Here is a 141,651-nt window from a genome sequence, read left to right as displayed (position 1 = left end):
CAAAGACTTGAAAGGTTGTCATACAGAGGAGGGCCGGGATCTCTTCTCAATCATTCCAGAATGCAGGACATGGAATAAAGGATTCAAGTTACAGGAGCCAGATTCCGACTGGACATCAGGAAAAAATCTTCCTGACTGTTAGAGCAGTACAACAATGGAACCAATTCCCTAAGGAGTCTGTGGGCTTTCCCACACTAGAGGCATTTAAGGGGCAGCTGCACAGCCGTCTGCCAGGTATGCTTTAAGGTGGATTCCTGCATTCAGCAGCGGGTTGAATGTGATGGCCTTAGAGAATGTGATGGCCAACTCTACGATTCCACGATTCTGAGCTCCATCACACCAGCAGTTTAATGCACTCTCACCACTTCTGGTATCTGGTTTCACAGCACGGGACTCACATGACATCGTCCCTGTCCTGCACCCATCTCGCCTCTTTTCCTCCATTTTGCATATTATTTTGGTGTGGGGAAAGTCTGGATTATTTTCCCCAGGCAGATTTAATGCACCCTTGTATTGCTTGTATTTAATGCATCCATGTATTGCCGTCCTCCCCCTTTTTCTTTTTTTTAAACCTTGTTTATTCTGCCCGATAGCCAAAACTCTTTGGGCAGCTCTCAGGGCTTTTTCCTTTGTTGGGTGTGTGTGCTTTGAATGGAGTCTTGCTGACAACTGGGGTGGGCGGGGCTGTTCTCTTTCTCGAGCACACACTGGGTTAAATGAACGGACTTGTGCTAAGTTGGTTGAATGGACTTTTTACTGCTCCAACTCCACCCTCATTGCCTGCAGACAGAGAGCCTAGCCGATGAAACCTTAAATCAGTAAATCGCTAGATAACAAAGCCAGAATGAGATGGGGGAAAGAGCCCACGCCCATCAGAGTACCACAACCAATGAACTGGAGGCAGAAGGAGAGGGGGCAGGATGGAGTGGAAGAGCAAACAACTGAAGGGGGCTTTTCACGGTTGAAATACCAAAAACTCACGAGAAAGGGGACATTACCTTGACACGTTTATGAAACGGAGGTAAAAAACATGGGGGCAAACACATGGGGGGGAAATAGGTGTGATGGAGCCCTCTATGATTCTAGCCATGACCACTTTTAGATATTTAGATTTTTATTATTTTATTTGCATTTCAGCAATTAATTGTTTCTGTTTTTATGTATGATAAAAACATCTCAATCCTCCCAGAGTGCAGGACACGGAATAATGGGCTCAAGTTAAAGGAAGCCAGGACATCAGGAAAAACTTCCTGACTGTTCGAGCAGTATGACAATGGAACCAGTGACCTAGGGAGGTTGTGGGCTCTCCCACACTGGAGGCCTTCAAGAGGCAGCTGGACTAGCATCTGTCGGGGATGGTTTAGGGTGGATTCCTGCATTGAGCAGGTGGTTGGACTTGATGGCCTTGTAGGCCCCTTCCAACTCTGCTATTCTATGATTCTATGATTCTATGATCTTATGATCTGTGGTTACAACAATAAACTGCTACTATTGTGTCTTCAGAGTGACGGAACAAGATGTGTGGGTTCTACCCTTGCTGCTTCCCCCATTTCCATTTAAACCTGTTGTTGCTAGTCGCACACAGACAGAGAAACGCCTGGCCTCCAAAGCCCGCTTTTCCATTGCACTGAAGTGGGACTCTAATCCCCTTCCTGTTTCCCCATGGCAGTCTTGGCTGCCACGCGCTTGCAGCCTGCCCCCTTTCTGGGGCATGCGTCTCCCCTCACACAGATGGCAACGCAAATGTGGGGTGTTAGAAGAAGTGTCTACATGGAGGCACTGACCCCTTCTCCTGTGACATGACACCTCTGCGTTCGCCACCCAAGCCTACAAGCCGCAGAAGGGATGCTGCTCCCTTGACGGTCGGCTCCATGACCCACGATGCCACCCATCGTTAATCGCCCCCCCCGACGTGCGGACAACAGGTTCAAAGGGTTCAGTTGAACGCCCTAATCCACCGCTGCCGCCATGTTGCAGTAGCAGGGCCGGTGCTATTTGTAGGAAAGAGCGACAAATTCAGCTGCTCCCCGCCCTGCTCCTCCTCCGAAAGGCTCTTTTCACCAGTGCAGCCACTGCCCCCCCCCAGCTCGCTTGCTCGCTCTTTCACTCACTCACTCAGCTGCTCCCTGCTCCCAGCTGCTCTGCCTGACCTCTCGCGACAGTTGCTGGACAAGGTGGGAGCAGCAGCCACGCTGGGGCCAGGAAGCAGCACGTGGTGGAGCCGAGGAGGGGACTGTTTCTGTAAGTAGTAAGATTGCCTGGAGCTGCGGATTGGGGCCCTCCCTCTTTCGGAGCTGCTGCCCTCCTCTCCTCATCAGCCCTGCAGGTACTGTAATGTTTGGGGGAGAGAGAGAGAGAGAGAGAAGCTGTATGTTTACGTGCCTTCTCTCCTCATTGCTGCCCCACCGCCCACCCCAGTCTGGACTCCAGCAAGAGAAAAGAAAGGGGGAAGTGGGTAGAACTGCAATGCCCCCTAGGACCTCAAGGCTAAGGAAGGTTCATTCAGCAGCACCTTTTTCAGAAGGCTTGCTAGAATAATTCCTATCTGCCCTTGCTTACTTTAGGGTGTCCAACCCCCTTTTTTCAAGCCTTTCTTTTGGTAAACATGGTATGTGTGCATCTTGTGTCACTTTAAAACAGAGCTGCAGCACAATCCTATGTACGTCTACTCAGAAGTAAGCCCCACTGAGATCAATCAAACTTACTCTGAGGTAAATGTGCATAGGATGCAGCCTGAAAATGAAGAAAGGATGAAGAAAGCAGCTTTTCCCCTCTGCAAGGGTGGGGGACCTATTAAGATGGTCCGCCCCCGGAGACTAATGGATCCGGATGGTTTCCAAAGGGCTCTGGGGAGTTTTCCGGCTGATAGGGCTGGCTCTCCTGTCGAAACCCTGGTTGATCTGTGGAATGCAGAAATGACCCGGGCAGTTGACAGGATTGCTCCCGAGCGCCCTCTCCTGAGTAGAGCTCGTACGGCTCCGTGGTATACCCCAGAGCTGAGAGCGATGAAACAAAATAGGAGAAGGCTTGAGGGCAGGTGGAGACGAACTCCTGGTGGATGCAATCAAATATTGGTAAGTGCCTATAGTAAGGCATATTCAGGGGCACTGAGGGCAGCAAAAAAACGATACTTTGCTGCCACTATTAAATCTTCAATTTGCCGCCCAGCGGAGCTTTTTAGAGTTGTCCGGGGGCTATTACATGCTGGTCCCAAGGACACGGTAGAATCATCTGAGGCCCGCTGTAATGAATTTGCTAGGCACTTCCAGAATAAAATCTTTTGCATCCGCCAGGACTTAGACTCCAGTGTTATAGCAGGTGAATCTAGTGAGGTGTCCAGAGTACAGTCTTGTCCTGTAATCTTGGATGAGTTTCAGTTGGTACAGCTCGAGGATGTGGACAAGGTGCTTGGACAGGTCCGCGCAACCACCTCTGTACTGGATCCTTGCCCCTCTTGGCTAATAAAAGCTAGCAGGGATGGAACAGCCGGCTGGGCCAAGGAGGTGATTAATGCCTCTCTGCGAGAGGGAGTGGTCCCAGACCGTCTGAAAGAGGCGGTAGTGAGACCACTCCTGAAGAAAACTTCCTTGGACCCGGAAAATCTTAGTAACTACAGGCCGGTAGCAAATGTTCCATTCCTGGGCAAGGTCCTTGAGCGGGTGGTGGCGGGCCAGCTCCAGACACTCTTGGATGAGACTGATTATCTGGATCCATTTCAGTCGGGTTTCAGGCCCGGCTTTGGCACGGAAACAGCCTTGGTCGCCCTGTATGATGACCTATGTCGGGAGAAGGACAGGGGGAGTGTGACTTTGTTGATTCTCCTTGATCTCTCAGCGGCTTTCGATACCATCGACCATGGTATCCTTCTGGAACGTCTGGCTGAGTTGGGAGTGGGGGGCACTGCATTGCAGTGGTTCCGCTCCTACTTAGCAGGACGGCTCCAGAAGGTGGTGCTTGGGGGACATTGCTCGGCCCTGTGGACTCTTCAGTATGGAGTTCCGCAGGGATCGGTCTTGTCCCCCATGCTGTTTAACATGTACATGAAACCGTTGGGTGCGGTCGTCCGGAGTTTTGGAGTGCGCTGTCATCAGTACGCTGACGACACGCAGCTCTACTGCTCCTTTTCATCCTCATCAGGTGTGGCTGTGGATGTGCTGAACCGGTGCTTGGCTGCGACAATGGACTGGATGAGGGCTAATAAACTGAAGCTCAATCCAGACAAGACTGAGATGCTGCTGGTGGGTGGTTCCTCTGATCGGATGGGGGGTGTTCAACCGGTTCTGGATGGGGTTGCACTCCCCCTGAAGGAGCAGGTTCGTAGCTTGGGGGTTCTCCTAGAACCATCTTTGTCACTTGAGGCTCAGGTGGCCTCGGTGGCACGGAGTGCTTTCTACCAACTTCGGTTGGTGGCCCAGCTACGCCCCTATCTGGACAGGGATAACCTAGCTTCAGTTGTCCATACTCTGGTAACTTCCAAATTAGATTACTGCAATGCCCTCTACATGGGGCTGCCTTTGAAGACGGTCCGGAAGCTGCAGCTTGTGCAAAATGCGGCGGCCAGATTGATAGCTGGAACAGGGAGGTTTGAGCATGTAACACCGATTCTGGCCTGCTTGCATTGGCTGCCTATATGTTTCCGAGCCCAATTCAAGGTGCTGGTCTTAACCTATAAAGCCCTACATGGCTTGGGACCACAATACCTGATGGAACGCCTCTCTCGACATGAACCTACCCATACACTGCGCTCAACATCTAAGGTCCTCCTCCGAGTGCCTACTCCAAGGGAAGCTCGGAGGATGGCAACAAGGGAGAGGGCCTTTTCAGTGGTGGCCCCCCGACTGTGGAATGATCTCCCCGATGAGGCTCGCCTGGTGCCAACATTGTTATCTTTTTGGCGCCAGGTCAAGACTTTTCTCTTCTCCCAGGCATTTTTTACAGCATTTTAACAGCATTTAACAACGTTAAGTTTGTTTTTAATGGACCCCACAATTGTTGTTTTTAAATGGATACTGTTGTTTTTATACTGTTTTTATGTGTGTGTGTGTGTGTGTGTGTGTGTGTGTGTGTGTGTGTGTTTTTAAATTGTATACTTTTAATGTTTACTATTTTTAAATGTTGTAAACCGCCCAGAGAGCTTCGGCTGTGGGGCGGTATATAAATGTAATTAAATAAATAAATAAATAAATAAGAAAAGACAGGAGAAAAAGAATTGTAGAAATAGAATAGCAAGGTAACTGTGGGATATTTAACCATATTTAAAGACAATAAGTACAGTAAAATTAGTGCTCCTCTACTTCAGTCCCAATCAAATAATTACAACAGTGCAGTACAGATTATTTGTTAATTAAAAAAATACAGTTTACTTCAGTTTTCATTTATTTCGTTTGTTTGATGAATGAAAAAAAGTCCTTTGTTACTGTATATTCAATCGTTAAAAAAATATCCCTGGCCGAACCACCTAACGAAATGTGCTGCACACGCCTATGCGCCCCCTCCCCCCAAGATCGGCTGCCTGATGCTGCAGCCCTGCCCTGCGATGTGGTGCTGGTCCTCCAATGCTATGCGTTTGTGAGACGTTTGCTCTGGCAGCAACTCCTATGCGTCAGCGAGGTTGCAGTGGCTGCACGAATGCCTGTTGTGCATATCTCTTTCAGCAGCAGACATTAAAGAGCTTAGCCTGCGGCATTTATCACACCAAAGGTTAGGAGGTTGGACATGTGAGGCTACAGGTCAAGGGAGAAAGCCCCGACTGCATCCAGTTCTAGCAGAAGGAGGCGGGACGTTGACTGGCAGTCACCAGTGCAAGAACGCAGATGTCGGGACGGGCACTGCACTTTTAAAAGGTTGAGGCTGGCTAATGAATTACAGCCCTTGCTGGGTGTTCATCCTTCTAACACCTAAGCCTTCATCTTTTCGGTGGGTGAGGGGAGCATTGAGGGAGAACAGCTGGACTAAGCAGCAAGAGCAGAGGGTGAGCTTCCCTTCCCACCCCCACCCCATTTGTTACTCCCCTCTGCTGTCCTTAGGATTGGGAGGGGCAGACACATGGGGAGGGGGCCATGCTGGAGCCCAGCATCCCACTGACCAAGTCTGGGGCCTTGCTGCTGAAGAATGATCAGGTGGACCTCAACAGCTCACCTGTCAGAAGCTGGGAGACTGCCAAGTGCGGTGTAGTGGCTAGAGTGTTAGACTGGGAGTTGGGAGATCCGGGTTCTAGTCCCCACTCGGCCATGGAAACCCACTGGGTGACTTTGGGCCAGTCACAGACTCTCAGCCCGACCTACCTCACAGGGTTGTTGTTGCTGTGAGGATAAAATGGAGAGGAGGAGGATTATGTACACTGCCTTGGGTTCCTTGGAGGGAAAAAAGCAGAATATAAATGCAATAATAAAAATAAAATAAATCACAAGCCTTTCTCCTGCAGCTCTGTGTTTTCTTGGGGGACTAGCAGACCTGGGCTTTCAGCACTGCTCCTGCTGCCCTCTCTGTATCTGTTATTGATGGCAGATGACCCCCAAAGGAAAGCAGGGGTGTTGCTCTAGCGTAGGGTGACCCTATGAAAAGGAGGACAGGGCTCCTGTATCTTTAACAGTTGTATTGAAAAGGAAATTTCAGCAGGTGTCTTTTGTATATATGGGGAACCTGGTGGAATTTCCTCTTCATCACAACAGTTAAAGCTGCAGGAGCCCTGCCCTCTTTTAAATCTGGTCACTCTAGTATAGCTCTTGCAGCTTTAACTGTTGTGATGAAGAGGGAATTTCACCAGGTTCTCCATATATATACAAATGACACCTGCTGAAATTCCCTTTTCTATGCAACTGTTAAAGATACAGGAGCCCGGTCCTCCTTTTCATAGGGTCACACGACTCTCGAGTGATGGCTGCACCATCTCTCCAGGGCCAGGCTTGAACCCTCATTTTCCAGGGTGCTGCTCTTCTCACTGAGCATCCAGACCCACACTTAGCTTCTATCCCTCCTTGTGCATCTGCCCCTTTCCCTTGCAAGATTCCCTTTCCACAGATTCTCCCCACCATGTGAATCAAACCCTTCTCCAGGGGAGAGGAGCGCAGGCGATATCAAGGGGTTTGGTGCATCCTGGGCCTAGAATGTCAGCCTTTCCTTCACGGTCCAGCTGACCAAAAGGGTCATTCTGAAGCAGGCTGATGCTATGAGCACAGCTAGAGGATTCACACTTCCGAGCAGAGGCCTAGAGCTTCTGGTTGCAAGGGGTTGTGGTGTCCTTTCCTAGAAGACTGGTGGTGCAGGTAGTGGTGCTATGGACCATGAAGACCCCCACCCCACCCTCATGTAAGGACTCAGAGATTTCTGCAACACAATCAGATGAGTTCAGATTTCTATCAATCTGGCCTGGGGTTTTTGCTACAGGCTTTTCACAAGTTGCATGGATTCCATGGACTTGCAGCCCCCTTTTTATTTTTTTACTTTCCTGAAGTGTACACAAATTTAGTTGTAAAAAAATTTTTTTTAAAAAAAATTAAAAACACCTGCCAAAAATGCACATTTCCACTTCTAGGCTAAAGCACCAAAAAAAAATCACATTTTGGAGGGCATTTGCGCATTTTGGGGAGAAACCGCACATTTTTGCAAGTGCAAATTCACACCAATGCAAATTTGCACACTTTCAGGGAATTGGAAAAAGTCCAACTCCACCAATCATGACAGAGTAAAGGGCAGCTCACAACCCACAAAACACAGATGAAGCAGATATTACAAAATCTGTTCATCCCTAACTCCAAGTCCTTCTTCAGCAACCTTAAATGCAAGCACCACCATGTTTTCCACGGCAGTGGAAGTGATTTTTTCCTCGGAATGTGCCAAAAGAACCAGCCTTTATGGCGCACTGCATTTTAGCAAAACAAAGATGGTGGATGCAGATGCAGCCTAGGAGGGACCCACCCACTCAGATGGCCACAGGCCACCACCCTGCCCAGGGAGCTCTTCAGAAACAGGGCTGACCCTGCCTGGTTGCAAACTGCATATGCAGAGAATGTTTGTGTACTACTTGGCAGGTGATGCCATGGGGCGGAGTAACATGGCTGTACGTTGTTTGGTGCCTTCCTTCCGCAGAGAAACTTTATGGGGATGTTTGCAGAACCCGACAGGTCTTGTGACTGTAGGGGTGGTAGCATCGCCAGGGGTGCTCCAGGATGCTTGGTTCTACTGCTTCTTGTTCTTTGCTGTGAGGAAAGCTTGGGACAGATGTACTGGGGGCCATGCTGGCTGGGGGGATAAGAGCAGTGGTCCAACACATTCCGGAAGGCAGAAAGTGGGCTTTAGATCAGGGATGCCCAAATGGCAGTTGCACCACAGCAGCATAGCAAAATCATGGGAGCATGTTATCTCTGGTGCATGGCCGAAAGTAACGATCCAGAGGTCCATCCACATTGGAGCCAAAAGGACACAGCTCCATGTCAGGCTGCACCTCCACTCCAGGGCTGTCATTACATGGGCACTGTCTGGCACGAAAAAGCTCTGGAAACCCTTTTCTAGCCTTGGAGGTCAAAGCTCTGAAAGACATTTTTCCAAACAAAATTTCAGATAATCTATACTGATTCTCTGGCATTATGACCTAACTGGATTGCCTCACAAACTGACCTTCATCTTAAGCTAATGCCTTATCTGTTGTCAGCCTCACAAGGGCATTGCGACAGCACAGTGGGAGGACAGATAACCTTCAGCAGAAGTACGCTCATATTTTCTTTTGCCTTTCCTGGAGTGGGGTGAGAAAGCTAGGGAATCGAATATATTAACCATCACATCAGAAGACAGCAAAAGTGGAGGCTGATGGCTCTGATATCAGTGGGGCAGTGAATCCACTCCGGGTTTCCGTCAGCAGCACCTCGGAGAGCTCCTTAAGAACAGATTCACCAACCCCAGTGACACTGGAGCCACCGCCTTCACTGTCGCAATAACTAAATGGAACTTCCACTTAATACTATTATTACTATTGTGATTAAGAATACGAAGGGGAAGGTGCGGATCAGTAAGGATGTGGTACAGGAATTTCTAGCCAATTTGGATGCCTTCAAGTCCCAGGGCCTGATGAAGCACACACGAGAATATTGAAGGAACTGGCTACAGAGCTGTCAGGGCCTCTGTCAATGATCTTTGAGGAGTCCTGGAGAACTGGGGAGGTGCCAGAGAAGACTGGTGCACTAGTAGTGCTATGGACCATGTAGAGCTGCCTGCTACCTCACACCCACACCCTCATGTAAGCACATCAGAGAATTCTGCAACACAGTCAGATGAGTTCAGATTTCTATCAATCTGGCCTCAGAGAAGAGCAAATGTAACCCTCCCCTTCAAGAAAGGAAAAAAAGAGGACCCCGTAATTATTGACCAGTGAGCCTAACATCAAACCCTGGAAAGATGTTAGAGCAGGTAATAAAGCAGGCCATTTGTGAGCATCTCAAAGACAGTGCTGTGGTTGCTAAGAGTCAGCATGGCTTTGTCAAAAAATAGGCCATGTGAGACAAACCTTGTACATATAGGAAGTAGAAGAAGGCCAGGCTACAAAAGAAGAGTACAGACAGGTGGCACAGAAGTGCCGAAATGGCGTCAGGAAGGCTGAAGCTGAGAATGAGCTGAGATTAGCAAGGGATGCTAAAAGCAATAAAAAGGCTTTCTTCAGATACATGAGTAGTAAAAGACAGAGGAAAGAAATGGTGATTCAACTGTTTAGGGTTACATAACAGATGTCAAAGAAAAGGATGAAGTGCTCAATTCCTACTTTGCCTCAGTCTTCTCCCAAAAGCGGGTCTATGACACACACACACACACACACACACACACACGGAAAAAGTGAAGCACAAGTTGAGGGGGCAGGATTGCAGTTTGAGATTGAAAAACAAATGGTCAAAGAACACCTAATTTTCTTGAATGAGTTTAAATCTCCAGGGCCCGATGAACTGCATCCTAGAGTAATGAAGGAGCTAGCAGAAGAACTCTCAGAACCTTTGTCTATTATCTTTGCAAAATCATGGAAAACGGGTGAGGTGCCGGACGACTGGAGGAGGGCTAACGTTGTCCCTCTCTTCAAAAAGGGCAAAAAGGAGGAACCTGGGAACTACAGACCAGTCAGTCTGACATCCATCCCTGGGAAAATTCTGGAGCAGATTATAAAGAATTCAATCTGTAGACACCTTGAAATCAATGCAGTGATTACTAGAAGCCAACATGGATTTGTCAGGAGCAAATCCTGTCAGACAAATTTGATCTCATTTTTTGATCGGGTAGCCTCCCTTGTGGACTGTGGGAATGCTGTGGACGTCATATATCTTGACTTCAGCAAGCTTTTGACAAAGTACCACATGACATTCTGATTAACAAACTAGCTAAAAGTGGGCTAGATGGAACATCTATTAAGTGGATTCACAGTTGGCTACAGAATCGGTCTCAAAGAGTGCTTATCAATGGAACCTCCTCAAACTGGGGAGAGGCAACGAGTGGGGTAACGCAGGGCTCTGTCCTGGGCCCAGTGCTTTTCAACATTTTTATTAATGATTTGAATGAGGAGGTGCAGGGAACGCTGATCAAATTTGCAGATGACACAAAATTGGGTGGGATAGCTAATACCCTGGAAGACAGAAACAAACTTCAGAGTGATCTTGATAGGCTGGAGTGCTGGGCTGAAAACAACAGAATGAAATTTAATAGGGATAAATGCCAAGTTCTCCATTTGGGAAATAGAAACCAAATGCACAGTTTCAAGATGGGAGATACTTGGCTCAGCAATACTACAAACGAGAAGGATCTTGGAATTGTTGTAGATCACAAGATCTACAACAAGATCTACATTTGCTGCAAGAAACGCAAATGCTATTTTGGGCTGCATTAATAGAAGTATAGCTTCCAAATCATGTGAGGTACTGGTTCCTCTCTATTCAGCCCTGGTTAGGCCTCATCTAGAGTATTGCGTCCAGTTCTGGGCTCCACAATTCAAGAAGCAGACAAGCTGGAGTGTGTTCAGAGGAGGGCAACCAGGATGATCAGGGGTCTGGAAACAAATCCCTATGAAGAGAGACTGAAAGAACTGGGCATGTTTAGCCTGGAGAAAAGAAGATTGAGGGGAGACATGATAGCACTCTTCAAATACTTAAAAGGTTGTCACACAGAGGAGGGCCAGGATCTCTTCTCGATCCTCCCAGAGTGCAGGACACGGAATAACGGGCTCAAGTTAAAGGAAGCCAGATTCGGCTGGACATCAGGAAAATCTTCCTGACTGTTAGAGCAGTACAACAATGGAACCCATGTGGGCTCTCCCACACTAGAGACATTCAAGAGGCAGATGGACAACCATCTGTCATGGATGCTTTAGGGTGGATTCCTGCATTGAGCAGGGGGTTGGACTCAATGACCTTGTAGGCCCCTTCCAACTCTGCTAATCTATGATTCTATGATTCTATGATTCTTTGACAGGATAAGTACACTAGTGGACAAGGGGAATGCTTCTGCCCGTGTTTGGAGGTGGGAATCATCCATCCTCTCTGCAGCTCCAGCATTTGGGAGAAACCTTCAAGCTTGACGTTCATGGCTGACCTCGCTGTGGTGAAGAGGTCCAGAGAGTTTGTTGAAACCTGCTTGGGATGCTGCTAGTATCCGATCCTCTCAGCCTGTGTAAGACTTCATCTATTCCATCTTAAAGTGAACATGGGCTTTCCATCATGCAACACCTGGTTTTTCTCATCCATCCTCTTTTATTTGTTTGTTTTTCTTTTGCTTAATACAATTCTGACGAAGTGTTCTGATGAGCTTGCTTTGTGCGTTTTTGTAGGGCCATGCACCAACCCCCTGAACCGCTTCAAGGCCCAATCTGCAACTTTCGGATTGAGCCCGAACCAGTTCGTGCCAATCCAACCCTCCCCCGACCTGCTTCGGATCGGATCCCGGAGCGAGATCCAGAGGGTCGGATCGTGATTCGCCTGCCATTTTGCCCCCCCCTTCCCCACTTACTTGCCTCCACAGCGGACGGCAGGTAACTGGGGAAGGGGGGACAAAATGGGGGTGAATAATTCCCCCTCCCCCCTTACCTTGCTCCACCATCCACCGCCACACGGACCGCGGTGGCGGTGGACAGCGGAGCCAGGTAAGGCCCCCCCTCCCCCACCACCACTTACCTGCCTCCGTCGCGGTCCAGCGCCAGCTTCAATCGAGGGCCAGGCTTCAAACTGGAAGACCAGGCCTGGGCCTCAGTTGGAGCCGCCGCCGGACTGCAATGGAGGCAGGTAAGCCCCCCCCCCCCTTACCTGGCTCTGCTGCCGTCACCACACGGACTGTGGCAGCACCAAGTAAGCCCCCCTCCCCCCACACTTACCTTTCTTCAGAGCTCCGGATCAAGACGAAGGATCCGCTTTGTCTTGATCTGCAGCTCCCCCAACTCGATATGTCTCCGCCTTTGGCGGAGGCGAATCAGGCCGCTCCGCTATCACTTCTATGAAGCAAAGCAGAGCACAGCCCTATTTTTTTGGTTAGATTAAATAAAAGGATTGTTATGCTACTGATGGTCTTTTAAGGTCTGAAGAATGTATTTATTCATTTCGTTTCATTTCTATACTGCCCAATAGTAGAAGTTCTCTGGGCGGTTCACAATGGTGGCTGGTTCTAGGCAGAGGGTTCCTAGCGCTACCAATGGAAAGGCATCACACAGCTTTTCCATCTTCCTCTCCTTAGCTGATTTTTCTTTTTCTCTTAAGTGAACAGACGGAAGAAGCAATGGGAAAAACACAAGAGGGTTATAAATGGGCCATTTCCGTAAAAGTCTGTGAATGGTGCTGAGTGAATTAAAAGCCTCATCTGGAAGGACGCATAAAGGTTTCTTTATGACCTTCTTTGGTCATAAAGAAACAGTTTTGGGGGAGTGGGGATGCGGTTTCTGGGATGGGACACTTAATGTGACTTGATAAGAGCGAGTATAAGGCCATCGAGTCCAAGCCCCTGCTCAATGCAGGAATCCACCTTAAACCATTCCTGACAGATGGTTGTCCAGCTGCCTCTAGTGTGGGAGAGCCCACAACCTCCCTCGGTCATTGGTTCCATTGTCGTACTGCTCTAACAGCCAGGAAGTTTTTCCTGATGTCCAGCCGGAATCTGGCTTCCTGCCACTTGAGCCCATTATTCCATGTCCTGCACTCTGGGAGGATCGACAGAGAAGCAGCAGAGTGGACAAATGACTGAGGGCCAAATTATCAGTGAGGTTAAATGCATCTTTGCATTTATTATGCAGGTTATTTTAAAATGTATATTGCATCAGTGAGGGTCAAGGGCTTGTATAAGTATTTATTTATTTGATTTGTACCCTGCTTTCCTCACAAGAAAAAAGAGCAGTCAGCATCACATCTCATGTTGCAGCCCTGAGATGCATTTGCAGTGACAGCCAGTGTAGTGTAGTGGCCAGACTGTTGGACTGAGAGTTGGGAGATCTGGGTTCTAGTCCCCAATCGGTTGTGGAAGCTCACTGGTTGACTTTGGCCCAGTCACAGACTCTCAGCCCAGCCTACTTCACAGGGTTGTTGTTGTTGTTGTGAGGATAACATGGAGAGGAGGAGGATTAGGTACACCGCCTTGGGTTCCTTGGAGGAAAAAGGGTTGGGCTACAAATGTGACAGATAAATGAATAAATTTGGAGGGTGGAAAGCCCCAACTTGAATTTCACTTGGACCTGAAGCTGAAAAGTGGCTTTAGGCAAGCCTCTCTATTCTCTCTTGGCCTTACATTTGCGATGTGCAGGGAAAGAATATTGGCTTAACTTGCAACAGCCTTCCCCAACCTGGAAGCTACCTTACAAGGTTGTTGTGAGCATTGCATCTCTAGACGATGCAGGCAAATCACTTTTAAACGCTCCGAACTACTACAGGCACGTCAGAACCACAAAGGGGGGAGGGTTTGTGACACATTAAAGACTGGCACGTTTTTCTGGCTTAAGTTTTCACGGACACTGAAGATACATGAAGCGTTACAGAAAGAGCACTTATGGGCGCTGTGGCGGACGGAGGCTGTAAATAGTGGGAAATAAACGCAGAAGCGACTAACAAGCCCGCGAGTCCCAGCGGCCGATCACAGGACGCTCCGGCTCCCCTCCGGGAAACACGCGCCCGACAGGTCCCGACTGGGGCGCAAAGCGCGCCGCTACTGCGCCCTTGCCAAAAGAGCCCCCGCGCCAGGGGGCGTGGCCTCCGGCTGGGCCTGGGCTACAATGCGGCGCTCCCCTGCCCGGGGGCGTGGCTCCGCCCAGCGGCGCCTACTTAAGGCTCCGCGCGGGCGGGCGGGCGCGCTCTCGTCTTCCCATAGCCATGGCCGGGTGTCGCCGGAGCGTCAAGGGCGCGTTGCTGGCGCTGAGCGCCGCCAAGCCTCTCGTGCTGCGCAGCTGCCCGCGCTCGGCCCCGGCGGCCGCCCCCGCGGTGGCCCCGGAGGCCCCGGCGCCCGCATCCGCATCCGCATCCGCCCCGGGAGCCGCCCGGCCGCCCGGCGCCCCTCTCCCGCAGCAGCCGCGGCAGCCGCCCCCTCTGCCGCCCCCGCGCGCGGTGGACTTCGCGGACGCGCGGGAGGCTTTCCGGAGCAAGAGCAGCGGCGAGCTGGCGCGCGGGCTGCTGGTGCTGCGCCTCTGCTCCGCGGGGCCGCTGGTGGAGCGCGCCGAGCAGGTGAGCGCCGGGGCTGCCTGCGCGCCTTTTGTTGGGCCGGCGCGGCGCGCGCGGCTGCTGTCCGCCGCCCGGCCCGGGCCCCGCCGGGCTGCAAGTCCCGCTATCCCCAGCCGGGGACGAGACTGGCAGCCCAGCGCATCTGGAGGGCGCCAGGATGGGGAAGGGGGGTGAAACGCGCTTGCTAAGCCGCGGGGTGAGGCGGGGGCGGATTCCTCTGGATCTCGGGCGGGGGGATTCAAGCCTCGATGATCGCTTTGGAAGCACCGCAAGGGTCGCGTTCCCTGCTTTAATTTGATTCGTGTGTATGTTGGTCCCTTCCCAAAGTTGAAATGTGCCACTTGCCCCCCCCCCCCCCGGGAGCGTGTTTCGTTTCCTGTCCCCTCTTCTTTTTATTTCCAAGCTCCCTTGCGATGTGATCAGGACCTGGGAGGGAGGAGGCATTCTCCCCGTTTCCAACTTTCGCGCTATCCCTAGTAGATGCTCTTCCTTCCTTGCCTTCTTGAACCCAGTTCTCTTCCCCCCACCCCACCGGAACTGATCAACCTAGAGGCTTATTTATCAGCACAATTTATTTGCCTGAAGGGATGCAGGTGGTCATTAGCCTCCCCCAACCCAGTGCCGTCTGTATGTTTTGGACTACAATGCCCATCTGCCCCAGCCAGCATGGCAGATGGTGAAGGATGCTCAGAGTTGAAGCCTGAGCATCTGGAGGTTGGGGGAGGACAGTTTAGGCAGATCAGTGGAGAGCAGATCTATTCCCGATCATGGCTAAACAAAACCTCAGGATAACCTTCAGTGGCCTCAGGATAAGACATGCAGAGTTTTTATTTATTTATTCAAGGCAAATTTCTGCTGCTCTTTCATTCAAGATTTCTGGCTTAAAAGCTCAGCTTCCAAACTAACTTGAGTTCCTGAGAGACCGTTTGTGGGGGAGGATGCCAGAGTAGAGTTGCCAGCATGTTGCTTTGGGCCCTGTTTGGGTTACGGCCTCCACAGCGAAGGGGTCATTGCCAGGGCACATGTTCTTGGCTCTCCTTTTCATCACACTCTGTGTACCCCTTATCGGCTCCTCCGGGCAGCTCGTGAGGGTTAGGCTGCAGAGCCTGCGCCTTCCCCGGGGTTTCCTTCCCTGCCCCTGGCCTGGGTACCCGAAAGTCCCCTGAGCAAGAGGCACTGAAAGGCACCTGTATAGGAAGGTTTGGAGAAATGTGTTAGAAACAAGTTATTGTGGAACAGTGGAACCCTGAAAAGGTTGAGATTGTTTTTTAAAAAGAACACTTAAATGCCTGAAAATTGCTTCTGGAGCAATTCTGGAGCAATACTGCCTGTGCTATATTCTGACAAGTGAAAGGACTAGAAGCGTACACATTTTTTGTTTAATAAAAGAAGCCTTCTCTATTTCTTCTCCCTCCTCCTCTTTCTACCTGGGCTCTGGCTGCAGCCCGGAGGACTTCGTAGTGAGTCTTCCGAGTTGAACTGGGGCTTTTAGAGCCAGCTGCCTGCTCTGCTCCTGCAGGAATGGGGTTGGACGGAGAAGGCTACTAGCCGTGATGGCTACGTGCTTTACCTCTAGCATCAGAAGCAGGAAGCCTATATACACCGGTTACTGGGGAGCATGGTGGGAGGTTGCTGTTGTACCTTGTCCTGTCCCGCTTGTGGGTCCTTGACCAACGGCTGGTTGGCCACTGTGAGAATGGAGTGTGCTGGACCAGAGGGACCCACTTTGGTCTGATCCAGCAGGGCTCTTCTGACGTTCTCATGTTCTGCTCGCTTACGGCCTGGCTCTGCTTCCCTACAGCTGATGCATCTCAGCCAGAAGCTGCTGGGCCAGCAGCTTTTTGAGCAGCTGATGAAGATGACCTTCTATGGGCAGTTTGTGGCCGGGGAGGACCAAGAAGCCATCAAGCCCCTCATCCAGCGCTACCATGCCTACGGCGTGGGCTCCATCCTGGACTACAGCGTGGAAGAGGACCTCACCACAGAAGAGGCGGAGAAGAAGGAACTGGAGTAAGACGCTGGTTCATTGCGGCTCGAGGGTGGGTGGGTGGGTGCCTGCCTGCCTGCCTGTCTCTGTGTCAACTGAATCACCACAACAGTTGCCATACTTTAAAACAGCCTTTCCTAACCCGGTGCCCTCCACATACATTGGACTTACGATGCCCAGCTGGGGAAAGCTGTTTTGGAGAATGGAGTTTCTTCCATTGAGTCACATTTGAACGTTGAAGTGCATAAGAAGGAAGTGTGTGTTGGGGGCGGGGAGGCCTTGGCTTACGTAATGAGCAAATGCTGGCTTGGTTGCATTAGGTAATGTCAGCTGCTTTACCCCTCCTTCTCCCCCCTCCAAACTTGCGCTGGATGGAATGTGGGATCAAGGTGCCTGATTTATAAGGCCAGCAACAGAGGCAGCTGGAACCGGCCAGCGCTTCCCCTTTTGCAAGGAGAGGGACCGGTTTGGGGGATGTTTGGCCCATGATGCCATCAGGCCTGAAGGGAGTGGTGGGTCCACTCTTTGGCTGATGCAAGGGCCGTTCAGGGCGGTTTCTCCACAGGAGAAATATTGCAGCAATGTGGAAAGGCCAAGTTCATGCTTGCCCTTTCTTGACCTCCTTCCCAGCCTTTGCGTTATGTTCTATCTCTTCCTCACCAACTAGTCTTAAGGTTTTGGGTGGAGCAAAAGAGGCCATTGACCAAGTTCACTGAGGCCTTTTCCAATTGCTGCAGCTTGCCTGGGCCACCTGTGACATTTATTTATTTATTGCATTTCTATACCGCCCAAAAGCCGGAGCTCTCTGGGCGGTTCACAAAAATTAAAAACATTCAAAGTATAAAACAACAGTATAAAATCATAATATAAAATGCAGTATAAAAGCTCTTCCAGATAAAAACAGTAGCAATGCAAAATTACAAATTTTAAACACCGAGTTAAAATGTATTTATAGACTGTTAAAATGCTGGGAAAATAAAAAGGTCTTCACCTGCCGTCTAAAAGCATATAATTTAGGTGCCAAGCGAACCTCCTTAGGGAGCTCATTCCACAGCTAGGGTGCTACAGCAGAGAAGGCCCTCCTCCTGGTAGCCACCTGCCTCACTTCCTTTGGCAGGGGCTCATGACCTTAGGGTCCGGGCAGGTACATATGGGAGGAGGCATCCCGAAGAGATGTCCACATGAGAATCTTCAACTGGTTTTATCAAGGAAATTCTCACAAACTCTGAGAATTACCTCAGGTAGAGCCAGGCATCCCAGGCAGAATCTGCCATACCCCCCAAATTCCAGCTCTCAGAGTTCCTGGAGGGAAGGAAAAAACATCTAGGCTAGCTAATGTATTTATTTAAGCTGGGTGCTTGTGGGAAAGTGCTGGACTTCTGTGCCTTTGCCAGCTTCCCTTTTTTAAAGGATTGTGACAGCTCAAAATTTACAGTCCATAATATACCCCTAGTATAATTTTGTGCCACTTGTTCTACCACAGAAACAAAGGCCTTTAAAGAACAGGAAGTGAAGGGCTATGAAATCCATTGGCAGCCAAAACTCAGTTGCAAACTGAACGCTCTCAGGATGGTTTGGGGATGATGGGAGTGGCAGTCCCAATACATCTGGAGGTCCCCAAGTTGGGGGTGGCTGTCCTGCGTGGTGCTTCAGGTCTTTCAACTGATGCATGGGGAGAGCTCCAGACAAGGGCGGAAGGTTGTCCCCGGGCGTGAAAAGGGGAAATGCTGGATGCCATGTTATAAACACGTGGGCCCACGATGCTGCCTTATATAGTGTTGAACTATGTGGCTCTTCTGTAGCCCAGTAGGTTTCCTGCGCCGTGCTACCTAAGGTCCTTTGACCAGGTATACTAGAGAATGGGTTTGTGACATTCTCCACACTAAGCAGTCGCTCAGCCATGAGGCGATGGCCGTTCCTGAGTTCCACCACATTGCTGCATGCTGAGAACCACCAGTCCTTGTTCCCCTCTGCATGTCCGCATGAAGTGATGCATTGCTTGTCTCTTGTGTGCGGCCAAGTCTAGAGATGTAAAATTTCCAGAAATTTTGAAGCCTTGAGTGGGGGAAACAGGTTTTGTTTTTTTCTCATTTTTTTTCAGGAAAAAAATGGAAATCTTAGGGAAAATGCAATATTAGCACATTTTACAGATTGAAAGTCACTTTGTTACCTTAGGAACATAAAATGTAATTATGTACATGTTGGTTTGGCATAAAATTATCACATTTGGTTTATTAAAAGTTCAGTGTATTCAAACAATTATTACAAATTGAATTTACTTTTTAAAATTTTTACCTTTTTTTTGTAACAAATGGAACTACAAGCTCCTGAAATACAAAGAACACCTGAACTGCAAGGAACCTCTTTGGTTTTACCAGTTTATGAGGAGCAGGCAAAAAACAATTAAAAAGAAACAGAAGAAACCAACATTAGTGACAAAGAAAATTATTTATGTCTTAAACATTTTAGTCATCATGCTAAAATAAAACATTCCATAATCCATTTTTCTTCATTTTCCCCAATTTTTCAGGGGGGGGGGAAGGTGGGGAGGGGGAACTGTTTTTTCCTAATTTTTCCATTCCGCCTTCCCCCCAGGCCTTCATATCTCTAGCCGTGTCTGTGTTTCTTGAACCCAGAGTGCAGCTCTGCTCAAAGGAAGCAGCCTTGCTCGAAGCTGCCCAGGGTGCCTTGTTTTCACTTTCTGTAGGAGGAAGGCCAGGACGGGGCTCAACTTGCCTTGCGTCACAAGGTGGATTGTTCCCTTTGCTTGGTACACAATGTGCAACTTGTGACTGGCCCAAAAAAGAAAACCACCCGGGCACCGAGGCTCTGTGATTGGTCCGGAGGAAACCTTCCCCTCCAACTTGAACGGCTGCCGGAGAGGCTGCTCCCTTATGCAAACAGCTGAGCTGCCAGAAAGCTGAAGCCAGGAATCCCCGCGAGATGCCTTATCAGCAGGGGGCCGCTGTGGCTTCCTTCCTTCCCATTTCCCACTGCTCAGGAGAGTTTGCCGGTTAGTCCGGCACTGAGCTAAGAACTGGCTCTCTTTTTTCCCCCTTTTGCTTCTCATTTTCTGGTGGCAGCTCTGGGCAGATGTGGAAATCTTTTGCTGGTGCTTCAGAGAACTTCTGTTAGTTTCAGTGGGGATTCTGTGGGAGAATTTCTACTGGATTCCATGCTGGGGGGCAGAATCTGTGGCCATAGCTAGACCTAAGGTTTATCCCTGGATCGTCCAGGGGTCAAACCTGTTCATCTAGGCGACACACAGGGGATCCAGTGCTCAGGCAGGGGCGAACCCTGGATGATCCCAGGATAAACCTTAGGTCTAGCTGTGGCCTGTGTCTGCCTGTCACCCTTCTTAGAATCATAGCATAGTAGAGTTGGAAGGGTCCTCTAAGGCCATTGAGTCCAACCCCCCCCTTGCTCAATGCAGGAATCCACCTTAAAGCATCCCTGACAGGTGGCTGTCCAGCTGTCTCTTCAATGCGGGAGAGCCCACGACCTCCCTAGGTAACTGGTTCCATTGTCGTACTGCTCTAACTGTCAGGAAGTTTTTCCTGATGTCCAGATGGAATCTGCCTTCCTGTCACTTGAGTCCATTATTCCGTGTCCTGCACTCTGGGAGGATTGAGACGAGATCCTGGCCCTCCTCTGTGTGACAACCTTTTAAGTCTTTGAAGAGTGCTCTCATGTCTCCCCTCAGTCTTCTCTTCTCCAGGCTAAACATGCCCAGTTCTTTCAGTCTCTCCTCATAGGGCTTTGTTTCCAGACCTGGCATCTTCCACAGCTGCCAACTGTGACATATTTCTCTTAGACTTTGGGTAACTTTGCCCCTCTTCAAGAACACTGGTCTGGGCATTTTGCTGAATAAAGCAGATAAGTTGAGCTGTTACTTAGAGCAGCCTTTCCAAACCTGATGCTCTATAGACGTGGTCCACATCTGGCAGGCACCACGTTAGGGGAGGTTGGAATAGAGGCTTCTGCTTTGTTTTATTTTGGCTCACAAACCAGATAAGAAGCCAAAGCAATGATAAGGCTGCACCTTTTTGGGCAATGGTCTGCTGCAGTGGAGGCTGGTGGCTCCGAGGTCAGTGGGGCAGTGAATCTGCTCCGAGTTTCAATCAGAACCAATCAGAACTCTAAAGGAGCTGTCACTCCTTTAGAGTTTTGACTGAAACCCGGAGTGGATTTCCTGCCCCACTGACCTTGGAGTCACCAGCCTCCACTGGTCTGGGGTAATGAAGGCCTCATTGAAAATAAGTATTGCCAAAAGAAGCAGCTTTAGAAAGAGTCGGCTATTGGGTGGTATAAAAATGCAATCAATCAGTAAATTTGATTGGTCTCTCTAATACTGTCTACTACAGCTGCCCCCAACCTGGTGCCCTCCAGACATGTTGGACTGGAGCTCCCATGGCCACTGGCTATGTTGGTTGGGGATGATGGGACTTGCACTCCAACCAATCCAATTGGGGAAGGTTAGTCGACTCCAGGAATTCATCCAGGAGTCTTCCTCAGGAGGTGGCAGGGATCACGCGGGGGGGGGGGTCTTCCACATGCCCCCCCCCCCTGAATGATAGCTTCTCCTCCCCAGTACATCATTGTAAGGCTTCTAAAGCAAGTGATGCACACTGGAAATCATGGAGGGGGGGGTTTCCTCTCTCTCCCCCTCCCCCTCTGCTCTTCACTTCCTCATTCTGCTTGCGCCCATGTTTACAAGCTCAGCCAGGCTCCCTAATCCTTGTCACAGGACTTTCTTACTAGAATTGGTTCGATCGAGCTTTGGCTGAGTTCTCATGTTGCAAACTCCCCCCCCCCCCGTTACATTCCCTCTGGTGCCTGGTCTTGTCCAATGAACTTGAGTTCCTTTAAACCTTTCCTGCTCCGTCTTTCACCGCCTTGTCCTACATTCCTTTCTGTGTTCGTTATGCAGGCTGAAAACCTCAGGCATCTGGAGATTTAGTGGAGCTTGAGTGGTGCAGCTCACAGGGATAGATGGGAGCCCGGCAGGTTTGGGTTCAAATCCCTGATCAACAATACATCTCTTGTGTTGCAGTTCAAGCTGTACGAATTTTGTTAAATTAGTTCTGTCTTCTTTTTGTGGAATGTGAGGCATCTCTCATTCCATCATCCTCCCATTGATGAAATTGGATTTTTTTTTTATTATTCATTCATTCCTTACACTTCTATCCTACTTCTTTTTCCTCCATAAGGAATCCAAGGCAGCGTCCATAACCCTCCTCTCCATGTTATCCTCACAACAACAATCCTGCGAGGCAGGTTAGGCTGAGAGTCTGTGACTGGCCCAGAGACACCCAGTGAGCTTCCACGGCTGAGTGGGGACTAGAACCCAGATCTCCTGAGTCCCAGTCCAACACTCTAACCACTAGACCACACTGGTGTTTTAGGTTGGAAAGGGTGGTTAAAATAGAGGAGTTAGATCAAATAAAAGAAATATTGATGGGGGAAAAGATGTCATGGCTTAACTATATGCAGTTAGAACAATGGGTAAAGAAATGGATAAAAGGAAATAACCTAGAGAGTATATGAGTTTTGAAAAAATGATAGTACGAAGACAAGAGAAACAAGGGAATTTGATTACAAAGGGAATAACGAGTGAAATATATAGAATATTGATGGCAAGAGAGGATCAGGAAGATGGTTATAAATTGGTATGGGGAAATGATATTAAATTTCAAATGAGTAACCAGAGTTGGGATAAGGTATGGAAAGCACGGAATTTGAAAACCTTATCAGTAAGGATAAAAGAATTTTTTTATAAATTGGTATGGCGGTGGTACCTAACACCAGTTAAATCAAATCAAGAAGAAATATTCAATATTACGTTGGAGAGGATGTCAGGAGGTTGGCACTTACGTTCATATGTGGTGGGCATGTAAACGTGTACAAAAAATCTGGCAATCAGTGTATAAAAAGATAAAAGAGATAACTGGAATAAGTTTAGAGTTACCCCCAAGCGTAGCACTGTTGTCAATATATGATGGGGTGAACTGCATACAACCTATTAAGGATTTAATTACGAACTTATTAGCAGCAGCAAGATTAATAATAGCTAGGAAATGGAAGATACAAAGTGAGTATCAGATTGAGGAATGGTATAAAGAAGTATGGGATATAGCTATCAATGATAAATTAACATGTAATATTAAAATAGAAAAAGGAAGGTGTAACTATAATGAATTTGAGATTCTATGGAAACCGTTTTTGGAATTTGTTTTGTTAAGAGGGAAAGGCTGGAAACTCATGGACTTTGCAGGTGGTGCAGTTCTGAGCACTGAGTCGAAGGTTTTTAAACGGGGATTTGACAAATGAAAAGAGGGCTGGTTTTGGCAGCTAGTGGTCAAGAGGCAGAATTCATTCATCACAAGACACCAAAGTGCACCATCAGCTTCTCTCCTTCCTGGCAAGACTAAAAAACCCTTTTGCAATTTCACTTTCTGTTTACACACAAAAATCTCAACTTGAGCAACCAACTAAAAACTTCAAGGCATTGGCATTAAACGGGGAGGAAGCACTTTCTCAAACTGTCCATTGTACCAAGTTATCAAGTGCTGCAAACAAAGTCTGCCTGTTTAGCGCATGCCTCCAAACCACTCTGGGAAAAGGTGCTTTTAAAGCATCCTTCCCCAACCACACGTCCTCCAGGGCTTCAGTTGCGGTTCTGGCACATTTGAAGGGCAAGTGCGAAAAGAAGGAAAACCCCATAGGGGAGTAAAAAATAAGGCAAGGGCGGAACCAAGGAATCTTCTACAATAATATTATTAGTAAAAGGTTTATTAAAGTGCCAGGTGCCTACAGGTTATACAGCCCTGAGGAAGAACACAACCGCCTTCAAAACGCGTAGGCTCCTGGCACTTTAATAAACCTTTTACTAATATTATTGTAGAAGATTCCTTGGTTCCGCCCTTACATTTGAAGGGCACCAGGTTGGAGAAGGCTGTTTTAAAGAGTCACGGGTCGGCCAGGCACACCTAATTCTGTCAGAGCTTTGAGCTGCAACTCAAGCTGACCGGTTGCATTTTAGTCATATTAATGCCTGTGGGGATGTCAGGAAGCAGGAATGTGGGTCTGTCTGTTCTTGATAGCAGATTGTGGTGAGGATAAGCAGTGGTTAACAAAACAGTCTCTCCGGCTTGCTCCTGAGACTCCAAATCCTTCGTAACTTGAGCTTCTAGGTTTGTAGTAGTGGAAGCAAAGCTAAAGAGAAAAGGGATGGAGGTTTTGTTTGCAATATGTCACCCAAGCCCGGATTTGCAAGTCCCAGGGCAGGCTTGACATCTAAGAAGGGAAAGGCCTGGGATCCCTGCCATGTGCCCTGAAAAAAGGTATTTGCTCCTAAATCCCAGGTGACGGAGAGGTTGCAGTTACTACGTTGTGAGGAAAAAGTCCTCTGTGCATGCTCAGGTGTTTTGATACAGTACCTTCAAAGCAGGCGCATGCATGGATTACTTGGAGGTGGTGGTACAAAATAGGGTACTCCAAAGAACATATGTAGGTTTTCAGGATTGCAAGGCCAACGGGACCTGTTTCTTCCTCGTCCCATGCTCTGGACACTCCCAGAGACTGCCACGTTTAGCCACTGATGATGATGACCTCAGCAAGGCATGCAGTGTTTTGTGCCACTCTGAGAATGTGGAAGGTTTCATCTCAGGGGCTTAAGCTGTACTTGGGGCAGGGTGGTGGTGGTGGTGGTGGTGGTGGCGGCACAGGCACAGTAACACACCTGAGTCACTTGGGCTGCGTCAGTGTCGAAGAGGACCGCTGATGACTAACACTTGTGTTTATCTTTCGTTTCAGCTCCTGCACTTCCGCGTTTGAGAAGGAGACGGGCAGTAAGTAAAGCGTTCATGTTTATGGTGCTCCTTGAGATCTGCCCCCTCCTCTTGCCCCACCATCAGTCTTGGCTCTTCAAGTCTGCCTCGTCCCCAGCTCTCTGCTTTTCATTCTTGTGTAGCATATCCATGGCCAGCACTAAGTAGAATGGAGCAAACTGTCTTCCTTCCTTCCTTTCTATCACATCTCCTTTAAAACAGAAGTTCAAGGCCGACTGAACAGTGCAACCATTGTTAAGTTGCCTTCTGCCATCTCTTTAGCATGGGAACTGGTCTGGTGAGCGGTTGGGGGTCCTTCCAGACACAGGCAAACCCTTTCCAGGGCACGGAAGCCCGCAGCATTTCAAGTTCGCTTTGCGGTTGTTTTGGCTGCAAGTCGAATGCTGCAAGTCGAATGCTGGTGCTCACTTGGGTGGGCTTCTGAGATAAGCAGCTCTTGGCATCTTTTCTGCTGTGGTTGTGCAAAATGGGTCTCAAGCCAAATGGCCATCCAAGATTTGGGACAGCCTGCTGGCAACGGCTCGGGGGCGGGGGCGTCTAAGCTCACAGGTTTAGAACATTGAAGAGTCCGGCAGGCGATCACCCAGGGCGCATTCAGAGGGCTCCTTCTCCCCACACCAGAAACAGCAGCCTGCATAAATTACGCAAGTTAAAACACATTGAATATATTTGCTTACCCATCATGACAGCCCTTCCTGAAGTGCCAAATTCTTAGTCACTGAACACTTTCTCCTGGCTTCACAAGACTCAGGCCAAGTATTGTCTGCACACTTACGTCTAGCCCACAAAGTCTAGGAACTTGCCTTTAAAAATAAATAAAAGTTTCAGATTTTATCCTTGATGATGTTCTTGCAGAACACATGCAACATTTCTTCACACTGAAAATAGTGATGTGCAAAGTGCCTACTGACTTCCCAGGAGACTCCACTGGGCTGTTTTTGTGAATGCTCTGATGGTTCACCTAAACTTCTTGCGTATTTGGGAAGGTAATTTTTGATGTGCAGAGCTGCAGTTTTGACCATTCGCAAGATAGTTTCACATTTCAAGTTAGTTTACCTTGCAAACTCTTATTTGGGGGCTTAAGATTAAGTCAGGAAAGTGGGAGAGAGACTTGAAAGGAGCAAATGAAGTCTTCTCCCATTTTGTTGGCTCTTGATCTGTCCCAGGCAATAGCAGCAGTGGGCTCTGCAAAAGAAATAAACCACCTATTAAAAATGAAATGACATAGCCCAGAGAAGGACGGCACAACATTTCACTTATTTTAAATAAGTATAGACTGCCTTTCCTAGGCTTACAGTGGCTAGCAATAAAATAATATAAAACTGACAAAACTTATCGAAGGCCAGAAGGAAGAAGCTCACTCTGACTTCAATAGGGAGGTCATTTGAGATCCTGGGGGCAGTTGCAGTCAAGGCCCTGCTCCAAGCTGATTTCACTGTGTGCAATGAGGGTAAATGGATCCGGCCTAATTGGAGGAACTTGACAAATGCAGGGGTTCATACACCCCGAAAATGCTACAGAACTAGTGCCACAAAGAATGGCAAAGATCACCCAAATGCTCCTGTATCCATCCCAGGATTTGGGTCACTGTTTATGGTGCAAAATGTTCTTAGTTTCTGAGGCCAGGCCCCGCCTTGCCTGCTTGCTCTCACTCCCAGCCTGTCTCTCCCACAGAGCAGAGAGAGAAACGCTACAGCGTGCATCGTAAGTTTGGCGACCGCCGGGATGGCGTCATCAGTGCTCGCACCTACTTCTATGCAGATGAAGCCAAATGCGACCGGCACATGGAGATGTTCTTGAAATGCATCGAGGCTTCAGGTAGGCACGGCAACCCCTCTGTGGGAAGCCTTCTGCCCCCCCCCCCCCCGATATCAGCGTTGCGTCAGCCAGTGGGACTTACACACACACACACACACACACACACAAAGAAGGAAAATGCCTTTAAGGATCAATCCTATACATATTGCTTGGATTTGATGGACTTTTTTCTGTCTAAACATGCATACAATTGTATTAAGTGCATTCAAATTATTGTTATTATTAATTAATTAATTATTATTTATTTATTTATTTATATCTCACCTTTTTCCCAGTACTGGGACTCAAGGCGGTTAACCTGTTAAATATTTCTGTATGACCTAGACTAAAGCCTCAGCTAGACCAGGGGGTTTTACAGCGACGATCTCACGATTTTATGATCGCAAGATCATCGCCCTGGTCTACACGTGACATTGCACCCGCCATTTTGGTTTTTTTGTTAAAGCAGATGGCGTGTGCATGCGAAAAATGGTGCATGGTTTTTTTTAAAAAAAATTCTTTCCCCACTCTCCCCCACCCACCAATCCCTGATGGGCACAGAGTTCCTGAGGAGCTCTGCGCCCCAGCGCAGTTCCTGGCTCCTCACTGTTACTCGTGAGGGGCTGGGATAAACCGCAACGCCCACCCACACGTTCCGCGGTCTCAGGATCAGCCTGAGACCACGGAAAAAGTGGGCTAGAAGTGTAGGGCAAGATCCTGGGGAAAGGGAGGGATTATCCCTCCCTGTGCCCAGGATCCCCTGTGCATCATGTGAACGCACAAGGATGATCCCGGGGCGATCCCCGGGATATCGCCCCGTCTAGCTATGGCCTAAGTCCCTGGCTTCTTAATCCTGGTTATCTTTTGGTTGTCCAGTCCCGTCGCTTCTCTCTTATGTCTGAGCCTCTAGTTTTACGTCTGCTTTCCTTTAAGACGCCTCTCCAGGGTGTGAGGTGGGGGCTCACCTGTAGATGGAAATGAGCTATTTTGTGACTAGCGGGCCTCTGTTGTTTTCAGCTTTCTGAAGCAGGCCCTGGGGTAGAATGCTAGAGAATCCCCGGGTTATCCCAAAATGTGCATGCAGACACGTATGTGTTGTACACACACGCTACTACAACTGTCCTAGCCAGGCACACTATGCACAAGCAAAAGAAAGAAACGGGGCCTCTGCAGCGCCTCTTTCCGTAGGGGGAAAGCAGGAGGTCCAGCTTTCGGCCCCTCCCCTTAACAGTGGGGTGGGGAGCCTCTTCCACCCAGAGGGTCAGTTTCTGTTCTGGAGGAGCTCTCGGGCACCACCTTCCAGTGGTGTGGGCGGGGCCAAAGGCAAAAGGGGTGGAGTCAAGTGTACAAAAATGGCCAGATAGCAGCACATGGGAGCTTAAAGCTCTTCCTGCTGGCAACTTGGCCTTTCAGCCTTTAGAACGGGGGGGGGGGGGGGACATCCAGATGTGTATCCATCATTTTTGGCTGACATAGGAATATGATATTTTATCTGTACGCCGCCCTGAGATCTTATTAATATAGGGCGGGATATAAATGTTTTAAATAAATAAATTAAAAGTAAATAAATATTGCAACTGGTGGCCTCTTTTGTTTTATTTAAATGTTCTTGGTTCCTTTAGCTTGATTTGACCATTGTTCTTCTTTTTCTGATTTTTGTTTGTTTGATTGTGGAGGAGATGTTACGTATTGGGGGGGGGAGTTTAATAAAAAAATATTTTTTAAAAAATGGGGAGGGGGGATTGTGCAATATGCCAGGAAGCCACCTGACCATCGACGGCTGTTTGGCAGTCGGGGTGAGGGGTGGAGAGGGCAAGAGAACAGGCCGTAGGGCCACAGGGAGGGCCTTGGAGAGCCACTGGTCATCAGAAGAGAGAATACTCGGATAAATGGGCCAGGGGGCCTGATCCGCTCTCTCCGCCTCCCAGCTTCCTGCCAGCACATTTGAGAGCCCATGTAGTGTTGTTTGACTTTGACTGCTGAGGCCTGCCTGGGTTCAAAATCCCTGCCTGACCCCAGCGTGTTTTGCAGGTGGCAGCTCAGAAGATGGATTCTCTGCCATCAAACTCACGGCATTAGGAAGACCTCAGTTCCTGGTAAGCAAAACCTCAGCCTGAATCGGAGCCCGTTGCTCCCCACCGCCCCGCCCCAGTCTGGTCCGGGGTCTCCGTTGCAACCTGCCGGGTGTGAGGGTGGGGGGCAGCAAGCACAGCTGCAGGGTGGGAATTGCAGGAAGTCATGGCCGGGGGGGTGGGCACTGCAGCAGGGTGGCTGGAATTTATATCAATCGTTATAGCAGCCAGTTGATTTAGGCAGTGCCTAAGTAGTAAATGGGGGGAAATGATTTGAAGCAAGTTTAAATTGAGCTTTTTTTCTTGGTTTCACAAGGAAATTGAAATAGGATTTTTTTTTTATTGTATTATTGGGTACTTCCTACATGAAAGTGCGTCGTAATTGGTTGCTATGAGAATAAAAAGGATTGGTTTTAAAACTGGATGGCACCTTTATACAATCTTAGAGGTCAACCAATTTCAAATGTTTAATATAAATAGTAAAAAAACACGCATTTTAGGTAGTTTTAAGTCTTATGGTTAGGTTGAGCTGCACGAGAGTACTCACTCTCACATGGAGCACTTTTTTTTTTTTTAGCAAGCTACAAAAAGCATCTGCTCCTCAAATTTGCATCCTAGGAGGGGGGGGGTGTCCTAACTTCAGGACTATTTACCTAAAGTTCAGATTTCATTTTGAACCAACAATATTGGAGGGAGGGGAATGTCACTCAAGCCTTCTTTAAAAAACTTTTTTCCAAAATTGGCTTTTAATCTGTGCCTGTCTCATCTCCTCTTCTAACCATCAAGAAGCCTTTGCAACTTTCAGGGGTGCTCTGCTCCTGTGTGAGCCCTCTGGCACTCCTGGATCTTCCGGGGGGACTTTGTTGTACAGCCCCCTGCCCCTGGAGAGTAGGCTGGTGCCTGCAAGGGGCAACACTTCCTCAGCAGGGCCACCACACCTGTGGAACTCCCTCCACTGGAGGCTTTTCTGGGCCCAGTCCTTGGGCTCTTTAAGCTGCACCATGTTTATGGTTGGCTTGTTAACTGCAACTTGGCTCTGATATCTGTCTTGTGGGCAAGAAATGGAGCAATGGGTTTTGGGTTTAGAACGCCCCCTCCCTCAACCTGGTGTCCTCCAGACGTTTTTGGACTTCACCTTCCAGCAGCCCCAGCCCGCACAATCAAATGCTGGGAGTAGTAGTCCAGCACATCTGGAGAGCAGTAGATTGAGGAAGGCTGATTTAGAAAAATGGCATGGTCCAATCTAGCAGGGCTCCTCTGCTCCTAACAGACCCAGTCTAGCAGCTATATAACACAGCTCTGGTCCATGTTAAGTGGTTGTGGGCTCTCCCACACTAGAGGCCTTCAAGAGGCAGCTGGACAACCATCTGTCAGGGATGCTTTAAGGTGGATTCCTGCATTGAGCAGGGGGCTGGACTCGAGGCCTTGTAGGCCTCTTCTAAACCTACTATTCTGTGATTCTATACATTTATTTATTTATTACATTTCTAAACTGCCCAATAGCCAAAGTTGTCTGGCAGGTTCACAAAAATTAAAACCACAAATACAACATAAAACAACATAACACCTTAAAATACTATATCAATGTACAAATGTACAACCAGAATAAAAGATAGCAGCAATGCAGGGATTTAAAATACGGATTTAAAGCAGCAGACCTAAAAAGCTAGAATGCCTGGGAAAATAAAAAAGTCTTCACCAAGTGGGGAAAGGAGAACAACGAAGGTGCCAGGCAGACCTTTCTAGGGAGCTCATTCCGCATCTGGGGTGCCACAACAGAAAAGACCGTCTTCCTGATAGCCACCCTCCCCGTTCCTGGGGGGCTGCAGTGGGGGGAGGGCTGCTGCCTTCATGCCCCCCCCCTTGTGGTCTTCCCAGTGGCATCTGGTTGGCGGCTGTCAGGAACCAGATGCCGAACTGGCCTGATCAGTAAGGAGCTTCTTGGTCCGTGCCGTAGACATTAACACTCTCTCTCTCTCTGCCTGCCTTCAGCTGCAATTCTCGGAGGTGCTGGTAAAATGGCGCCGGTTCTTCCACCAGTTGGCTGCAGAGCAGGGCAAGGTTGGTCTGGCAGCCCTGGAGACCAAGCTGGAGGTGGAGAAGCTGCAGGTGAGTCTTGTTGGGTGTCCCGAGGTGGGTAGCTGAGGGTCCTCCTGGGAGAGCAGGGGATGAAGCTTCTTTCTGTCCGCTGGTTCTGTCCAGTCAAAAGGGGATGGACCAGGGACAGCACCTGGGTTCCGAATCCGGCCTCCGCCCTGCGTCTGGGCTTTTGAGGGCCTGTGGGCAAGGCCCCCTCAGTGGGGCCTCTCCCTCAGTGGGTCTGCCCTCTCATCGCCATTGTCCCGGGCTGCTCATGCTCGTGCTCCTCCTCTTCCTCCTCGTTGCTCCCGCTTGCTGCTTGGCAGCAGCTCCTGCTTCTCAGCACCACCGTTGTCTGGGCCAGAGCAAGAGGAAGGTTGAGCGAGCAGGTTGCAGTGATCTAGAGGAGAAGTCCAGGGGGCTCTTGTCTGCGGGGGCCCTTTTGGAGGGTGGGCCCGGCCAGTGCCTGACCTTGCCTACCCCTGATGCTGACCCTGCTCCACCACCTGGGGGACGTGGCGAGCACTGGGGGGAGCACAGAGGAACGGTGTGGCCCACCCAGCGTGGAGAAAGGCAAAATGGGGAGGGGGGCAATGCCAGTGTCATCAGTGGAGTCATTGGACCGGCGGAGGGGGGCAATTTTATCCCCCGTCCAGGAATGTCCCCTTGCCTTACAAGATCAGGAGATGAAGGATTTCCAGTGCCTGTTGGCCCCATTTGGATGGTGGGGGTCTGTCTGTGGGCTCCTCCTGGAGGCATCAGCATTGCCCCCTGTTAGATAGAAACCAGAATCTGAACTAGGGCCGTAGCTAGACCTAAGGTTTATCCCAGGATCATCCCGGGTTCGTCTCTGCCTGAGCGCTGGATGCCCTGTGTGGCACTTAGATGAACAGGTTTGACCCCAGGACAATCCTGGGATAAACCTTAGGTCTAGCTACGGCCCAAATGGACCTTTGGTCTGATCCAGGAGGGGGCTCAGCTTTTCCTCTTTTGGGTCAACAGTGATGCGGGGGAGGGGAGTGCTACTTTCGGTATACATAGCTGGCTTTCCCGTTCCTCTGTTTCGATGCATGAACCTGTTTTCCATCGATGATTCTTTAATACATTTATATAACGCTGACCATATTTAGAAATATCTAAATAGATCACAAGGAAACCCAAACTACATCAAAATACATTATGATATACATTAAAATACATTAAGGATGCTTAAACATTGAATTGAATTAAAACAAACGCAACACAATGCAGACTGGGCAGTACATTCACCCAAGGACGGCCTGAGTAAAGAAATGGTCCTTTAATTGGTGCCTCAAGCACGATGCAGTTGGCGCCTCCTAAATACGGGGGTTGGGGGAGCTCTTTCCAGAAGGTTGGTGCCACCACAGAGAAGGTCCGCTTCGTGGTTGCTGCAAGACAACTATCTGTAGGTCATGGTCCATCCAGTAAGGCCTCCCCTGATTATCATAATGCTTGCATGGGTCGGTATTGGGGAAGTCAAATCTGCCAGGTAACCTGGTCCCAAGCTGTTCAGAGCTAGGGTGACCATATGAAAAGGAGGACCGGGCTCCTGTATCTTTAACAGTTGCATAGAAAAGGGAATTTCAGCAGGTGTCATTTGTATGCATGCAGCACATGGTGGAACTCCCTCTTCATCACAACAGTTAAAGCTGTAGGAGCTATACTCGAGTGATCAGATTTAAAAGAAGGCAGGGCACCTGCACCTTTAACTGTTGTGATGAAGAGGGAATTTCATCAGGTTCCTCATATATACAAATGACACCTGCTTAAATTCCCTTTTCTATGCAACTGTTAAAGGTACAGGAGCTCTGTCCTCCTTTTCATATGGTCACCCTATCAGAGCTTTATATGCCTGGAGCAAGACCGTGTTCTTGGCCCAGTAGCTCTTAGATCTCCAGTGCAGTTGCTTCAACCCCAGTGTAATATGTGCATGGCCAGGGACTCCACTCAGCACCCTGGCTGCAGCATTTTGCACCAGCAATAAATAGAAAAAAACTTATCCTGACCCCTTGCAGTAAAGACGATGAGATGGGAGAAAGGGGCGGGTATAATGGTGACCGTATCACTGCCAATAGTCACATGTAATATGAAAGTGGCTAAAGTATTTAGAAAACTTTTAATATACTGAGCAAGATAGCTATTCTGTATAGTTCAAATATATATAGAAACTATGTGGTATTACATTAAAACATTAAAAGACAACAAAGAACCAAAAAACAATTAAAAAAACCCAAATGTGTTTCAACCATGCAAGATCTTCTTCAGTGGTCCAATGAAGTATACATTGAAGTGTAGAGAGTTATTTTTGAATTGTCATAGCCTAAAAGTAAAAAAGGATGGCATTATATTAGCTACATTCATATTAGTGCTGGAGCCACATGTATAAAAATATATATAATTCAATATGAGATTATTTAACTTTCATCTTTGTTCCTACTGACCACTTCGCACTCTAGCCGCCTTTTAGCGGCTCAGTGTGGCTCTAGCTGTTCTCAAGCTTATGGCTTTTGAATAAGCCCTCATCATAGAATTATAGAATAGCAGAGTTGGAAGGGTCTGCAAGGCCATCAAGTCCAACCCCCTGCTCAATGCAGGAATCCACCCTAAAGCAGCCCTGACATGTCCCAACTAATGTGATGGTTTTTAAATGACAAGGAGCTGTTTTCGTTCTAGAATTAAATATACATTTAAAAATGTTTAAAGAATTGATAATGGTAATAAATGGTTTTTTGGAAAAAAATTCTATATAGTGAAGTGGAGTAGTGGAGCTAAAGTGGGACCAAAATACTTACATGTAGCAAATCCAGCACAAAATGCAGCAGTCTTCCAGCGTGTTGTTCAAGCTGCTAGCAGGAACAAAATGCTATTACTAACTATCTCCCAGACAAGGCACAGGGGCAGCCCCGCACAAAGCACAGTAGAGGTTGGCCAAGCATAGGGCACAGTGGCCAGGTTATCCGGGGCCAGGGAAGGGCGTAGGTGGCATAGCAACCGGGGCCGGTAATGCCTGCTCCTCACCACAGAAGGCACTTGGGCCGCTACTGGCAATGTTAAATCCAGAAGCACCCTCAAATGACATGGCCTGTTCTTCCTGAGGGAGTGGCACCCCCACTAGAATAGGCAAACTCCCCAGTTTCCATACCTGGGAACCACCCGGCCATAGAGTCTCCGTCCTGCCAGGCTTCAGTCTCAATTTCATCATCATCATCAGTTTATTGTGCTAGCCGAAGGCCATGACAAATACATCCATAGAAAAGCATACAACTATAAAAGTACACAATAGATTCAAACAACCAAGAGAACCATACAGACAACCTTAAATTTGCTATGACTAAAGCTCTCATTTCGCTCAGCACTGAGTCTCCGTGGCAGTTTATAGCAATTTTATCTAGTTCTCTCTTCCTTATCTCTTTCGCTGCCAGTGCAAACAGGGCCACTTTGGTATCGCTAAGGAGGAAGAGAACTGTTTCTGCTTGGGCATTCCTGCCTCCATAGGTCAGCAGCGGTTTCAAGAGTCTCTCTCTTGGGTCCCTATACAGAGGGCAAGTTAACATGTAGTGTGCTATGTCTTCCACTTGTTGTTGACCACAGATACATAACAGTCTCAATTTGTGCCCGCCCCCATCCAACCCATCACTGCCTCCAGGCACCAGTTCAGAGCGTGCACGGCCTCTCCAGATTCAGATGTTACGGAGCAACAGATGGGGGTGGGGGTGGGCTGATGAGCACAGCAAAGCAGAACCCTCTGAGTGCGCAGCAGCGCATGATGGGACAGGAGGTCTCAGGTGCAGGCCGTCCGCTGCCTTTTTCTTCGGAACAACGGGGCCCGGGCCGCTTGATTGGAGAAGTGGCATTAGGGGAAAGGGGTGTTCCTTCTTTCGTCTGTTGTGCCATTTCCCTGAACAAACGCCACGCCCAGAAAGCTGTTTGAACCGCTTGGGGTGGGGAGAGACGGGACACATGATAACGGCTGCTACAGAATTCCAAACTGACCCGTTCTGATCGTTGGCAGGAGGCCCTGGACAAGTTGGGGATTGACACCAGAGGGGAGAGCCAGCACTGGTTCACGGGCGAGAAGCTGGGCGTGTCTGGGTAAGTGATGGGCCCCTGGCCTGGATGGCTTGAAAAGGGGCTCAGATGAATTCATGGAGGATGAAGCGGTCAATGGCTGCTAGTCGTGAGGGCAAGATGACACCTCCAGTATCAAGGGAAGTCGTCTGCCTCTCCACACCACGAGTAGGAGGGTGCTCATGTGTAGGGTGGCCATATGGAAAGGAGGACTGGGCTCCTGTATCTAACAGTTGTATAGAAAAGGGGATTTCAGCAGGTGTCGTTTGTATGCTTGCAGCACCTGGTGAAATTCCCTCTTCATCACAACAGTTAAAGATGCAGGAGCCCTGCCCTCTTGACCTGATACAAAAGGGAACAGGGCTCCTACATCTTTAACTGTTGTGATGAAGAGGGAATTTCACCAGGTTTTGCATGTATGCAAATGACAACTGCTGAATTTCCCCTTTTAATATAACGGTTAAGCATACAGGAGCCCAGTCCTCCTTTCCATACGGTCACCCTACTCTTGTGGGCTTCCCATTGGGGCATCTGGTGGTCCACTGGGTGAACAGAATGCAGAAGCAGAGAGGCCTTTGGTCCGGTCCAGCAGGCTCTTCTTATTTTCTCAAGTTGGGAGACAAATCATTTGGGAGGCACATTTGCTGGGCAACTCCTGTGGTTGAGTGGTTTGCAAGCGTGCTTGGGAAAGTTTGCTCGAAGGGTGGGAGAGAAACCAGGCATCCTGATAATGGGGACTTGGGTGTTCTTATAAATCTCGTCATTGATTTGGAGTTCAGAAAATGGCAGAGAACGTAGGTGTGAGGATGCAGAGTTATCCATCGCCCCGGCTTGTGGCGCACAAATCCCTAGCAGGTGGATCTAGAGCGAAATTTGGGGTTGCTTTAACTCATTGCTCCTCCTCGCCAAGACTTGTACCTGAAATGGTTGCCTCCTGTCGTCTTTTCCGGCCCCCAGAACGGTGGACTTGCTGGACTGGAACAGCTTGATTGATCCCCGGACGGAGATCTCCAAACTCCTGCTCATCCCAAACATGGAGGTAAACAGCCCCACCTGGCAGGAGGGGGGGGGGGAGGTGTGGGACTTCATGAGGCCTTTTGGTGGCTGTGGGGCTCTCTCCTCCTCGCCTCCCCCACCATCAAAGTTGAAATAGCAACAGGTCCTGGAACTATGACTATGTAGCTCTGAGAGTCGTGTCCATTCGATGGCGTTGGATAAATAAAATCTGGCTCGCTTTGATAACCGTTTCCAAAGGGGTAGTTGTGCCCGTCTATCCTAGCGAAACCAAAAAAGAGCCTTGTGGCATCCTACAGATAATGCATTTATTTTGGCCTGAGAGTCACCAGAAATAACGCGGTTGTCGTCACCAGTACTTTCTGTTGTTTTTGATAGCAGTGGCTCAGCGATGGCCCTAATCTCTCCTCCCCAGCAGAGCAAGGAGCAGGGTGGAGGAGCTGCCGCCTGCCCCCCACCCCCCACCACCAGCCGCACGGGCGATGGCGTCTCCCTAGCCTGCGCGTGCACTTTTATTTGCCTCTGTTGCTCCCTGTCTCCAGCAAGGGCCACGGCTGCTCTGCATGCAGAAGGGCCACGGCTGCTCTGCATGCTTTCAACCCCTGGAGAGCTGCTGCTGCTGTCAGTGTACATGGTGGCGGGAGGGATTCTGGGAGCTGTAGTCCAATGCGTCTGGAGGGATTCTGGGAGTTGTAGTCCAGGTTGGGGAAGGCTGGTGTAGACAGTACCGAGCCAGAAAGACGCTTGGCCTTGTCTTGGTCTAAGGCAGCTTCTGGTTTCACCTGCCTTCAAGGTTGTGCTTCTGTCCTGGGTGGTGGGCAGTGAGGGAAGGGGTCTCAGTACCTGGAAGTGCTTGTAGCACAGAGAAAGTAAGATGCTGTTCTTCTTGCCCTCTTCCAACCACAGCACCTGTCAGTTGTACTTTGTAGCGTTAGGTATGGGCAGCCGTTCCTTGCCATGGTCGCTTGATAGCTTTTTCATTGAGCGGATCAGGATCATGGACCTCTCGGGGTGCCTTGGAAAACTTCACCTGCTAATCTCTGCAGATCAGTCTCTGGTTAAAAGCATGAGAGTAGGACCTGGCTCGCACATAATACTAACCCATGGTTTATTTAACCCATGATTTGTCTGGCAGATGTTTGAACAAACTATATTTCCCCCAATTCCTAAGCTGTTTGTTTCCCTCCTCCTTCACCCACCCTATCCCTATATCCGAAATGCCTTTGTGACACCCTAGTACTGGCATTTAGAGCAGCTTCTGATCCCACACTCCCTCCTCTGTAGCCCTGGCAAAGCAACTTATGAACAACCTACAGTTCTGGGTTCACACGTAATGACAACCCATGGTTTAAGCAACCCAGAGTTTACACACCGACAACAAAACATAGGTTCTCTTTCTGGGTTGTTTGTGGTTAAACCATGGTTTGTTAGCATGGTTGTGTTCCCACATCACGACAACCCAGAATTCAACCACTCATGAGTAAGATAAACCATACTTTAGTGTCTAGTTTATAATTCCTACATATATGACCCTTGTTTATATATGCCTGGTCTTTGGCTGTAAAAGTCCAGTGCAGGGCTGTTCATTGAGTCCTATTTTAGCTTGGGCAGCATAGCTGTTGCTTCATTGCATTAATCTGAATAACCCTCTGCCCTCGGAGAGGATGGCATCCCACCCCACCAATCCTACTCTGCCCATTTTTTCCCCTTACGACAGTGCAGTTACCACGACATTACTGTGTTGTAATGTCAGCGTTACACCAGCATAAAGACGTAACGGTGCTTTACCCAGCTGCAATAACCTGAAGACAGGACCTGCACTCTTCCTGTGGAATTCCGGGGGAGTGCGGAGATCCCCGTGTTGGCGCTGCCTCGCTCGGGCTATTCCTTCCCTTTTAGCCTGGATTTGAGCACATGGCTGTAGAAGGCCATTGGCTAATTACACCTGTAATGGCCTTGAACGTGTTCAGAGTGCCCTGTTTGGGTGGAAGGAACTATGTTTCTGGAGGGGCAACGCTTAAACTGGCCCTCCCCCCTGCCCTCAGCAGATTTACCTCAACCCCAGATTAAGTAGGGCAGAGGGGAACAGTATGGGGTGATAGAAGCCCTATTGGCTGAGGACTTGAAACTTGTGTGGCTTCTCCATCTTCTCCACCAGCCCTGTTCACTGTTTTGAGCAACCACAGGAGCTGCAGCCATCTTTTAGAAACCAGGCAGGATTGTCAGACCCCCCAATGGCCCATTCTGCCCCAGGGAGGCGCACCCCACACACCCTTTTCCCTGCCAGGAATTGACTACCTGATTACACCAGGCAGCCTTTGTGGGTGGGGAAGGTGGCCAGCATCCCGGGCTGCCCCAGGGCTGCTGGCTCCCTGAGGCGAAGCGTGGTGGTGTGGGGAGGTCCACTTGGGTTCCCATCCAAAGCCTCTGTGTCATCTCTCCTCCCAGACAGGGCAGCTGGAGCCCCTCCTCTCTCGCTTCACCATGGAAGAGGAGAAGCAGATGAAGCGCATGCTGCAGCGCATGGACGTCCTGGCCAAGGTGAGGGCTTGGTGTGGCCATTCCTCCTCTTCCTGAGATGCCAGGGGCTGCCCCTGAGAAAGGAGGGCTGTTGGGCGAGGCGGAGACAGGGCCGGCCCTACCGTCACACAGAGTGAGGCAGCCCCCTCAGGCGGCAGCTAGAAGGGGGAGCAGTGGCAATGTGATGGAGAGCAGAGCTGTGTGCGTGTGCCAGGCGCTTGCTGCACCTCCTAAGCTAGCCCTGCCGCCTCTGGTGCGGCAGGCGGTGCTGTCCCATTACCTGTGCGGAAATCGGATTCAGAGGCTGGCTTAGAAGGGTGGGAATTGCATTCTGGGCCACAACCTCTGCTTTTAGCCTTCGCTCGTGGGTCAGTTGATCCGCATCGCCCTAGGCGGTGTCTTGGCGTGGGCCGTGGCGCTGGCCCCGAGCAAGCTGCCCGCCGCCTCTGTGACCCGCCCTGTGTTGTTGCTTTCAGAAAGCTGTCAAGATGGGCGTGAGGCTGATGGTGGACGCAGAACAGACGTACTTCCAGCCGGCCATCAGCCGCCTCACCCTTGAGATGCAGCGCAAGTTCAACCAGGAGAAAGCAGCCGTCTTCAACACGTACCAGTGCTACCTGAAGGTGAGTTGGAGGGCCAGGGGCGGGCCGAGGGTTCCTGCCCCTTGCAGGCTTGAAATGCTGTGCTGAATTCCCAATGTCTTTGTCTGATTGCTCCCTTTGAAGAGACCAGGCCTTGATTACTAATCAATAAAGCGCTTTTGAGCCCTCTGTCGCTGGAATGGTGGAGTCGTGCTTAAGGGCTGTTTGGATTTCGTCCTTGGGTGAAAAGAACATTGATCTAGCAATGCTGTGCGGCAACGGCTGTAGGGCCGTGAGCCCTCGGGTGCCGCTCCGCCGTGGAAATGCATCTCTGGGAGGGAGGGAGGGAGGGCACACAGCTGCTTCGCTGGCACGCCCAGAGGTGGCGTGGTTGCTCCCCCAGTAACGCTGGCACTGCCCGTGCGGCTGGGGTGGCCCCGCTTGACCCCACGAAGATGCTTATCGCGTCTTTCTGGGCAAGGCACCGTGCGCCTGGCAGAGAGCAGCGGCTCGGTCCCCTGTGCGTTTAGTCTCAGGCTCCTTCGACTTTCACATCAGCTGAATGGATGTCCCGGGAGTGAAAAGTGATCCGAAAGCAGCTTCAGCGCTTGACTTTTGCGGAGTAGCTATAGTCTTGGACACAAGCAAAACGGACGAGCTAACAGACAACATAGAGGAAGAAAATGCTTTTTTTTAAAAAAAAATCCATTGAGCTTGCAGAAAAACAGAAGCCTTCAATATTGTGCTAGAAGATTCTGTAACTGCATTCATTATAGAATTGGGAGACTCTGTCCTTTTTGGGAGGTGGGGCGGGGTGGGTGGGTGGAACTGGACAAAAAGAGGGGAGTACTAAACCCAAGGCCTTCCCCAATTGCCATGTTAAAGTTTGTCTAGAAGGGCTCAGGGTAGGTAGATGAAGTGGAGACGGCCCCTCACACACGCACACCCCACCTCCATATTTATGTATCTATTTTCAATGTAAAAATGGGCAGTAATTGCTCGGAGGTCCCTTTTCAGAAGGCAAAGAGCGCAAGAAAGCTTAGAGTGGTCAGCAAAGCTCTGTTATAGCCTTCCCCAACCTGCTGCCCTCCAAATATTTTGGACTTCAACTCCCATCAGTCCCAGCCAGAATGGTCAATGGGAGTTGTAGTCTGAAACATCTGGAGGGCACCAAATTGGGGGAGGCCGCTCTGTTAGAATCCCTGCTTTGCACTGGACACGTTCTTCTCACCCACTTCCTTGAGAGGCGGGCAGGGACGCTTGCACCGATCCACGATGGCTCGGCACCCAGGCCTCCCGTGAGCTCCCTGGAGCTCCTGCCTCTCCGCAGCGCTCAGCGTGGTCTCCGTTCTGTCTCCCTCCATGCAGGATGCCTACGATAACGTGACGGTGGACGTGGAGCTCTCCCGCCGGGAAGGCTGGCACTTTGGAGCCAAGCTGGTCAGAGGCGCCTACATGGAGCAGGAGCGGAGCCGGGCAGCTGATGTGGGCTACGACGATCCCATCAATCCGACATACAAAAAGACCAGTGAGATGTACCACAGGTGGGAAGAAGGTGGCAGCTCCCGCTGGTGGGGCCAGGCCAAATGGGCAGTGCTGTCGCCATCCTCTTCCATCATGCGTAGACTACTATGATGAGTCCTGCATGGGGCTGCCCTTGAAGAGTGTCCAGAAACTTCCATTGGTGCAAAATGCAGCAGCAAGGTTACCCAGTATCAGGACCATATTACGCCTGACCTGCACTGGTCGCCAGCCATTTTCTGGGCACAATTCAAGAAGTTGGTTTTGACGTTTAAAGCCTTAAAGAGCTTACGCACTGGCTAACTAACAGACCACCTATCTTATTATGAACCTGAGCAGTTATTTATTTATTTATTACGTTTTTATACCGCCCAATAGCCAAAGATCTGCCAGAGAGGCTCTGTTGAGGGCACACAAATGGAAGGGCTTCTCTTCCCGTATGGCTCTCAAGGTGTGGCATGTGCTCTGTCAAGAACTGTGCTTTCCCCCCCACACACACTCTTGGCTTTTACAGAGTGAAGACGCATCTTTTCAACTTAGCCTTTAAAATTATGTAGAATCATAGAATAGAGAGCCAGTGTAGTGTAGTGCTTAGGGTGTCAGACTGGGAGTTGGGAGATCTGGGTTCTAGTCCCCACTCAGCCGTGGAAACCCACTGGGTGACTTTGGGCCAGTCACAGACTTTCAGCCCAGCCTATCTCACAGGGTTGTTGTTGTGAGGATAACATGGGGAGGAGGAGGATTATGTGTATGCCGCCTTGGGTTCCTTGGAGGAAAAAAGGCAGGATATAAATGTAATAAATAAAATAAATAATAGTAGAGTTGGAAGGGGCCTATAAGGCCATCCAGTTCAACCCCCTGCTCAGTGCAGGAATCCACCTTTAAAGTATCCCTGACAGATGGCTGTCCAGCTGCCTCTTGAAGGCCTCTAGTGTGGGAGAGCCCACCACCTCCCCAGGAAATTGGCTCCATTGTCGAACTGCTCTAACAGTCAGGAAGATTTTCCTGATGTCCAGCCAGAATGTTATGCTGTTTTTAATGTTCTTGTTCTTTATTGTTCCTAACATTCTATTGTTTTAAATTGTTGCACACTGCCTTGTTGGCTCTTTAGCAGATAAGGCAATATATAAAAGGCAGTATATAACATTTGTGAACCATTTCCCTGCAGGTGCCTAGACTACATCCTTGAAGAGATCCGGCACAGCCGGAAGGCCAACGTGATGGTGGCCTCCCACAACAAAGACACTGTCAAATTCGCCCTGCGCAGGTATGTTGTGGGGTGCCAAATCCCCAACTGCTCCTTGGCGGCAGGGAGCTCCTAGGCTGGCAAAGCATAGAGGGCAGCGGGGCTGAGGGGGCCTTTGGCCAGGCGGGCGAAGGGCGTGGGCCCTGTTGTCCCTGGCGGGGGTCCTGATGTCCTCCCTTCGTTCCATAGGATGGCGAGCCTTGGCATCCACCCCTCGGAGAACAAGATCTACTTCGGACAACTCCTGGGCATGTGCGACCAAATCACCTTCCCTCTTGGTGAGTCTGTGAGCCCCCGGTGGCCCCTGAACCAGAAGGCTCACCCCCTCATTGACAGCAGTTGCTATGAGCTCTACTCCTGGCGGAGAGAACGGTGCGCTGATCCCTTCCTTCTTAGATGCTCTGGCATATTTTGGGAAGCGTATCTCCGTCTTCTGTACGCATCTGATGTCCCCCAGGTGCTTTTTACTACAATTCCCACCATCCCCAGCCAGCATGGCCAATGGCCTACAATATGAAAAGAAATGAAACGAAAGCAAGCGGTCCAGCTTCCCGCCTCCTCTGGCTCTGTGGCAGCCAGCCCAATGGCTGGTGGTGGTGACCGCTTAGCAATGAGTTGTACTCCAAAACATCTGGAGGGCTTCAGGTTGGGGAAGTCTGCTCTAGAAAGTGCCCGGGCAACTAGCCAGGCCTGCTGGCCTCACGATTGCCTTGTGGGACACAAGACTGCACACTAAAACAGGAACGTGGGAAGCTGCCTCATACGGAGTCCAACCCTGGATCCATCTAGCCTAGTATTATCAACACTGACTGGCAGCCGTGGCTCTCCAGGGGTTCAGGCAGGAGTTTTGCCTGCCCTACCTGGAGAAGCCGGGGATCGAACCCGGGACCTTCTACGTGCAAAGCAGGGGCTCTGCCCCACTGAACTATGCCCCGCCCCTCTCTCCCGGGGCTGCCCATTGCAAGGGCAGCCTGAGGGCAGCCTGCCTAGCATCAACATCATGTGCAGCCCTGAATGTATTTACTCAGAGGAAACCTCCAGTCCACGCAATAGATGGTGTGAACTTTCGATGCGCCCTTCAATAGAATCAAAACCGTACCCTGCATTGATTCTGCCTGCACCCCCAGCCGGACAAAAGTGGTCAGCCGCCCTTCCCCCAAGGCGAAGTGGGTCACAGGCCAAGGAGGGCTGGCATCTGCCCCCTTTGCATGTTGAGCCGAACTCTTGCAGCCCTCCTGTGGCTTCTCCGAGCCTTTGACTCCCGCGCTTCTTGGGGTGAGCGTGAGACTGTGCGCCCATCTTCGTTCAGTGGTTCCTACTCTCGTTCAACCCTCATTTGCTGCTCCTCTTCTCTGGGATTTGCCTTTTTGCTCTTAAGAATATAAGACACTGCCTTTATACAGAATTGGGTCATTGGTCCGGCTAGTTCAGTATCTTCTGCGGTGCCAGGCGGTGCCTTTCCAGGGTTTCAGACGGGGGCGGGTTCCCCAACCCTGCTTGCAAATCCCCAAAACTGAATCAGAGACTTTTTGCAAGCAATGCAGGTTTTCCACCACTAAGCTAAGATGCTGCCCCTTCTATTAGGGGAGCACGAGGTTTTTAGTCCCAAGGGCCCCGTGCAATTTTGGTTGTGATGCTGAGCGCCACCCAAGCACTTGCAAGCATGTAGCTATAGGGAGTGCACAACCCTTTGGGCTCGAAATCTGGGAAGCAGGCTCTCTGAGCACTGGTTTCTAGAACATCCTTGGCAGCAGCACAAAACTAGATAATAATTTTGGGTAAGAGCGGTCAGTAAATAACACCTGGGGAGTCAGCAGGTTGTGTGTGTCCCTGTCCTATATCATTGTAATTGCTTTTTCTTAGCCTTTTTGTTTATTTCTCTGCCCCTTCTTTCAAAAACGCAGAGCTTGTGTGTTTGAGAGAGAAACCTAATTTGCGTTTCTTCAGCCCTGTGGACGTGCCTGGCCCTCTGCAGAGCCCCGTCTTGAGAACGGGAAACGAGGCCAATCCATATTTTTGTTCCTAACCTCCCCTCCAGGTCAAGCTGGGTTCCCCGTGTACAAATACGTTCCCTACGGACCTGTGAACGAAGTCCTGCCTTACCTGTCCAGGAGAGCCCAGGAGAACCGAGGCTTCATGGCCAGAGCCAAGGAGGAGCAGGAACTTCTCTGGATCGAGCTGAAGAGGCGGCTCTTCTCGGGCACCCTTCTCCACGCACCCAGCCCGCCCTAGCCTGGCACTCCGGCCCGCCACCACCACCACTTTTGGGGTTGGAATAGAACTGTGGAAAGCCAGTGAAGGCTGGGAGCACCTGACGCCTTCTCGCTTTAACGTCTCGTGGGCCCCTGCAGTTGCTGGGGTCTTTGATGCTTTGCATTCTGGGGCTGTACAGGCAGGAGTTTCAAGCATCTCCTCCACGGCCCACTCCAGCGCTGTGCCCGGCTTAGGCATATCGGAACAACCTCCCCGGAAGCGGCCCTGGCTGTACCTGTGTTCCTCGCGTTTGTCAGTCTCTAGGGATTGTCACTAATAAAACGTCCCTACAGAGGTGTTGGCATTTGTTGCATGCTGTGTGATAGGCAATAGCCCTGTGGTGGAAGGACCTCCAGCCCCCGACTGGATGTGAGCCTGGGTTTGCCCTGGCAGCTTGGCGTCACGTGAACCGGTTCCTCCGTGGTTCAGTTCCCCCACTTTTTCCATGAACTCAACGGTAGACTTGGGCACATCTCTGAGCCGCTGCTCCCTGCTACATAGAAAAACAAGTAGCCGCAGAGAATGAACACTGGGTTGTATCCAATGTTAGCCCTGCTTAGAGTAAACCCATGGAAATGAACTGGGCATCCCAGTGTCGGTCATCCTTGACAACTGCAACTCCTGCAAGGGTTATGGGGGAAGCTCTCGCTGTGTCTCACGAACAACTGCGTCTCCTCTAGAAGCCTTCCCTAACTTGGAGCCCTGCAGCTGCATTAGACTACGTGTCCCAGCCAGACATGGCTGCCTGGGACATGTAGTCCAACACATCAGGTTGAGCATAACTTTTTGCACTGGGCAAAAATGCTTCAAGACAGCTGTCTTGGGTCCTGTATTATTGGATAATTCCAGCTTATTTCAGAGGGTTGTTAGTAAGAACTCCTGGGTGAGGAGCTTTGAGACCACTTCACAGTATTATGTGTGTTTCCAGGTCAAGTATGATGAGTGTCTGGAAACCATTTGTTCTCCCGTTATTTGGTTTCTCTTATTGTTGTAAAACTACCCCCAAATAAATCACGTTTCCCCACTAGGGGGCAGAAGGGATCCAGTATTTTTCAACTTACCTGTAGCTAGGGGAGACAGAGGGCAATGCAGTCAGAGTTCAACCCCTCCCTCTGGACACCAGTCTGCAGACCCCCACGCTTGTACGTGAACTGTCATTTTGCAGGAAATGGCCCCATTTACGGTACCTTTTTGCGCAAAAATTGGGGATTTATGTAAAAAGCTTCACTGAGAATTTCCAAAAAATGATGAGGAAGAAACGCTGACCGCCAGGTGCCTACCTGCTGGGGTTGGGTAAATTCCAGGTGGTGGGCATGGGCAGGTTTGGCCATCCCTATCTGTAGGATAGGGATGTTGGAGGAACCCATTGGAGGGTGACGTTTGCCAAGCTTCTAGCAGCTCGGTGCCCCCAGCTTTCCACCTCACCTCGGGCCAGCTCATGGATTTTCCAGGGGGTGGCGGTCTTAAACAGCAATTTGGGTGTATTTTGGCTGTAATTTGTGAACATTGCTATTTACAAAAAAACAAAAAAGTTTGCCCGGCGGGGCAGGCGCGCAGCTTGGCTCACAAATGCAAGCAGAGCCGAATGCGCCGGGCAAATCCGTTGAGCGCAGAAAGGGCCAGATTCCCCTGTGCTGGACAGCCCTAGTGTGGCACTAACTGGTCGTGTAATAACATTAAGCCTTTAAAGCTAGATATTTATTTATTTATTAAACTTATATACCGCTCCCATAGCCAGGGCTCTCTGGGCGGTTTACAGAAATTCTAAAATTGAGGTAAAAATAAGTATACAAAATTTAAAACTCTAAAACACAGAACATACACACATAAAGCATTAAAAACTAAACATGTGGGTAATTAGGATGTGCCGCCATATGCCTGGGCAAAGAGGAAAGTCTTAACCTGGTGCCGGAAAGAGAGCAGCGTTGGATAGCGCTCTTGTCTGCTGTTGAGTGGAGTCCTCCAGCGTTTTGGAGTGTGTTCTCCTTTTCATCCTCATCAGGTGAGGCTGTGGATGTGCTGAACCAGTGCCTGGCTGTGACAATGGACTGGATGAGGGCTAATAAACTGAAGCTCAATCCAGACAAGACTGAGATGCTGTTGGTGGGTGGTTCTTCTGCCTGGATGGAGAGTGCTTGACCTGTCCCGGATGTGTTTGCACTCCCCTGAAGGAGCAGCTTCTCCTTGGTGGCTCTCCAGGTGGCCACAGTGGCACAGGACTGCCTCCTGCCAGCTTCGATTGGTGGCCCAGCTCCACCCCTATCTGGATAGTGTTAACCTGTCTTCAGTTGTCTGTGCTCTGGTAACCTGCAAGTTAGATTACTGCAGTGCACTCTGCCTGGGGGCTGCCCTTCCAGACTGTTCAGCTTGTGCAAAATGCCCAATTAATAACAGGGACGAGAAGATCTGAGCATGTGACACCAGTTCTGGCTCACTTGCATTGGCTGCCTGTAGGTTTCCTGATCTAAGTTGCTGGTTTTAACATCTAAAGCCTTACAAGGCTCAGGACCACAATGCTTGATATCACCTCTCCCAGCACGAACATACCCAAACACTTCGATCGACACCGGAGCCCTTCCTTCCTCTGAGGAAGGCTCGGAAAACAGCACTGAGGGAGAGGGCCTTCTCGTGGTGGCCCCCGCCCCCCAGCTACGGAATCCCTTCCCCGCTGAGGTCCACCTGGTGCCTAGTTAAGTCTGTCCCCTGCGTTTGGCAGCAAATGATGAGGCATTTATATCAGTTGTTTTTATCAGGTCCAGTATCTTACTGTCACTGTTTTTAGCAGTTCTAAATATTTTAAAATTTTCTTTGTTAATTGATTTTATGCTTTTATGATCTTTTATTTGTGGCTTGCAATTTTTGTGAACCGCCTGGAGGGCTTTGGCTATTGGGCGATATCGAAATGAAAATAACTAAATAAATATGTGCTGTGACTGAAGATGGTGCCAAAGACTTCGGACCCACGGACACATTTAGATGCCTGGTCCTTTGGGGGTCCCCGGATGGCTGTTGCCCCCCCTTTCCTGACCACTGCTTTGGTGGTTCCCCAGCTTTTGTGCAGTGTTTCCCAATTCTAAATGGTTGAAATGCCCCACCAAAGGCTTAGTGTCTAAAAGCTTTAAGTGCTGGTATTATCCGTCTTTTGTCAGGGCTGCCTGCCCACCGCTGCAATGCAGACACCAAGAGCTTCCCGGAAATGGGATCTGGCCACTGAGCTGCCTGTGAGGGGTTCAGCAATCCTGGTTGCAGCCAATAACCAGCACGAGGGATCTCCGAGAGTTTGGTCTTTGAATTCCAGTACATACTTCTCTCCCAGGCTGGTGACGTGCAAATTGAAACTTGGTTACCCACCAATTTCCACAGGTCCAGATACCATTCTCAGCTCTAGAAAACTGCTGCCAAACACACTTCATAAATGCATATTTTGAGAAAATACCATTTTTTTAATGTCGGGTACAGATCATAGAATCATAGAATAGCAGAGTTGGAAGGGGCCTATAAGGCCATCGAGTCCAACCCCCTGCTCAATGCAGGAATCCACCCTACAGCATCCCTGACAGATGGTTGTCCAGCTGCCTCTTGGAGGCTTCTAGTGTGGGAGAGCCCACAGCCTCCCTAGGTCACTGGTTCCATTGTCGTACTGCTCTAACAGGATGTTTTTCCTGATGTCCAGAGAAACATGGCCGTACCTTTACAGAGGAGGAGGGAAATAGTAGACTCTAAGTGTTAGGTAACATGTAGGCATGAGCAGCACATAAGGTGTGCACCCAGGGATGGATGGATGGATGGATAGATAGATAGATAGATCATTTATTGAATATCATAAAGGGCATTATTTTTATTCATTTATTTATTGAACACTGATGTCCTACTCCACAGTTGGCTTGCCTGGCTGCAGGAGGGCCATTGCAGGTGGGGGAATGAGGAGACGCTCCTGAAGCCCCTGTATTGGTGGGGCTTTTTGGTGACACTGGCAAGAGGAGGAGCTTACAAGGCGATATTAGCCTTCAGGGCACCTCCTCCTGCCCTGTCCTCTTTGAGGCGAGACCCCCGGCAGAGATGCTCCCAGCAGAGAGATTCCTTTTCGCTCTTGCTGCCAGGAGCGATGGCACGCTGTCGGGGTGGGGGACAGCAGAGCAGAGGACTGGTCTCCCTGTGGCCGGAGCCCTACTCAATGGATCCCTCAATTCGGGGCTTATTGCTTGAGACTTTGGGGTGTGCCTGGACACACCCCTTGCGCACGTCTATGAGTTACGATGAGGCCCACTTGTGTGCTAACACAGCTACTGCTCATGGTCACAGGACTTGACGAACAAATTGTGCCATGTGGCAGGAGGGTGTGACATTTAACCTTGCAACCTCATGTACCAAACTCCAAAACGGGCATGCCTGGTCCATGCAGAAAACGAGACTTGTTTTACAGAAGATGGGATCTCGCCATGCACCCAGAGGTGAATCAGGTCTGTTTTGGAGGCACCGAAGCAGCCTCCAAGGCAAGTCGGGGAGGGGCTGTGTGCAGCCCTACTGGTTATGGGAATTGGCAATATCCCCGCTGCCCCCGCCATGCTCATCGTGGTGATTCGTCTCAGCCTGCATTTTGAAATGCTTCCACTAGGTGGCTATCAGAGCTACACTCAAGACAGCCCAGAGACATAAGCAAGCAGGCAGGAGAAAAAATGGTGACATGCTTAAAGCACAGAACCACTGTGTAGGAACAGCCATGCAAAGCCCAGTTGGGCACCAAGGTCAAGGAAGACTTTCAGGCAGGAGGGAGGTCAGGCCTTTGCCCACTCAGCCCTTCCCCAACCAGTTGCCCCACAGAGGTTTTGGATTACAACTCCCGTTTGTCCCTGCTACCATGGCCAAAGATTAGGAATGATGGGTTTTTTTGTCCAAAACCTTTGGAGGACACCAGGTTGGGGTAGGCAAGCGTGTAGGGCCTCTGGCAAGGACAGAAGAAGCAGCCCAAGATAAGTTTCCATTTATTTTGCCATCCCTATTGTGGGGGGGGGGAGGGATTCCCAAACCACTAAAGCCTTGTCTTATTGAAGAGTTGGGGAAAGGGCATCTAAAATTATCAAGGGTCTGGAGCAACTCCCCCCAGGAGGGAAGGTTACAACAGCTGTGATGGTTCAACTTGGAGAAAGATGAGTGAGAGGAGACATGTCAGAGGTACAGTGTGTTGAGAAAGTGGATAGGGAGACATTTTTCTTTCACACACACAATACTAGAACCCAGGCTGATTGGTGGGAGATTCAGGGCAGATAAAAAGAAGGACTTATTCACACAGTGCATAGCTAAATTATGGAACTCACTCCCACAAGATGTAGTGGCCATCCACTTGATATTGAGGCCCGAGGATGTGGACAAGGTGCTTGGCCAAGTCCGGTCAACCACCTGTGTGCTTGACCCTTGACCCTCGTGGCTCATTACATCAAATAAGGAGGGGATCGCCGGCTGGGTCCAGGAGGTTGTAAATGCCTCGAGAGAGGGAGTGGTGCCGGCCTCTTTAAAAGAGGCGGTAATTAGACCACTCCTGAAGAAGCCTAATCTGGACCCGGAGGATGTTAACAACTACAGGCCGGTGGCTAATATCCCTTTCCTGGGCAAGGTGCTTGAGTGGGTGGTTGCAGGACAACTCCAGGCACTCTTGAATGAAACGGATTATCTAGATCCATTTCAATCGGGTTTCAGGCCTGGTTTTGGAACGAAAACTGCCTTGGTCGCCCTGTGGGATGACCTCTGTCGGGAGAGAGACAGGGGGAGTGCGACCCTGTTGGTTCTCTTAGACCTCTCAGCGGCCTTCGATACCATCGACCATGGTATCCTTCTGGATAGGTTGTCTGAGCTGGGAGTTGGAGGTACTGCGTTGCAGTGGTTCCGCTCCTACTTGGATGGCCGATTCCAGAAGGTGGTGCTGGGGGATTATTGCTCTGTGCCGTGGCTCCTAAGCCATGGGGTTCTGCAGGGCTCTATTTTATCCCCTATGCTGTTTAACATATACACGAAGCTGCTGGGGGAGGTTATCCAGAGATGTGGACTGAGGTGTCATCAATATGCGGATGACACCCAGCTCTACCTTTCCTTTTCATCAAACCCAGGTGAGGCAGTGACTGTTCTGAACCAGTGCCTGGGCACGGTAATGGACTGGATGAGGGCTAACAAACTGAGACTCAATCCAGACAAGACGGAGGTACTGTTAGCAGGTGGTTCATTTGTCCGGCGAGGTGATATTTGCCCTGTCCTGGACGGGGTTGCACTCCCCCTAAAGGATCGGGTCCGTAGTTTGGGGGTGCTCTTGGATCCAGAACTGTCACTTGAGGCACAGGTGAACTCAGTGGCAAAGAGCACCTTTTATCAGCTTAGGCTGATAAACCCTAACTGCGCCCTTATCTGGACAGTGATAGCCTAGCTACAGTTATCCATGCTCTGATAACCTCTCGTTTGGATTACTGCAATGCGTTATACGTGGGGCTGCCTTTGAAAACGGTCCGGAAGCTTCAGCTGGTACAAAACAGGGCAGCCCGTTTACTAACAGGGACTGGCTGGCGAGATCACATTACGCCAGTCCTTTTACAACTTCATTGTCTGCCAGTCCAGGTCCGGGCCCGATTCAAAGTGCTGGTATTGACATTTAAAGCCCTAAACGGTTTGGGGCCAGGTTATTTGAAGCAACGCCTCCTCCCATATGTACCTACCCGGACCTTAAGATCATCTACAGGGGCCCTTCTCAGTGAGCCCCTGCCAAAGGAAGTGAGGCAGGTGGCTACTAGGAGGAGGGCTTTCTCTGCTGTGGCACCCCGGTTGTGGAATGAGCTCCCCAGAGAGGTCCGCCTGGCGCCTACACTGTACTCCTTTCGTCGCCAGCTGAAGACCTTGTTATTCACTCAGTATTTTAACACTTAATTTTAACTTAAATTTAAATTATACTGTTTTAACTCTGTATTTTCATAACTCTGTATTTTCATATTTTAACCTTATATCAATTTTGCTGCATGGTTTTATCCTGGTTGTGCTTTTTATATTGTATTTTGTATTTGTGTTTTTAACTTGTTGGTTGTTTTATGATGGTTTTAATTTTTGTGAACCGCCCAGAGAGCTTCGGCTATTGGGCGGTATAAAAATGTAATAAATAAATAAATAGTGATGGCCCCCAATTTGGATGGCTTGAAAAGGGGGTTGGATAAATTCCTGGAGGAGAAAGCTATCAATGGCTACTAGCCCTGATGGCTATGTGCTACTTCTAGTATCAGAGGCAGGATGCCTATGTACACCAGCTGCTGGGGAACATGGGTGGGAGGGTGCTGTTGCACTCGTGAGCTTCCCGTTGGGGCAGCTGTTTGGCCACTGTGCGAACGGAATGCTCAACTGGATGGACCCTTGGTCTGATCCAGCATGCTTTAGGTGTTTCCATCTGGCTTTCCTTAATATGGTGGCTAGCCTTCTGCTGCCTTATCTGATAACACTAGTAAGCCTTCCCCAACTTGGTGCCCTTCAGATGTGTAGGACTCCCATTAGTCATAATGGCTGGGAGTTGCAATCTCACACACCTGGAGGGATGCTGCACCAGACTGATACTCAATGCTGAGAGATGGGTGTGGGCAAAATGTTTTGCCAAGCTCTCTGTCCTGCATGGAAAAGATGTACCACCAAGCAACTGATCACACCATGCAAAGGAGAGGAGTCAGTTGCCTGAGGAGGCTGCAGATCGCCCCCCTGTGGTGAGGAAGTTACCAGCCACTGAGTTGCAGCCAAACACAGGAAACCAGGAACCAGAAGCCATGGTGGAAACGGGTAACCATTCAGACAGGGGACAATGGGACAGCTGAGAATTCTGGGGTACCCCGCAGGGCATTTCTGCTGGAAGCACATAATTAAGCCAATTAAGGTATCACAGAGTTAGGCCATGATGCGCAACCACCTGGAGTTGCTGAGCATGCAGGCGAGTGAGCGTTCTCCAGTGCACACGACGTGCGGAAGCGAACAGGTGCTTTAGCAGCGCTGCTGCACCTGCAACGCAACCTGAGAACATTCCTGGGAAAGCGCAGCAGCAGCAGCAGCTGCTGCAGACCTTGATCCGACAGTCCCAGGGACACCTGCCTGCCGCTGCTCTTTAGCAAGGAGGGCCAGGCTTCCGAGAGAGCAAGAGTCACCGGCGAGGCTGGGCTGGAAGGGAGTTCACCTTGTCTGCCCTGAAGACCCTTTGCTGCCCACCCTCCAAGATGCTCCCTTCTCCTTCTCCTTCACCAGGCTCGGCTGGATGTGAGCTTTGCTCTCAGTGGCCCTGAACCCTTTTCCACCTGCAGGCGAAGCTAGTCTGGTTGCAGGAGCAGCCCAAGGGCTGGCCTGGGGCAGGAACGTGCTTAGGGCTGCAATCCTAAACACACGCACTAGGGCAGCCCCCCACCCCTGCAACCTGGTTCCTCCCAGATTGGAGGATGCTGCTGTATTTCAACACATCCGGAAGGCACCAGGTTGGGGAACACTGTACTAGAGACTTGGTATGTGCTAGGGACTATAAGTCCCACTGAACTTGGAGTCGCTTCCTCCACGCTGTAGGAGCGCCAATGATCCGAGAGCCGTGGAAGTTGGGAGCAAGGTCCGCTAAAGAGGAGGCTTACTTCCAGGTAGAGACGCCTAGGACAGGTCTGTAGGTGGCCTCTACAGAGGTCCTGGGGCACCCGTCTGGGATCCGGGCCCTCTGGAACGCTTCCAGCCCGACTGCGTTCAACTGACCGCGTGTCCCAGCAATGGGTGTCTTCCCAAGTCAACGTGCGTAGGATCGGTTTGTTCCTTCCAAGCGACACCTTTTGGGTTGGGAGGGAGAAAGGAGAAGCTGGGCCGTCCTTTCCGGAAACGAGGCGAACAACCCAAAACTTTGGTCCTCAAGACCTGGACTCTGGAGGGACTGACTTCTGAGCCAAGGACTGCGGGGCAGCCGGGCAGGCAGGGCCCGCCGCAGGCAGCCCGGCGCTCCTTTCCCCTCCTCGCCTTCCCTTTCGCGCTTCTCCAGCGGCGGCGGCGGCGTGGAAGAGGCCCGGGGGCTCGGGCCGCGGCGCCTCCGTCTCCCCAGCGGGAGATGCGCCTGGCCCGGGATCAGGCGCGCGCGGGGGGAACCAATGCGGCATTTCCTGGCTGGCCGGGCGCCCCTCCTGCTGCCGCCGAGAGGGGCGAGGGGGAGGCGGCCACGGCGGCGGCGGCGGCGGCGGCGGCTCGCACTGCAGCTTCCGGCCGGGATCCTGCAGCAGCCAGGAGGAGCCGCCGCCGCCGCCGCCGCTGCTGCTGGGGAGCCAGGCTGCCCGGACAGGGCCGGAGAGCAGCGCGCCCCGCGCATGGAGACGCCGCCGCCGCCGCTGCTACCGCCGCCGCGGGCCCGGCGCGCCGGGGATGGAGGCGCCGGCGCGCTCCTCCCTCTCGCCCTGCTGCCGCCGCTGCTGCTCTTGCTGGGCTGGGGCGCTGCCCAGGAGCTGAGTCCCCACGGCAGGAACGTCTGCCCGGCCACTAGGTAAGAGCCGTCGACGCTGCAGGGCGCGCCGGGAACCCCGCCAGGCGCGCATCGCTTGGAGGCAGCCGGCCGGACACTCCCCTCCCCCCGCACCCCGCTCGTTGGCTCTCTGGGGGCTCTTTCGGGACCGCTGTGTCCCCGCCCGCCGGCCGGCCGGCCGAGCCGGTCCCTCCCGTTCTCCCGCCCGCCCCACGACTGGGATGAATAGGCAAGCAAAAGACGGGTTTCGCTTACGGCTCCCGGGGGCGTTCGAGCGCTTGGAAAGGCTCGCCGCCTGGGAAATACCCCGTCTCTGGGGCTGCTATGCTCGCTTGCTGTCGCTCCCCTTCCGGCACATGGAGGGAGTTGTACGTTTATTTTTAAAGGGGGGGTCTCCCTAATGTGGCCCAGGATTTGGGGGAGGGGAGCATCCTGCTCCATCAACGCACTTCCAGAAATTCTGCCCTGCCCTGCCCACCCTCCATTCCTGTTCTCCAAGACGAGATGCGCCTCTCCCCGGCCACGAATGATGCCCAGGCTCAGACCTGGAGGTGCCGCCTTCCAGCACCTCCAGCCCGCTGCGGCCTCGTCCTGCCTCCTTTGCCATGGGACCCAGTGGTGTGTGTGTGTGTTTGTGCATGAGGTCCGAGGCAGGCATTTTGGCCAACCTTTCGTCCAAGGCCCCAACCGAGCTGGGCGCTCTTTGCTGGGCTCCTGGGATTGCTTCCAGAGGGGGCTTCTATTCACGGGATGTGCTGGGGGTTCCAGACTCCGCCATCTTCAACTCGTAACCTTCTGTGCTTCCCCCTTGCTTCTTCCACCTTCAGGGGCCAAGGGCACACTCCCAGATGGAGGAGGCCTCCTAGCGCTACTCATCACCGGGCCCTTGTGCAGCGAACCAGTCTTTTTTCCTTTATGGTTTTTTTAGTGGTTAGAAAAAAAGAAGCAGTGAAAGAACATGGGAGGGTTCCGAGAGGAAGGCTATGATGTCTGGACACAGACTATGATGTCTGGACACATAAAACCCCATGAGATGGGGCAGGACAATGTTAGGAGCCTTGTCTAGAAGCACCCTGAAAACCCATCAAGAAAAAGAAGACAGACTAGTTGCCCAATAACTTCTCCTTGCTAGTGCTGGGAGGTCTCTGCCTGGAAGCACTCCTGATCTTGGCTGCCAGAAGAGATTTTGCGGCGAGGTGGGGTGTTTGGGACCCCTTAAGTCATGTCACTTAGACTGTGCACTCCCACAATGGGGGTCCTTGCTGAATGGACCTCCACTTCGCCTTGACTTAATTCCCCCACCCCCACTGTGGCTTTCCTGTAGAGATTTGGGGCTTGCTCCTGTTGGCCCCCGTCCTCTGTCCTTCCCCTCCTTGCCTGATGACCTCCCATGGTGGGACCCCATTTGCTCTGCCTCTAGAGAGCTGGGCATCCCTGTGGGAGCCAGGAGCGGGTGGGCTTTTTCTTGCCTGGATGTCCCCCCTTTTTGGGTGTGCAATCTCCACCACTGATTCTAGTCTTGGCAGTAAAGCTGAGGCCCCTTGGGGTTCCTTGAACGTCCCCCCAGTCACACCAGGAAGCAAGGCCCTGCGGCTGGTGGGCCTTAATTGTGATTTCTCTTGGAACCCTGTATTTAAACGCCGAAGGACGCCAGCAGCAACTAGCTCTTGGAAGCCTCTGGTTTCCTCTCTCTCTCTTGAGCTAAAACCACTTTTTAGAGCATTAACCCCATCCTGTACTTAACAGTCTCAAGATGTGGGCTTCTTTGCCCTTCCCCCTCTTGCCATGGTAACAGCCCCACCCCCACCCCATTGCCCACTGACAACCATATTGTAGCATAGATCACAGCTTTCAAAATGGAAACACGAGCTCTAAAACGTACTGCCATTTGAGGGGGACCCCTTTCCCAACAGGTGTCCCCCCATTTCCCCCCATGAGGTTCAAAGAACAACAACAAAAACAACCCCAAACGCCCGCCGTCCCTCCTTCCAAGTGTAACTTAAAACCGAATGGAAAGAGACGATACATCTGTTTTCGATTTAAAGTCTTGCAAACAAGATGTCTTAGACGAGAAGGCTTTGCAGTTTCTGCTCTGGAATTTCTGGACGAGGTTTCTTTCCTCCCCCACCCCACCCCCACCCCCAAGAAGTGCTCTGGTCCATGTTTTTCCTACCAAGACAAAGTCTGTCTTGTGATGTAAGAAAGCTCATAGAAATGGAGGTGGGGTATATAATGTGCTCTAGCTTTTGGAGGGCACTTGGGTGAGATCTCTCTGAGGTCTTGATCAGTTGGGGTCACAATTAGCCAGTGGCTTCATGGCAGACTTAGATCAGCTTTGAGCTCCCACCATCACCACCACCACCCCAGTTTGGAGAGCTTGACCCAAAACATGCTGCTCCCTCCATCTCAACACCCATAGAAATTTACCTGCAACTACAGTATACTGTAAGTTGGGGGTAGGCAGAAGGTAGCAAGGATTTCCGACTCCCAATGGTGTGACAGTAGCAGCAACACAATGATTCCCATACACACACACACACACACACCTTAAATTACAGAAATGAAGAAAGCTTGGGGTAACTAAGAGCAGGCTTTTGTTTGGAAGGACTACGGGTTCCATTCAGTTCTGGTGCTCAGCAAATCCCTAGATTCGGAATTCTTTAATTCTAAGTGTATGTCTTCTGCCTCTGGTTTCCGTTTGGGGTTCTAGTAAAAATCGATGACTCCACAACCCTGAAATCTGCCTACCTGTCCTCTAGGGGAGGGCAGGGAGGGACTCAACCAGGATCTGCCGGCTGATTTCTCTGTGTTATTTGCAGTAGATTGACAAAGCTTTCTGGTGCTGAATTTAAAAACAGCGACAACAGACCCTCACTCCAAAAAATTAGGCTGCTGAAATGAAGACAGGCTGGGGAGAAACCATTTGTGGATTTTTGTGTGAAAAGGACTGTGAGCTCCCTATGGTACTGAAAAACAAATTCTTGAGCTCAGGGGCGCCTTGTTCCTTCATTCTAAATATGTGAGTTTTGCACGAGCTCCCGGCTGGGGGACCTGGGGTTTTAGTAAAATGCAAGGAAGACTCATAAATCAGAAGGCTCCCCAACCCTGGAGCACCCCAGTTACCACGTCCTCATGGTTATAGTGGGCAGTTAGGGAGGGGAGTAGTATCAAAATGTGTTGCCTCCTGGGCGAATTTTCTCTATTACAAAACAGTTCCTTCTAGGTTCCTTCTAGGTTCAATTTTAAAGCTGCTGGTTTGGGCTTATAGAGCCCCAGCCCAGCAGCCAAGATCTTCTGAAATCCTATGGAGAGCCTAGATTTACCTCTTCAAGCAGCATGGCCTTCTCTGTTGGTGCCCCCTTGCTCCGGAACTCTACCCTGAGAAAGGGTGTGTTTCTGAAGATGCTTGATACATGTTTTTGTGTTTCCCCAAAAAGCCTTTCACCCTTGATGTTTCTTCCGCTGTTGTTTGCTGAGATGGTTTTTATTGACATGTTTGGTTTGGTTTTACTTTCACTTTGGGGTGTCATGCTCATTGTTTTGACTGGTGGACTGCTGTGAAACGTCATCACTTGTGTTATCTTTTTAAACAAAAACAAAACAAAACAGGGCTGCTGCAGTTCAGAAAAATTGGCATTTTGTTGAGAATTCCAGCTCCCAGAGAGAACTTAGCTTTCATTTAAAAACAACAAAAAGGGAAGTTTCTAGTCCTTACATAGAATCCTTATGTAGAGTTATCACAAACATTTCAACAGGGGACTCTTGCAAAAGGGAGCATCCCTGCTCACATCAAGGTGAGTAGGGTCCCATGCACAGCCAGCTGCAAGCAGAGGACGGAGCGTCTGGCTTGCCTTCATCCTACATGTGTAGGATCACCACCGCTGGGGCTGGGGACCCTGTGGCCCTCCAGATGTTGTTGGACAACTTTTCTCATGAGCCCCAGACAGCTTGGCCAGTGGACAGGGCTGATGGAAACTGTGCTCCAACCACAGCTGAGAGACCAAGGGCTCCCCAGCCCGGCCCTATCCCAAGGTCTGAGAGCCATAGCTCTGGGGTAGAGCTCCTGCTTTGCATGCGGAAAGTCCCAGATTCAATTCCTGGAATCTCCAGAAAGTACTGGCCTGAATCCCTGGAGAGCCATGGCTGCCAGTCAGTGTCAACAATACTGGGTTAGATGGACCCAGGGTAAAGGCAGCTTCCTATGTACCTTGATGCATGAGAAGAGGAAGGCAGTGTAAAGGAAGAGTGCCCAGCACCCAGCTGGCTTCTTGACTGGATTTAGCACGGATCCCCAGGCACAGACACTCACAGCTCACAAAAGGAGGTTTAAGACCATTTATTAGGAAAAGGGTAGGAATACATGGGATTAGCAGAATAAAACTATAAAAGCATGCATATATATAAGAACCCAGTGCAGGCAAGCTAAAAACTAAAACTACAGTCTCATACGTCACCCCAGACCGATCTCAGCCGACACCCCCGGTTCCCTTCACAGGGGATATCTTTATACCATCCTTTTCACTCCTTCCCCCCTCCCTTCAGCTCTGATGCGTGGAGTGTCTTCACACCTCTCGCTTGGGCCGTTTAATCACTCAAGGACAGGCCTGGCTCCAGTCTTCTCCCCCATACAGCTGCCTGGCTTCCTTATCTCTCATCCTATGAAACCATAAAATTTACAAAATAAAAGACATAACAGTTCCAAGTCCCAGTTAACCCTCGCCTTACCCTTACAGGCAGCAGGTGCTATTTCTCCACCAAAGGATGGGACTTGCCAGCTCCAAGAACTTGGGCAGGGAAATGGTGTCAGTTGTGTCAGTTTCCTCACCAGGAACTCTGGGATGGATTGGCCCATCCCTGGCAGGAAATGGGCTCTGATGACGCCCTGGAAGTGCCTGCCTGGCCTGCATTGCCCCCGGGACAGCCAGGGGAGGGCAAGGGAAAGTGGAGACAGCCACGCTGGCGAGTGCCATTGAGTTTATTTTCCAAGGGGAGTATAATATTGGCAGTTTTATTCTCAATTCCTTTCCTAATTATGCCTCTAAGATCTCTTTCTTGGTCACTCACTGCTAGCTCAGATCCTATCAGCTTATACATGAAGATGGGTTGTTTTTTTGCCCCAACATGCATCACCTTACACTTGCTTACATTGAACCACATCTGCCATTTGGACGCCCTCTCTCCCAGCTTGAAGAGATCCCTTTGGAGTTCCTTGCAATTCAATTTTGTTTTAACAACCTGAAATAATTTGGTGTCATTGGCAAATTTGGCTGCTTCACTGATCACTCCTAATTCCAGATCGTTTATGAACTAGTTGAAAAGCATTGGTCCCAATCCCTGTGGGACCCCACTATTTACTTCCCTCCATCAAGCGAATTGACCATTTATTCCCACTCTCTGTTTTCTGTTCTTTAACCAGTTACTGATCCATAAGAGGACCTCTCATCTTATTCCATGACTGCTAAGTTTGTTCAGGAGTCTTTTGTGAGGGACTTTTGGAAGTCCAAGTAAACAGTGTTCATCAAATCATCCCTGTCCACATGTTTATTGACACTCTCAAAGAATTCTGAATGGTTAGTGAGACAGGACTTACCTTTGCAGAAGCCTTGTTGATTCTTTTTCAGCAGGGCTTGTCCTTCTATATGGTTATTCATTTTATCTGGACATCAGCTGGATATCAGCTGGACATCAGGAAAAACTTCCTGACTGTTAGAGCAGTATGACAATGAAACCGGTTACCTAGGGAGGTTGTGGGCTCTCCCACACTAGAGGCCTTCAAGAGGCAGCTGGACAACCCTCTGTCAGGGATGCTTTAGGGTGGATTCCTGCATTGAGCAGGGGGTTGGACTCGATGGCCTTGTAGGCCCCTTCCAACTCTACTATTCTATGATTCTATGATCTTTAATAATGCTTTCAACCAGTTTACCCAGATCAACTAAATGGCCTGAAATTTCCCAGATCTCCAAAATAATAGTTCTAAAAAATTGTGGAATAAATCATGCAAGGTAAGAGAAATCTTTCTAAATATCAGCAATTTGGATTACTTCAATCTTTTCAAATATATGCAGTGCAAACGGCTCCCTGGTCTCGATCCACTGTAGGAGTTCTCCTGCACAGAGCACACTGAAATGAATGAGAGAGGCCCAAGAGCAGTCTGGCTTGAGAATGAGAGCTACATTGGTGGATCATGCCCCGTGTGGATCAGATCAGTTTTCCCTGCTCTGCTTCCCCCCCGCTTCACCTTCCCTGCATGGTAAAGCTCCTGCTGAGGAGGAGGGGCACTTGCACAGCCCTCCAGATAATGGATCCATTCAGAAAAATGGTTCCGCTTTGTACCCCTTCCTCAAATTACAGCATGCATTTTCTAATAGGACACTTTACGGGGCAGAGCAACCACTCTCCTCCAAGCCATGCCTTGCCCTGGAAGCTGGTCCTTTTATGCGGGGGGGGGGGGGGAGGGGTGCTCCACAGTTCTGGGCTCCTCCCCTGTCTTCTCAGGCTTTCAACACCTTAGCACAGCCTTCTCCAACCTGGTGCTCTCCAGATATGTTGGACTGCAATGCATTGGTGGCTGGTGGCTCCGATGTCGGTGTGTGTGGGGTGTGTGTGAATCCGCTCTGGGTTTCAGTCTAAACCAATCAGAACTCTAAAGGAGCTCTCCAAGGTGCAGAGTGGCTTGAATGAGCAATTAAGAGCCATTCGCTTTACAAAATGCCTGCTTCTGTTGGAGATGGAAACTGACGAAGCTGCTGTCAGTGATCATTCCCCACCCTTGTCCGGGTTTGGAACCCGTGTATGGACTGACCCTTCCCTTGTGTTTGGAACCATGAAAATGACAATGGGGAAACCACATTGATGGGTTCACAGTCATGGCGGTAGTGATTAGATTTTGACTGTTTTGGAATTTCTTGGCGCCTATAATTACTGACTATATAGATATAGATATAGATATATAGATATACATTTATACTTTGACTTTTTTCCTCCAAGGAACCCAAGGCAGTGTACCTAATCCTCCTCCTCTCCATTTTATCCTCACAACAACAACCCTGTGATGTAGGCTGGGCTGAGAGTCTGTGACTGGCCCAAAGTCACCCAGTGGGTTTCCATAGAATCATAGAATAGCAGAGTTGGAAGGGGCCTACAAGGCCATCGAGTCCAACCCCCTGCTCAATGCAAGAATCCACCTTAAAGCATCCCTGACAGATGGTTGTCCAGCTGCCTCTTGAATGCCTCTAGTGTGGGAGAGCCCACATACTGCTCTAACAGTCAGGAAGTTTTTTCTAATGTCCAGCTGGAATCTGGCTTCCTTTAACTTGAGCCCATTATTCCGTGTCCTGCACTCTGGGAGGAATGAGAAGAGATCCTGGCCCTCCTCTGTGTCTTTGAAGAGTGCTATCATGTCTCCCCTCAATCTTCTCTTCTCCAGGCTAAACATGCCCAGTTCTTTCAGTCTCTCCTCATAGGGCTTTGTTTCCAGACTCCTGATCATCCTGGTTGCCCTCCAGCTTGTCTGCGTCCTTCTTGAATTGTGGAGCCCAGAACTGGATGCAATACTCTAGATGAGGCCTAACCAGGGCCGAATAGAGAGGAACCAGTACCTCCCATGATTCGGAAGCTATACTTCTATTAATGCAGCCCAAAATAGCATTTGCCTTTTTTGCAGCCATATCGCACTGTTGGCTCATGGCTGAGTGGGGACTAGAACCTGGATCCCCCAACTCCCAGTCCAACACCCTAGCCACTAAACCACACTGGCCATCAGCTATATGATTTCTGAAGTGTGTATCCATTAAGCTTTCCTGTAAGAAAAAAGCCACTGATTTGGGTGTCCCATGACAGTTTGCCAGAACATGTGCTAGCCTGAGGGACCAGGGCAGGATCTACACTACTGCTTTAAAATGTTTTATAACAGTAGTGACAATTGTTGGGGCCCAGGACACACACCATATAGAATTTTCAAACTGATTTCAAAGTGGGTGCCTGTCCAGTGGTGGTTTCCAGGGAAATGTCAGGGCCAAGGTGCTGCCCAGTTCTTACTCAGGGGCAAAGGCCTGAACTGGGAACCTGAGGCAGGATGGTGCTCATGACCACACATATTTGGGGGCTCTACCTGCAGTCAACTTTCTCCATCCTACCCTCTTCCTGGGTGGGTGTGGGGAGTCTATGGGGACTGTCATGATGAGTACTTGCACTTCAAAATTTACCACTACACCTCTGTTCCCCTGTCCTTCCTGGAGATGCCTGGAATTGCCTTCTGCAGGCAAAGTTACTGAGCTGCACTAAAGTTCTGCCTTGTTCTGGCCAAGCTTCTAGTGTAGAAGTGTGTGTTTTGGGGGGGACGAGGGTGGTGGACACCCACCACACAGTAAGGCATTTGTCTGGCACTGTGCTGGATCAGACCAACGTTCCGTCTACTCCAGCACCCTGCCTATTTACCACTGTATCCGACTCTACTTCTGCAAAGCCTGCAAGCGAGTCATCAGACAACAGCCCTGTCCTGCTGATGCTGCCCCAGCAACAGGTATTCAATGCCAGGCTGCCGCTGAACTGGTTTAAGCAGCTTATGTATGGTTGTACATGAGTGGCAGCTACCGGCCTCACTGCTTCCCATGCACCCACCAAATCAATCCATGACCAGCCTGTTTTAAGGTGGTTGAGCCTGATGTGTGAACCTGGAGCTTTGGGTGATTTAGGGACTGAACAACCTAGTGACTCACTCATGTTTTCTTCGTTAGGTTAACTGCGGGGTGGTTTATCCCATGAACAACCCAGCGCTATCACGCTCAACAGCCTAAGAACGGACCGATCATAGCTTGTTGATTAAAAGCAGGAGTGGCTGGCGTGCTGCAGGCAGCACGCCTGCTCTCTCCCGCGCATCCCTGACAGCCGCTGGATTGCATGTGAACTGGGCCTCTGAGTGTTGTCTCTCAGGAGGAGAGGAAGGACGGGTTTTCTCTAGGGATAGAAGGGGAATTTTCATTTGGCCCCCACTTGTACGTGTATTGGCCTAATTCACACTTTCTGGTTGGAACACAGATACTCTTTGGACTGCACACTTCCCCAAATGTTGCGAGGCAGTTCTAGACTCCAATTCTGCACAAAACTGCTTAATCTAGGGAAAGATGTGTACAAAAATGCATATATTAGGATAAATTGCATAGAGAAATAAATGCAAACGTTCATGCAGTTTTTAAAACCATGCAGCAATTGAATAGAACGGACTTATGGTTGAATACATGTGAAACTGACGTGTACTATAAATAGACAAATGCAGCCACCCCTAGTTTTCTCTACCCAGTTTCTCCACAGCTTTTATACAGGTCTTAATCTCTACTATGCAACTTCTGTAAAGTCTTGTTCTTTAAGCTATAAAGATCCAAATGCTTTTTAGCCTTTTTCCTCACAAGGAAAGTGTTCTAACCTCCTGATAGTTTTGGTTGCCCTTTTCTGACCTTTGGCTAGCTCTGTATTGCTCTGTTTTGATATGGGGTAGCCAGGCTTGCATGCAGTATTCCAACCGTATACCATTTGTTGTATAATATTATGGTTGAGCAAGGTGGATTTAGGGCAAGGAGAGCAATCCCAGACAAGTGCTTTGTTTCAAACTACCTGATAAGTACATCAGCGTCGATAGGAAATATTTATATGCAGCATTAATTGTCAGGATTAAACAAGACAGATGCTGGAGTGGTGCCTGCCTGCCTGCTGACCCTGATTTAAAAAATGCCTACACTGGCATTGCCCTAAAACAGCCTTCCCCAACCTAGTGCCCTGGTCAACAGTTGGTTGGCCACTGTGTGAACAAAATGCTGGACTAGATGGACCCTTGGTCTCATCCAGCCTCAGGGCTCTTCTGATGTTCATGTGAGATGGACTCACAATCTTGCCAGTCTCACAACAGCAAAGGGAGGCAAGAACAAAAATGCATAGGGTTTATATGGCACTTTGAGCATTCACTGAGCTTTGCATATATTATTTTTGCAATAATTACGACGACCCTGCAAAGTAGGCATGTGGTGGTCTTATGACACCATCTCGCAGACGGAAAGGTGAAGAGATGTGGCGGCTTGCTCCCAGGCTGCCACACGAGCTCATGGCAGCAGTGAGATTTGAATATGGGGCACTTACTCACAACCCTTTTCTAATTCACGCTCTGTCTTTCCTTTTGCAGTGGGTCCACGTGCTGCCCAGGATGGAGGCAACAAGGCGAGGAATGTTTGATACGTAAGAGCAAGCTGCTTCTTGTCTTTCCCTCTGTTCCTTTCCTAAACAGATTAGAGACGGCCCCAAATGCCCAGTTTCCCACCTTTTGCTCTTGGAGCGGGGGAGAGCTCTTTTCCTTCCATTTCCCAGTAACTCCCTCTTCATTGGCAGTTTCTTGGTTAGCCCACCTTGCCCCCTCTTCCTGTGAGCCAGCCAGGCCTACAGGGTGTGTGAGGAGCCAAGAAATCAGGGGTGCTCCCAGACCCATTCAGTACCAAGCCAAAGGACTTGTGCCCCTGTCCCGTCTGTTCGTCCTTGGTGATTATTTTGGGGAAAAAACACGGAAGAAGCAGTGAGGAAAGATGGGAGGATTATTGGGCCTAATCTACACCAAGACAGATATAGCACTACGAAAGCGGTATATAAAAAGCAGGAGCCACACTACTGCTTTATAGCAGTATTGAAGTGCTCTGACAAGTGTTGGGGCCCGTTGACACAGACCATATACTGCTTTCATACTGCTATATCCTGCTTGGTGTGGCTCCTGCCTTTTATATACCGCTTTCATAGTGCAATATCCTGCTTGGTGTAGATGAGGCCGGCCATAGAGGAAAACAACCATGTCTGGGTCCTCCCTAAGATTTTGTGAATGGGGCAGGGTGACAGGGCTGGAAAACCCTCACCTGGAAGCACCTCAGGTAGGTCTGTGCTGGCGAGGGCAAGGCGTCTGCTGGCCCTCGACTTGGAAGGGCCCTTCTGGGCTGAGGCAGAGATCCCTGCTCCACAAAAGAAGCCACACAGTCCTCACCGCTGTGGGGCTTTATAGCTGTGCTTCCCTCTTGCCTTCCCAGAGCTGATGGGGTGCATCTGTCTGCCCAATCTGGTTGTTACGGTCATTCAGTGATCACGGGGGAGAACTCTGCTCATGCTCCGGTCAGTCCCTGTTGAGTCTTGGCGCGAGGGCACCCCACAGGGCCCCAGATCACCGCGGTGTGGGGAGCGGCGTTCTTGTTATGCGGGTGCAGGACTAGATGCAGCTGCCTTCAGGGAGTCTTTCTAATCTCTGCTGCCCGTGGCCAGAAGCTTCCGCCGGGCTCTGGAATACGGCATCCCCAGGTTCTGATTAGAATCGTCGGAGTAGCATTTTACAGAGTGGGGCTGGAGGGCGGTGAGTTCTCGGGACTTGGAGTCCCAAGGCGCTGATGGGAAACTCAGAGGAGCTATTTTTAGACACTGTTAAATTCACAGCCATTCCAGTTGGCCACGGTCCTCCTCCTTTCCTGTGGAGTAATATTTCTTCGTGCTGATCAACAGCGGCCACATTTGGCCTCTCGAGCAGTCAGACTGTGTGTGGAAAGGGCCCAGCAGCCACAGGCAAAGTGGTGTTCTGGATCCAAACCTGCTGGGCAGTGGAGGGTCCTCCTTTAAGAAAAGGCAAGGATCCTGCCTCTGGTGGCAGACTCGGTGAGGCTCCCCCGGGGAAGGTAGACTGGAGACAGAGGGATCTGAGCCATGAAAAGACAACCCAGTGAGGTGGTCGATCGTACTGAGATTGACCGGATTTCCAGAGTTTCTGGGATTAGCCAGGATCCTTGTGACCCAGGACTGCATCGCATTGGAGCTCAGAGTAGTTGAGCATCAGAGTTCTCTTGAGGCACAGAAGGGGAGAGGGATGAGCATGCGAGGCCGGAGAGCATGCACAAAATGGGGGAGAAGTCTCAGGATGCTAGAGGAAGGTTTATTATACAAATTGTCTTGTGAAGGCAACATGGATGAGCAACATCAACCCTTAGGCTTGACAGGCAGTATGGAACCTAAAGATTGGCTGGAGGGGTGTATACAGAGAGAGTTGGAAGCAGTGGAGGCTGGTGGCTCCGATGTCAGCGGGGCTGTGAAACCACTCCGGGTTTCAGTCCGAACCAGTCCAAACTCTAGAGTTCTGACTGGTTCGGACTGAAACCTGGAGCGGATTCACCGCCCCGCTGACATCGGAGCCACCAGCCTCCACTGGTTGGACAGGACCTTGGAGACCAACCTACTCCTTATTGCAGGATGCAAGCACAGCATCACAGACTGGTGGCCGCCCAGCCTCTGCTCTACCCCACTCATTCTGCCCTTGCTGGGTCAACAGACCAGGACCTGCTGCACTTCTGACACCCGTTCAACTAAGCTTGATGGACCAACGCTCTGACTCAGTATGCGGAAGCTTCCTATATTCTTCCAGTCTCACAGGCTCACTGAGAACACTTGGGGCGGGGGACTTTTCATACATTACACCAGCCTTCCCCAACATGGTGCCCTCCTAGAATCATAGAATAGCAGAGTTGGAAGGGGCCTACAAGGCCATCAAGTCCAACCGCCTGCTCAATGCAGGAATCCACCCTAAAGCATCCCTGACAGATGGTTGTCCAGCTGCCTCTTGAACGCCTCTAGTGTGGAGAGCCCACAACCTCCCTAGGTAACTGATTCCATTGTCGTACTGCTCTAACAGTCAGGAAGTTTTTCCTGATGTCCAGCTGGAATCTGGCTTCCTTTAACTTGAGCCCGTTATTCCGTGTCCTGCACTCTGGGAGGATCGAGAAGAGATCCTGGCCCTCCTCTGTTTGACAACCTTTTACGTATTTGAAGAGTGCTATCATGTCTCCCCTTAATCTTCTCTTCTCCAGGCTAAACATGCCCAGTTCTTTCAGTCTCTCCTCATAGGGCTTTGTTTCCAGACCCCTGATCATCCTGGTTGCCCTCCTCTGGACATGCTCCAGCTTGTCTGCATCCTTCTTGAAGTGTGGTGCCCAGAACTGGACGCAATGCTCTAGATGAGGCCTCACCAGGGCTGAATAGAGAGGAACCAGTACCTCAAGCGATTTAGAAGCTATACTTCTATAAATGCAGCCCAAAATAGCATTTGCCTTTCTTGTAGCCATATCGCACTGTTGGCTCATATTCAGCTTGTGATCTACAACAATTCCAAGATCCTTCTCGTTTGTAATATTGAGAAGGATCTTGGAATTGTTGTTTTAGATTACAGTTTTAGATTACAGTTCCCATCATTGCCTGTACTGTTGTAGTCCAGAACAGCTGAAAAGCACCACATTGAGGAAGCGCATCTCGAGAGCCCCAGGTAATATTACCTTCAGATGAGGGTATCATTAGGAACGTAGGAAGCTGCCTTATACGGAGTCAGCTCCTGGGTCCATCTAGCCCAGTATTGTCAACACGGACTGGCAGCAACGGCTCTCCAGGGTTCCAGGCAGGAGTTTTCCCTGCCGTATCTGGAGATTTTGGGGGTCAAACCTGGGACCTTCTGCCTGAAAAGCAACGGCTCTAGCACTGAGCTGTGGGCGGCCCCTTCCAGGCATTTATTTGTGAAACCTGAGCACCTGGCCTCAGTGTCTTAAAGGCCCGCCGCCATTTTCAGCTCGTGCTTGAGGGGGAAGGGAGGGGCATGTAGAATACCAGCCCACCTGCACGTGGTGGTGTGGATGTATACAGTGCCATTCATGTGCCTGGGGTGGGGAGGCAGGTTTAAAAGAGCAACAGCGAAAAGACGGATCTCTGATCTCCTGGAGGAGTGTACACCAACCTCCCCAGATCTGAGCCCCTCCAGAGGGGTTGGACTACTACTCCCATCATCCCCGAATGGGGGGTCACACTGGCTGTGGATGATGGGGTTTGTAGTTCAACCCTTTGGGAGGATGTGAGGTTGGATTGGGAAGGCTGGTTTACCATCTAGAGTTTGATACACTAGAAAAAAGATGCAAGCGGGAGTGAACCGGGGGAAGAAATATGCGTTACGTTTCGCTTGACGTTAGCCTGAGATTCGGTAGAGGTCAGGGTTGTTCCAAAGGCAGTGCGGAAAAGGTGGGCTTTGAATCGTGCTGTGGAGGAAAAGGGGGATGTGGAGGGGGCGTGACATCGCTGCTGTGGGATGCCGGGGTGGGGGTGGGGGGCTCCAAGGATAAGGAGAAGAAGGGGGAAACCGGGAGGGGGGATGTAGAGGAGGAGGCGACCTCGGGGTGGCTGGCCAGGGCGGGATGGCGGAGCTGGAGTGCGGAAGGTCACGGGCCAGAATATGAGGCCAGGCGGGCACCCTGCTGCTTTTGTGCTGCGGCCACTGTCCCCCTTTTACAAACCCGGCTTACTGGTATTAGCTCAGCTGTGTTGCCTGTGTCTCTGCACTACCTGCCCAAAGCCCCTGAGATTGAGCGGGCTAAAAATTCGCACCGCTGGGGGTTAGTCTCACGGCCGCCCCTTCCTGCCTCAACTGCCCGTGCCGCCCCTCAGCCTCTCCGTTCAGAAGCCTGTGAGGCTGAGGAGGGTCCCCAGGGGAAAGGGCTGGCTTTCCTCCTTCACGCTGCCTGTGTATTTAAAGGCCGAATAACAAACTAATATGGCCTCCGTTTCAGCACTAATCATGTCCCTCCCTCGGCTCCTCCTTTGCATGTCTTTAGCGCCTCAGTCGGATGCTACCCAAACACTTCCCAAGCGGCCAGAGTAGCTTCTCCATTGAGACACGGGGTAAGTAAGTGCATCGCCCGGCATCTCGTGCATGATGGGAACAGGGTGCTGAGCCTTCCGGGCGTTGAGCCTTCCTGCTGTGTACACTAAACTCCCTATTTCCATCTCTTATATCTAACCTACTGTTACCTAATAATGTCTCTGTGCCTTTCTAGATTTCTCTCTGGTGTCCATCTCGGGGCTTTCTGGAACCTTCCACACCCTTCCTCGCCGCGTCTTTGTGGGGACTGTATACGTGGATGTCTGTTCAGTGGTGGCTACCAGGGAAACGTCAGGGCCAAGGTGCCGCCCAGTTCTTGCTCAGGGACAAAGACCTGAACTGGGAACCCGAGGAAGGATGGTGCTCCTGACCACACGTGTTTGGGGGCTCTACCTGCAGTCAACTTTCTCCATCCTACCCTCGAGTGACCCAGTCCAGAAATCACGAATTTTCAGCCTGCTACTGCCTCATATTCTCATGAAGGGTGTTTGATGTTGTGAGTGAAGGCCACATGTTTGGGGTCCGTACAGTACTCCATAGGGCATCTGGACGTGGGCATGTCTGTCTGCCATCCCCTTGGAGCATGTGACTAGAAATGGACAGCATGTCTACAGTCCAGGTAGTTTACAACTGTGTTCCAGAGAGGCTCTGGCATTTCCTGAGAAGCTGATCTGGGCTTTTCCTGTGAGAAGATCAGTAATGGTGAGTGAGCTTCCCTGAAAAAGAGCCTACCTACTCCATCCTGTGGTCCCTTGAGGCTTGCAGGGGAAGCTGGTAGCAAGATCTCTTCTGGCAGGCCTACCCACTTGAATTTTAAATTTGCCTTTTAATGATGGGCTGATTTTAGTGATGTATTGGTTTTAAATATTTTAATTAGTTGTATGATGTTTGCATTTGTGTTGTGCCCCACCTCAATCCAAAGGGAGAGGCGGGTAACAAATTTTTTATTATTATTATTATTATTATTATTATTATTATTATCATCATCATCATCATCATCATCATCATCAATGCAGGAAGAGTAGGACCTTGGATAACTCCAAGTATATCCTGTCGGCTGGAACATTCTCCTACTAGGACAATAGGAGGATGTTGTCTCAGCAGGCAGCTGAAGCCTTATATAAGCTAACAAGACCCATAGTGTGGTCACTTCTCCTCTCCTGGAGGAGCTGACTGGACTATTAAAGGGCCATTGTTTGGTTTTCTAGTCTGAGGCTTCTACAAGGCTGGGGAGATGGGAGTTCTGCCAGAGACTCATCCTCTGAGCCAGAGAATGATGGCAGGGCTGTGTCCTCTGGCCAGGAGGCTCCTGAATAAGGCACTGGCTGCCTTACCCCAATCAAGTAGCCTGCGCCACATCCTCATCCCAATTCTCTGCCACACACTAGAAGGACTGGGGGTCATAACGTTACCCACCACTATCAAACATCCCCAGCGTTGCGCAGCTGGACAGGGCTGGGTGTGTTCTAGGTGGCATTTCGGGCAGGTTATGGTGAGGCCCAACTGGATATTAAAACTCCTTCAGGAAATCACTGAACAACTTCCTCTCCCATATTGAGTTATATCTCTTTATCCCCGTGCAGTGGACCTCACTGCCCATGAAAAACGCTGATTTAAATTTTAGTTTCCTGATTGTTCTCATATCTTCTGAACAAAAGTACATATCAGTTTCATCTAACCATTCTAGTATGCTGCATGCATACCAAGGACACCGGCTGAAATTCCCCTTTTCTATACAACTGTTAAAGATACAGGAGCCCCTGTCCTCCTTTCCATAGGGTCACCCTAAGCAATGCAAGCATGCCCAAAATCTGTGCAATTATTATAGAACATATACTGTAATGGTAAAGGTAAATGTCAATCATGCTACAAAATTTATAGTGTGTCAACTTTCACATTTAGATGTTGTTTTAATTTAAAAGAATAATGCAAGTTTCCTAAGATTCAGAAATAGCCATGATTACATCTAATTTTATTTTTAGTTAATTAAAACAGTTGACCTCAAGTGACCTGTCTTATCTTAAACAGCACAAAAGAAGTCACATTCGTATGTTGCTTTCAGTCTCCATTTTTACCTGTAGAAGTTCCCCCCATTCGCTCTGGTTGGGGTTCGTTGTGGCAGTCCTTTGCGCCCCATTGAACATAGTGGGATTTAATTCCAAGTAAACTCACAGGGGCTTTTGCACTGTTATTTAGCAGATACTTGTTACTCCATTTGCAGAATGTTAACTTGCAGCAGGTTCTCTTTATGGGTCTCAAATGTCCTTTCTGTGAAACTGCTTCCAGATGAATTTGTATTTCTCCCTGAATCCCCTTTAGTGCCGTGGTCAAGGGAGTTGCCTGCCCTTGTCGAAGAGGGATCTCCAGTCTAGTTGCATCTCTATTGGGGAGAAATGGGGGGGGGGCGCATTCCCCAACCTGAGGTCCACTAGATGTGTTGGACAGCAACTCCCATTATCCCCATCACCAAGTTAGAGAAGGCTGATGCAGAGGCTTCCATTTTCTTTGTCTGGGTCCCCCGATGTAGACAGCCTGCCGTTTTCTCACCCTGCCATTCTCTCTGCCCGCTTGCAGCTGTGTGCGAGGGGAACTTCACCTGCAAGGACAACGAGGTGTGCGTCAGGCCCAATGAATGCCGCTGCCGTCACGGGTACTTTGGTGCCAACTGCGAAACCAGTGAGTGAAATCAGCGCCTGGAGGGCCTCTCTCTTCGCCTCTGGTGACTCCATGCGGCTTGGAAGGCCCTTTTCACAGAAATCTGTCAGGGTTACTCTGAACTTGCCCTTCTTCTTTTCAGTACCTTTTTAAATAGGGTGACCATATGAAAAGGAGGACAGAGCTCCTGTATCTTTGACAATTGTATTGAAAAGGAAATTCCAGCAGGTGTCATTTGTATATATGGGGAACCTGGTGAAATTCCCTCTTCATCACAACAGTGAAAGCTGCAGGAGCCCTGCCCTCTTTTAAATCTGGTCACTCTAGTATAGCTCCTGCAGCTTTCACTGTTGTGATGAAGAGGGAATTTCACCAGGTTCCCCATATATACAAATGACACCTGCTGAAATTCCCTTTTCTATGAACTGTTAAAGATACAGAAGCCCGGTCCTCCTTTTCATAGGGTCACCCTACTTTAAAAGAGGTTAGGCTCAGGCCTGTGGTGGTTTCACTTCCAAGTCACCCCTGAGGGAGGTTCACACAAAGCCCTCGGGCTATTTCAGCTCCCTGATCATGACACGCAGCCTTAGATTCAGCCTCTGTGGGAAAGGACCACACACGTGGACTGTGGACTTAATTTCCCCCCTCTTTCCTCTCTGTCCTTTTATATTTATTTATTTATTTATTTATTTGTTACATTTATATTCCGCCCCATAGCTGAAGCTCTCTGGGCGGTTTATGAAAGTTAAAAACAGTAAACATTAAAAGTATACAAAATTTAAAAACATAAAAACAGTAAAACAACAGTATCCATTTAAAAACAACAGTTCTGGTGGTCTGTTAAAAAACAAACTTAGCGTTGTTAAATGGTGTTAAATGCCTGGGAGAAGAGAAAAGTCTTGACCTGGCGCCTAAAAGATAACAGTGTTGGTGCCAGGCAAGCCTCACCGGGGAAATCATTCCATAATTGGGGGGCCACTCTCCCTTGTTGCCATCCTCCGAGCTTCCCTTGGAGTAGGCACTCGGAGGAGGACCTTAGATGTTGAGCGCAGTGTACGGGTAGGTTCATGTCGGGAGAGGCGTTCCATCAGGTATTGTGGTCCCAAGCCGTTTAGGGCTTTGTAGGTTAAAACCAGCACCTTGAATTGGGCTCAGAAACATACAGGCAGCCAATGCAAGCGGGCCAGAATTGGCGTTATATGTTTGAACCTCTTTGTTCCAGTTATCAATCTTTTTAATATTGTTTTCATCAAGTCCTGGGTTGTCTTGGGTTGATTGTTAAAAATTGTTCTTAGAGATCTGATACCTGTGTGCGAGCTGCCTGTTTATATGTTCTTATGTAAATAGTTCTGCACTTTGCATCGTGTATTTTTAGTGGGTTTTTATCTTTGCGAGCCGCCCAGAGAGACACGGGGCAGCATAGAAATAGACTGAATGAGCGAGTGAATGAAACACATGGGGCCATTTGGAGGAGTTGAGATCAACATTCGCCGCAGGGCGCAAACACGTGATCCGAGCTGGGCTGCTAACGCCCACCCACCCACCCACGCCGCCCCTTGCTGTCGCCCCACAGAATGCCCCCGCCAGTTCTGGGGTCCCGACTGCAAGGAGATGTGCCGGTGCCACCCCAACGGGCAGTGCGAGGACGTGACCGGGCAGTGCACCTGCAACGCCAACCGCTGGGGTCCCAAGTGCGAGAACGCCTGCTTGTGCAAGCACGGCAAATGCGACCCGAAGACGGGCAAGTGCTCCTGCGAGCCCAACTGGTGGGGGGCCCAGTGCTCCAGCGCCTGCTACTGCAGCCTCAACTCGCAGTGTGACCAGCAGACGGGCAACTGCCTCTGCCAGCCGGGCTGGTGGGGCCGCAGCTGCAACAACCAGTGCGCTTGCAACAACTCCCCCTGCGAGCAGTTCACCGGCCGCTGCCAGTGCCGCGGGCGCACCTTCGGCCCCCGCTGCGACCGCTACTGCCAGTGCCACATGGGCAAGTGCAACCAGGTCGACGGCACGTGTGCCTGCGAGCCGGGCTACCGGGGCAAGTTCTGCCGAGAGCCTTGCCCGGCCGGCTTCTACGGGCAGGGCTGCAGGAGGCGGTAAGGAGCTCGTGCCGAGAAATGGCTGGAAGCACGCGGGGCGGCGGCGGAAACAGGGGCGGCGTTGCGGGGTGGTGGTGGAAGCGAACTGCGTTTCGGAGGAGCTTTCAGGGCGGGGCGGGGCGGACGGTGGCCCACATACCCCCAGATCCCGGCACCTTTTTTGTTTAAAGCTCTTCCTACCAGTCAGTCAGCCCCAGGGGAGGCGGTTCAGCTTTTTAGAATGGGGGATAGTGCACAAACACCGGGGTGGGGGGACACCAAAGGATTGGTGGCCAGGGAAGGGGTGTGCCTGCCTGCATTTGGGAGGGAGGAGGGAGGCTGAGAGTGTTTGGGGAGGGGCCCTTCATGGGAGCAGACAGAAGCTAGCTGCAACACTCACGTGAAGGGCCCCTCCCCAAACACTCTCAGCCTCCGCTGATCAGCCTCCCTCCTCTATCCCAAATGGAGGCAATCAGAGACACAACAGCGTCCTCCTGGAGAAGCCCAAGTGCCTCGTCGTGGAGCTGTTGCCCTCAGCTGCTCCATAAGCACAGGCCCCGGTGCATCCCCAGGGAGGGGGGCAGCCATTGTATCGGGTACTGTGGCAGGAGGGCTGCCCCCTGCTTGGTGGAGTCCGAGAGGGCTGCCTCCAGGGCCCTGACCGCAGGGCCTGCCCTTCACGAAGGCAGGAAGGGGCGCCTGCTTCAGGTGGCCGTGCTGGTGTTGCCAGTGACCGCTGTCTCTACCTCCCGGTGCCTTTCCCAGCTGCGGGCAGTGCAAAGAGTTACAGCCATGCACGATCGTGGACGGGCGCTGCCTGGCGTGTGAGGCGGGCTGGAACGGCACCAAGTGCGACCAGATTTGCTCCGCGGGCTTTTACGGCGAGGGCTGCGACCAGATCTGCCCCCCCTGCAAGGATGGCCACACCTGCAACCATATCAATGGCAAGTGTTCACACTGCAATCCCGGCTGGATCGGAGACAGGTAAGTCCAGTGAGCTGGAGGATGTGGGCCACTTACGGCCTATAGACAGGGTGGCCATACAGAAAAGAGGATGGGGCTCCTGTATCTTTAACAGTTGTATTGAAAGGGGGATTTCAGCAGGTGTCATTTGTATGCCTGCAGCACCTGGTGAAATTCCCTCTTCAGTACAACAGTTAAAGGTGCAGGAGCCCTGCCCTCTTTTGTAGAGTGACCAGTGATGAAGAGGGAATTTCACCAGATGCTGCAGGCATAGAAACGACACCTGCTTAAATTTGCTTTTCTACACAACTGTTAAAGATACAGGAGCCCAGTCCTCCTTTCCATAGGGTCACCCTACCCGTAGACCAAACCAGGGATGGCCGTAGGTAGCCCCCAAACTGGAAGGTGCCTTCTCCAACTCAAAGTCTCTGAAGTCAACAGCGGTAGGCAGAGGCTGCTGCTCCATTGATCAGGCAAGGAAGAGTCTTTAGTGCAGCCTAGTGGTTAGAGAGCAGGACCTAGGAGGCCCATATTCAAATCCTACCTTGGCCTTGAAGCTCTTTTGGTGAACTTGGGACAGTCACTCAGCCTCAGGGTCAAGGTGGAAATTAAATGGGGGGCAGAGGGAACCATGGATGCCATCCTGAGCTCCATAGAGGACAGATGGGATTAAAAAAAGCAATAAAGACATTTGCACCACGCCTGGCTACTGAGTTGGCCCCAGCCTCAGCCTAGAACAAAGGATGGCAACTTTGGGACGTCCAGCAGACATTTTTGCTCCCCAACCACCACACACACACACACACACACACACACACATGTGCCACGGGGACAAAATAAAAAATAAAGTGGAGTTCTGAGAAAAATTAAATGGAGTTCTGAGGAAAATAAAATGGAGTTCCCTATTCTGGCATTCCATAGTAGTTGTGGACACCATTTTGTTTCCCCCAAAAAATATTTTTTGCAGGCCTGCTGTGGGCCGCATGTTGCCCACCCCTGAGCTAGCAGATTCCTGGTGAGCCCCCAAGCTTCTGTCATGTGGGTCCTGTTTGGCTGAATCCGAAGGTGTTGAACACGCCGTCCTTTCTCGTCAACAACCTGCATCCGAATTGCTGAAAAGCAGCGAAGGGCAGCAGATACGGTTGGGGGGTGGGGTGAGAAACCACGACCTACGAGGCAAGCTTGAGCCTTGGGAAGAGATGGCGAAGGGGGTTGCGGGGGGGGGGGGAATGGGATAGCAGTTTCCAAGTTCCTAAAGGGTTGTCCCACAGAAGAGGGCCTTGATCATCCAAAACCCTAAGATATGGAATAACATCCCAAAGTTGAACATCAGGGAAAACTTCCTAACAGTCAAAGCACTCAGGCAGTGGAACCAGCTGCCTCCATCGTTGGAAGAGAGAAGAGATGGTTATCTGCGAGGGATGTTTTAAACTGGAGGCTGATGGCTCTTCTGTCAGTGGGGCCAGGAATCCGCTCCGGGTTTCAGTCTGAACCAGCGGCTTGGGCCGCGTTCGGACGTCACATTAATCCATGATGGATTAATAGACTACGGACAGTAGGTTGTTTATGAAATCGTCCACGATGCCCTGCCATGCAAATGGGTTTATGAATGACCATTCGTAGTTTATTAAGCTGCTGTGTGTATTTTGACTCACTCCGCCCACCCACCCTGTCCTGCTGCAGGCCTCCCACCTGAGCGTGCTGCTATCCCATCTTCCCTTGCGGTGTTTAAACCTGCTTAAGCCTCTTGCCCAAGCACACAGTAACCCATTTAACCCATAGACACTACTGCAGCTAAGCTGTTCTAATACCGCAGTACCTCTGTTTCCAATATATAGAGAACACCTGTGAGGAGCAGAGTGGCGGCAGCGATCTGAACTCGCTCTTGCCACACAACTCAATAGGTGAGCAAATTAACCCATGGTGCCCAACAGATGACACGATAACCCACGATGGCTTAACTAACCCTTGCTGCAGATTGTTGGTTATCAGAGTGGTTTAAGCAAATAAGCCATCATGGATTTAAAAACTCCTGACAGATGACACGATAACCCATGATGGCTTAAATAAACCATCATGGTTTATTTAGCTCATTGTGGGTTATCGTGTTGTCCAAACCCAAACCTTGAATGGGTAATTAATTAAAACGCATTAGCTTATAAGAGAGATATATGAAACAGAGAGAGAGAGAGAGAGAGAGACCTTGCGGGCATGGCTATGGAGACATGATGAGTGCCTACAGTTCAAAATGTACCATTCCACTACTTGGCAGATGGTGGTGCCAACCTGAGCACAGCTGCCTTTCCTTGCTGCCATCGATCTAACCTTCTCGGCCCTTCTCTAGGTGTGAGACCAAGTGTCGCAACGGAACCTACGGCGAAAACTGTGCCTTTGTCTGCAACGATTGCTTCAACGGCGAGTGCCACTTTGAGACAGGACGGTGCCTCTGCAGGGCAGGCTTTCACGGGATTTCGTAAGTGACACGTGCTCAGGCTCATGAGTCCTGCCGGTCTTGTTCAGGGTGTGCAAAAAGTCCCAGTTTTGCACGAGCCTAAACTCACTTTTGGAACTCAAAAAGGAGGAAGCAGTGACTGGAATAAACTCAGCAACCTTTTGCTCCTATTGGGAGCCCTGCTGTCCTAGCTTCTGGGGTTTCTTCAAGCATCACCCACATATTTTCGGGGCCAAATAGGGACTTGAAACTTGCTTCCCTTTTAAAATAAGGAAAAAGGGGTGGTGGCTGTTTTTCATGCAAGGGCTACCCGCTTACTGCTACATCATGTCTTGATGATTTATTTAAATCTTTAAAAGAACGTTTTGGGGAAACTAGCATATCCAATCTCTTTAGCAGTACATTTTCCGTCTCCTGGTAATTTAAAAATAAATTAAGGGTGGAAACAGTGTTCTGTATTACTGCTGCAAGTCTTGCAACCCTGAAAGGAGGCTCCCACGCAAAATCTGGCTGGGTATGCTGTTTCCAAGCTCAATTTGGGCCACGCCACCAGCCCTATCCGATCCGGGGGAAACGGCTCTGATGGTGCATCCGGATGGTCTGCCTGTCTTCCTCTTTCAGTGTATGTCATGTGCCTTAGGACCATTAGTCATCACTGGCTTATTCAACTCCAGTCTGTAATGGGACAAGGGTTTTATTTTGCCATTTATCAGCAAATGCTTGGTATATTGCAAGCACAGCAAGCAGATCTGCCCAGAAGTGTGCATGGAGACTTCCCCCACCCCTCCATTCTACGTGCCCACCCACAAGCACGGGTGGGAAGGTGCTGTTACCCTCCAGTCCTGATCGTGGGTTCCTGGTCAACAGCTGGTTGGCCTCTGTGGGAACATTTTGCTCCAATTTGAAATTAATTATGTTTGTTTAATTATACTTGACATTTCTTGATATTAAAATAAGACGTTATAGTCCGTTGTTATAGAATTCTTGAAAAGAAAGAAAGAAAGAAAGAAGCTTTATAGACTTAAATATACTCCTGACTTTGAATTACAGGGAGCAACTGCAAACACAAACAGGAGCTGTGGAAGAGGCAGGGAAAAGGGAGTTTCAGCAGGTGCCCTTTGCATGCATGCAGCACCTAGTGAAATCCCCTCTTCATCACAACAGTTAAAGCTGCAGGAGCCCTGCCCTATTTAGCTAGAATGACCAGATACCAAAGAGGGCCGGACGCAAAAGAACTCATGGCGTCTCCAGATGAGAACTCTTCCTTTTGTTATGTGTTGTTAGGGTCCTGCACTTCTATCACAACCTCTTGCAGTAGTGAATTCCATAGTTTGACTCTGCGCTGTGTGAAAAAGTCCTTCCTTTTATCTGTCCTGAATCTCCCACCAGTCAGTTTCATGGGATGACCCCACCGGGTTCCAGTATTTTGAGAGCGGGAGAAAACGGTCTCCCTGTCCACGTTCTCCACACCGTGCATCATTTTGTACCTCTCTATCATGTCTCCCCTCAGTCTCCTTTTTTCCAAGCTAAACAATCCCAGCTGATGTAACCTTTCCCTCGCAGGGGAGATGCTCCAGCCCCTTGGTCATTTTAGTTGCCCTTTTCTGTATTTTTTCCAGCTCTATAATGTCCTTTTTTAGGTGTGGTGACCAGAACTGTACACAGTATTCTAAGCGTGATCGACCATAGATTTGTATAAGGGCAGTATGATCCTGCCCGTTTTATTCTCAATTCCTTTTCTTATAATGTCTAACATGGAGTTTGCCTTCTTTACAGTGGCTGCACACTGGGTGGACATTTCCATCCATCTGTCCACCACAACCCCAAGATCTCTTTCTTGGTTGGTCCCTGCTAGCTCAGATCCCATCAAGTTATACTTGAAGTTGGATTATTATTTTTTGCCTGATCTAAAGTTACCTTGGAAGGCAGCCCTTCCTAACTGAGGGCCCTCCAGGCATGTTGAACTCCCATCATCCCCAGGCAGTATGGGGTGGGAATTGAAGTCTAACACATCTAGAGGGCACCAAGTTGGAGGAAGCTGTTTGAAGAAATAACAATGAACAGTACAATGAAGGCAAAAGTCAATCTCAGAAGATGTGGCTTTTGGGTAACAAAACGGGCAGAGTCTGCTCTTCAGGCAGAGTCTGGGTTCAAGTCTCTAATCAGGACTTAAACCGAAGTGAAGAAGGGTTTGCGAGTATGAGTTGGTGCTTGGGCCCAACAACTAGGAAGAGGGAATATTCTCTTCAGCGGATGCAAGGGAATACTTATTTATTTATTTATTTATTGCATTTTTATACTACCCAATAGCCAAAGCTCCCTGGGCGGTTCACGAAAATTAAAACCATTCAAAGTATAAAACAAACAGTATAAAAACATGATACAAAATGCAATACAAACGCACAACCAGGATAAAATCAGCAGCAGTGCAGAAATACAAATTTAAAATACAAATTTAAAACAGCAAAGTTAGAATTAAATTTATAGACTGTTAAAATGCTGAGAGAATAAAAAGGTCTTTGCCTGGCATCTTAAAGAATATAGTGTAGGTGCCAAGCAAACCTCCTTAGGGAGGTCATTCCACAGCCGGGGCGCCACAGCAGAGAAGGCCCTCCTCCTGGTAGCCGCCTGCCTCACTTCCTTTGGCAGGGGCTCGCGGAGAAGGACCCCTGTGGATGATCTTAAGGTCCGGGCAGGTACATATGGGAGGAGGCGTTCCTTCAGATGGCCTGGCCCCAAGCCGTTTAGGGCTTTGAATGTTAGTACCAGCACTTTGAATCAGGCCCAGACCCGGACTGGCAGCCATCTTATGCCAGATGCGTGGGAATACTTCTGTTCTGCAGGGAGGTTGAGCCAAACTAGACACTTCACAAGGATGTGCCGCTGTCCCATTTGGCTACCAAGCCGGCCTGGAGGAAGCACCCAGGGGAGGGGCAAGGCAGCTTCCTTCCCCTGGAGCGAGGGTGGGGGAAACAGCTGAGAGCATCTGTGCATGGTGAGGTAAAGCAGTGGAGGGGTGAGATGAGGGTGAGCTCCCCTCCCACTCCATTTGATATTAAGCATAGATCCCCAGCCAAGCAGTGTGGCGTATCCCTGGGACAGACTCACGCCTTGCGCGTCCTCTTGTCTGCCGCTCACGGAATGTTCACACGCCCAAACTGACACCGCATGTGTAGGGGCTGAATGTTATTTGTGGCAAAGTGGTCTCTTGGAAGGGTTTGGGAAAGGGATGGGGAAGAGAGTGTAGGCCAGGGAAGATGGACATGCTGTTGGCAAGAATGGCAACAGTGCAATTTCACTCTTCCCTCAGCAAATGTACCTTTGGCTCTTTCTTCCACAGAGAGCTCAAAAAACAAAACAGTTCCGCAAACGTTCCACAGGCTGGGGGGAAATGCAATTGCGGAAGGTGCCCATTGGCCAGTGCCTGTGACACCACCAACCCATCAATCCCTTGAGTTCTTTTGAACATTTACCATTTCATTCATCATTGTTATTTATTACGGTCACAGACCTGCAAAATCAGCACCAAAACATACAAGGGATAGATAAAAAGTGACATAAAAACAAAATACAGCTTGGTGAGTTGCTTCTCTCAGAAGGGTCGCAGGGTTATTTTTCCAATTTGCATTGAGGTCATGAGAAACTTAGAGACCCTTTCAGTAATATGGGAGGACACATCCCTTAAACAAATTAATACCAACGTTGTGGGGCTACATCCAGAAAAGGCTGTTAATAAAGGAAAGATTAACTTTTTTTCTGCATTCCTTATACATGTTACACTGCAAAATGACATGCTCAACAGATTCTATTGCTCCAGAACCGCAGGGACAGAGCCGTTCATGAACCGGGATCTTACTAAATCGTCCTTCTAGTAATGCTGATGGCAGCACATTAAAGCGAGCGAGGGGGAATGCTCTCCTATACTTGGGAATGGTTAAAGCATACAAATATGAAGCTGCAGTGAGCCCGTAGTTATTAAAATTATTGTAGAGCAGTGGAGAGCAGGATTTGTTAGCAGCAGTCTTTTGAACATTTAAAATTTCTTTCTTTCTTTCTGTCTTTCGCTTGCTCTGTGCTCTTGCACAGCTCCTTGAGGCTTGAGCAGGACGACGTTAATTAACCCAGGGAGGGATCTGGATTATCCTCCTTTGGCACTTCATGTCTTGGCCCGTCTCGCCTGCAGTGGCCCTAGTAAAACAAGGAATCTGCTCTGCTCCAGGGCCTTGTCAGCAGATGGAACGAAATCCGTGAAGCAGGCTAAAAATAAGGCTTTGTCAGGAGTTACTCATTTTGATTGCTGGCTTCTCAAGACAGACTTTGTTCAGAAGAACGACATGGCATGACGGTTGCAAAAGCGAATGAATCGCTGCAGTCCCGGCAGAATGGGGGGGGGGGATTTCTAAATAGGGTTCACAGGAAGGAGCAAGAATGGGGCGTTGCCTGTTGGCTTGGAACGGGTGCGTATTTTTCTTTTGGCTATCCAAAAAGCTAAAGAATAGATTAAAACTTCCAGGGAGTTCTACCACCGCACCAGCGTTGCGTTTATTGGATTTTGTACCGAGGAGATATATGCTGATCGCATGTTGGAAAGCGCACGTCCTTCTTCACACAGCACATAGTTAAACTATGGAACTCACTACCACAAGATGCAGTGATGGCCACCAATTTGGATGGCTTTAAAAGGGGGTTGGATAAATTCCTGGAGGAGAAGGCTATCCATGGCTACTAGTCCTGAAGGTTATGGGCTACTTCCAGCATCTGAGGCAGTAAGCCTGTGTGCACCAGTTGCTGGGGAACATGGGTGGGAGGGTGCTGTTGCACCATGTCCTGCTTGTTGGTCCCTGGCCGATGGGTGGTTGGCCACTGTGGGAACAGAGTGCTGGACTAGAAGGACCCTTGCTCTGATCCAGCATCAGGGCTCCTCTTATGTTCTTAAGGGAAACGCCGTCGCATCCAGGACCCATCCATGCTGCTTCAGGCAACTCTGCAGCAGTGGGCCATCACAGGTTGCAGTCTTTAAGCATCACTGAAAGCAAATTATTGATGTGTAAAACCATAAACAACCTGGGAGCAGAATATTTATGGGAGAGGGCCTTCTCCCTTATTGGATGAAGCCCTCTTGATGGTTCCACATGGACAGAGTCTGCTCAGAGTAAAGCTTTTAGTGTCCTGGCTCCCTCTCTGTGGAATTCCCTGCTGGTTAACGTCACGTAGGCACCAGCCTTGCTTTGTTTTCAGCACCTGCTAAAGACATTTTTATTCAAGCAAACTTTTCCTGAATGACCAGTCTCCATTTTATTAGTATAACGTGATATAAAATACTTTTATTCCTTGGTATTTTTTTTCTTTGCTGTTCACAACTTGGGAATCTTTTAAAAATACAAAAGGGGTTTATAATTTCCATAAATAAAATCTGAAAACTTATTTATTATTATTCACCACCAGTGAAAATATAATAATACATTAACTGGTGCCAATGGTTACAGTCCTAATTGCAGTGTGGTGTGGGAACACAAAGATGTGATCTTCAGCTGGGATGTTGTGGGACAAACAGAGGGATGGATGAAACTGCCAATTTTGATTTCACTCGATAATTTTTCCAACGTAAAATTCGTCCTCAGTCATAAACTTCATACTGTTTTTCCACATCAGTGTCCATACAAAAATGTGTGCGCATTTATGAAAGCAATTTCCCCTAATATGATGCACTTTTGTACTTTTCCCCACTGAAATACGTATTTTGCACACACTTTTACCTAATATATACGTTTTTGCATGCATTTCTTGATTGGAGAACTGCATTGCAGAATTCAGAAAAGTGAGAGTCGAAGTGTAGCTGTGTGTTTGGTTTGTGTATTGATTTGGGAAGTGTGAATTAGACAAGGTTGTATCGAAAGGTGAACTGAATTAATTTCTCCCCTATGCCTAGCCAAAACTGGATTGCACCTCAAACTAAATTTGGAGGCCCATCTCATCAACATTGCAGCTATTATTTCAATTTCAGAGAAGGCGCTCCAGAAGGGAAACGTCTGGCTGCAACCCTGTCCCGATCTGGAACCTGGGGTCTTCATGGAGACTGAGCGGGGGGAGCAGGAACCCCCAGAGGCGTCTTTGTGGCCCAAACTGACAGCCACGGGGCTTAATGAAAGATCAAAATTGTAAAAGATCAAAACTGGACGTCGACAAAATTAACTAAAGCCATCTTCGCTCAAGCTGCTCACCATCACTGTTTCTCTGCCCCTTTTTGTCCATTCCACTTTTCTATTCGTGCTGCCTTTTTATTCCAGTTACCCAACCAAAAAAGCCTGTGTAACACCCTGCCCCAAAAGAGCCTGTCTTAATGGTTGCCCATTTGCCTGATTCGTCCAGCCTCCCAGTATCAGAGATTCTGATGCAGAATTCCAGAGCCTGAGATCTACTAGGGGGAATCCTGAAGTACGTGCAAAATATGAGGCAGAACTGCTGACACCAAATAGTGGTTCCTCACATCGGTTTCCTGCCACCGCTGAAGAGAAAGGATCAGCAACAGTAGATCTCAAGGCGAAATCTGACCGTGCCCCCCCCACCCCACCCGCTGACATTGTCTCCTCCTGCCCACCCCCCCACCCCAATTTCCAAACCATCAGCAAGCGAAGTTTGTGATTCTGGGAATCTGGAGTTTCTGGCCCTCTATGGGGAGGGGGAAGTGAGGGAAAGACTTTGGCCCACCGCACTTCACCCCCCCTCCTTATAGTAGCCCCCTCTTGTAAAACAAGTTTCTGACCAGGGATGTAGAGGATTTGCCAGTTGCAAGGGAAGAGTTAGGGATGCAACTGTTTTGTCACCAACGCTGTGGAATCCACATTTCTCGCTGAAGAAAGTAGCTGGCACGTTATTGATTCCTTGCGGTCCACACTGGTGGTTCCAGTAGCAACGTCCGCTCCTCTTCCCTTTTAATACTGGTTCAGGCTAGGCAGTTCACCAAAGAAAGGAGACCAGAGTAACGCCGGATTCCTTCTGGTAAAAAGAGCTCCTTTGGCCGCAAGGATTGCAGATGGCAAGCGAGGCCTTGCCAAGAACGTCCTGGCTGAGGTGCTCTGTTGTGAATTATCCACGAAGCCAGGACGCCTTGCCAATTGGGGAAAGGGGGGAGGGGGCCTCTGGAGCTTAAAGCTCAGCTGGGAAGCCTCCTGCAGAACACGGAGACCGTTCCCTGCCCCTTGGAGACGCTCCCAAACATTTAATTCTGGAGTTCACCGTTACTGCTGTTCTCAAGCAGCGGCCTTGTGTTTCGGCTAGCTAAGGCTAGAATTGGCATCCTTTGCCTGGGAGAGAAAAAAGTTCACACCTTGGATTGGACCATTAGAATTCTGACTGGTTCTGACTTACAACTTGGAATTCACTGCCCCCCTGACATCCGAGCCACCAGCCTGCAGTGGTACAGTTTGATGCAGAAGGACAATGGGTTTTTTAAAAAGGCTCCCATCAGTGCTGTAAATAAACATGGCATGGCGCTGAAATACAAAACAGCAAACAACAAGCAGATCAGAGCCAGAACTAGACAGCAGGGATTAAGGACTCCAATTAGTCAGCAATGGGGAAGGCTTGCCCCCAGCCCCACCCCCAAAATGGATGGATCATCAGATCGCCTGCAGATCGCCAGCAATCCTGCCTGACGTAAAGAAGGAAATCCAAGTTGTCATGTGGTGGATCTCCTCTCAGGCTATTTCTGCTTCTGCTGCCACAAATAGCAGGGTGATGCCCCTGGCTTTGGAAATCGTGCCAGCTGCCTTTTGGCTTTGGAACTGCCCCCAAAATGGCCAAGGAGAGGCCTGGGCCAGTGAGGAGGCCCATTCAATCCAACTTCCTGCTGCCCCACAATGAGCCACCAGAATGCCTCCAGAAACACCACACCCAGGACACAACGGCCCCAGGGCCTCTGCCCACTCCTACCCCTGTTTCCACCCTCCCCCACCCCCCACAGCAATGGGGAAATTGGGTGGCAGATGGCCTCTCAGTCCCGAAGCGGCATGTATCCTACTTGTCCTGAATCTCTCTAATCTCCTTTTAAAGCAAGGGTGTTGAACCTCTTTCAACCTGAGGGCCAAATTCAATTCATGAGAGCCTCTTGGGGGCCACATTCCAGTGGTGGGCGGGGCTGAAGGCAAAAGGGGAGGAGCCAAAAAACAGCATCTGTTAGCTTAAAGCTGTTCCTGCCAGTAACTAAGCCTTAGGAAAAGAATTTCAACCTTTTAGAACAGAGGGGGAAATTACAAAAAAAAAAAAAAAAAAGGCCAGGGGAAAAACAAACAGCTGGTTGTCAGGAGAAAAAGGGGGCAGAGGCAGGACGGGGCGCATGGCCTTCTGGAGAGCCCTAGAGGGCCAGATGGGTAATCTGGCAGGGCTGAGGTTCAACCTACTTTAAAGCCGTCTGTCTGAACCATCAGCCATGGCCACATCTTCAGGCAGCAGATTCTTTCATTGAATTGGTACTTATTCATTTGAAGTGGTATTTTTATACTTCATAGAGCATCTTACAGATAATCCGTTGAACAAGACAGCCGCTGCCCACTGGCCTCCAATCCTGCCTGACGTGAAGAAGCCTTTTCTGTCCTGCATCTCCTGCCCCATTATTAACGGCATTGACTGCACCAAGCTTTGCAGCCTTAAGTCTGTTCTGTAAAAGTGGTGATTCGCAGGACTCAGGATTTTGCACCCAGTAAAAATACGGAAGAAGCACAGCGTATAAAAGGCTTTTAAAAAGCAACACCAAACGCCCCCCCTCCGGCCCTCTGGCCTGACTGTCTTCAGAGCCCGGCTGCTTGCAGCTGCTGTGAGCAGCTGGGGAGGTTGTGTTCTCTCCACTGAGCGGCACGTGGCATCGGGGTGGCAGGGGCCTGTGCCAAGGGGGAAGCTTTGGATGTTCAAGAGGCGTGAAGATCCCTGGGACAATCCGATGGCAAGAGAGCAGCTGCCGCTGCTGTGCTACAGGCCAGGCCTCACCCAGCAACGCGGCACCCTGGAGCCTCCCTCAATTCTGGCTGAAATTCTCCATCAAAAGATTGCCTCTCCTTCAGTCAAAGATGGTGCAAGCCGTGATCACTCACTCAGTGCATTGTACTGAAGCTTTGGTTATAGATCAATTAAAGCATGCCAGGAGCAGTGATTTGTGGCTGAAGGTTTTACAGAACGGATAATTTTCCAGTGCTTTATTTTTCGCAGCCAGTTTTCCATTTCTTAAAAGTTCATTACTTAACAATGGATGGATGCCAGTTTCAAATACCAAATTGGGCAAGCTTGACGAAGTTGTAATTAATGTTTTTCAGGTGATTATCCCTAGCAAATATGTGGGAGAATACAAAAATGTCTGTGAAATACATATACATCTCAGTGGGAAATAGAAGTTGCAACAAGCGGAATGGAAGTCATTCCAGCAACCTCAGTGGAAAGGAGTTGAACTCTGTTAAAATACATGACTGACTGTTTGCACATGATGCACAGTTCTTTGGGTTGCTGAAATTAATTAGTGCATCCATCTCCAACCATGTTTTGGACTACAACTCCCTTAGAACATGGAGGAGGTAAATTATGGCTCCGCACATCTGCAATGTCATCTCCAGAGATGCTCACTTGGCATCCAAGTGAAGATGGTCTTCTTTGCCAGGCTTCCCAGCACATTCATACTTGCAGAATTTTCCAGGCGATGTCATCTTCCACTTGTAACCCTCTGACATGTCCCTGCTGCTTCTTCCGCCGTTTTCTTTTCACACACAAAAATCCGCAAAGGCGGATAAAATGGGATGGCTGCATGATACCGCTTGACTGGTAGTGTTGACGGGCAAACTTCCCCTCGACAGAAAGACTAATTTGTTCATCCGGATACAGATTTCTCAGTCTAATGTTGGACAAAGGTTTTCCATGATTTTGAGATCTCATTGTGTATATATGAATTGTTGCACCTGGGCATCAACAAAGTGCACCTTGGGCACTGTAGTATGGAATCATGCTATGCACCAGGACGTTGTCCATCTTGATGTTACATTCCCCTCTCTGTTTGGCTTTTTTTCACGTGCCCTGCCATTTCCCGTGCATCAGTATGGAATTGCCAGAGCATGAGGGAGCAGCTGCAAGCAACCAGGACCCGTGGAAAAGGCAGGGAAAGGGGAATTTCAGGATATGCAGTGGAAAGGGAATTTCAGGTGTATGCAGGGAAAAGGGAATTTCAGGTGTATGCCTGCAGCACTTGGTGAAAATCCCTCTTCATCACAACAGTTAAAGTTGCAGGAGCCCTGCCCTCCTTTGTATCTGGTCACTCTAGCTATACTCCTGCAGTTTAACTGTTGTGATGAAGACGGAATTTCACCAGGTGCTGCAGGCATACACCTGAAATTCCCTTTTCCCTGCCTCTTCCACAGCTCCTGCTTATATTTGCAGTTGCTCCCTATAATTCAAAGTCAGGAGTATATTTATGTATATAAAACTTCTTTCTTTTTTAAGGAATTCTATAACAATGTACTATGCTTTCTCCACTGTGGCACCCCGGTTGTGGAATGAGCTCCCCAGAGAGGTCTGCCTGGCGCCTACACTGTACTCTTTTCATCGCCAGCTGAGGACCTTTTTATTCTCTCAGTATTTTAACACTTAATTTTAACTTAAATTTAAATTTTACTGCTCTAACTCTGTATTTTAATCTCATATCAATTTTGCTGTGTGGTTTTATCCTGGTTGTGCTTTTTATACTGTATTTTGTGTTTGTGCTTTTAACCTGTTGGTTGTTTTATTATGGTTTTAATTTTTGTGAACCGCCCAGAGAGCTTCGGCTATTGGGCGGTATAAAAATGTAACAAATAAATAAATAAATAAATAAATAAAGTCTTATTTTTAATATCAAAAAATGTCAAGTTTAAGTAAACGGATATAATTTGTTACAAATTGGAGGAGGATTAAACAGCTCTTCTTTCGTCAGCTGTAACCTGACCTGCCCCGTGGGCCATTACGGCGTGAACTGCGCGGAGTCTTGCAACTGCCACGAGGATTCATGCAACCCCTTGACTGGAAGCTGCCACATGGGTAAGTACCTGAGGGGAAATGTGGGCCTCAGCGCTCAGGGGCTGATTCAGCCCCTGGGTTGCTCGCTGCCACCCACCACCCCCTTCGGACGCGGGAGCATTGGGGTGTGCTGTGTTGGGGCTCTCTCTGCACGCTAATGGCTGTGGAGGGTGTGGGTGTGTCTCTCTCTCGATTCCATTTCAGAGGCCAACCAGCGGATCGGGGTCGTCGGAGCTGTGGCCCTCTTGGCCTTGCTGCTCATCCTGCTGCTCTCGCTTCTAAGCTGCTGCTGCGTTTGTCGCAAGAAGGACCACGCTCGGGAGTAAGCGCTGATGCTGAAACCTCTGTGGGTGCTACTGAAGGTTGGGGAGGAGGCCGACCTTCCCCTAAGAAGGACAGGGCTGCGGGGGGTTACAGGCTGCAACGGGGTGCCAGGCCCGTGGGGGGAGGCCATGGGAGTCTCCGTTCTGCCACGAACTCTGGGTTGGCCACGCTGAATTCTGGGTTTCCTCTTGTTTTACTGGGAAGGCCAGGAACAATAGAGCAGAGAGCTGCAACCTTTTTGGACCCGTGGACACATTTGGGAATTTGGAAAACTGCTGTGGGCACCACCACAAAATGGCTCCCATGGAGGATGTGGCAAATCATGTAATGGCTGCCATGGAGGCCTGGTTAGTCAAAAGTGAGCTAAAGTAGTCGGTGGGGTGTGTGAGAGAGAAATGGGCTAGAGGCTGGTAGGGAGGGGCTAGAAAGGGAAAGAAAGGAGACCATATTGGAGGTGGCTGTGGGCTCCGTGTTGGGAATATTTTATTTATTTATTTATTACATTTTTATACCGCCCAATAGCCGAAGCTCTCTGGGCGGTTCACAAAAATTAAAACTATAATAAAACAACCAACAGTCTGAAAACACAAATACAATCCCTGCAGTAGCGCATGGGCAGCCATGTTTAAGGCAAATTCTATTGACCACCAAATTCCTGCCCCATGGGATGTTAATGCCCGTGGGCAGCTGCTGATAGGGCCCCTTCTCACATCTCAATAAGCACTTCTATGCACTGTACATAGAGCGAATTAGGCGCACAAGGCCCTGACACAATCTAAGGGACTGGGCTCCTGCAGGAAGGGGATGGGGGGGGGGAGGTCAGTCGTGGGCTGTCAGAATGAAGAGGCGGGTTTTTAGCAGGTCACCTGAGGAAGGAGGCAGGTGGAAGATGCCAGGGAGTCCAGAGTGCTGGGGCAAAAGTTTAGAGACAAGAAGGTGTTGGTTCGTGTTTTGCAGGGTGAGGATTCTGAAGGGGCAAAGGGACAGCCAAGGGGCATGGGGAGGGAGGGGAGCAGGTGGGCACAAAGGATTGGGGCCTTGAAAGGAAGCTCGGTCTGCACCTGCAGCAGTGTGAGGAGGTGGCACGGACTGCACCACTTCAAAGTCAAACAGGCGTTGGGGTAGGGTGTGAACAAAAACCACATCCCAAACCAAATACCTCCCTGCCATTGGAAAACTGCCACTCCCACAGGCAGCCCACGTCCTGCCTGCGGGACTTTTCACACCAGGGTGCGTGCAAAGTTCTGCTCCCTCCACCTGCAGCTGCAAGTGGTACAGTCTGCTCTGCCCCCTCTGAACTTGACCACCTCATTCTGCTGACAGGGCCAAAAGCTAGGAGAAAGAGGGCAGGGGCAGGGAGGAGGAGGGTCGCGACCCCCAGCACCCAGCCCCAGGCTCCACATCCAAAGGCTGAGCGGGGTGCCTGGGCTTCTTTTGCAGCACAAGCCAGAATGCCGCCTACAAGAAGTCCCCAAGATGCCTCTGTGGCAGGTTCAGCCGCATCAGCATGAAGCTCCCACGGATTCCTCTCCGCCGTCAGAAGCTGCCAAAAGTCGTAGGTAAGGAGGACCCCGCCCCACCAGCTCTGGCGCGGCCCCCTCCCATTCATGGCCACTTGGAGGGCTTTAAAGGGGGATTAGACACATTCGTGGAGGAGGAGGAGGAGGACGAGGCTATCGGTGGCTACTAGTCCTGATGGCTACGTATGACTAATCTGATCTCATTTTTTGATCGGGTAACCTCCCTTGTGGACTGTGGGAATGCTGTGGACGTCATATATCTTGACTTCAGCAAAGCTTTCGATAAAGTGTCCCATGATATTCTAATTAACAAACTAGCTAAAAGTGGGCTAGATGGAACAACTATTAGGTGGATTCACAGTTGGCTACAGAATCGGACTCAAAGAGTACTTAGCAATGGAACCTTCTCAAACTGGGGAGAGGCAACGAGTGGGGTACCACAGGGCTCAGTCCTGGGCCCAGTGCTCTTCAACATTTTTATTAATGATTTGGACGAGGAGGTGCAGGGAACGCTTATCAAATTTGCAGATGACACAAAATTGGGTGGGATAGCCAATGCCCTGGAAGACAGAAACAAACTTCAAAGTGATCTGGATAGGCTGGAGTGCTGGGCTGAAAACAACAGAATGAAATGTAATAGGGATAAATGCCAAGTTCTACATTTAGGAAATAGAAACCAAATGCACAGTTACAAGATGGGGGATACTTGGCTCAGCAATACTACAAACGAGGAGGATCTTGGAATTGTTGTAGATCACAAGCTGAATATGAGCCAATAATGCGATATGGCTGCAAGAAAGGCAAATGCTATTTTGGGCTGCATTAATAGAAGTATAGCTTTCAAATCGTGTCAGGTACTGGTTCCTCTCTGTTCCAGTTCCTCAACTGGAGTACTGCGTCCAGTTCTGGGCTCCACAATTCAAGAAGGATGCAGACAAGCTGGAGCGTGTTCAGAGGAGGGCAACCAGGATGATCAGGGATCTAGAAACAAAGCCCTATGAAGAGAGACTGAAAGAACTGGGCATGTTTAGCCTGGAGAAGAGAAGATTGAGAGGAGACATGATAGCACTCTTCAAATACTTAAAAGGTTGTCACACAGAAGAGGGCCAGGATCTCTTCTCGATCCTCCCAGAGTGCAGGACTCGGAATAACGGGCTCAAGTGACAGGAAGTCAGATTCCGGCTGGACATCAGGAAAAACTTCCTGACTGTTAGAGCAGTACGACAATGGAACCAGTGACCTAGGGAGGTTGTGGGCTCTCCCACACTAGAGGCATTCAAGAGGCTGCTGGACAACTATCTGTCAAGTATGCTTTAGGGTGGATTCCTGCACTGAGCAGGGGGTTGGACTGGACATCAGGAAAAACTTCCTGACTGTTAGAGCAGTACAACAATGGAACCAATGATCTAGGAAAGCCGTGGGCTCTCCCAAGAGAGAGCTGAGCAGCCACCTGCCAGGGATGCTTTAAGGTGGATTCCTGCATTCTGGAGGGGGGTTGGACTGGATGGCCTTATAGACCCCTTCCAACTCTACTATTCTATGATTCTATGACCTCCAGTCACTGGCACTGCCAGGGTTGAGGGGCACTGGGCAAGATACCCTCTGGCCCCCTCCACCCCTGGGCACTTCTGTCTCCTGGTTTCTCTCTGCACCCCCCCAACCCCTTTCTATTCTTTCTTTGCTCTTTCTTTTCCCCTCCCACCTTCAACAGGCTTTCTCTCCCTATCCCTCTCTTCTGACTTTTAGAAGAGTTTGGGCCTGCTGTTGCAGTGCAAAGCTGTAGTTCCACCCTGCATCTGGATTTCCCCAGTCCCAGCCTGACTCTGGGTCCACGTGGGGCAGCCTGGAGGTCCTCTGGAGAAATGAAGGTGCTGGGTGCAACGGCCTCTTGCTTTGCAGCAATCCTGACTCCTTCTACACATTACGCCAGTCCTTTTACAACTTCATTGGCTGCCAGTCCAGGTCCGGGCCCAATTCAAAGTGCTGGTATTAACATTTAAAGCCCTAAACGGTTTGGGGCCAGGTTATCTGAAGGAACGCCTCCTCCCATATGTACCTACCCGGACCTTAAGATCATCTACAGGGGGCCTTCTCCATGAGCCCCTGCCAAAGGAAGTGAGGCAGGTGGCTACTAGGAGGAGGGCTTTCTCCGCTGTGGCACCCCGGTTGTGGAACGAGCTCCCCAGAGAGGTCCGCTTGGCGCCTACACTGTACTGCTTTCGTCGCCAGCTGAAGACCTTTTTATTCACTCAGTATTTTAACACTTAATTTTAACTTAAATTTAAATTTTACTGTTTTAACTCTGTATTTTAATCCTATATCAACTTTGCTGTGTGGTTTTATCCTGGTTGCGCTTTTTATACTGTATTTCGTAATTGTGTTTTAAACTGTTGGGTGTTTTACTGTGGTTTTAATTTTTGTGAACCGCCCAGAGAGCTTCGGCTATTGGGCGGTATAAAAATGTAAATAATAATAATAATAATAATAATAATAATAATAATAATAATAATAATAATAATGAAAGGAAGAGGGAGAAGGTGTCACTGTCTGAGGGGGAAGTGAGCACAAAGGCAGTGAGAGCAGAGCACCTGGGGGAATCAAGTGCTGGGAAAGGGAGGGGGCTGCATTTGTGGGCCCCTGTGAGGCCCAGACCCCCGACCAGTGGTCCAACCCTGGCAACACTTCTGCCTCCAATATCAGAGGCACAATGCCTCTGAATACCAGTCGCTGGAGGAAATGTGCAAGAGGACACAGTGACACTCATGGCCTGCTTGTGGACTTATTTTATTGACTGATTGATTTACTCTATTTCCATACTTCCTAACAGCTGAAGCTCTCTGGGCATTTCACAAAAATTAAAACCATAATTTTATAAAACTTAAACCACAGTCTAAAACCAAAATATAAAAGTACAACCAGAATAAAACTGAGCAGCAATGCAGAGATTTAAAATACAGGTTTAAATCAGCAGTTAAAAGACTAGGATGGTAAAATGTTAAAATACTGGAAAAATTAAAAAGGTGTCAGAAAGAATATAATGTTGGTGCCAGATGAACCTCTCTAGGGAGCTCATTCCACAGCCAGGGTGCCACAGCAGAAAAGGCCCTTCTCTCTGGGGTTTTTGGACTTCTCGTTGGGGCATCTGGTTGGCCATAGTGAAAGCAGAATGCTGGACTAGTGAAGCTTTTCTTAAGGCCTTAACCCCCACCTGTGTGATAAGAGCAGAGGGAGGGAAAAACCGTGGAAGGCTTTCCAAAGCAGAAGTATCACTAGTCTTTGTATCACTGCCAACATGGCATCAAGTTGCTGGTGTAGATGGGTGGGTAATATGTAAGGGCCAAAGATTCAGAAGTCTGGTTCATGGCAATAAGCTTAGCTTAGAATTGAGGAGTGCCCAGATGCTTCCTAACAGAAATCCATCAAGTTAATATGTCTCTAGGTCCTCTCCTCCCCCATTCTGAGTGAAGGCAAATGTTTAATTTGACGTCAGTGACATCATGGAGCAAAAAGTGATTGGCTGCATGGCACCATGATGTCATCAGAGCAACATGGGATCCCTGATTGGCTGGGATTACCCAGAGAAGGCTTTCAGGGTGTTGTTGTTGTTGTTTTAAATGGTGACAAAATAACAGCTCATCAGGGAATCAAAGACTAAAAAGAGGCATGGAAAATTATGTAAAAGCTCATAATGGGGATTAACAGACCTGCCCCCCCACCCACCCAAACACACGGGAGTCTTTGCTCCAAAAACCAAATTTCGTGAAGAATTTTATGCAGCGCTAGTGGAGACGTGATTTCAGACCGTTCCCTCTTTAAGCATTTGTGATTTGGAGAGCATTTTGAGTGCTCGGTTTCTTCAAGTCAAGCCTCTTTCTCCCCACCCCCCGCGTGCGCCCCTGCTGTTGGGAAAGCGTGGGGGTCCATCCCTGACCCTGAAAACTGCGGCTGAGAGCAACGGGAATCATTTTCCCAATGAAATAATAACAAGTGCTGTGTTTACAGAAGCATGCTGGGTAGTGGGGTTTTTTTCTCCTCCTAGAATAGAGGCTCCTTCTGTGCAGCGAAGGCACCGACTGAATGGCTCTGTGTATGTGCTATTTCCTGGCTCTTGCTGCTGCTTGGAGGTTTTATATAAACAGGGCTGGCAAGAGCTCTCCCCTTGGCCTCTGTTGACTGAAAGGCTGAAGCCGTCTGCCCCCTCCTCCAGAGGTGTGCGCTTCGACAGATTCGCTCGGGGCCTTCGGAAAAAAATCCAGGGTCCTCATTCGCCTGCCCCTCCAGCCCAACCCGAGGAAGTGCCTAGTAGCTGGGCGCCCCACTGGGGAAACTCCTAGGTGACCTCCATTCCCTGTTGCTGGGTCTCCAAGCATCTCCTAGGACCCCAAAGGATACCCAAGAATCATAGAACAGTGGAGTTGGAAGGGACCACAAGGATCATCTAGTCCAATCCTCTGCAATGTGCAGAAAAACCAGTTAAACCATCCCTGAGAGGTGGCTGTCCAGCCTCTTCTTAAAAACCTCCAGAGATGGAGAACCCACAACCTTCGTAGGTAGACTGTTCCACTGTTGTACAGATCTTAGGAAGTTTTTCCTTATATTTCATTGAAATCTAGGTAGCTGTAACTTATAGCTATTATTTTGGGGTCCAAATTTCTGTGGCCATGGAAAATAGTTCTTGCCCATCTTTCCTGTGGCAGACTTTTATGTACTTGAACACTGTTTACACGTCTCTCCTCAGTCTTCTTTTCTCCAGACTGAACATCCCGAGTTCATAGAATCATAGAATAGCAGAGTTGGAAGGGGCCTACAAGGCCATCGAGTCCAACCCCCTGCTCAATGCAGGAATCCACCCTAAAGCATCCCTGGCAGATGGTTGTCCAGCTGCCTCTTGAAGGCCTTCAGCCTGTCCTCAGAGTGCCTGTCCTCAAGTCCTTGTATCTCTTCTGAACCCTCCTCTGAACCCTCTGCAAGGACTAAACCGCCTGCAAGGACTAAAAACAGTCCAGCATATAAGACCAAAGTAAAGACAAGAGGCAATAAATGTGCAGTGTTCTAAAAGTACTAAAATGGTTATTTAAAAGCTTGCCAGCATAAAAAGGTCTTTGCTTGGTAGAGTAAAGGCCGCAGTGCAGGTGCCAGGCAGCCTCTTGGGAGAGGGCCTTCCACAGTCAGGGTGCCAACACTGAAAAGGCCCTTCTCTTAGTAGCCGTTTGCCTCACCTCATTTAGCAGGGGAACCTGGGCCTTACTTTCTGGGCAGGGGAATATGGGAGGAGCTGCTCCATCAGGCCATGTGTCCCCACACCATTTAGGGCTTTAAAGCTTAAAACCAGCACTTTGAGCCTGTCCCTGAAACAGAAGAGCAGTCAGTATAGATGATCAATATGATCATATCAACCTGTCCCTGTTAGCATCCTAGCTGCCCTATTTTTGCCTAACTGAAGTTTCCAGACCATCTGCAAAGGCAGTCCCACATAAAGCGCATTGCAAATATCCAAGCAGGAAGTGACCAATGCATGAGTAACTGCTGCAAGACTATCTAAGCCAGAGGGCCACACGGCCACACGCGTTTCGCTGGTTTACACAATAACCCAAGAGCCCACTGCTCTGCTTCTTCCTAGAATTATTGAGTAATGATTTAGGGCAGGGGTGGACAATTGTGTGTCGTTCCAGAAGTTGTTGGATGGCACCTCCCATCATCCTTCACCCCTGGCTATGCTGGCTGATGGGCACTGCAGTCCAACAACATTTGAAGGGCCACAAGTTGGCCACCCCAGGGTTTTATTCATCTTGCATATCACTGCATGAATCTTCTTTTATCTGCAAAGAGCAGCCAGGGTTGGATCATGATGCACAGGATGGGGAAGTTTAAATTTTCCTCCCACGCAGCAGCCCCGACAAAAGTCCCCTCCCACAGCTGCCATTCAGCACGTGTGGGACGGGGAACGTTTCCCTCCAGGGCTAAGCAGCAGCTGTTGGGAGGGCCAATCTGGTCAAGGCCATGGGAATTATTATTATTATTATTATTATTATTATTATTATTATTATTGTTGTTATTATTATTTGTATCCCGCCTTTTGCCCAGTGCTGGGCCTCAAGGCGGCCTTACAAAGTTTAAAACATACTGGGGGGGGGGGGCAAACAAAAAAACATAAACGTTTAAAATACACAACAAAATTATAAGTCATTAACATAGACGGAGGGCCGGATTATTCTCCAAAGGCCTGCTGGAACAAAGAAGTTTTAGCCTGCTACTGAAAGCCCATCAAGGAGGGAGCCAGCCTAGCTTCCCCGGGAAGAGCGTTCCAGAGCACCGGAGCAGCCACCGAGAAGGCCCTCTCCCGTGTTCCCACCAAGCGTGCCTGTGAAGAAGGTGGGACTGAAAGAAGGGCTTCTCCAGAAGATCTCAAAGCACGGGCAGGCTCATAAGGGAGAAGATGGTCTTTCAAATAACCTGGACCCATAATAATAACAATTATTAAATAACAACAACAACAACAATACTAATAATTTTATTTCTTACCTGCCTCTCCATTCTGATCGATGCAGAGAACAACAGTAAATATAAAATACATAAAACAGAATGACACGGTCCTGATCCTGACTGCACTATATGCAGGTGGTGGTGGTTGTTAAAGACTTATGCAACTATCTGTGACGTACTTAGTTTAGCCTAAGTCACTTTCTGGAAAAGATGGCTCTTGGTCAGCATCAAAGGGAACATATGTTTGATGGATTGATGGATTGCTGAAGCTCTCTGGGCAGTACACAGTGATTAAAACTATAAAACACAGCAAAATATACAATATAAAAGTTTAAAACTACAGTATAAAATATAAATTTAAAAATAGATAAATGAGAAACTTGTTGCAAACATTTCAGGAGATGTAAGCCTATGTGGCAGGGTCTTGCTATTTACTGTTTTACTCTGTACAGCACCATGTACATTGATGGTGCTATATAAATAAATAATAACAACAATAATTATAATAATAATTATCACCCATTTCCACTTATGTGCAGGCCATCTCTCTCTCTCTCTCTCTCTCTCTCTCTCTCTCTCTCTCTCTCTCTCTCTCTCTCTCTTTATTTATTATTTTTTATTTATTTTATTACATTTATATACCGCCCCACAGCCGAAGCTCTCTGGGCAGTTTACAACATTACAACTTTCTCTTTCTCTCTCTCTCTCTCTCTCTCTCTCTCTCTCTCTCTCTCTCTCTCTCTCTCTCTGTGTATGTGTATAGAATCATAGAATAGTAGAATTGGAAGGGGCCTCTAAGGCCATCAAGTCCAACCCCCTGCTCAATGCAGGAATCCTCCTTAAAGCATCCCTGACAGATGGTTGTCCAGCTGCCTCTTGAATGACTCTAGTGTGGGGGAGCCCACAACCTCCTTAGGTGATTGGCTCCATTGTCGTGCTGCTCTAACAGTCAGGAAGTTTTTCCTGATGTCCAGCCCGAATCTGGCTTCCTGTAACTTGAGCCTGTTATTCCGTGTCCTGCACTCTGAGAGGATCGAGAAGAGATCCTGGCCCTCCTCTGTGTGACAACCTTTCAAGGACTTAAAGAGTCTCCCCTCAGGCCGTAGCTAGACCTAAGGTTTATCTCAGGATCATCCCAGGTTCGTCCCTGCCTGAGCACTGGATGCCCTGTGTGGCACTTAGATGAACAGTTTTGACCCCAGGGATAAACCTTAGGTCTAGCTATGGCCTCAATCTTCTCAAGGCTAAACATGCCTGGTTCTTTCAGTCTCTCCTCATGTTTCCAGACCCCTGATCACCCTGGTTGCCCTCCTCTGAACACACTCAGCTTGTCTGCATCCTTCTTGAAGTGCGGAGCCCAGAACTAGACGCAATACTCTAGATGAGGCCTAACCAGGGCTGAATAGTGGGGAACCAGCACCTTGTGCCATTTGTAAGCTCTGAGTGAAGTGCTGTATTTTAGTGTTCCTTTGGAAATAGTTGTCATTTTGGTGGTTGTCCTGAGCTGAGATCCAACTGAGCACTAAACTCAAAACTGATATACAATTGTGGCACAGCATAGCTGTGAAGACATGAGTTCAAATCTCCCCTCAATAGGTGGCTGTTGCCCCCCCCGCCCCGCCCCCCTCTCAGCCTCAACTCTCTCAATCTGCGATTGTGGGACAGCAACACTGGCCTACCTTTCAAAGTTGTTGTAAGGATTACTGAAATCATGATAAAGAATGTTCAACACTCCAAAAAAAGTGCAAATTTGCACGTTATGTCAGAATCCATGGCTGGATGATGTCCTGATGTATTACTTTTTGTTTGTTTGTCTTGGTTCGGTTTTGTACAAACAACAACAAGAATTCAGTGGCATCGCAGCAGGGGTTGGGGGACCCAGTGGAGGAAGGGGGAATCAGCCCCCCCCCCCGGTGCTTCGGGGCCATGAGGGCACATTGCTCAGTGAATGAGCACTTGATTTGCTTGCAGGTGGGGCCCCAGTTCACACTCTGACACCTTCAGTGAAACGACTCCACATTGCAAGGTGGGAAAAGGCCTTTCCCCATCCCAGACTTTGGACAGCTGCTGCCGCTCAGAGTTGACAATCCAGGGCTAAACGGCCCAGTGGTCTGGGGGCTGCGTAGCAGCCCCCTCCTGCGCCTGTCACTCCCCTCCTCCTCCTCCTCCCACCAAAGGCTCTCGCAGGCTGCCCTCAACGGCACCCCAGGGCAACGCTGGGCAGCCCCGGCCCGTGCTGCGGAGCAGCTCGTTAGCGCCGGCGTTGCTGGGGTGCGCTCCCTCGCCCGCACACGCCCCCTCCGAGGCGGGCCTTGCCACCGCCTCCCTCGCCTGCCAGAGAGCTGTTATTTCACTGGAATGAAATGCTTTGGTCACAGGCTCCTTTGTTTGGCTTGGCACGCAGGCCTGGCCATATGTTCTTCTGATTATCCAGCCCTTGCCGCGGAGGGCTGGGGCCCTGTGCGGCTGCAGCGAGGGGAGGGGAGGGACCCGGGCTGGAGCCGTGAGGAAACCAGGGCAAGCGTGCCCTCGCCTCCTGTTTGGGTTTTCATCTGTCTCTCCTTTCTTTCTGTCTGTCTCTTTCTTTCTTTCTTTCTTTCTTTCTTTCTTTCTTTCTTTCTTTCTTTCTTTCTTTCTGCATTCTAGAGAAAGCCAGCCTCCCAGGACCTGTGTGTTTTTAGCACCCTTCTCCTGCTTGGCATTGTCTAGATGTGTTGGTCTACAATTCCCATCATCTGCAGCCAGAATGGCCATCATGGGAAGTGTAGTCCAACGCACCTACGGGGCACAAAGTTAGGGAAAGCCAGATCTTCTAGGATACCTACAAACAGAGGATGAAAGCAACAGCTTCTCCTGCCCCCATTGTCTGTCCCAAGCACCTGGTGCTTTAGAGGTAGATTGCCTCTGCCTGTGGAGGTTCCACTTAGCTAGCCGCAATCATCAGTGTGGCAGGGGCGGGAGATTCTCATTGCTTCTAAGGAGCAGAAAGTTGTGACCTGCAGGCACCTGGGAGCTAAATGTAGCCCCATGCACAGGCGCTTAGTCCCCAAGCCAATTTGGGCTTTGCACATCCTTCCTGGCTCGCCTGCCTGCCTCCTCTGGCTCAAGGAGGAAGAGGAGGAGGAAGAAGAGGCGAGTTCCGAGCAGGCCTACCCTTTCTGAGTTGCGCTGCAAAAATCTCTGTTTATGCAGTAGCTGAGGAAGTCCTTCATTCTGGCCTGGGATGTCCAGCTCCTTCAAAGCTCCTTTTGATCCATCAGGGATCACTGCCCATTTTGCTGCCAAGGCACCTTGGTTTCCCCAGGAGGAGAAAGGTGAGGAGGCTCTTTCCAGCTCCTCCTCCAGAGAAGAAAGGAGAGGGGAGGAGCGGACGGAAGGCTGCAGGCAGGCAGGAGCCTGTCTGCCAGCCAGGGCTCAGGGGCAGGCGGGCAGCCGCGGGCAAGGGGCAAATTGGCCCCTTCCACACTGGCAGCCTGACCTTCTCTGCCTCCCTGCAGGCGGTAGAAGGTCCATCTCTCTGGGTGGGAGCTAAGGCAGTCCGCTCCCATCCGGCCTCATAGGAAGTGAGGCACAAAGCCCATCCCTGCCCTACCCAGCTGCCTTGTCCAGCTGTCTCAGAAGCTAGCAGGGCCCTCCTGCTCTTCCTGGAGGGAGAGAGTGCCCTGGGGCCCTTGGCAGCACTCCGGCTCCAGCCAGAAGCCACCTTGGGCATCTCCCTGTATCAGCCTTCCCCAACCAGGTGCCCTCCAGATGTGTCAGACTTCAAATCCCAGTATTCTCCAAGCAGAATTGGGGAGCAGGGGGTGTTGCTAAGTGGGGGTGAGAGCAGTGGAAGCTGGCCAGTCAGTGAGGACAGGCTGAGGGAACGTGGGAGGCTCCGTCTGGAGAAAAGGAGACTGAGGAGAGACCTGTGAGCAACTGTTCAGGGACCTCAAAGGGGGCCACAGGGCAAATGGTCAAGAACTATTTTCCACAGCCACATAAACGAGGGCCTGAAATAATGGGTATAAGCTACAAATTTCCATTAAATATAAGGAAGAATTTCCTGATGGTGAGGTCTGTATGGAGCCTCGTGTGGCGCAGAGTGGTAAGCGGCAGTTACTGCAGCCGAAACTCTCCCCACGGCCTGAGTTCGATCCCAGCGGAAGCTGTTTCTCAGGCAGCCGGCTCAGGTCGACTCAGCCTTCCATCCTTCTGAGGTCGGTAAAATGAGTACCCAGCTTAGCTGGGGGAAAGGTAGCCGCGACTGGGGAAGGCAATGGCAAACCACCCCGCTACAAAGTCTGCCAAGAAAACGTCAGCGAAAGCAGGCGCCCCTCTAGGAGTCAGCAATGACTCAAGTGCTTGCATGAGAGGTCTGTACAACAGTGGAACAGTCTACCTATGGAGGTTGTGGGTTCTCCATCTCTGGAGGTTTTCAAGAAGAGGCTGGACAGCCACCTCCCATGGATGGTTTAACTGGTTTTCATGCACATTGCAGAGGGTTGGGCTAGATGATCCCTGTGGTGACCTTCCAACCCCACAATTCTGTGATTCTGTGGTGGAAAGCAGGGGGGAGGGCTCTTGAACTGTGGGGCTGCCCCCAAGTCCCTTGCACCATCACAGGGCAGGCCGGGGCGCTCCGTCACGTGGGTCTGGGACCCATGCTGAGAAGCACCGGCGCCCCATTGGTGGGGCTGCCCCTGGCAACTGCTCCGCCTTGCCCCAGTCTGAAACTGCCCAGGTCCCTCCATCTTCCTAGATCTCTTCGCCTCTCACACGTGCCTCTGTCTGCCCATACCCTGCACATTGGGCAGGAACATTGGGCACTCCTATGATCATGTCAAACAAGCCTCTATTTTCGTAGGGTCTGTCCATAGATGCAATGGGGTGGGTGTGTGCAAAATATTTATTTATTTATTTATTTATTTATTTTATTTATCATACTTATACCCCGCTCCTCAGCCAAAAAAGGCTCTCGGAGCGGCTTACACTTTGCAAAAAAGACAGTCCCTGCCCTCAGGCTTACAATCTAATAAAGACATGACACACAAGGAACAGGAGTCAAGGAGGGAGGGAGGGAGGAGAGAGAAAGAAAGAGAGAGAGAGAGAGAGAGAGAGAGAGAGAGAGAGAGAGAGAGAGAGTCCAGCAGGAGCAGGCCCCGATGTTACTTCTGCCTGCTCCTGTCCCCACGGTCCTTCTTCTTCCCCACAGGGCCAAGATGGCAGTTTGCCCTGTGTGTGTGTGGGGGGAAGAGTCCAGCAGGAGCAGGCCCCGATGTTACTTCTGCCTGCTCCTGTCCCCTCGGTCCTTCTTCTTCCCCACAGGGCCAAGATGACAGTTTGCCCTGTGGGGGGGGGGGGGAAGAGTCCAGCAGGAGCAGGCCCCGATGTTACTTCTGCCTGCTCCTGTCCCCTCGGTCCTTCTTCTTCCCCACAGGGCCAAGATGGCAGTTTGCCCTGTGGGGGGGGGAAGAGTCCAGCAGGAGCAGGCCCCGATGTTACTTCTGCCTGCTCCTGTCCCCACGGTCCTTCTTCTTCCCCACAGGGCCAAGATGGCAGTTTGCCCTGTGGGGGGGGGGGAAGAGTCCAGCAGGAGCAGGCCCCGATGTTACTTCTGCCTGCTCCTGTCCCCTCGGTCCTTCTTCTTCCCCACAGGGCCAAGATGGCAGTTTGCCCTGTGGGGGGGGGAAGAGTCCAGCAGGAGCAGGCCCCGATGTTACTTCTGCCTGCTCCTGTCCCCACGGTCCTTCTTCTTCCCCACAGGGCCAAGATGGCAGTTTGCCCTGTGGGGGGGGGGAAGAGTCCAGCAGGAGCAGGCCCCGATGTTACTTCTGCCTGCTCCTGTCCCCACGGTCCTTCTTCTTCCCCACAGGGCCAAGATGGCAGTTTGCCCTGTGGGGGGGGGGGAAGAGTCCAGCAGGAGCAGGCCCCGATGTTACTTCTGCCTGCTCCTGTCCCCACGGTCCTTCTTCTTCCCCACAGGGCCAAGATGGCAGTTTGCCCTGTGGGGGGGGGGGGAAGAGTCCAGCAGGAGCAGGCCCCGATGTTACTTCTGCCTGCTCCTGTCCCCACGGTCCTTCTTCTTCCCCACAGGGCCAAGATGGCAGTTTGCCCTGTGTGTGTGTGGGGGGAAGAGTCCAGCAGGAGCAGGCCCCGATGTTACTTCTGCCTGCTCCTGTCCCCACGGTCCTTCTTCTTCCCCACAGGGCCAAGATGGCAGTTTGCCCTGTGGGGGGGGGGGAAGAGTCCAGCAGGAGCAGGCCCCGATGTTACTTCTGCCTGCTCCTGTCCCCTCGGTCCTTCTTCTTCCCCACAGGGCCAAGATGGCAGTTTGCCCTGTGGGGGGGGGGGAAGAGTCCAGCAGGAGCAGGCCCCGATGTTACTTCTGCCTGCTCCTGTCCCCTCGGTCCTTCTTCTTCCCCACAGGGCCAAGATGGCAGTTTGCCCTGTGGGGGGGGGGGAAGAGTCCAGCAGGAGCAGGCCCCGATGTTACTTCTGCCTGCTCCTGTCCCCTCGGTCCTTCTTCTTCCCCACAGGGCCAAGATGGCAGTTTGCCCTGTGGGGGGGGGGAAGAGTCCAGCAGGAGCAGGCCCCGATGTTACTTCTGCCTGCTCCTGTCCCCTCCGTCCTTCTTCTTCCCCACAGGGCCAAGATGGCCAAAATATTGAATCATAGAATCATAGAATAGCAGAGTTGGAAGGGGCCTACAAGGCCATCGAGTCCAACCCCCTGCTCAATGCAGGAATCCACCCTAAAGCATCCCTGACAGATGGTTGTCCAGCTGCCTCTTGAATGCCTCTAGTGTGGGAGAGCCCACAACCTCCCTAGGTAGCTGATTCCACCGTCGCACTGCTCTAACAGTCAGGAAGTTTTTCCTGATGTCCAGCCGGAATCTGGCTTCCTTTAACTTGAGCCCGTTATTCCGTGTCCTGCACTCTGGGAGGATCGAGAAGAGATCCTGGCCCTCCTCTGTGTGACAACCTTTCAAGTATTTGAAGAGTGCTATCATGTCTCCCCTCAATCTTCTCTTCTCCAGGCTAAACATTGCACTGGTTGCAGATTACCACTTCCTGACAATCTCAGCATCTCTTCTAAGATATAACAATATGCAAGTTTCTAGCCCTTAATGCCTCTGTAGATGTGGTTTGAAGCACGTGGACCATTCCGGCCCAAATCTGAGAAGTCAAAGGGGGGGGAGGGGGGCTGAATAAGATTTCCAGTGGAGTTGGTGGGGGACATAAATTCCTTGCCCCACTCTTTGGCTTCATGCTCTGCTTGTGCGCTTCTCTGAGGCATGTGGCTGGCCCTGCTCGGTAACAGGAAAGTAGGCCGGGCCTTTGGCCTGATCGAACGGAGCCCTTCTGATGTTTGTACGGAAAGTGAGCCTGTCAGTAGTCATTGACCATAATAGCCAAATGGAGCCCCCATGTACAGAGGCAGTGTATCTCTGAATACCAGATGCTGGGGGAAAACGGAAGGAAAGGGACACTGCCCTTAGAGCGGGTTTTTGGGCTTCCTGGAAGCACCTGGCCGGCTGCTCTTGGAAACAGGATACTAGGCTAAATGGAACTTGGTCCAGCAGTGCTGCTGTTACGTTCCTTGTGGCCGTCAAAGTCAGAATACATTCTGCAAACTGAGAAAGTCCATCTTGACTTGCATTTTATCAACTGGCCTCAAAATGCATCATTTCTTTGCGCTCGGTGCTCAGCTCCAGACTAAACCAGGCTAGTCCCAGACTTGTCGGGAGAATTTTTGCATCATTCATTTCAAGTGAGCAGCCTTGCATTTGGATGCTGTCCATTGCAAACATTTTTATTCTTCTGCCTCACCAAAGAGTAAAAAAAACCTGCTTTTGGATTTTGCATTGCATGGTTGGAGTTCTCTCTGCCTTGTGTTGAGGTTCTGCAAAGCCCAGCCTCACTCTTGCTGGCCTCTTTTGCACTGGGCTCCCCAACCATCCCTCCTGCCTGCATTCACCTTTCCAAGTCACAGGAAGGTAGGAAGGCCGCGTCGAGGAGTCTGTCTAACTCTGGGCTAACTGACGCAAAAGTCTTTTCCAGCCCTACTTGATGATGCTGGACATGGAACTGGGGATCTTCTGCGTGCAAAGTGCATGCACCACCCTGAGCTACACCAGTGCTCTAATGCAAAGCTTTCTTGTGTGTTGCCACTTGTGGCGCGCGCGCTCTCGCTCTCTCCTCTGCTTGTCCACCGTCCCAGGGACACCACGGTCCCTGTTTCCTTGATTAAGGCAGAGATAGGAAATCTCCTTTGGAGGTTATCTCCAAAGGTTTAAGAGACAATTTACAAGGCAATTACCCTTTAAATACCCTACAAAGGATCAAGATATTGCAACGATTTGGAGCTGAGCATTGGCAGGCAGGAGGCCTGCTTACTTGTGAGTAGACATGCAAAAGTTGGATTGTTAGGGTGCTGTTTGAAAGTGCTGCCAAGTGACATAGTTCTGCTTGTTTCTGAATAGACTTAAAATGGTACTAATCACATTTGCGGGGGCTGCACACCGGCTTGGGTCCCCAAGCCTTTTTCCGTTTTGCAGTTGGGCCCTTGGGATGAAAGCCCCTGGATTAAGGAGATTTGCGGAAGGGGTTTTTAAGAATGCTGCTGTGGTGGATTTCTAGAGAGCTGCCATTTCACACACACACCCCACCTTCCCTGCATCTCAAAGTTACTCACCCAGAGCATTTTGTCTCTAGCGCACATACGCATGCGTATGAATTCTCTGGACCACGCACCCTGCTGCAGCTGCTCATTTTGAATGGCTGTCCTTCTTCTGTGACAGTCCTGTTCTCCTGTATGCAAGCAAAACCAGAGTTTCTCTTTGGCTTTTTAACTGGGCTGTTACGGGATTAATGAAGAGCACACAGAGCAGGCACAGAAGAGTCTTTTGCAGTGGTGGCTGGTGGCTCCGACGTCAGTGAGGCCTTGAATCCACTCTGGGTTTCAGTCAGAACCAGGCGCAAGTGGTTCTGCACCTTGGATACGGAGTAATGGGCTCAAGTTACAGGAAGCCAGAGCCTGGCTGGACATCCGGAAAAACTTCCTGACTGTTAGAGCAGTACGACAATGGAAGCCTTAGGAGGAAAAAAGGCAGGATATAAATGTAATAAATAAATAAATAAATATAGTGGTACAACAATGGAACCAAAGACCTAGGGAGGTGGTGGGCTCTCCCACACTAGAGGCCTTCAAGAGGCAGCAGGACAACCATCGATCAGGGATGCTTTGAGGTGGATTCCTGGATTGAGCAGGGGGGTTGGACTCGATGGCCTTAGAGGCCCCTTCCAGCTGAACGATACCATGATAGCATGCTTAGAGTTCAGCCTAAAACCCAGAGCGGATTCACCGCCCCGCTCAAATTGGAGCCGCCAACCTCTGCTGGTCTTTTGCAATGAACAACAGTGAAGAGGGGAACAGAGTGATCCTTGGAGTGGGAATGCAGAGGTCCGCTACACCTGTGCCCCTCTTTTAATCTGTGAAATACTGGAGGGTTTTCCTGGGTGATCGTTTTTCCAGCCCCCACCCACCTACCCACCCTGAGCTTCAATTCCACCAAGCCCCACTTTTTTGCTGCCCCGTGCGGTGCACATCCCACAAGCCCAGCAAAGGGGGCTGTGCAGAGCTTGGCTTCCTCACTCTGCCCTCCTCTTCCTCCTCCTTCTCTAGCGTCAGGAAGCGAGGATCTGTGGTTTTCCCCGGTTAGAGCTGGTCCCCAAGGCAGAGCCATTGAGAACATGGAGCAGCAGGGGCAGAACCGCTCCAGCAAGGAGGGCGGGAGCAGGAGGCCCACAGGAAGTGGCCCGGCTTTCTCGCAGCTGCTCCTGGCCTGATTTATTTGGCAGCGAGTCACCCAGAACCAGATGTCTGAGCAGCTACAGGAAACACAGCATCCCCTGAGGTCCACGCTGCACAGAAGCCATCCTGTTTCGGGGTCTTGACGGTCCTGGGCTGCCAGAGCAGCAGGCCCCGGTCCCCCATCGCAGTGCATTCTGGGGCAGCTGGAGGCAAAACCCCGACACGTCACGCGGGATATTTGGAGCTTCAGTCTCCCGACATTTTACTTCAAAGCAGCCTTGGGGGTGAGGTGCTCTGGATTTCAGCGCTGAGCGACGGGGTGTTTAAACCTCTTGCTCACACTATTTTCCAGATCAGAATTACCTGCTCGGGGAGGGGAGGAAATGCAGGTCTTTGCCCCCCCTGGGAGTGGAGGGGGCTCTGCAATGTGTGGTCTGTGGTTATTTCTCTCTGTTGTATACAATGCCAGGGGTTTTCTAAAAGCAAAAACATGTCATGCTGGTTCATGGTTGCCACTCTGCACATGATCAAAGGCACTCTGTCTTTATATTGATTTTAAAGTTGTCCCCTCTCAGAAGGGGGAGGCACTCTATATACGCATCATGGCATCAGCCTGAGGGGTACAGATTTGAAAGCCAAAGGGCAGTGGAGGCTGGTGGCTCCGATGTCAGTGGGGTGGTGAGGTCACTCTGGGTTTCAGTCAGAACTCTTAACGGTGCTCTCCGAGGTGCAAAGAACCACCAGCCTCAAACTGAATGGTCACCCCTTCCTCCCGTGGGATCCTGGAAATAGCTCTCTAAATTGTCAAGTCTTATTTATTTATTTATTTTATTTTATTTATTTTATTACATTTATATATCGCCCCACAGCCGAAGCTCTCTGGGCGGTTTACAACAATTAAAAATAGTAAACATTAAAAGTATACAAAAATTTAAAAAACATAAAAACAGTATAAAAACAACAGTATCCATTTAAAAACAACAATTCTGGGGTCCATTAAAAACAAACTTAACGTTGTTAAATGCTGTTAAAATGCCTGGGAGAAGAGAAAATCTAGATCTGGCGCCGAAAAGATAACATTGGCGCCAGGCGAGCCTCATCGGGAAGATCATTCCACAGTTGGGGGGCAACCACTGAGAAGGCCCTCTCCCTTGTTGCCATCCTCCGAGCTTCCCTCGGAGTAGGCACTCGGAGGAGGACCTTAGATGTTAAGCGCAGTGTACAGGTAGGTTCATGTCGGGAGAGGCGTTCCATCAGGTATTGTGGTCCCAAGCCATGTAGGGCTTTATAGGTTAAGACCAGCACCTTGAATTGGGCTCGGAAACATATAGGCAGCCAATGCAAGCGGGCCAGAATCGGTGTTATATGCTCAAACCTCCCTGTTCCAGCTATCTTTGGAGTGTGTGTGTGTTTGTGTGTGTGTGTGTGTGTGTGTGTATGTGTGTGAGGGGGGTTGATAAAAGACAAATGGATGGAGGTTACTTTAAAAGGAATACATTGTTTGCATGTTATAAAATTGCAAATAAAATAAGGAAGTGGCAAATTGCCTTACAGAACAAACTGGTGTTCCCAGACTCTGTTTCCCCTCTTTACATTAGGAGGGAGCAGTATTTGCAGGGAGAATTGTCAAGGACCCGCACCCACCCACCCACCCACCCCACAGACAATGCCCCCTTGGCTATATGCTTCGGGGAAGGTTTATTTTTGTACTGTTTTCCACCCAGCTGGCTCCAAGACCGAAAGAAGTCTGCCTGTGCAGAAAGACCACCATTGGCATGCATGGGTGGGGGCGGGCACTGCAGGGATTTGGCAGGCGTCGTAAGTCTTAAGGGGGGGGGCCTCGCATCTGCCATTGCTTCCCTGAACCTCCCCCCCCCCACGGCTCTTTTATGTACATCAGAAACACATGTGCCCGGGAAATGTGGAGGGGTGCAGCCAGAGAGCAGCAGGTGATGAGGGCAGCAGAAGCAGGCTCCATTTTATTCCTGGTGTCACAATGGTGCTATGGTTTAAGTGAGTTTAAAATGCAAAACTCGCCGTGCTCAGAGCATTCACATTTTTTAAATTCGTGGTTGGCAAACATTCTGACATAAGGAATGTAGAAGGAGTTGCTAAGCATGGCATAGTGTGTTGAAGTAACCCACAAGGCTGTCTAGAGGAGCCCCAGAAGACCATGAAGGCTGGGGACTAAAATGACTTAGCTGCACCAACGTGTAGTTCTGCTCGGAAGGACAATGGGCCCTTTGCTGCAGCCAGATTGTTGACCGGGGCTGGTTACAGGGAGCATACAACTCCCCTGTTAAAACAGCTCCACTGGCTTCCAGTTTCCGGGCACAATTCAAAGTGCTGGTTATGACCTATAAAGCTCTATATGGTTCGGGTCCAGGTTATTTGAAAGAACGTATTCTCCCTTATGAGCCTGCCTGTGCTTTGAGATCTTCTGGAGAGGCCCTTCTTTTAGTCCCACCTTCTTCACAGGCACGCTTGGTGGGAACATGGGAGAGGGCCTTCTCGGTGGCTGCTCTGGTGCTCTGGAACTCTCTTCCTGGGGAAGCTAGGCTGGCTCCCTCCTTGATGGGCTTTCGGAAGCAGGCTAAAACTTTTTTGTTCAAGCAGGCCTTTGGAGAATAATCCAGCCCTCCATCTATGTTAATGTTTTATAATTTTGTTGTGTATTTTTTAATTGTTTATGGTTTTGTTTCCCTCCCCACCCCATGTATATTTTAAACTTTGTAAGGCCGCCTTGAGGCCCAGCATTGGGCAAAAGGCGGGATACAAATAAATATAATAATAATAAGGCCGCCTTGAGGCCCAGCATTGGGCAAAAGGCGGGATACAAATAAATATAATAATAATAATAATAATAATAATAATAATAATAACAACAACAACAACAACTTCTTTTTATACAGCTTTTTATACTGTATTTTGTATTTGTGTTTTTAACCTGTTGGTTGTTTTATTATGGTTTTAATTTTTGTGAACTGCCCAGAGAGCTTCGGCTGTTGGGCTGTATATAAGTGTAGTAAATGAGTAATAATAAGTAAATAATCATAACTGGAGCCAGATCTACACCAAGCAGGATATAACACTTTGAAAATGGCTTGAAAACTGTATATGGAGTGTGTCCTGGGCCTAAACAGTTGTCACTACTGTTATAAACCATTACAAAGCAGTAGTGTAGATCCTGCCTGGTTTTCAGTGCCTCCCCAAACTACTGCCTTCAGGATTGAATGGAGGAAAGAGACACCAAATTCCACCCCCACCCCAGGTGTGCACCTTGGATCACTCCTTCAGAGTTGTGCCTGAAAGCCCGGGGTGGATTCACTGCCCCACTGACCTCAGAACCACCAGCCTCAACTGCATATGGCTGTAGGATAGGAGTTCTTGAAGCAGGAGAGAGAAGGTGGATGTTTGGATCTTGGCAACAACAGATTATCATTAATTTAATGCTATCATTATTATCATCATCGTCTCTTTTCTCGCTCATGGCGGTTTTTCTAGACGGACATGACGGGCTTTGCCAGGTTATGCTGTCTTTTACTGATTCAGGAATTTCCTGACAATTGAGCATGTTTTAAGCATGACTATAAGCATGTTTTAAGCATGCTGGTGTGGATGTATTTTTGTAGGACCAGTTTCTGAAGGTGGTGGTGGTTGTTTTTTGCTATTAACAGAAATTTGCACCTAGGCGAGTCTATGGCCTCAGCTAGACGAAGAGGGTACTAGGGTGATGATCGTGCGATTTTATGATCGTGAGATCGTCACCCTGGTCTACACGCGGCGCACAACATTGCGGCCGCCATTTTTAATTTATTTTTTAAACGAGAAGAAGCGCACAAGCGCTCGTGCGAAAACCATGAGTATTTTTTTAAAAAAAAACTCCCCCTCCCCCCCCCCGAGGAGGAGCTCTGTGCCCTGTGCCTGGCTCCTTGCGGTTACTCGAGAGGAGCCGGGACAACCCGTGACACCCAGCAAGATGTTCTGCGGTCTCAGGATCAGCCCAGGACCACGGAAAAAACAGGCTAGAAGAGTAGGGCAAAATCCTGGGGAAATGAAGGGATCATCCCTCCCTGCTCCTGGCATGCCCTGTGCATCATGTGAACACACAGGGATGATCCCGGGGCGATCCCCGGGGTAGTGCCCCATCTAGCTATGGCCTATGTCAATTTTGTTTATATCCCATCTTTCTAAAGAATGCTCAAGGAAGGCTCCAGAAAAACCTGACAAAATACTACAGCAGTACAAAAACCAACAGCAAAGTCATTGTATCTTCAATATCTGCATATATTTATTTACTGCATTTCAATACAGCCCAATAGCTGAAGCTCTCTGGGTGGTTCGCAAAAATTAAAACCATGAAGAAAATTCAAAGAATAAAACAAACAGCAGTATAAAAACACAGTATAAAAGTACAATATAAAAGCACAACCAAGATAAAACCGATCAGCAATGCAGAGATTTTATACAGATTTAAAAATAGAGATTTAAAAGACTAAGATGATAAACTGTTAAAATACTGGGAAAATAAAAAGGTCTTCACCTGGCGTAGAAAAGAGTATAACATAGGTGCCAGGCAAACCTCTCTTGGGGGCTCATTCCACAGCCAGGGTGCCATAGCAGAGAAGGCCCTGCTCCTCCTGGTAGCCATCTGCTTCACTTCCTTTGGCACGGGGTCACAGAGAAGGACCCCTGAGGATGATCTGGGCAGGTGAATATATAGAACAGGGGTAGATGTCTTGTGCACTTTCATTGATGATGGACTACAACACCTACCATCCTTCACCATTGCCTATGCGGGCTGGGTCTGATGGGAGTTGCAGTCCAACAGCATTTGGAGGACCATAAGATGTCCAGCCCTGATAGAGAAAAATGCAAAAGCCATTCATAATAAAGGAATAATACATAAATATCAATATATTAAGTGACAATCCAATAGATGATACATTAAAATATAATTACCAGACAAACAAGAGCCTAGCCTAGTCTTCGTCTGCCCCAAAGCACCGGCACTCCATTTTAAAGTTGTTTTAAAAATATTGCAGACCCTAGAGTCGCTTCCCCTAACCTGATGCTGTCCAGATGTGTTGGACTACAGTTCCCAGCATCTCCCAGCTACCATGGTGGGAATTGTACTCCAACAATTCTGGAGGGCACCAGGTTTGGGGAGGCTGCTGTAGGGTTTCAAGCCTGCCTTGCTGTTTTGCCCCACCTTGCCTTGCTTCGCCGGCCTGATGGTGTTCTGGAGAATTCAAAACCTTGCCCACTTTGGGGTGGTGATATTTTTGTTGGTCGTAGGAAAATTACTGCCATATTGTGGGGGTTTTTCCCTCATGGACTGGCATGGCTGGCTGATTTCTTTCTGAACAACTAGGCTGTTTACACAATTTTTTTAAAAACACAAAAATTCCCAGCCCTGTTTGCAACCTTGCAATCTGCTTGTGTTTGTATCCTGTCTTTCATCCAAGTAGCTCATCCCATTTTATCCTCACAACAACCCGGTGACCATATGAAAGGGTGACCATATGAAAAGAAGGACAGGGCTCCTGTATCTAAAGCTGTATAGAAAAGGAAATTTCAGCAGGTGTCATTTGTATATATGGGGAACCTGGTGAAATTCCCTCTTCTTCATCACAGTTAAAGCTGCAGGTGCCCTGCCCTCTTTTAAATCTGGTCACTCTAGTATAGCTCCTGCAGCTTTAACTGTTGTGAAGAAGAGGAAATTTCACCAGCTTCCCCATATATACAAATGACACCTGCTGAAATTCCCTTTTCTATGCAACTGTTAAAGATACAGGAGCCCTGTCCTCCTTTTCATATGGTGGTGCCTAGCCCACGGTCACACAGGGAGCTTCATGGCTGAGTGGAGATTTGAACCCCTGTCTCCCCAGTCCAACCATTGGATCGCACTGGCAGGGTCCCTTACACCTCGGCCTGCCTTTTTTGGATTCATGATTCATCCCTTACTCGGCCTCTTCCACACAAGCCTCTTGAGGTGATCTTTAGCCAGAAAGAGACTGGGCATCCTCTGCTGTCAGAAGAAATTAACTCATTTTTTATTTTGTCATTCATTCTTCCATTTGTTCTTTCTTTCTTTCTTTCTTTCTGGAGGCTCCTGAGTCTCTCTTCATCCGCTTGAGTTCAGCAAGGGATGGGTTCTCTTTCCTACAGTGAGGGGCAGAAGGCTGGAACACAGAGTAGTACGTTTTTGGGGATAGTCACTGGTGTGAGGTGAAAGGAACAAAATGGCCTTCAGAAGAGCCAGTGTGGCATAGTGGCTAGGGTGTTGGCCTGGGAGTTGGGAGATCCGGGTTCTAGTCCCCACTCGTCCATGAAACTTACTGGGTGACTTCAGACCAGTCACTTTCAGCCCAACCTACCTCACAGGGTTATTATTATTATTATTTATTAATTTATATAGCACCATCAGTGTACATGTCATTGTGAGGATAAAATGGAGAGGAGGATCATGTACACCTCCTTGGATTCCCATGGAATGGGGCGGGAGAGGAAGGCAGGATATAAATGTAAAAATAAATTAAAAACCTATCAGACACCCTCTCTGATTCTAACTTCTATATCCAATTTAGCAAGAAACACACACTTTCCAGTGCAGGTTAAAACTAGTTTTAGCTGGAGACAAAAGTAGTTTGCTTTGTTTTTTCGCAGAAGGCAGTTTGAAAGAGAGGTTGCTATTCATAGTATGTATGTACACTTGTATCTCATTCTGGTTATATAGGTTTTAATGTTGTTTCAAAAACCTGCAAAACCTGTTTCATCAGAAGCAACAGTGAACAAAAGAAATGTCTGTTTGACCACACCATGGGAAACAAGGCATCGCTTAAACCGCTTTCAACTCTCTTTGAAACCATTGATTGCCCTGTTACTGTTGGGAGATCCAGATAGGTGCTCGCCTATGGTGTATAACAATTGGCTCCAGGCGAGCGAGGTAGGGAGCATTTTGGGGGTGGGGGAATATATTGAGTGCAAACTAGCACTGTTTCTCACTCTTGCTCCCTGTCTCTTTCAGACTGTTGATCAGTCCCAGATGCATTACACGAGGGGCGGGGGGTGAGTGAGCGTCTAGAGATTGTTGTGGACTGTTAATTTTTAATGGAACGTTGCATCTTTAATAAGCACAGCATATTCCATAACTTCTGCAAGTATGGAATATTTATTTATTCATTTGAAGTATTTTTATGCTGCTTCTCGGCCAAAAAGGCTCCCGGACTGATTCATCAAGACCCTGCAGATCGGCTTGCAACACACAAGGAAAAGGGTCTGGGGATGGGAAAGGAAAGGAGCATAATCCTTCCAGCCGGGAGGGGGGGGGAATAGAACGGCCCTGCTCCCGCTCTCATCGGGGCCTCAACTAGAATATTTATTTATTTTATTTTATTTATTTTATTTCATTGCTATAATAACTGTTAGTCTTTAGGGAGCTGTCTCTGTAGCTGGATTGATAAAAGATAACTATAGCCATCTACCAGGACGTGCAATGCTTTTTTTAAAAGGCACCTGAGCTGTGTAGGCTGGTGGCTCCGAAGTCACTCCAGGTTTCAGTCAGAACCAGTTAGAACTCTAAAGGAGCTCTCCAAGGTGTAAAGCAGTCAGACTGGTTCTGACTGAAACCCGGAGCGGATTCACCACCCCACTGACATCGGAGCCATCAGCCTGCATGGGTCCCTGCGCTGATTGGGGGGGCTAAGGTTTGACTACATGACCTCCAAAGGTCCCTTCGAACTCTGATTCTGTGACATCCAAAAAGAAAGCAAAAAAGAACTTCTTCCCGCAACTCATATTGACAGAATTCACTGCCACAACACCCTGGTGATGGCGCTGCACTTAAATGGCTTCAGAAGGGGGAGGAGGCAAATGAATTGGAACTGGACCTCGCTGGGTGTCTGGTTGGACCTCATGCTGTGATTCACCCAGGGCAGGTACTCCACACCTCAACAGCCTTCCCCAACCTGATCCCCCCCCCTGCAAATGTGTTTGAATGCAATGCCAAAAGTGAGACAATGCTAAGCAGCACAGAACCACTAGAAAATCTAAGCACTGCCAAGAAAAGGGGTACACAGATTTTTATAATACCATAGTTATAATGTTCAAAATCACATATTAAGTGTAAGTGTACACACATATATAGAGAGTAATCCCGAAGTGAATATACATGAGAAAGGTTCATAAATATGATATAATAGCAATAATTTTGATAACTGAACAAAGCAGAATGTGGGTTTTTTCCAGTAACTGAGCAAAACAGCATTACAGGCCTCCAGTTTCTTTTAACCTGTTTCGCACTCGCTTCCTCAGACCACCTCCACTGGTTACACCATCCCAGTGCTTAATGGGAGAAAGGAGAGGAAATGTTTGATTCGTTCCTCAGTCCCAAAGAATTTTTTGTCTTCCCAAAACATGATTGACTTGGGTTCCGGGCAAAAATGTGCAATGCCCACCACCCCCAGGCAACAGAGCAACCCTGCTGAATTGGACCACATCCAGTCCAGTATCCTGTTGCCACCAGGAAGCCCAGAAGCAGGTCGTGACATCGGGCCTCTCCTCTTTCCAGCCACGGGTCTCCCAGCCTTGAACGCGGCGCTAGCATGGCTCGTACCCGTTGACCAACCTTCCTCCTCACCCCTCTTTGCTCCTTGCAGTGGCCCACCACGACCTGGAAAACACCATGAACTGCAGCTTCATTGAGCCCCCTTCTGTGGTGGAGCAGCCGTCCCCCTCCTGGTCCTCCCGCGGTTCCTTCTCATCCTTCGACACCACAGATGAGGGACCGGTTTACTGCGTACCGCATGAAGGTCAGTGGGTAGGGCGTGGGCCGGCAGATCCAACGGAGTTCTGAGCCTCAAAGGCCCGTCTTCTCCGCAGGCCTATGTAGTCTTTCAATCTTTATTTATTGTTATGTTAGGTTTAGAAAATGCAATTATCTACATGACGTACATGATAAAACCAAATTAGATGGACACACTTTAGTCTGATCCGGGAAGACCATTTTTTTAATGATGTGTGTGATAATAGATAGGCAGCCTTCTGTTGCATGCAAGAACAGATGGGTTGGAGCCTTGCTCTATAGCAGGGATGGGCAACAGTTGGTCCTCCAGATGTTTAACATAAACCCCCATCAGTCCTAGCCTCCACAGCCAATGGTAAGGGATGATGGGAGTTGTAGGTCAAACCATTTTTTTCCAAAGCCTTTTTTGTCGTCGTCCCCCCAAGATGGATTGTGGGATGTTTATTTTAGCATGATGAATAAAATGCTTAAGGTGTTCAGATATATTACTTCTCCAAATGATTTCTAAAAGCTATGTACAGTATTAAATTATTACATTGTCTGTGCCCCGAGGACAAGCAAGTCCTAGGTTGCAAACTGAGACTACAACTCTCAAATGCAAGAGCAAGATGCATTTCTGCCTCTAGGGGGCAGCACTGCCATGGAAGCAGAGACTGAAACTGATAGCGATGGCTATAGCTCAGGAAATGAGTCTGATTAAATTTCATGCAGATTCATTGAATCTTGATTTCCCCCTCCCCCCTTTTTTTTTCTCAGTTCTTTTTCTGGGAATGGGGGCTTTATGTCTGCTTGACAGTGTGGAGGACTTGCAGAGACATAAATAATTTTCTTTGTTACTAATGTTGATGGTTTCCTCTGTTGTTGTTTTTAACCTGGTCCTGGTTATTTTTTGCCTGGTCCTTATAAACTGGCAAAACCAAAGAGGTTTTCTTACAGTTCAGGTGTTCCTAACAGTTCAGGAGCTTGTAGCTTCATTTGTTACCAAAAAAGTGTTTTGTTTTTTTAAAGTAAATTCCGTTTGTAATAGTTGTTTGAATACACTGTACTTTTAATATACCAAATGTAATAATTTTATGCCAAACCAACCTGGACATAATTACATTTTATGTTCCTGAAGTAACAAAGTGACTTTCAATCTGTAAAAAGTGCTGATATTGCATTATTTCAATTTTTCTGAAAATTTCAGTCCCCCCCCCCCCAACAAAAAAGGGGTTTCTTTCCATGGCTTCAAAATTTCCGGAAATTTTACATCTCTAGGGCCACATGTTGCCCAATCCTGAGCTACAGGCATTTCATGCAGGAGCCCCAGAAGTGGTGCCCATTTCAGATCAGGCAGAGCAGGGGGGAAATCCTCCCATTTTGACTACTTGAAGATCCTCCCACACTGAGGACTAGAACACTTAAAGAAATGACTGCTGGGGCTGTCAGGAATCAGATTGTCAGGCGTCACTAGTTACAGTGCTGGAAGGCAGAGTTTCCATTTTGCTGTCTGATTGCAGCCATGCGGTAAATGGCTCTCGCAGCCGTTCAGCTCCTTATTTCTCTTCTTCTGTAATTTTGGCAATCATTACGGAGCAAAGGAATTTGGCGCAAACCCAGCTCCACCGCAACCCTTCTGTAGCAAATAACAGGCTTTCGCAAAATAGCCCTGTAATGACTAAAGAATTCTAAGGCCACACATGCATGACTGAGAGAGAGAGAGAAAACAAAACCATAATTACAATGCAGAAAGTTTCCCACCGCTGGGAGCGAACTCCTGTAATCCCAGTGTGTTATTTCCACAGGTGGAAAAAGCAAACACAAAACCCCCAAACCCTCTTATTTGTAAATTCTGTACAAAATCCATTCAGTTCTGTCAGCAACTGGACAAAACTGGCCCCCAAGTGGTGCTGCGTGCAAGCCCCAGGTGCCAAGCGAGAGGCCGAGGAGAGGTGGGGAACGGCGCGTGCGTGGCAAGCGGATCGCTGGCAGCCCCTTGCTGGCCTGAGCTTGGGTATTCCATGACACACATTGCACCGGCGTTGCTTCAATCCCCTGTCTTTTCTTTTTAAATGAAATTCAGATTCTCAGGAAAGTAAATTATGCACCCAGCAATTTGCTTTTGAAAAACACTTCCACGGAATCGCAGGTACACTCAGTCCCACACAGTGGGTGACCTTGGGCGAGCACTGCCTTTCAACTCCAGTCCCATATTGTATATGGCAATGATAAAACATGGATGCTGTAAGGATTACTGAATGCTTAGTATTATTATTGGTGGTGCAAAGAGCATCAGGATCCCTGTGGACGCCAGGCAAAGAGAATGCATTTCTAAATGAGATGGTCTGAGTCTTTCCATAGACTCAGATGAGAGACTGTGACACCTTGACCCACCTGGCAATAGGGTCAGATGGATCAAGGGCCCATTCTGCACTCTGGTGGCGGTGGGGTGTCTTAATCCTCTATCTCTCATGCTTGGCTTTGTTTACTGCATTATGGCATTCTGAAATGCGGGCTTGCTGTTGACTCCTGTCCTTTCAACTCAACGGATCTGTCTGCTTTTCCTCTCCAGAGAGCGTGAACGACAGCAAAGACAGAGTCTCTGCCTCTTGCAACCCAGTGGAGAAGGTGGCACCACCCATCGGCGAGGAGGAAGCCGGGGAGTACACCGTCTTGAAAGAGAGCAGCTCCATCCAAGCTGACAGCAGCGAGACGCCCTTGCTCAAGTCCTCCGATAGCGAGCACTCTTCATGCGGCTCGGGCTCTGTCAGCGGGGCGCTCTACGCCCGGATCGCTCGCCTCTCCAAGCAGTCCAAAGACGACGACGAAAGTGCTGCCGAAAGCAAGAGTGCCAAGCCCCCATCCCCGGAGAGAGCCAAGCCCCCTCCCCCGGACCCCTCGACGAAGCCCAAGATCTCTTGGATCCACAGCAAATACAACTCGAACCAATCCAACTCCTTGCCTGCCATCGGAATGGCCGATCCCTCCGAGCACAAGCAAGGCCTGGCCAAGAGGAAGCGCAGCCCCAGCGAGACGTCGGCCGGGGCGCATGCCAAGTCTGACGAGAGGGCAGCTGCCAGGGGCAAAGAGAAGGCCCCGAAGCATCCTAAGGATCTGAGCTCCCCCGAAGGCAGGGGCCCCTCCGCCTCTGGGGACCAGCCATCACCGTCCAGGCCCAAGCAGAGGCACAAGACCAGTTCCGAGCAAATGGAGAACTTCAATGGGGCCGTCCAGAACGTGATCAAGAAGATGGGGAGCTATGCCCCAGACCGGAAAGGGGGCGAGGCCCCCAAGAGCCCCGGCCACAGCAAGCCCCGCTCCGAGGTCATCCACCCGCACTTGTCGTTGGAAGCGGCCACACTGCTGGCCGCGCAGCTGAAGGAAAAGACTCAAAGCCTCAACAGGGGCGATGGGGGGGTGAGGCAGAACGGGGTGAGCCCCCTGCCAGCCCAGCGGGAGAAACCAACTCCCCCGCAGAAGGCCAAGCGCTCCGTGGCCACCAGCAGCCAGAAGTCCGGCAAGCCGGTGCTGCCCACTTCCCCCAACCTGCAGAAACTGATCAGCCCCATTGCGGAGGCCCCAGCTGGGGACCCCAAACGGTCGGAGAAGTGGAGCTCTGCCAGCAGCCAAGAGCCAGTGCCCGTCCCTGGTGAGCAAGCGGCCAAGAAAACTCCCATTAAAAAGCCGCCCAGGAAGAAGACCAGAGAGGTCGCCACAGACCAGCCCAAAGCGGCCACGACGCCAACTCAGACTGTGCCGTAAAGCGGGGGTGGGGGGTGGGGTGTCATTGGAGTCCCACGAAGAGGAAACAGGCCTGAGGGATTGGGAAGGGAGGGGCAGGATCCGTCTCGTGGCAAAGTAAGGCGCCGGAGAAGACCCGGAGTGTGCCTCCCACACCGAGACGTGGACCTTGACGCCAAAGGAGGCTTTCTCCACCAGCGAAAGACCCAAAGCACTTCTGGTTTCATTCCCCCTTTGTGGAGCGGGGGGCGGGGCGGGGGCATTTCGTGGACCAAGCGCTGGCGCCTGGGGCTCTGAGTGGGGGCGGGGGGCGGGGTTAGCAGGGTGGGTTGGGCCTTATTTGTACCCATATTATAATTGCATACGCCATGCTTCTCTCCCTAGAAATGTCCAAATTGTTAAAATCTGCAGAATGGAGGTAGCTGGGTTTCTGTATCCTTGTCAAGTCTGGGGACAAAGGCCACAGCAGCCGTGGCCATAGCTCCGTGGGTTTCGAGGTGGGAGGCGACCTTCTTGTGTCTCTGACCCACGTGTTCAGGCCTCGCCCTGGGCCTGAAGAGTCAGCACGCCAGGCCCCACCTGACAGGACACGCCAAGGCCAGAACCGCTCCCCGTGGCGGAGATGTGGGCACTGTCCTCCCAAGCAGCCGGGCTGCCTTGAGCTGGCTTTGACAGACGCCCCTTTTGGTATTGACAAGATGGCCGCCACGAAGGCCACGGGTCCTGGCTATGACAAGGGCAGTTTGGTACGCAAGTCTAGCATCTCCATTGAAAGCTTCCTCAATTAGAAAAAAAAATGTATTTCTATCTCTGACTGTGCGTGGTTTCTGTGCCTTTCCTTGTTCCTGTTTGCCTCTTTATCACTATCGCATTTCCTCACCGACCTTACTCCCCTCCAAGGTACCAGGGCCCTGCGCTGTCTCCTGACCTGAATAGAGCCTGCTGCACCTCACAAAAGCTGCCATTTTAAATCCTGCGCAGTTCTCTGGGGGCCACTATGTCGGGGGACCCTCACAACTGCTGGGTGAGCCCTGTGGCCAGGAGCGCTCCACTCCCCGCCTGCCTGCCACTGCTTTGCCAATGTCCCTCAATCCGGAGCCAGCCCTGCCTTCAAGGAGACGCATTCGGAAAAGCTGTCCTTTGTTCGAAGGAACAGTAAGCGACTCGGACCTCCTCAGATGGTCAGGAGGACTTCCTAAAAAGCCCATTGGGGCCATATCACCAAGCCAGGAGGAAACGTCCTGTGGTGGAAAACACACAGAATTGTTGTGGAAAATCCAAATGCCCCCTGCTCATTATATATTTTATTTATCTGGCACTTCCCCCATTTGGGGTTTGTGGGATCTACTTTATGTGTGTGTTTTAGTAGAGCCCCAAGGCCCCCGAGTCAGGCAGGGGCAAAATAGTGGGGCAGTAGAGAGTGGCCTACTGCACCACGAGAGCTATATGCTGAATAGCCACATACTAAACTATGTCTGAGTTACCACAGAGCCAGGATTCCAACATGTCGTATACAAGAGGCCAGCAAAGCCGCACAAAACCCGGTCAAAGACAACCGATTAGTATTCCTATTTTACAGATGAGGAAAGCTGAGGCAAAGACATAAGTGATTGGGACAAGGCCAGCTGTGACAGTTACTTCCAAACCCTGGTCAATCTACTGGTAGATCCTTGGGATCTACTGGTAGATCCTGATCTACCTTTTCCCTTCCCTTACAGAGTACCACAAACCCATCTTTGCCTTGATGGGATTATAATCCTAATTATGACAGAGGGAGGAGAAGAAAGGCAACACTAACAGCATGAAAATGTGTATGTGTAATGGAACATAGGGTGAGTCTCTGTAGGAGTGAAGGGTCAGGCCAAAAGCTTCATGGAAGGGGGAGTTTTGAAGGAAAAGGCGGGTGTGTTCTTGGCACAATGGCCGCTGAATGATCAGGGACTGATTTCGATGGCCGTTGTGCAAGACAACATCCCAGTGGATTTTGTCGTCCCTCCCCCCCACAAACCATTCTCCAACTCTGCCACCTTTAATGGCACCCAATCTCCACAGGGCTGCTTCTGTTCTTTCAACTCTCCTTAAAAAGAGAGATTTTCCCCCACCTCAAAAAAGTTCATAAAATGTTGAAGAATGAATTAGTATTCAATCGCTTCTACAGCTTCTTAAATGTACAAGATCCTTTGCAAGGTGTCATATTTATTTATTTAAAGTGGGTTTTATGCTGCTCCTATACCCCAAAAAAGGCTCCCAATGGACCCTGCCTGCAGGCTTATACTCTAAAAAGACATGACACAAAAGGAAAAGGAGTTGGGGAGGAAAGAGGAAAAACAAAGCCGTCTCCAGCAGGGCTTGGGGCAACGGGCCTGCTTCCCCCAGTCCTCTCCCTCTGTTACAGCCTGCTGGTGGTGATGACAGTTGAGGGAAGAGAAGCCTTCACCAGGTGTCCAGGGGTAGGTCTATCAGCTGGGCTGGTGGACTAAGCAAAATCACTGGGCAAGTCGTTGTATGCTATTCAGTGGCAATCTAAATTCAACAGGGACTGGATATTTTAAACCGGAAAAAGACTTTGGTTGGCCAGGAGACAGCTGAGGGCAGCTCCCTGATTTATATTTGGGTCTATGGCACAACTCCTTCCAATGTTCCTTCCACCCCCACCACCTTCCTCTTCTTTTTGGCCTGCTTCATCTGTGCGAGGAAGCACAAATCACGGCTCCATGCCATCACTCCGGCCGTATCTGGAATTCATTAGGGTCCCTGTGAGCTGCCTCAGCTGAAGGCTTGGCCTCTCCACCCAGAATGCCTGCTGCGCAGGGGGCAGGGGCTCCTCGCCCTCTCTGCTCACCCACACAGGCGAGCCTTCCTCACCAGCTGGCAAAGAGAAGTGGCAGCCCTCTGAGCGCTGCCGTGGGCTTCCCCATGGAGCACTGCCACTGCGCCGCTGCCTCCCACTGAAAGCAGAAGGCAGCGGCGGGCTGATGCGCTGGGAAACTAGCCGTCGCTAGAACTGAACGGGAGAAGCCGGCCTGTTCCGTTACAGCAGCCTTCCCTAACCTGGTGCCCTCCAGCTGTGTTGGACTGTAGCTCCCAGCATCCCCAGCCATTAGCCCCGCTGGCTGGGGATGATGATTGTTGCCGTCCAGCACTGATTGAGGGCAGGCTGGCCTACAGTGCCAGTGTCAATCCCTTAAAGAAGCAGAGAAGTCCCACGCAGCCCTGGTGCTGTCGGCTTATTCTTATACATAAGAACATCAGAAGAGCCCTGATGCTGGATCAGACCAAGGGTCCATCTAGTCCAGCACTCTGCTCACACAGTGGCCAGCCAGCCATCGGCCAGGGACCAACAAGGCAGGACATGGTGCCACAGCACCCTCCCAAGCATGTTCCCCAGCAACTGGTGCAAACAGGCTTACTACCTCAAATACTGGAGATAGCACATAGCCATCGGGGCTAGTAGCCATTGATAGCCTTCTCATCCAGGAATTTATCCACCCCCCTTTTAAAGCCATCCAAATTGGTGGCCATCATTACCTCTTGTGGTAGTGAATTCCGTAATATAACTATGCGCTTTGTGAAGAAGTCCTTTTATTTGTCCTGGATCTCCCACCAATCAGCTTCATGGGATGATCCCAGGTTCTAGTATTTTGAGAGAGGGAGAAAAATGCCTCCCTCTCCACGTTCTCCACACTGTGCATAATTTTGTACCCCTCTATAATGTCTCCCTTCAGCCTCCTTTTTTCCAAGCTAAACCATCCCAGTTGACGTCATCTTCCCTCCCAGGGGAGATGCTCCTGCCCCTTAAGCATTTTAGTTGCCCTTTTCTGCACTTTTTCCAGCGCTATAATTTCCTGTTTCATCAGGGGGTGTTGAAGCTCTTTTAGCCTGAGGGCCAAAGCATCTGGGAGAAGCCCTTGGGGCCACACTCCAAATGCAAAAGGGGTGGAGCTGAAAGCTAAAGGGGCGGGGCCAAACCTACCAAAACAGCATCACGCTGTAGCTTCAAGCTTTGACTGCCACTGATTCAGCCTTAGGGGAGCCATTTTGCCTTCTAGAAGAGGTGGGGCGGGGGCTCACAGAAGCCAGAAGCCAAAAAATGATAAGGGGGAAGACAAAGGGGGGTGGGGACATATGGGGACCCCAGAAGGCCAGTTTGGGACCCCAGGCCACTAAATGAGGCCAGCAGGCCTGAGGTTCAAGACCCCTGTGTTACATCAAAACGGCTGCTGTTCTCAAAAATGCCCTTTAAGAGCACAGGCATAACCTCCAGGCTGCTTCCAGGCGGAGGGTTCCTGACGGTGCTAGCAATCGAAGGCCACGGTGCAGCTATTCCAGCTTTTTCATAGAATCATAGAATAGCAGAGTTTGAAGGGGCCTACAAGGTCATCGAGTCCAACCCCCTGCTAAATGCAGGAATCCACCCTAAAGCCTCCCTGACAGATGGTTGTCCAGCTGCCTATTGAATGCCTCTAGTGTGGGAGAGCCCACAACCTCCCTAGGTAACTGATTCCACCGTCGCACTGCTCTAACAGTCAGGAAGTTTTTCCTGATGTCCAGCTGGAATCTGGCTTCCTTTAACTTGAGCCCGTTATTTCGTGTCCTGCACTCTGGGAGGATCAAAAAGAGATCCTGGCCCTCCTCTGTGTGACAACATTTGAAGTATTTGAAGAGTGCTATCATGTCTCCCCTCAATCTTCTCTTCTCCAGGCTAAACATGCCCAGTTCTTTCAGTCTCTCTTCATAGGGCTTTGTTCCCAGACCCCTGATCATCCTGGTTGCCCTCCTCTGAACACGCTCCAGCTTGTCTGCGTCCTTCTTGAATTGTGGAGCCCAGAACTGGACGCAATACTCTAGATGAGGCCTAACCAGGGCCGAATAGAATCATAGAATCATAGAATCATAGAATAGCAGAGTTGGAAGGGGCCTACAAGGCCATCGAGTCCAACCCCCTGCTCAATGCAGGAATCCACCCTAAAGCATCCCTGACAGATGGTTGTCCAGCTGCCTCTTGAACAGAGAGGAACCAGTGCCTCACGTGATTTGGAAGCTATATTTCTATTAATGCAGCCCAAAATAGCATTTGCCTTTCTTGCAGCCATATCGCACTGTTGACTCAACGGATTTTTTGTGGTTAAAAAAAAATAAAAACCTGAAGAAGTGGTGGGGAAACATGGGAGGGTGATGAGTGGAAGGTGACGTCGTCTGCACACCCCACCATAAAACTGCACAATAAAAGCCTTATCTGGAAGCACCCAAAAGCCTTTGGGGTGGCTTCTTGGCCCCTTCCACTGCAAAGAAGCCCTTAAAACTCCCCCACTGCTGCACACCTGCCTGCCCCCCACCCCCACCCCCAGCAAGAGGAGGAGCGGGAAGAACATGCACTCCACCTCGTGTTCTTTCGGGCCTAGCTAAGGCAGAAGATCCAAACCTCCTCGGCAGAACCACTTTGAAATAACACCAGGTATTTACATAACATGGAACTAAAGAAATCCCAACACAAGCTTTGAACATGGACTTCAACATTCATTTTACACAACTCTTCTCCAGACTGGTCTTTAAAACTGATTCTGGACCTGGTGCCCTCCAGATGTGTTGGATGTACTACTGAATCTTCTTCCCTTTTACTCGTCCTTATCCTCCCTACCCCCCACATCAACCCCTTTTCTTCTTCTTTTAAAGTTTCTCTGTTTTCCTTGGGAACTCTTGAGTTCTGATTAATGCTGCCCTAAAAATAAAAGGCTCGGTTAGCCAGCAGTTCTCTCCCGTGTATTTCCAGCTCGGGGAGGGCACCACACGCGTAACTTGAGAACTTTTGCCCAAGGCAAGCTCCAAAGAAGACCTCCTAGTCTGCTCAGGCTTCCTCCATTATTATCTCCACTGAAAGAAACAGCAGAGGAAACATCTTTTCCTCTTTGCTCGTGTGTGTGTGTGTGTGTGTGTGTGCGTGTGTGTGTAAATCTAGTTTGAGGAGTTCTAGGAAACTTGAAAGTTCTACAAATACTTCTGTCCGAATGGTCCTTCAGTAGAAGCTGCTTCCTATAAAGCAGATATGTTGGCCTGTGCACCGCCCCTCATTCCCAGCAAAAGGTACGGCCCTAAGGTTGGGGACGGCTGCTATAAAGCCTCTGTTTTTGCAAGCACAATGACCTTCTTAAGGCACCTTATTATATTGACTGTTTCCATGACAGGACTGCAGGCTCAGGAAGGAGGGGTGGGGGTGTAGTATCTGTATATTTATAAATACAGGTTCTGGATGTGTTTAAGGGAGGGATGTTGGCAGACCCTCCAAACCAATAGCACTAGCAACGTCCCTGCCTCCGTAGGCAAGGAGCATTCCTTTGGAGCTCTTTGCCCAGGCTCCTCTTTGCCAGTTACCTGCAAAAACTCAGGGTCTTCACGCTCCTTCACTGGATATTATATTCCGGATTGTCATACTGTTTCCTCCAGCCCCTGCCAGAGCAGATGAGGTGTATGCTGCAGCTAGCAGCCACCAGCCATCAAGGCTGTTAAGGAAGGAAACTACAGAAACGCCTTTGCATAGCCATCACCCCACACTATGCATGCAATATGAAAGTATTACAGTATGAAGCGTATGGATGGCGCCCACCTTTCAGTCTTGCCCTACAGAAGGAGCACGCGCACACACGGAAAGACCTGCTGCTCGCAATGGCCATAGGTGCCTGGCCATCGTGACGATGGGAAATGTGGGCTGGTTAGAAATGTCTGACAGGCCGGATGGGCTCTGTCCACGGAGCGACAGAGTTGTGCACTGCTAAACAGACCCACTGCTTCAGACAAACCGTACAGTCCCGTGTCGTGTCAGCCCCACACATGTTCCTTCCCCTGCCTGCCAGACCAGCCAAGCTTGCTCGATCCAGCGTGAGAGAGGCAGCGTTACTCTAATGGCGCCCTGCCTGCTCCTTGCCAAGTCAAACATCTCTGGGCACTGCCGCAGTTCCCACAAGGAACCCGGCCCTTCCCAGAGACAGGCAGGCAGCCGAGAACTGCAGAATCCTGAGCGCAGCTTTTTGCCAGATTAATTAGAAGACGCCCCGGACCAACATCTGGTAGCTATTGAGAGCAAGCGGGGAGTGAGGGGGGAAGTGCAGGGAATTGTGGGAGAAGCACTATGCCTACAGTGGCCTTCCCCAACCTGGTGCCCTCCAGATGTGTTGGATGTACTACAACTCCTGTGTGGGCCGATGGGAGTTATTGTCCAGCATATCTGGGGGGCACCAGGTTGGGGAAGGCTGATTCCACGGCACAGAGCAAGAACAATGTCCTGATAGGCTTCCTCCTCTCCTGGATGGAGCCAGGGCCGGGCCAGCTGCAGCAGCAGCAGCAACACGGAGCAGCAACGCTTTGGCGGGCGCTACTGAAGCAGCTCTTAATCCAAGAAGCACAGCCTAGGACTGCTTGCAATGGCATGGGGGATGCCGGAGGGGGCGCACGAGAGTAGAACAGTGCCGGACACGGAGTCAGGGCACTGGGCCCATCTAGCGGCCAGATGTACGTCTTAAACTGTTCTGCCACATAGGGGAACACTCTGCACATTGCTCAGAGGACCTCTCAATTTAAGAATTAACTATTCGCTGGGATTCCTTAGTGCAACAAATACAGGAGTGCCGCCTTCACTTCTAAAACTGGCCCAATTGTTAATTTTAATGTTAGATACTGTTACGTACCTGCACCCCACTTCCGAGCAGTGAGAGGTTTCAGGGGTTCCAGCACTTACCCAGGATTCAGTTTCCTGTGTGTGTTAATATTTTCATTACTACCTGTTTTCTAAAAAAAAATGCAGGCTGGTTGTTTTTAAAAGTGTTGTCTTTTAAATTGAGAGGGAGCAGAATTCTGCTCAAATACACTCTGTCCTTATTGTGGGTTTTTGTTTTGCTTTTTTGAAAAAGAACTTCTTGACCCTTATGAACCTACTTTGCAAAGTGATTCTGTTCAGCTGGGGTGGGCGGCACTCTGCCCATGCTCAGAGCTACCTAGCTTTTATGTCCCTATTTTGCAAGCAAGAGAGAGAAGTTCTATTTTGTGGTCAAGGGTACTCTGCACATGGTCAGAAGCACCTAGCCAGCATGTCCTTATTTTGCATACACACACAAACACATGCAAGCCCTCCCTCAAATTTCAAGTTCTTCTTTGTGGGTTAAGGGCACTCTACATATGTTCAAAGGCACCTGGCCCTTAGGTCCTTATTTTGCAGAAAGAAAGAAAGAATATTGAGTAAGAGAGAAATGTAAAGTTCTTCTTTGACGACTGGATGATAATAATAATATTATCTCCATTCTGATCATTATGTCCTTATTTGAAAAAATATATATCGTGTCACGCAGAAATACTTTGAGTTCTATTTGCATGTGGGGAGGGGGCACTCTGCTCATGCTCAGAGGCACCTGGCTCTTACGTGCTCATTTGAAAGAAGGAAAGGATCACACCAGGCAGGCTTGCGTGTGGGGAGGGGGCACTCTGCTCATGCTCAGAGGCACCTGGCTCTCACGTGCTCATTTGAAAGAAGGAAAGGATCACACCAGGCAGGCTTGTGTGTGGGGAGGGGCACTCAGCCAGGCCGCCTCTCGGCTTGCGCGGTCCTCCTGTCTCGCAGCGGGGCGCTTGAGTTGGGGCCCAGCCGGCCCGGCCCGCCCAGCGAGAGGCGGGGTCGACGCGAGGCTCGCGCTTAGGCCTGGCCGCTTCCCTCCCTGCCTCCCGCGCTCGCGTACTTGCGCCCGCCGGGCATGGAGCGCTTCCGGGCGGGCTTCGCTTACGATGAGGGCGGGGACGCCGACGAGGGAGAAGGCCCCGCGGCACGGGGTGGCGGAGGACGAGGCGGCGGCGGCGGCGACCGGCAGCAGGCCCGCCACTACCAGCTCCTGTCCGAGCTGCAGACCCTCGTCAAGGACCTGCCCAGGTGCGCGGAGCCGGGGCCCGCTTCTCCCCCGGAGCCCCTTCCCCTGAGGAGAGGCTACGACGCCGGGGGCTTTGGGGGAGACTCAGGGGGAGAGAAAAGCCGCCAAAGAGCGCCTCTCCGGCCAACCTGGTGCCCTCCGGATGTGTTGGACTGCAGCACCCATCATCCCCTGTCTAAAGGCTGGGGTGGCAAGTACTGCCCTACACATCTGGGAAGTCACCAGGTTGGGCAGCCTTACCCCAGTCTCTGCTCTCCAGATGTTTGGGACTACAACTCCCAGCATTTCTGATCATTGGCCATACCGGCTGGGGCTGATGGGAGCTGAATGCCAAACATCTGGAGGGCACCAGGTTGGGGGGGGGGTTGAGGGAAGGGGGTGATAATCAAAGAATTCTACCTGCTGTGGCGGAGAAAGTGGCCACAGTGATGATTTATGTTTTGTTTTATTCCTTCCCACCACTTCCCATATCCCATAATACCAGAACTTGTGACTAAGCGTCCTGTGGTGCCTTAAAGACTAATACAGTGATTTACTGCAGAAGCTTTTGTGGCCTCGGAGTAGATTCTGGGCTGCTGAGTGAGGAAGGGCCATTGTTTTGAATTCATAAACAAGAGTCTTCCTTCGCATAACAACGCAAAATTAAACGGTGGGACTTGAGTGCTTGCAAGATGCAGGGATGGCTTTAAAGGGAGGTTAGACAGGTTCATGGAGGGTGGAGATTATAGTTCTATCGATGGCTGCTAGTCATAATAATAATAATAACAACACTTTGCACTTGTATATAGTGCATTCGAGTGTTCAGAGCACTTCACGTGCACGATCCAGTTGTGATCCTTAAACAGCCCAGTAAGGTAAGCTAGTATGATCATCTCTCATATTGCACATGGCTGAGACAGAGGCTTTGCCTAAGGCCACCTATGAGTTCAAGGCTCAGGTGAGTTTTGAACCAGGGATTTCACAATGTGTCCCTGAGTTGCCTTAGTATGCAATCCTATGCAGGCTAGGGGGCGGGGGGAAACGTCCTACAGCTCCCAGCGTGGCTGACTGGGGGATGCTGGGAGCTGTACAACCTTTTCCCTTCTAAAACTGCATAGAATTGCGCTCACTATGGATGGCCACGTGGAACCTCCATGGTCAAAGGCTGTGTACCACTGAACACCAGTTCCTGGAGGGTAGCAATGGGAGAGAGCGCTTGCCTTCATGCCCTTTTTACGGCTTTATTATTATTATTATTTATTTATATAGCACCATCAATGTACATTTAGGCATCCGGTTGGCCGCTGTGGGAAGTGAGATGCTGGACCTTTGGTCTGATCCAGCACGGCTCTTCTTATGTTGATGGTGATCAGCACCAATCCTTTCAACACAACGGGAAGACATACAGCAGGTGCAAGGTGCAAGATATATGGGGAGCTTCACCGGTTAGGGTAACCATATTTTGGAAACCAAAAAGGAGGACAACATGGTTGCCCCCAAGGGGGCGTGTCCAGCACCAAGGGGGCGTGCCCACCCGAACATAGCCTTGGTCACATGTCTGATTTTACAGCACACATTTAAGACAAATCTGTTCTACATAACTTCTTAATGTTAAAATCACTGAAATAAAGAACAAGTGAGAGATTCAGTGTATCTGAAATTAACTTCACTCACTCCTACTTTTGTAGGTTTTGCTGTACTTGGAAGCTTTTGCTATACTCTGTGTGTTACATTCTCCCCTTCCCTCAAATATCTTTTCTGACTGTATCTTCACTCATTGCAAGCTGCTGTTGTTGTTAACAGGGTTTGCTACTGGCCCCAGATCTGTTTCAAATTTGGTATGGCTAAAGCTCTACCTAAAAGCTATCATGGTGCCAACTTTCAGCTCTTTATCTTTAAAAAAGACAGTTTAAAAATAATTTTAAAACCTCAATTTCTAAAAAATTCCTTAAAAATCAATGGATGACTGGAACTGTTTCAAATTTGGTATGACTAAAGCCCTTCCTAAGAGCTACCATTGTGCCAAGTTTCATGTCTTTATCTTAAAAAATGATAGAGTTATAAGCATTTTTGTTAATTCCCGTTAGAGCTGCTCTTTGGAAAAATCCGGATTTCCCCTCCCCTCCCGGATTTGCCGTCAAAAACCCGGACAAATCCGGGCAAATCCGGTCATATGGTCACCCTATCACTGGTTGCATCGGTACCTGCTGTTATAGCTCTTAAAAGCACAACAGGCTGGCTTATGATTACTGACAAGACTCCTTTAGATAGCTTTTGCCAAGTAACACTCCTTCGTAAACTGTGTTACATCGCTGCTTACTGTATTGCAAGTCTGTTTTTCTCTGCAGTCTGGGATGATGATGATGATGGCCTACCTTACAGGATTGTTGTACGGACTGCGATAAAGTGTGTGAAACACTGCATAAATGTTCTGTGTTGCTGTTATTTAGCACCATAAACTCTGCATGCTTTGCAGAGGCCTGGCTGCTTTGTCGATAGAGAAGGCATTCAAATAATTTCACCCAAAGTAACTTTCCAGAGTGTGTGAAGAGAAATGCTTTCCAGAGCCAAGTAGCCGTGCTGTTGCCTTTCCCTCCCCAGGTAGTTTATTAACAAATAAGTAGGCACTCTCTTGGAACACGATATTACTCCATTAGAATTGTAATAAGAACCTAAGAGGAGCCCTGCTGGATCCACCCAAAGGTCCATCTAGATCAGGATTCTGTTTCCCACAGTGGCCAGACAGATGGCCCCGAGAACCCAGTTGAGCCTAAGGGTGCAATCCTATGCAGGTTTAGACAGACGAAAGTCTCAGGTGGAGCTGTAGGACATTTTTCTGTTGAAACATATATAGGATTGTGCCCTAAAGCTCCTAAACTTTACTGCATTTACAAACCCACTTTTCGGGTTTTCTTGTTCTTTGCAAGTCGCTGAGTTTTCTTATCTGATGGCCATCATTTATTTATTTTGTTATATTTCTATGCCACCAATAACCGAAGACTTCTGAGCAGTTCATGTAGATGGGGGTGGAAATTGAATAGTTTCCAATGGAAATTTTGTGCACACAAAGGGTGGCCTAGATTTCTTTGATGTTTCAGCTGGAACTGCTTAAACTGCTGAAGAGGCAAGCTGCTTTTAATTTTTAAACTGAAAAAAAATGGCTTGCTTCTTCAGCATGTGGTGCAAATATCAAAGAAACTTTCAGCTGCCCAGTGTATTTTCTTTGTGATCCTGGGGACCACCGGAAAGTGCATGTCTCTCCTGTCACTAGTTAAGAGCTACTGCTGTTGAGATACCTTTGCCACTAAAATCCAGGTGAGCCCTGGATGCCTGCTTTTTCCTCCCAGTGCTTCCCAGCAAAGACTGTCCTACACCATCCTCAGCGACTTGGCACTGGCTCTCATCGACGGGACCGTCTTTGAGATCGTCCAGGGCTTGCTTGAGATCCAGCACTTGACGGAGAGAAACCTTTACAACCAGCGACTCAAGCTGCACAGCGAGCATCGAGGCAAGGAACCTAGATCGCTTGCATGAAATGGCCGTGCCCCACCGACCAAATGACCTCTTGTATGCATCAAACAGGATGGCTAAACAGTGGGAAATCTGCCATTTCCCAGTCATTTAATGAGTGAAATGAAGATTCTGATTCTGCTGAGCAGAACAGGTAGTGGGGGAGGGTTATTTGAGACACTTTGCAAGAGAGAGAAATAAACGGATGCCCATTCGTCCTTTTCAGAAGAGCTGCCCAAGCCCAGACTTCAGGCAGGAATCATTCCTCGCTGGGCATTTTGCTGAACCTGTCTGCAGTATTGGGGAGGGACACCTGTAGCACACACAATTAGCCTTTAAGAACAGTTTCCCCATCCACTAGAAAGCTCTGGCCAAGGTGGGTAAAAAAAAATCCATTATTATTATTATCTTTAATGGATTTTAGAAGAACGTATATGCCTCTTAAAAATAGACTGGTTTAGAATGGTACCTGAATGGAATCAGGTACCTGAATGGGATGCTTTAGGGTGGATTCCTGCATGGAGCAGGGGGTTGGACTCGATGGCCTTGTAGGCCCCTTCCAACTCTGCTATTCTATGATTCTATGAATCGAAGCATCTTAAAGCTGTCTCTCATAAGCTCTTAAAGCTGAAACTATGACCCTCCATCCCAACCTGGTGCCCTCCACATATTTTGGACTTCGACTCCCATCAGATCCAACCAATGTAGTCTGAAACAGCTGAAGGGACATGACTGATTTAGAGCTTGCCATTTACTTTCAGTGTCATGGAATTAAAAACTATGACAGCCTTCCCCAACCAGGGACCCTCCATGTGTGTTGGACTGCAATTCCCATCATTCCCAGGCTGGGGATGGTGGGGAAAGCAGTCCAACGCATCTGGAGGGAGCCAAGTTGGAGAAAGCTGAACCGATGCAACAAGCCATTTCTATTTGAGGATGATAGATCACAGGAAGGGAAGGTTCGTTCCTACTAGGAAAGGGGCAATTTTGCCACCCCTTTCTATCCCCCCCTCTTCTTCCTGCTGACGGTCACTCAGACCCAATTAACCAGGGTGGGGCAAAGGGCCAGCAGCAAACACGCTGTGAAGCTGGCTGTTCACTCTCCCCCTGTGACCCAGAAGCAAGTACTGACCCTTTTGCTTCTGTCCCCCACCAGTTCTCAAGCAGGAGATGCTGCACAAACACAAGGAAGACCAGCAAGGCTGCAAAGCACACAACCTGCCCCTCCTCAAAGCCGCCCAGCAGAGGGAGCTGCAGGTAAGTGAGACCCGCCTCCCCGCAGGTATGAATGAATGAATTTTATTTACGGTCACAAGACCAGCAAAACAACACAACAATATAAGCACATATAATATTCCCAAACCAACAGAATAAAATCAGACTATGAATAAAACAATATATGGTAACAATTAATTAGTTAAAATATGTCCCACATATTTTAATAGATTAAAACATTGTCACAATCAGATGATATCATCCCACGCCGACAAGCAATTGCCGCAGCACAAAATTTAGCCACTTTGGAGGTTATTTGAGAATTCTGATCAGCCAAAAGATAGTCTGTATAGAATACATCAGATCTCCCAGGTATTCCTTGTAAAATAGGAGTGATGAAAGTATGCCGAAAGTCACAATAAAAGGAGCAGTACAACAATACATGATCCACAGTTTCTATCATGTCAGCTTTACAGGGGCATAAGCGCTTAGAATATGGAATATTATTAAATTTACCCTCCAAAAGAAGCACATTAAATTTAGCCTGCGTGAAGGCTTTCCTGTATTTTGGAATAGTTAAAGAAGTTAAATATGTTGCAGGAAGGAGAGCCTGCCCCCGATCTCTAAATTCAGGATATGGGGTTGCTGCTCTTATATGATCTTGTAACTCAATATCACTAATACGCTGATATATATCCTCCTTGGCTTTTGAAAGGCCTAATGTCAAAATGGCATTTTGCGAGAAACCCAAAATGCACAATTTTTCGTTCACAGCCCTTTTCCATTTAGACTGGAATGCATCAGTCAGAGTCAAAGGGGCCAAGCCTTGAGGAGAGAATGTCATTTTTAGCCAGAAGTTTAACTTGTACCTCCAGGCACGGGATTCAACCGAGATTTGACCTGTCTCTAGACGTAGAAGTACGTTGGGCACACAGCTTGGAAGACAAAGAATATTTCTCAGAAATTTTGTTTGGGTGGATTCCATAGCAGTAAAATTGCTGTAAGTGCAAAATTGTGCACCGTAAAGCAATTGTGTTAATACCTTGGCGGAAAACACTTGTAAGGCTGATGGTATATACTGTCCTCCTTTGGCATAAAAAAAAGAAATTAGTGATTTGGCACTCCTCTGTGCATTTGCAATGGCATTAGAGATTTGACTCTTCCATGAGCCAGACGATTGAAAGATGACTCCCAAATATTTATAGGTTTTAACCTGTTCAATTAAATGCCCATTTATCTGCCAATGATGTTTAATCCGCTTTCTGGTAAAAACCAAGACTTTAGATTTGTTTAAGTTTAGAAATAAGGCTTTTAATTTCAGAAATAGAAACGGGAGGCCAATCAGGGACATTCGCCAGTTCAGTTTGCGACAGTGAGATTCCAGTTTGTCTTTCTGCATACAGTTCACTAAAATATAGTTCCCAGGTCTTAACAGGAATATGAAAGTCCATTCTACCTGGTTTACTCTGCCAACCAGAGGAGACAATTCTCCAAAAGGTGGCTGTGTCCCGAGCCCTTGAAGCGACAATTAGATTCTGCCTATCCACTCTCCGCGCCTGATTCTTTTTCTCCTTAATCAAGTTTTTATATCTCTTCTTTAAAGACAACCATTCAGAGGGTAGAGTCGGCAAATCCAATTCCCTGTACCTCCTGTATTTATCTATTAAGGATTTCTTCATATCCACACAATCTTGGTCAAACCAAGGTTTGGATCTACAGGGAGGGACATATGTGGGTTTTTTCTGAGTCAAACAATTTTGAAAGAGTAAAATAATCTCTTGATACGACTCTAAGACAGTTTGCGAGAACCCCGCAGTTAGCAAAGTGTCTTGCAATCTAAGACAATTTTCTGAGTGTAACGATAGCCGTAGGTCGTTATCTAACCTGCCAGACCATCTTACACATGAGGCTCTAATTTCAGACTCAGGGAAGATCCAAGGTCCATGATCTGCATGGACTTCCTGATCCCTAAGGTTCAGGAGTACCATTAAAGGAAGGTGGTCACTCTCTGTACGCGTACCCACCCTGCAACTAATCACCAAATTTAACAGATTATACGATACGATAAAATAATCAATTGTTGATGCTCCAGAGCCTGATAAAAATGTGTATTCACCTTTTCTGTCTCCCTCTGTGCCCCCATTTAACAACACTAAATCTAAATAATTTATCATATGTAGGAGGCACAATCTGGAGTAATTGCAACCACTGTCTTTAGACTGCCTTTCAGGTAGTAGATGTGCCACCTCTGTTTCAGGAGGGTGTTCACCATAATGGCAGTAGAGAGCTTCATCATTCGGACCAATTCTGGCATTAAAATCTCCTGCCAGTATCACAGATGCTCCTGGATGCTCAGATGTCTTTCTTTCAATGAACTCTTGCAGTCTGAACCACCTATCTTTATTTAGATGTTTTTTACTCAAAGGGGGTAGATAAACATTTATTAATAACAAGGAGAAAGCGTGAAATTCAGTCACTAGAGAAATTGCAATACCAGGTAAACAATCTGAACTCGTGAAGGTGGCTCTGAGTTTAGTTGAAACCAAAATCCCAAGGCCTCCCTTAGAACGCCCTCCCCTAGTACTTGGCTCTGCTTTTAAAGAGTAGGTTGCAAAGCCATTCAATTCCAGTTCCTCCCTTATCCAAGTCTCCTGTAGCAGTAGGATATCGTGACGGCTAATAAAATCCTGTAAAGATGGATCAGCAGTCTTGCTCTGCCAGCCTGCAACGTTCCAAGAAAGCAATGTTAGTTGTGAATTCTGATGGCATAGATTTGGTCAATCCAGGGTATACTGAGTCTTTCCAACAGGGGAACTCAAAGGGCTACACATTACTATGGGAGCTGCAGAGTTCAACCCTTTCAGGCTCAAACCTTTAGGGTTTGGCAAGAGAGTCCTCTGAACCATTTTATGAGGAGATTGTACATCGGCTTTTCCCTTGGAGATAGCCCTACTTCTCTCATGGGTCTGCTCCTTTTCCCTAATTGATCCTGCTGCGCCAACTTCATCCTCAGCAAGTTCAATGGCCTCCATAAGTGGACTCAGTTTACTCACATTTGAAACTATTGGATGATATACATTAGGTAGGTGTCCTCCTATCGCAGCTGCTTTCTGAGGAGAACCAATTTCCGCCACATCCAGCTCTCTCATCTCAAACCAGGTTAATTTGGAGGCAGTTGCTGTTTTTGCAATAGCAAGATTTTTAGGGGTATAGTCAAGATCACATTTACAGGTGAGTGGATTTATCTCTACAGTAACCTGTTGTCGTGGAGGGCATATCTTTTCGCCCAAAGCTCTCAGCTCAGCACACTCCCAACTTTCCATGTTGTTCACTTGTTGGTCTATTACCGGACTCTCTATGGTTCGGTGGACCTCCCCGCGAAACCCTAAGTAGGTTTCTTTGCCCCACCTTCATTTTTTCCAAATGTGATTTTAAAAAATTGAGTCTATCAACAATTTCATTTTGTGCATCATGAGATAGAGCAGAGAAGGACTCTAGTAACTTCTGCTCTTCAGCATCGAAGGGTACTTCCCTCTTTTGTGATGTCAGCCTTTGTCCATAGTCAACAGGGTGTAAAAGTTCTCGTGTCTCTAAATCACTCGAGCATTCATGGATAGAAGGGTTGTTCCCTGCACTATCAAAGTCAATTAGATTATTATGATTAGATGATTCCTCAATTCGAGCACTTTTAGTATGTGTGGGCAAGTGGGGACCCAAGGGAAGGGGAGGTGCCCAGTTCTCAAAAAATCTAGAAACCAATATACCACGCTTGCTTAATAGGCCCCTACAATCATACACTGTCTTAGCTTAATTCCAATTGCAAAATGTGACTACTGCACGAGCACGAAAGACATTAAAATATAGGTATTCAACCCTTATTAGGTCCTCTATTGAAAAGAAACCTGGAAGATTATTAGATTGTAAGCCTATGCGGCAGGGTCTTGCTATTTACTGTGTTATCTGTACAGCACCATGTACATTGATGGTGCTATATAAATAAATAATAATAATAATAATACAAGAACCAGTTCCAAAATTTTATAGAAATGACGTTTACGTTCATTTTGTGATAAAATCCCCTCTGGTTTTGGATAGTTTGATAAGACTAATTTATTTCGATTCAGTACTAGTCTCCAGGTACAATCTTTTACAATTGTCTTTTGAGGTGTTTTGGTTTCTATCAGGATTTGAGTCCATGGATCCTGCATTATAGGGCTCTTCCTTGTAAAATCCTGCTTTTGAATTGATGTAAACACTGGGGTCTGGGTTAGGTTACCCATAGCAGTCTCTGAATAGTGTTTGTTGTTATTTTGATTTACCTTGCTTTTCATGGGGGATTTCTCCATATTCTGGTTGGAATTCAATTTTAAGTTGTTGTCAAGTATTTTAAAAAGTTTCTTATAATCCATTTTTTAAAAATGAGCTGGCTTTGGATTTCTTACATTTTTAGTTTTCTTTGTGGCTATAGCCCGTCTTTTGCTGCCTCCCTTAATACGCGCTTTCCCCCCTGGCATATTTGTGCCCCTTGTAGGGGGGCTCTTATTGTTAGTCGGCAGTCCAATTGTTACTTTATTGGAACTTAACCAAGTGCTTTTATAGATTTCCGCCAAAGTAGTTAATAATTTGTTGCATTCAGCCAGATAAGATTTTATATGTTCAATGTCTTCTGTTAACGTAAGAAGACCTCCTAGGATTGGCATACCTTCCTCATTTATCGTGCAGGGTTGAATTGGAGCCTCTTTCCTGCCTGGAACCATCGCAGCAATTTGCCTTTCCATTAATTCCTCTATCTGGGTAGAATTGTCAGGAGGTAGGTGGAGTTTATCTGGCGACTGATACGGCTCTTGAGGTGCTAAACTCTCTGCAAGAGTCAGCTCTGCTGCAAGGCTGACTGGATCGGAATCCTCTTTGTAGTCTTTGTAGTCATGGAGATTCCCTTTAAGATCCAAGCTCCAGTCCAAATTGGAGTTAGGGGGAACTGGGGAGTGTGGTTTCGCATCTTCCAACTCCTCCACCCCCTCCCTTTCCCCCTCCTTCTCCTTGACTGTAAGGAAGTTGATGATTTTTGTTTGAACTTTGTGCTTCTTTAAGAGAACACCTGTAGATACAGGAACAAGCCCAAGGGTTTTGTAGTCCTTTCTAGTTAGCACCATTGTTCAATTATTTTCAGAGACTATTATTTATTTATTTATTTATTTATTTATTTATCAATCATACTTATACCCCGCTCCTCAGCCAAAAAAGGCTCTCGGAGCGGCTTACACTTAGCACAAAAGACAGTCCCTGCCCTCAGGCTTACAATCTAATAAAGACATGACACACAAGGAAAAGGAGTCAAGGAGGGAGGGAGGGAGGAGAGAGAAAGAGAGAGAGAGAGAGAGAGAGAGAGAGAGAGAGAGAGTCCAGCAGGAGCAGGCCCCGATGTTACTTCTGCCTGCTCCTGTCCCCTCGGTCCTTCTTCTTCCCCACAGGGCCAAGATGGCAGTTTGCCCTGTGGGGGGGGGGGGAAGAGTCCAGCAGGATCAGGCCCCGATGTTACTTCTGCCTGCTCCTGTCCCCACGGTCCTTCTTCTTCCCCACAGGGCCAAGATGGCAGTTTGCCCTGGGGGGGGGGGGAAGAGTCCAGCAGGAGCAGGCCCCGATGTTACTTCTGCCTGCTCCTGTCCCCTCGGTCCTTCTTCTTCCCCACAGGGCCAAGATGGCAGATAGAGACTATCTCCCCACAGCTAGAAGTTGAGTGAGTATCTGGCTTTTTAATTGCAAAGCTCCTTCATAACTCCTCCGCAGTTCAGTCTCCGATGCCTTTATCACCCAAGCCGGAGACGCTGCCCTCCTCCACTGAAGCTCTAGTAAATATTATCTAGCTAAACTATGGGTATGGAAAACCTTTCAGCCCTCCTGACCCCTAAAGGAGAGATAAAACGCCGAGCTTCTGAAATCTTGTTAGCCAGCATTAACTTTCAGAATTGAGGGAGGAGATAGTAGTCAAACAGTCAAATACCAGAGTGGACTCCCACACTCCGACTCTCTCGTAGCTTCAAACTTCAAACTTCAAAGGCAAGGCAAGGCAAAGAAGTAAGTAAAAGTAGAATTAAAACAAGTAAAATTAAAACCTTCCTGGAGCTCCAAAACGAACTGTTGCTGCTGCAGGCGCCATCTTGAATCCCCCCTCCCCGCAGGTAGAAAGGAGTGGCTCGATCCGGGGCAGCACTCCAGATGTTTGGGATTTCAACTCCCATCAGCCCCGGCCAGCTTGGCAGGTGCTCTGAGATTATGGGGGCTGTAGTCTGATACATCCGGAGGGCACTAAGGCTGATCAGGAAAGCTCTCTCTCTGTAGGTTTCTGGGACACCATTGAATGAACAACGTTCAGGGGAATGTTTCTCCCTCTCTTCCTCCAAGGGGTTCAGGGCCGCGTCTGTGGGGCCACCACCCCCTTTTATACACCTGCAAGGTAGATTAGAGGTGCTTCGACATGGAGGGGCCCTGTCACTAACACCCTTGTGCAGCTATTCCCTTTTTTCCTTCTTCCTTGAACAGATTTTCCATGGTAAGACAAAGATGGACGGAGTGGTGGGAAAACACAGGGGGTGGGGTTAGGAGTGGAAGACATCATTGTCAGAAAAAGCACGCACGTGCGCTCGTGGACGTCGGTGAATGAAGCAGGGTGATGGGTCAGTAAAAGCCTGGCCTGAAGAATCCTGGCTGGCCCAGGGCCATCCAGTGGGTTTCACGCAGGGATCTGAACCCGAGTCCTCCTGATCCCAGTCCAACCTCCTTCACCACTGCAGCCCACTGGCTCACACTGCCATAACTAGAGAGGAGAGTTTGGGCAGCATTGGGCTACAGCCCCACCCCAAAGTACTGGCGATGACTCCGGGACTGACTTCCGTCGGGCTGCAGTTGTCCCCCTTGTCCAGTGCCTGTTAGGCCTGTCAGGTGTTTCTTTCCTCTGCAGCGCGTGGCTGGTGGCTGATTTGCACAAGCCCTGAACTCATTTCCACAAGAGGCCCAGTGTGACTCTGGCCTTAGCTAGACCTAAGGTTTATCCTGGGATCGTCCCGGGGTCATCCCTGCCTGCTCCTGGGATATCCTGTGTGTCATTTACATGGACAGGGATGACCCCGGGATAAACCTTAGGTCTAGCTAAGGCCTAAGATGGTGTGTTTCATACTGGCTGGGAATGATGGGAGTTGCAGTCCACATCTGGAGGGCGCCAAGTTGGGAAAGGCCTAGGGAGGCTGATTGGACAGTCCTGCATTGCCACAAGGCGTTGGACCGACCGGCCCTTTTCCTCCTTTTCCTCCTTTGGGTTTTCTGCCCTCTGATCCCTCTTTTGCTCAGGCCATGGAGCAGCGAATTCATGAAGAGCAGCAGATGATGGATGAGAAAATCGTCCTGGAACTGGATCAGAAAGTGGTGGACCAGCAGAGCACGTTGGAGAAAGCTGGCGTTTCTGGGTTTTATATCACTACCAACCCCCAGGTCTGTGTGGGATACGTTGGGTTTTTCAAAGCCCTGACAGGGATTAGAGCCTTCCAGCCATGTCTGTCCCAGGGTGCCCTGAGGCATCTTAGAAGCTTTACTAGGGCTTCCACAGTGAGGAGATCAATGATGCAGGCGGGTTTCCTTCAAGCACAGCTCCCCCATCCACACCCATGGTGCTGCTGCAGAGGCGTGGGCGCACATTGCACACTCAGAAGCCCCAGGATGTACTTCTGTGTATGTATTTCTACTTTTCTAAAAATATTATTCAAAGTGACACATGATAATAATTTAGAAAAACAAAACACAGTCAAACAGTCCTCATAACCTTGTTAGGATGAAAGCACGGAATTAAGGCAGCAGGAAAATTCAGTGGCAAAACTCTCTAGTAATCACACCATTAAAAGCACACCATACAATCTAAAAAGCTGGAGAGGTTTTGACTGGAGGGGGCGATACTGAGTCAGGGGGGGAAGTCTGCACGGGAGGGTGTCCCATAAGGCGAGTGCCACCATCACAACAGCCCTGCTAGCAGCCCCAGCAAAGAAGCAAAGTGGAACCACGGAATCTTTGGCAGTGCCTGGATTCCAGGGGTTCCTTGGAGTCCAATTTAATTTGGAAAGGGTTCCGTGAAGATCAGGTGTTGAAAGGTCCCGCTATAACCTGAAAGACAGAAGCTCTCTCTCCCCTTTCCTTGTAAACATGCATGATGGATCTGCTCCCCACATTTGCTAGCACCCAGCAGCACCCAAAATCTGTCCGCTGCCCAAGGTGGCTGCCTCATCCAATTGATTGACTGATTGATTTTATTTGTATACTGCCCAATAGCCAAGGCTCTCTGGGTACTTCACAATTAAAGCCATAAAACGCAGCAGATCAAAGCTTAATATAAAGCTTTAAAAGTTTAAAAATACAATGTAAAACCAAAATAAACCCAGCAGCAATTACAGCCCAGGGAAAGCGTGTGTGAAAGGATGTGTTTTCAGGAGGTGTTTAAAGATTGATTGTAGCTAGGAACTGGAAGATTCAAGGGGAATATTCTATTGAAGAATGGTATAAAGAAGTATGGGATATAGCTATTAATGATAAATTGACATGTAATATTAAATGGAGAAGAGGTTTAGCTAAATCAAATGATTTTGAAGGAATTTGGAAACAGTTCCTAATATTTGTGTTTTCTAAAGGAAGTGGGAAACCGCCAGCAGAAGAAAGTATGAGATTTTGGAATCAGGAATGAGATCCCGAGGGGTGGGGGGTGCACTTGTATGTTAAGTTTGATTATGTTATTTAGATAAGATATTATGTATTCAACATTTCAATATTATGTAGTATGGTTTTTTTAATTTCTTTTTGTGATAATGTAAATGTGTATGTTTAAGTATTGTAGGGAAAAAATAAAAAAATTATATATATATATATATAAAAAGGAGGCGTTTAAAGGATGTTACATTTTCTGCCTCCGAAACTACATGAGGGAGGTTTTTCCAGATGATGGGCGCTGCCGCTAGAGAGAAGGATTCTCGTTATAGAGATAAAACTAGAGAGTCACTGTTGGATTATTCTGAGAAACTGTACTACCAAAGTCACGCGACTCAGCCCTCAGACGTGGGGTTGGTACAGAAGATGGAGGAGGCTTGACGGATGCCGCCCCGTCCTGTGGCAGCCTTGTAAATTAACACCACAGGTGAAAAACCAAACTGGTCCTTAACGAAAAGCACGGAATGACTGCAACAGAGTTAAGGAAAACAACATGGCACCAGCAGTCACAACTTGACTGCTGTGTCGACCAATATGTGTACAAAAATATTTATTACATTAAAAGAATTAAAAACAAATCACAAGGAAGCCTTGGTAAGTCCGCTTCCTGAAGTAAAGATATTATTTTCCCTTCACAGGAACTGACTCTACAGATGAATCTGCTGGAGCTCATTCGAAAGCTGCAACAGAAGGAATCCCAGCCAAGGAAGCCGTTCTCTTGAGGGGGGCACGGGCACGGCTCCCCTCCTGTTTCCAGCCAAGATCCTCCCTCCGTGGGTGTCATCGCGCTCAAGGAGATTACTCAGTGTTTTGTTCTTGTATTAAAAGATTGGTACATCCAATTCCATTGCCAGAATGCAGAGGACAGCGGAAGCAGCACCACCAAGGGAGGGGGCTCGGAGCTTTCTAACACCCCCGTACCCACCGAAGACCAGCGCTTCAGTTTGATTCTGTCTTGTTTAGTTCTGTCTTCTTTTTTTGCATGTTTGTTCATTTATTTATTTAAAGCTGATGAGGAATTTCCACATATCTCAAGGCTGTTTGACATTGTCGTATATAAACTGAGATTTCTAAAGAAGGCAGTAAACATAATTCAGTATAATTTAGCATCAGTGCAAATTCTTACTTTAGGGGAAGTGGTTTTAGGCGTGGGGAATGGAATGGTTCCAGGTTTTTTTCCAGAACTTTATTTTTATTTTTTATTTTATTTTTATTGATACCAGTTAACCAAAAGTTCTCTGAGCACTGCACACAAAATATGTAAAAAAAGCAATATAAAATTAAATAAAAATAAGTTAAAAGAGCATCAGAATAAAACCAACAGAGAAAACACCAGTTCTCAAGGTCTAAGAAGCATGAAAACATTTTTTTAAAGAAGGCTTTCAAGGTTGATTACATTGAATTGGGACTGAAAATGAACTGACTGCCCATGCAGATGGCAAAGGACTGGTGTAGCATGATAAGTTACAGCTACGTAGATTTCAGTTAAATAAAAGGGGAAACTTCCTTATGGTAAGATCTGTACAACAGTGGAACGGTCTCCTTGCAGAGTTTGTGGGATTTCCATCTCTGGAAGTTCTTAAGAGTCTGGACAGCAACCTGTCATGGATGGTTTAACTGGTTTTCCTGCGCA

The 141,651-nt window shown here is 49.3% G+C and overlaps 3 protein-coding genes across 5 annotated transcripts; all 3 read left to right on the top strand.

Annotated features, from left to right (window-relative positions):
* The first annotated feature begins 14,495 nt into the window (after window positions 1-14,495).
* On the top strand, window positions 14,496-43,957 carry PRODH (proline dehydrogenase 1). The gene is made up of 14 exons (XM_063144084.1): window positions 14,496-14,657; window positions 16,456-16,664; window positions 24,457-24,491; window positions 26,166-26,309; window positions 28,320-28,384; window positions 30,353-30,469; window positions 34,473-34,552; window positions 35,486-35,567; window positions 37,991-38,083; window positions 38,539-38,685; window positions 40,012-40,187; window positions 41,333-41,431; window positions 41,600-41,688; window positions 43,449-43,957. The coding sequence occupies exons 2-14, from the start codon at window positions 16,459-16,461 to the stop codon at window positions 43,640-43,642; spliced, it is 1,527 nt and encodes a 508-aa protein (XP_063000154.1). The 5' UTR covers window positions 14,496-14,657; window positions 16,456-16,458; the 3' UTR covers window positions 43,643-43,957.
* Window positions 43,958-52,809: 8,852 nt separating this feature from the next.
* Window positions 52,810-118,584, top strand: SCARF2 (scavenger receptor class F member 2). 3 transcript variants are annotated; one of them, XM_063143791.1, is made up of 11 exons: window positions 52,810-53,168; window positions 63,319-63,371; window positions 70,420-70,521; window positions 72,074-72,593; window positions 73,341-73,559; window positions 75,883-76,011; window positions 86,936-87,039; window positions 87,223-87,340; window positions 88,783-88,901; window positions 113,801-113,953; window positions 116,498-118,584. In XM_063143791.1, exons 1-11 carry the CDS (start codon window positions 52,996-52,998, stop codon window positions 117,685-117,687), a joined length of 2,880 nt encoding a protein of 959 aa, XP_062999861.1. In that variant the 5' UTR covers window positions 52,810-52,995; the 3' UTR covers window positions 117,688-118,584. The 3 variants fall into 3 exon arrangements, with proteins under 3 accessions (XP_062999861.1, XP_062999863.1, XP_062999862.1); XM_063143793.1 differs by lacking the exon at window positions 63,319-63,371 and having other exon boundaries at window positions 53,108-53,168; window positions 116,498-118,580; XM_063143792.1 differs by lacking the exons at window positions 52,810-53,168; window positions 63,319-63,371 and adding an exon at window positions 67,895-68,547 and having other exon boundaries at window positions 116,498-118,580.
* Window positions 118,585-126,285: 7,701 nt separating this feature from the next.
* On the top strand, window positions 126,286-141,120 carry LOC134410623 (protein DGCR6-like). Its single transcript, XM_063143991.1, has 5 exons — window positions 126,286-126,574; window positions 129,899-130,059; window positions 131,218-131,318; window positions 138,621-138,761; window positions 140,657-141,120. The coding sequence occupies exons 1-5, from the start codon at window positions 126,402-126,404 to the stop codon at window positions 140,738-140,740; spliced, it is 660 nt and encodes a 219-aa protein (XP_063000061.1). The 5' UTR covers window positions 126,286-126,401; the 3' UTR covers window positions 140,741-141,120.
* Window positions 141,121-141,651: the final 531 nt, after the last annotated feature.

The sequence above is a fragment of the Elgaria multicarinata genome, chromosome 18 (assembly GCF_023053635.1).
Source record: "Elgaria multicarinata webbii isolate HBS135686 ecotype San Diego chromosome 18, rElgMul1.1.pri, whole genome shotgun sequence".
NCBI classification, from domain to species: domain Eukaryota; kingdom Metazoa; phylum Chordata; class Lepidosauria; order Squamata; family Anguidae; genus Elgaria; species Elgaria multicarinata.
This window is presented reverse-complemented; position numbering and strand designations above follow the sequence as displayed.

Excerpts from the sequence above, each read along its gene's own strand:
- PRODH (XM_063144084.1), top strand. The coding sequence starts at position 16,459 with ATGCATCTCAGCCAGAAGCTGCTGGGCCAGCAGCTTTTTGAGCAGCTG. Across the intron at positions 28,385-30,352 it reads TAGGAAGACCTCAGTTCCTG|CTGCAATTCTCGGAGGTGCT; the intron begins GTAAGCAAAACC and ends GCCTGCCTTCAG. Across the intron at positions 41,432-41,599 it reads GTCAAATTCGCCCTGCGCAG|GATGGCGAGCCTTGGCATCC; the intron begins GTATGTTGTGGG and ends TTCGTTCCATAG.
- LOC134410623 (XM_063143991.1), top strand. The coding sequence starts at position 126,402 with ATGGAGCGCTTCCGGGCGGGCTTCGCTTACGATGAGGGCGGGGACGCC. Across the intron at positions 131,319-138,620 it reads CCCAGCAGAGGGAGCTGCAG|GCCATGGAGCAGCGAATTCA; the intron begins GTAAGTGAGACC and ends TCTTTTGCTCAG. Across the intron at positions 138,762-140,656 it reads ATATCACTACCAACCCCCAG|GAACTGACTCTACAGATGAA; the intron begins GTCTGTGTGGGA and ends TTCCCTTCACAG.
- SCARF2 (XM_063143791.1), top strand. The coding sequence starts at position 52,996 with ATGGAGACGCCGCCGCCGCCGCTGCTACCGCCGCCGCGGGCCCGGCGC. Across the intron at positions 73,560-75,882 it reads CCCGGCTGGATCGGAGACAG|GTGTGAGACCAAGTGTCGCA; the intron begins GTAAGTCCAGTG and ends GCCCTTCTCTAG. Across the intron at positions 87,341-88,782 it reads AAGAAGGACCACGCTCGGGA|CACAAGCCAGAATGCCGCCT; the intron begins GTAAGCGCTGAT and ends CTTCTTTTGCAG.